This window comes from Salmo salar, chromosome ssa14 (genome assembly GCF_905237065.1).
Source record: "Salmo salar chromosome ssa14, Ssal_v3.1, whole genome shotgun sequence".
Classification (NCBI taxonomy): Eukaryota; Metazoa; Chordata; class Actinopteri; order Salmoniformes; family Salmonidae; genus Salmo; species Salmo salar.
Genome location: NC_059455.1, coordinates 9,508,185 through 9,630,080, shown reverse-complemented (window position 1 = coordinate 9,630,080; position 121,896 = coordinate 9,508,185). Strand labels below are relative to the sequence as shown.

Sequence of the window (121,896 nt, the reverse complement as noted above, 5' to 3'; positions counted from 1 at the left end):
GTTGTGAGCGCTGAGGGAACTTTATGCACTTGGCCAGATGATGCTGCATCTTTGTTGCATTCTTCACATATGATTTGGCACAGTATTTACAAATGTACACAGTTTTTCCTTCTACATTAGCTGCAGTGAAATATCTCTACACATCAGATCTTGCCTGTGGTATTTTCCTATAAAGATTTTATTTTTTTTGTTAAAAAACCCCAAATACAATTCCATGTACAGATAAATAGTTAAGCAGTTAGATTAAACAACTTTGTAAGATAGATGTTTTAAAATGTAACATGTATGGAAACAGGTGAATTAACTCTGTTAGCAGGCTCAAGAAAGCTAAAACCCACATGGTAGCGAAAACTAACTAGCAGAAATTGTTAATGAGTTAGAAATGTTTTAATCACACTTTGCTGTAGGCTACTATATACTAGTTAACAAAAAATCATGTATGTCATAAAATATATTCACCCCACCCAGTATTGTAATCAAAACTTATCAGAAAGTATGTAGTCCTTGTCTCAGACAGTGTAGTAGTGTGGGCTCAATAGCATCTCATTAGTGTGCAAGATCTTGAGAATCAGCAGTACATGTGATGGAAGAGTGCACTGCATATGTGATAGAAGAATGCACTGTGCATGCAGAAGGTTGCAACTCCATTGAATTGGGGATAGTTTAACCAACTTATGTCACAAGACCTAGAATTGCCTTATGTGTATCCCACAAAAAAAGGTGCACTGTTATAAGCAAAAAGTTGTATGAATTTAAGCAAAATTCCCAGGCTTAACTTCCCATGGAAAATTACCAGAAAGTTTCCGAACCTTTGCAACCCTAGTTATATTTGTGACGCTCGATGCGCTGCAAATCCCGTTTGGGCTCCCGAGTGGTGCAGCGTTCTAAGGCACTGCATCTCAGTGATAGAGGTGTCACTACCAACCCTGGTTCAATTCCAGGTTGTATCACTACTGGCCGTGATTGGGAGTCCCATAGGGCGGCGCATATTTGGCCCAGCGTTGTCCGTGGTTTGGCTGTCATTGCAAATAAGAATTTGTTCTTAACTGACTTGCCTAGTAAAATAAAATATACCTTTTTTAAGTCCTCATTGGTTTTTAGGAGCATATACCCACGTTAGTGATAGAAAGATGAGCTGAGGTCCAAACTCCAGTCAGTAGTGGGTAATGCACCTTAAAGTTGGTTGCCAACCGCCATATAAAGTCCAAAGAAGAAGAAAAAGCCTGAAGGAGGAGAGATTACTAGAAAACAACGTTTTACCCTTTTATCTGTGGATTGTCAGAGTAGACCTTGAGCATTTCAGGTAAAACAACCCAATATTTATATCCCAGGACAAATTAGCTAGCAACAGCAAGCTAGCTAGATAAATTGCCATACATGTTTGCTTATCGACCTGTCCCTAAATTAATATAATTGTTTCAGAGTTGGTTTTGATATTTCATCCTGCGTGTCCTGATCGTGTTTGGTGTGTGGGGATAAAATCAACACGCGCGCGTTGGCAGATGCTCCCGCGGTCTGGTCAGTGTGTGGCAAAAGTTAGATATCTAATCAATGTAAAATGGAATTAAAATGACAAAACTCTAAATTAAGGGAGAAGGATAGGCTACAACGACCACGAACCAACAGGTAGGCTCCTATTTAATATTTCGAATGGAGTTATTTGTAAATGTAGGATGAGAAAGCGAATGCACTGCAGCCTTAGTCAAGCTAGCTAGGGTTAATTATCCCCGGGAAGGGGGTAGCTGCATCCCAATATGGCGACCGGGTGTGTCGAAATAAGTGGGTGTATGGAAAGCGAATCAGCTAATTGGGGCGATTTGTTGGCACTCAAGACCGTTTTGCGTGGCTGATGCACTAGTCAATAACCCGGCGGTCACTGCTCAATGCTCTAGTTTTGTGCCTGCCGACTCGAAGTGCTTCGTACTGGGTATAATTAATGGTAGTGTCACCGGTGCGGTGGTAGGTAGCTACGTGGCCATTTTCTCTCGCATTATTTTATTTCAAGTAGGTTAGAAGCCTACACAATAAATAATATTTATAACCATCTAGACTGTAATACAGTCTACTACGGCAACAAACGGAACACAGTGCCCTTTACTCCTGCTTGGCAAGTAACGGTAACGGCATGGAAAGTAGCTACCCAGAGTGAAAGTAAGTACACGCATACAACGCATGAAGCAACAGTAGCCTAAACAGTTACACCTATAATTAACTTGATCAAAAATACGAAAAGATCGTCCGTTTTATAACTGAAAATGTACAATCATCCTCTGACTTAACGGAAGAAAAAAAAACAGCTCAATCAAAAACCTTATGCCTTTACTGTATGTGTTTAAGTAGTTTTTCTATCTATCAAGTACCCAGAATTTTTCATGATAAGATCATGAGGGCAGGAAAACGTCAGGTTCAAATAGAAACCCAACTCTGCATGGTAAAGAAAGCGAAAGGAGATTTAAACTGCAACACAGACGAAACACTTTTTCCGTCTACCAACTTTTATTATCCATTTGCACTGTGAACACATCAAATAAAGCAATGTCCATCATCATTCCTTTCATTTGCACAACAACTAAAAACAACTAAATCTTTACATCGTCATGTAGTTACCAAAGTGGTGTGCAGTTGCAAAAATAAAATACAAAAACAAGGCGCAAATATTGGAATTTACCGTCAGGAACATTTGAACCCATCTATCGCGCAATCATTAGCTTTGTTATGCATCAAGAATAAGATACCTAGCTTCTTTGATCTTCAAAGTCTGGCTCATATATCATCATATATACATTTGGATCACATGGAAGTCGTCGCTCAGATGCTCCTTGGCTATATGACTGAATACCTAGGCTCTTTCAAACTAGTATTCGGTCCCAAATGGCACTCTATTCCCTTCATAGAGCACTGTAGTGCACTATTTAGGAAATAGGGTGCCAAATCGAAAGCACCTAGTAAAAAAGATGAGACATAAATGTTCCTATCGTAAGGAAGTAAAAACACCAGAAAATGAAACTGAAAGAGGTCTCGTATCCCTTATTGCCAGCAGTGATTTTTATTTGTACCACCAGATTTCCAAAGGGCTTCTTATCCAGCTCATGTTTCACATGGAATTTACAAGATCCATTTCACAAAGGAAATAGTATGGGAAGTTGTTTTCCCCACCTCCATCTATCCATCCCCCTTCCGCTCTCCATCTCACTCGCTCTTCAATCTGTCTCCACAGTAAAACGCTAGACTGTTAGAAAATATAGTTTTTGTATATTGTACATAGGAACTTGAAAAACATGGGAAGCTCCAACCTCCCCAATGTCCAGACATACTGTGTCTGCTGCTTCCATCTATGAAGACCAGGTAGAAAGTATTTTCCTGAATGACTATCTGAACACGTGGGTCTATTCTGGGAAAGTGCTGGTGGGGGAGGGGGGGTGTTGTGGGCCCGTGGGTCTCCTTTCTCTTCTAGTGGTAGTCCTGGTGGGGAGGGCGGCTAGGTTTGGGGCGGGAGTTTATAAATGCCTTGACGGGACCTGTGGAGGAAGGAGGCCACGGTCCAGGCTCAGAACCTCAGGTGCGACTTGTGTTTCACCATGTATCTGTAGAGCGAACAGGAAGAGAAGATGGCATGTGGTCAGAAGGAGCTCATGCATTCTACTGTTATCCCATTCAAATATAAATCCCAAATATTTCTATAACCACAGAGTATATGAAGTATTAACTTTTACAGAGAATATTATTTAACTCAATGTACATGAGTGCTAACATTTACATGGAAACTTATCTTCCAGGGTTAGGGTCAATTCCATTTAAATTCAGAAAGTAAATGAAATTCCAACACCACATTTTCCCAATTGAAGAGAATTGGAATTCAGTGCATTTCCAGAATGAATTTTAAATATAATACATTTTTTCAGAAATATTTTAAGTAATTTCATTGAAAGGATAGACCAGTATAGAAAGAGGGAAGGGAGAAGGGTTTTCATAAGGTATAGGTGGGTTTGGTATCAACCCCATTGTGTCATGAACATACATGTACACAACGTGCTATCAAAACACACCTGTCGAGGGTCTCCCAGAACTTCAGGAACATGGGCCGGTCGAGATGGCGCTTGTGGTGGCTCAGCTCCAGCACGGTCACATCCCACTTCTGCACATTGGGGTCCATCTTCTGCTCGTCATACTTCAGATGGAAGGCTCGGACTGCAGGGTGACCACAACCACACACAGTCAATTAGGTAGGACCAATACTCGTTTCGAGACAGGTTAGCTCAAATACATTAACTTAAGTCCATCTAAAGGGATCACAGGTTAGTAGCCAAAGAACTGTATGGGTAGCACTTTACAGTTTAAAATAACTGGGTAACCATTTAAAGTGCTACCCCTGTATGTAAAGTGCTACCCCTGTATGTATAAGAGCAAGTGGGAGGAATCTCACTTTTAGCGAAAATGTCCACAGGAGATCCGTCAGGTAGCAGCCAAGGCCAGCCCTTGAACTGCCAGGCAGGGCCTTGCACGAACACGGCCACCACGCGATCCCTGCACAAACACAGTCAACATCAACCTCTAGTGTGAAAACAATACAAAATGAGACCGTTTTGCATGTGTGGCACAGTAAAATGGGAGTAAGTGTCGCACAATCGTCATATTGTAAGCCAGATGTAGAGAGGATGTATAGTCATTTGTGGCCATGGGGTAAGTTTTGAGGGGCTGGTTGCTCAAGTGGCGTAGCGGTATGTGGATTTGGGTCAAGTACATTCATTTACAGCCGACCATTACCACAATATCGTGAGGTACTGTCGATCATGTAGTACTATTGTGTCTACACACACATGCACAAGTCACATATTGCTCTTTAAGAGCATTCCACGCCAGGATTGTGCAACATTTGCCCCTTACTCTTTTCAAAATTCTTCAAGCTCTGTCAAATTGGTTGTTGATCATTGCTAGACAACCATTTTCAGGTCTTGCAATAGATTTTAAAGTAGATTGTCAAAACTAACTTGGCCTCTCAGGAACATTCACTGTCTTCTTGTTAAGCAACTCCAATGTATATTTGGCCTTGTGTTTTAGGTTATTGTCCTGCTGAAAGGTGAATTCATCTCTCAGTGTCTGGTGGAAAGCAGACCAGGTTTTTCTTTAGGATTTTACCTGTGCTTAGCTCCATTTCGTTTCTTTTTTTACCCTGAAAAACTCATAACATACCCATAACATGATGCAGCCACCACTATGCTTGAAAATATGGAGAGTGGTGCTCAGTAGTATGTTTTATTGGGTTTCCCCAAACATAACACTTTGTATTCAGGACAAAAAGTTACTGATTTGCCACATTTTTTGCATTGTTGCATGTTTTGAAATATTTTAATTCTGTACAGGCTTCCTTTTCACTGTCAATTAGGTTAGTATTGTGGAGTAACTACAAGGTTGTTTATCCATCATCGGTTTTCTCCTATCCCAGCCATTAAACTTGTAACTGTTTTAAAGTCACGGTTGGCTTCATGGTGAAATCCCTGAGCGGTTTCCTCCTCTACGGCAGCAGTTAGCAAGGACACCTGTATCTTTGTAGTGACTGGGTGTATGAATATGCCTTCCAAAGTATAATTAATTAATAGTTAAGCACAATTTAAACTTGCCATAACAAAGAGGTTGAATACTTATTGACAAGACATTTCAGCTATTAATTTGTAAAAAATTGAAAAACAGAATACCCCATAATGACAAAGTGGAATTGAGTGTAGGCCAGTGAAAAAACCCTCAATTTATTCAATTTTAAATTCAGGCTGTAACAACAAAATGTGGAAAAAGTTGAGGGGTGTGAATACTTTCTGAAAGCACTGTATTTATGGAAGATCATGAACGGTCATGTATGTTCATAATGTGGTTATGTATGGTCCTGGTGACACGATGGCTGGTCAATGATACAGAGTGGAATGTATGTATCGAAGATGCCAAATGGTCATGTACGGTGGTGGTGACTCACCAGTCCTGCGGAGCTAGTTTGAGGGGCTGGTCGATGACCCTGTAGGGCACGGTGACGCTGAGCGTGGCCCCCCCAGGCTGGATCTGGTCCTTGCGTCTCTGGAGCAGCACCTCGTTGTCCCGCTGGACGCCCTGCTTCTTCTTCTCCTCTGGCGTCACAAACCTCACGGAGAGGGGAGGGAGAAGAGTAATGGCTAATGCATACGATACAAAACCTCCGTCAAGAATGTATTACTGTTAGCAAGGCAAAAAAAAGTATTGGTGACTATGCAATGTTGTTTTCAACATGATTCTAATATAGGGATTTTTAAGTCCAACATATGTGAAGCTTGTTTTTTTATGAAATGTTTATTGGTACCTAGTGGATCAATGTTGCAGTCTTGTGTGTGATAAGATGAAGTTACTAAGTGTCCTGATTAATGAAGTGTTATTATTCATTTCCAGCACAGCTATTTTAGCCCAGTCTGAATTGTTCCCACTTGGCCGTCACTCCTTCCCTCCATTTCCTTTCTAGCATGCTAGCATACAAAACAAGTCCTACAATCTTCTAACCATGAAACTAACTATAGCCTACATACCAAAAAAAAAAGAACATCCCCGTAGTTTGTTGTTGTTGCCCGTTTTAAAACTTGGTAACTGCTAGCCTCTTCACACACACACACAAAACAAGACCTACTGTACTCTCCCTACCACATTCACTGTACAGTATTGCCAACATACCAACAACAAAAAAAGTCTCTGAATGTCGTTGAGTGGCCCAGCCAGAGCCCGGATTTGAACCCGATCAAACATCTCTGGAGAGACTTATCACATTTACATAACTATTCAGACCCTTTACTCAGTACTTTGTTGAAGCACCTTTGGCAGCAATTAGAGCCTCGAATTATCTTGGGTGTGACGCTACAAGCTTGGGGAGTTTGACATTGCACAAATGTCTAAAAACCTGTTTTTGCTTCGTCATTATGGGGTATTGTGTAGATTGATAAAAACAATTTAATCCATTTTAGAATAAGGCTAACAAAATGTGGAAAAAGTCCAGGTGTCGGAATACTTTCAGTAAACACTATATACAGTATCAGTCAAAAGTTTGGACACCTACAAGGGTTTTTCTTTATTTGAATTATTTTCTACATTGTAGAATAATAGTGAAGACCTCAAAACTATGAAATAACACATATGGAATCATAAGAGATTCTTCAAAGTAGCCAACCTTTGCCTTGGATAGCTTTCAACACTCTTGGCATTCTCTAAACCAGCTTCATGAAGTAGTCACCTGGAATGCATTTCAATTAACAGGTGTGCCTTGTTAAAAGTTAATTTGTGGAATTTCTTTCCTTAATGCATTTGAGCCAATCAGTTGTGTTGTGACAAGGTAGGGGTGGTATACAGAAGGTGGCCCTATTTGGTAAAAGTCCATATGGCAAGAACAGCTCAAATAAGAAAGAAATGACAGTCCATTACTTTAAGACGTGAAGGTCAGTCAATCCGGAAAATGTCAAGTTTCTTCAAGTGCAGTCGCAAAAACCAAACGCTATATTGAAACTGGCTCTCATGAGGACCGCCACAGGAAAAGACCCAGAGTTACCCTCTGCATCAGAGGTAAGTTCATAGAGTTACCAGACTCATAAATTGCAGCCCAAATAAATGCTTCACAGGATTCACGTAACAGACACATCAACAGTTCAGAGGAGACTGTGTGAATCAGGCCTTCATGGTCAAATTGCTGTAAAGAAACATCTACTAAAAGGACACCAATAAGAAGTAGAGACTTGCTTGGGCCAAGAAACTCCAGCAATGGATATTAGACCGGTGGAAATCTGTCCTTCGGTATGATGAGTCCAAATTTGAGATTTTTGGTTCCAACTGCTGTGTCTTTGAGATGCAGAGTCGGTGAACGGATGATCTCCGCATGTGTGGTTCCCACCGTGAAGCATGGAGGTGTGATGGTGCTTTGCTAGTGACACGGTCAGTGATTTATTTAGAATTCAAGGCACACTTAACCAGCATGGCTACCACAGAATTCTGCAGCGATACGCCATCCCATCTGGTTTGCGCTTAGTGGGACTATTATTTGTTTTTCAACAGGACTATGACCCAACACACCTCCAGGCTGTGTGAAGGCTATTTGACCAAGAAGGAGAGTGATGAAAAGCTGCATCGATGACCTGGCCTCCACAATCACCTGACCTCAACCCAATTGAGATGGTTTGGGATGAGTTGGACCGCAGAGTGAAGAAAAAGCAGACAACAAATGCTCAGCATATGTGGGAAGTCCTTCAAAACTGTTGGAAAAGCATTCCAGGTGAAGCTGGTTGAAAGAATGCCAAAGCTGTCATCAAGGCAAAGGGTGGCTACTTTGAAGAATCTCAAATATAAAATATATTTTGATTTGTTTAACACTTTTTTTGGTTACTATACGATTCCAAATGTGTTATTTCATAGTTTTGATGTCTTCTCTATTCTACAATGTAGAACATAGTAAAAATAAATAAAAACCCTGGAATGAGTCGGCGTGCAAACTTTTGACTGGTACTGTGTGTGTGTGTGTGTATATATGCGTATTTTTTTTTCACACTACGAGGTTGGAATAATACTGTGAAATTGTTAAAATTATGTCCTTTTGGGGTAAGAGCGGTTTAAAATTGGTTGGTAAATCAGTTAATAGACTAAATAAGAAAGAGTTAAACCTCTTTACCAACTACGAATTTTCAATTTTCCACTCCCCACTCAGACCACTCCCAGACAGTCCTGCATTGAACCTTTAAATAGCTGAGCATGCCATTACTACAACACTGTCCAAAAACAGTAACTGCTTCATATTGAAGGAGTGCCTTTGATTTGCCGGCCTGCACATGGGCAGTTCGGGTCAACACGACCGTTAGACCCAGTGATGCATTTCTGTGCATGAGCTTAGCTTGCTATAACATCGCCTACAAGTGTGATCGGGGATGTCTATTGGAGATAGTTTCTGGACCGCTTCATGTTTATTCTTTGACGATAAATAAGGCCCATAAACGCACATTTTCTCCTAGTGAAAATCCTATGTGCAGCTATGGTTGCAATGTTTATAAGGAGCTGTCATGTGTTCACAGAGCAGAGGGTGGGTAGCTGGGCCCTGTGTTCTGCCCTCAGGGCTCTCTACCTGTATATCAATTAAACACAGGTTCCTGTTCAGTACTTTATGCTTTGATAATGACCTTGCCAACATCCAGCCTCCCAGAGAAGCATAAATATTCTGCATGTATTGATAAACTGGATTACCAGGGTTGAACACCAATAGGATTCATCCACCGGGTTTTTTCCATATAGGTTCTAACACACACACACCAGGGTTCCATTAGCCGCCAACTGCCGGCTTTTAGCCCCCCACCAAATAAATGAAAAGTCGATAAATCAAACTGTTGCCAGCCAAAATGTACAGGAGGAAAAAAAATACATTGCAAAATAATGCACTTTATTCATTGATGGAAATAGGTTACCAGTCGATGTAGATGCATTGACAGTCATGCTTATCAGTCTATAGCTTAAATTTCCATAATTTTGTGGAATTAAATGGGCTTGTGTATATTTTCATTAGTCATGTATATTATTTGTCCAACACAACTATCACACAGCAGGATTTCTTCAACAGCTCCTCAGCTGATTGCTGCTGGACTAAAACATGTGCTTAATTGTGCCCATTCACTGCGCAACAATTCTAAATACATTCGCCTGTTAACTGTTTTGCTGCACAATTAAAGAGCTACTATTTTTATTTCTCAACTGGTAATTGAAGTTCGCCTCCCATTCACCATGCAAGCGCAGGCAACACCCAACACTTTTTACAATGTGAGCTGAGGCAGGATGTATTTCTAAAACATACTTAATTGTTTGAAACCTGAATGTTTTATTTAAAATTATGACGCATGTCTTACCTTGCTTCAAAGTAGCCTATAGGCAAAATCCAACCATGGAAACGTGGAGGCAATTCTTTTATAAAATGACTAGGCGGCGCGTAAGTTTCAAGTTTACCATTTCTACCAGTTGTGGATTTTCATTAGGCACATTTTTGTGGAACAGTTTAAATTCAATAATGAGGATTTAGTTTCTCAAAATCATTGTCATGTGGTTAATCATTAAAATCTGAATTAAAATTATAATCAAAAAGTTAAGTCAACTTATCACCAGCCTCTGCCATATGGACACATTGATAAACCATGATCATTTGCGGCAAAAAAAAGAGCGCATGGAACTCATGCTGCCAATGCAGCAGAAGGCCTATTGCCCTTTCACACCGAGGATTGGTGAATATCGAGGGGTAGATTGTTGGAAAGATTATTCAAATAGCTTACTGTGAGGAACTATAGTTAATATATTATTATTTGCAATGGATGTTAAAGAAATACTTCCCTACACTTCTGCGCAGCAGCCCAGGTACTTCTATGCGTGCGCCATCAGGACAGAGAAACCATACAAATGCTCATTGCTCACATGGAGCACTCCAAACAAAAAACAATGGGAAAAAAAACATCATTTGAAATTTGTTAGTTTATGAAATAAACCAAAACTTGTTTCTCACAAGTGTAGCAGGTTGTGAAATCTGCAATCGTTTCCACTCCGAGAACGATAAATTAAACGAATGTAACCAAATGATGTGGATTAATTGATAAAAACAAAACAAAAAAGGGCAAACAATTCACAAAATGAAACAATGGATGCGCAAGAATTGGCAGGAGACAGCTGATCCATTCTGGAGACAGACTCGCCTGAATCTCCACCACACACCAATCCCCTTCTAGTCTCAACATATGAAATTATATTCATCACACATTTTAGAAGCTTTTCACTGACAGACAACTCAATAAATCAGCTAGGCACGCTGCCCAAATTGTGGGCTTCCCAAATAAGCATAGTTTGAAACAATCCACAGCAACAAAAAAATTAAGCTAATGATCCACGACTCCTCTGTGGCCAAGTCATGCTTTCTGGTGAAGTATTTTTGAATTATTTTATTTATTTCTGTATAGACAGGAGCAAGTATATAATTTCAGCAAATGTATTTCCACTTCCCTATTGGACCCACCGCTATGCCATTTGTCTCCTGTTCTATTGATTTTCAGATGAACTTTCTTTGTCCAGAAGCCAAAATCCTAGTCATATTAGCAACACATCCTAGTTGTTGCATCGTTAGATCCGCCCTCTAAGTTTCTAACATAGATTTGCATCTCTGTCACATATAGAACTGCTATCAGGTGCGCTGTTTACAATGGTGTTGGCAAAATGTATTGGCTGCTTCATTACATTAGTTGCAAGTTCTGTTAAATCAAATTTCGATTATGTTCATGTATCTTATGTCATTCTGAGCACCATGGGTTGATGCCCTAATGAGTTATGCATCCATATGGGCCCGGTAAATTTCAGAAATGACCCGATAAATTCAAATCTTCCCGGTCATGTTGTCAGACGCCACATTTTCCTAAAATAAATCCTGGCGCATGCACGCGCACACACATTCTACTTACTTGAGGTCCTGCAGTAGATCCTTCGCATTGAGCATGGTGATGAGGGATGTGGTGGCCGCTGGGATGATGACGATGGGGGTCCGAGAACCTTTAATGAAACAAACACAATGTATATGTTTTAGTTCATCTATTACCATTTATCAACATTCATCAATAACACTCGCGCACGCACACACACACACACACACACACACACACACACACACACACACGTAGCAGTACATACCCTTCTTTTGATTTGGTGGGGGTCTGGCTTGGGAAACTGGAGGAGGAAAAAAAAAAAAGAATCAGTGACAGAAAGAACCGATATCCCATGATTAGCCATGTGCTGCAAAAATTATAAAATTTGACAACAGATGAGACAATGAACAGAGGAAATGACAGCTCTGGCTTGTGTCCTGAATTAAGTGAAACGGACAGGCATAAACCAGGTAAAGCTAATGCACTCATTTTCTGATCAAATTTAAAAAACCCTTCAAGGAGTTAGTTTACCTCAGACATGCACAGCTGTAACGATGTCAAATTTGTCTGGTTCCGAGACAAGCTTTAGCCATTGGATCCAGTGAGTAGTGGAGCAGCTACTCTTGGTATGATTTGTATATTTCACAGAAGCAAAGCGCCAGTTTTTTTTGTAGTTAAAACACAGATATCCACAAAGCATCTCTGTCCCGAAAGTTCTGATCCGAGATCAGGTCACCCCCATCAATGTAATCGTATTCATTACAATCTAAAAGGCAAATCTGATCCTATATGAGCACTCCTACCCAGATCTCATCTAACAGAGCAATGTGTGTGATATGAAGAGCCTTGCGAGCTACAGTACGTTACAGGCCTAGTGAGACTTCCAAAAATAGATTTGCTGTTATCTTTTTAACGCTCACATCTCTTTTCAACCGTTTTTCCACCAAGGTCACAAAACAGCATTGATCCTACCTCGATTATTAATAGCTTACTTGACACACCGTGTTGCATTAATGCAAAAACAAAGAATAAGCAAAAGGGAAAGACATTGAAATGTGGGGTTCACAAATCAAAGGGAAGAAACACGTGGTGTCATTAAATAGACATAACACTCAAATCGAAATGTGTCAGATATTATAACTCGAAGTGGTCATCGGAGTCCACAAACCAGGCCATTTTTAAAGATGCAGCTATATCCCACAATCCAAAATGAATGGAAAAGGTAAGCGCCACGTAACTTCCAGATTTGCTGTGCTTATCTTTTCCATTTTTGGGGGGATTGGAGGCAGCTGGGTCTACACAATCAATGGTGTGGTATGTGGACTCATCTTGATATTAGACTACAGTCAAATAAAATCATGTCCAAGTTCAGACCAGAAAAAGTAATGTCCCTTTAAACCAGTGTTAATTTCGTCAACAATAACTGAGAAAATACTCGAACCTTTTTTCCCCCTGACTAAGGCTATGACGATGAGATGCCCTGGAGAAAACGATAACTATTATAAATGAATTTTCATTTTAGTCAACGAAAATGTGACATGAGAATTCCACGTGAGACTAATGCACATTTCATTTGACATGAAGCAGCTTTTTTTTTAACCCGTTTTGTCCAATCCTAAGCATACATGCATGCAAAATATTTAATGCAATCCTCTCATTGGCAGAATTGACATCTTCAGTTGCGCGGTCTGATTGAGCTGATCTGCCCGGCTCTCCCACACAGCTCCCAGGCAGTCACTTTAGTCACTCGTCAATCTTTTGAACTGATGCGAAGCCAGAACACTTGACTTGTAACTAACCTAAAAACAATGTTTACGCTCTCCTTTTCATGTAGGCTATTTTTGTTTTGATCACATCAGAAGCTCTAGTTTCCCATATGCACTGTTATTCATTCAACTGTGTTGCTGCTCTTGCACCTGTCGTGGAAGTGGATGTATACTGAGAGAGACTCATTTCTTCAAACAATCACCTTTATTTAATATTGATTCATTATTACAATAATGCAGTTGGTCGGCCACACACTCTAAAAGGTGTTTTGCCAAGAGCTTAACCTTAAATGAAAAAAACAGATCTTATATAGGAGACCCAAAAATGCTTAGTCATGGCTGCTTCCACCCCTCCATGCAGATCGGGGGCACCATTCTGGGTTAATCCTGTGGTCACCTGCACCTGGTGCCGTTTCCCAGATGCAAGAATGATTGGACACAATAAGGGATTGTTCTACTCTGACCAGGCTCTGTCTATCTTGGGTCACACACATCACATCTATGGAATGTCAGCTGTAGGTAAATTGTCAGCTCAAGCCCCAGAGGCCCAACTCAGTCCCACAGACACAGATGAGAGTACTCATCATAGATATTTGATGCATAAACAGTTTTAAACATAATCTTGTAATTTTTCTCTCACTCACCGCGGTCCGTAAATGAGTTGCGGTTGCTTATTTCCTAATGGAAAAAAAGCTATTTGATGAATATTAGGAGTACAGTAATACTTCTGGCATTTTTTGGAAAGCTCAATTTTCCCCCTTTTCAAATAAACCACCAATTTACCCCCTTGATGGTTATGATGGGGAAAAAATCTGAGCTGTAAATTGTTTAACCTGTAGCCAAGGCTTTATAGCCAATATGGTTAATTATGGCTGGCATTGGTTACAATCTGCCACAATATCAATGTTGCCAGCCAAGGTATACGAGGGGATAGTAGGCCTAGTTGAACAAGGCTATCTGAATGTGTACGATGGAAGTTAGAGGTAGCCTAAATATTCATTATTTAATAGAAAAAAAAGCACTGATTACGTGACTAAAATGGCTGTGACTAAAACTACACTAAAACTGTCCAGAGTTTGTCGACTGATAAACTAAAGGATGAAATGACTAAAATGTGACTAAGACTAAAACAAACTAAAAAAGATAACAATGAACACTGCTTTAAACTCCCGAGTGGCGCAGCGGTCTAAGGCACTGCATCTCAGTGCTATAGGCGTCATTACAGACCCTGGTTTGATTCCAGGCTGTATCACAACCGGCCGTGATTGGGAGTCCCATAGGGTGGCGCACCATTGGCCCAGCGTCATCCGGGTTAGGGTTTGGCAGGGGTAGGCCCATCATTGTAAATAAGAATTTGATCTTAACTGACTAGCCAAATTAAAAACATTTTAAAAAAGTGGAGTTTCAGTGTTCATTTCTCCAGGCCAGCATTTGTGATGTCTGCTAGTTTATCAAACCAAGCTCATCTATTAATCTACACAAGCAGAGTAGTGGAAATGTGTAACATTCTGCCTGTCAGGCTATCTGTTATGAAATCCCTGCCGGAGACTCTTAGCACACCATCTCGCAGCCTTCTCTCAGGGATACAAACTCTGCAACTTTCTAACTCTTGCAGTAGGCTCCCCTCCCCCTCAGGAGCTTAGCAGACTAGGCTATGGGTCGCAAACTGACCCTTCACACCTCTGGCCCTAGCCAAACAGATTGGTTGCTAGGGGTCATGGTTGCCTGGGGCCTTATCACACTGTGGGCTCAGCCAATCACAGGCAATTCCCGACTCCACAATTCCCGCCTCCCCCTCTGCCTCTTTCAAGCAGTCACAGAGCAACAGCTGGACTCATATCTCTGGACTTGTGGGATGGTGTGCGTGCACAAAGTGAGTTGTGACATTTGTATATTGTTCTTCGTAGTTAGCTGTTACCATTGGTGTATGATGCCTGTGTGTATAGCTGTTTAGTAATACCTGTATGTGCAGGTAGCATATCAAGGTTCAATCAGTCCTTCCTTTGTTAATAGCCTAGCTCTACTTGTGCTATCAGTTACTGTATTGTGTACAGTGCATTCATTACCTCGGTTTATTTTGTTTCAGAACCACTACCTTTCCATGTACATTTCATCTGTGTGTGTGTCAAAGTACTCGTCTGTGTAACTTTGAGGTTGCCTTATTCACCTCTAACTGGGGGAGGCGCTAGTCAGCCCAAACGGAGATTCGCACTTTCACTATCGCTCACAACGTTGACGCACACTACATGCACAGGGGCATTGTCATGCTGAAACAGGAAAGGACCTTCCCCAAACTGTTGCAATCAAGTTGGAAGCACAGAATTGTTTGGAATGCCATAGTATGTTGTAGCATTAAGATTTCCCTTCACTGGAACTATGGGGCCTAGCCCAAAGCATGAAAAACAGCCCCAGACCATTATTCCTTCTCCACCAAACTTTACAGTTGGTAATATGCATTGGGGCAGGTACCGTTCTCCCGGCATCCTCAAAACACAGATTTGTCCGTCGGCCTGCCATATGGTAAAGCGTGATTCAGCACTCCAAAAACGCATTTCTACTGCTCCAGGGCGAGCTTTACACCACTCTAGCCGACGGTTGGCATTGCGCATGGTGATCTTAGGCTTGTGTGTGGCTGCATAGCAACCCATTTCATGAAGCTCCTTCCAGAGGCAGTTTGGAACTCGGTAGTGAGTGTTGAAACCGAGGACAGAATTTTTACGTACTGCGCGCTTCAGCACTCACCGGTCCAGTTCTGTGAGCTTGTGTGGCCTACCACGTTGCAGCTGAGCAGTTATTGTGAAGTGGAAATGTCTAGAAGCAACAACAGCACTTAGTTGACCAGGGCAGCTCTAGCAGGGCAGACATTTGACAAACTGATTTGTTGGAAAGGTGGCATCCTATGACGGTGCCACGTTGAAAGTCACTGAGCTCTTCAGTAAGGCCATTCTACTGCCAATGTTTGTCTATGGAGATTTCAGACTGTGCTCGATTTTATACACTTGCCAGCCACAAATCCACAAATTTGAAGGCGTGTCCACATACTTTTGTCTATATAGTGCGTGTCACACAAAAACACACCCCTAAACACACACACAGAGAATGTGACTTCTCTACACAGCCATAGAGATGCCGAATGTCAGAAGGGGATAGCAAAACAGACATGCGATTCATCACGCTGCACAAAGAGCGGGGAAGGGCTGACCTTCAGCTCTGGACCTCATGTTCTTTTCATTTCCAAGATAAATGCCATGTGTAGGAACAATGACGGACGCTTGATGGCAGCTGCTAAATACTTGTCTGACCGCGTTCCGTGTAGGATGCCGATCACAGAATTGACAGGACGTTTATAACGTTGACGTTTGGCAGCTCTCCTTTCATGAACAATTCAATATACGTATCTAGATCCATAGCCCCTGATACGATGTGTTAGTGTGATTTGTTTTGGGGAACGAATTAATGCGATTTGGTTTATTACTATCTGCTGCTGATGGGATGACTTCTCGAAGTCTAGTGTGTGTGTAGGAATTAGGGGTGGGGGCAATTTATACTTTTATTCCCCCCACTTATCTGAAACCGCCATCACCCACTGATTAACTTGTCATTTTTGCAGATCAAATGTTGTTGAGCTACTACTGTCAATATTCATCTTTAGAAATTAGCATGGCATTTAGCCAATGAATATAATTCAGCTTTGAATTATTGCAGTCATAACAGGGTGTCTTGTGAGAATGCACCTCAAGGCATAAAGAGATTCATAGACAGAACCCTGCAGGGGAGCGAAAGAGATGAGAAACAAGTCAGACATGCCACTATAAAGCAACTGGGGGAGTGGAAAATTACTGCTGAGCCCTTAGAAAACACGAACTATTTTTCGCTCCTGCAAGTTTGTATAACTGTGTATGCATGGGCTTGGTCTCACGAGTAGGTGGTGATGTTGGCAGTTACATCAATATGGGTTGACTGCGAGCATAATAAAAGCAACTTGGACTTTTCCTATTTTGCAGAACTCAGGAGAGACATCAGTTGTATGTTTGATCTTTGACTTCAGTCTACAGCTGTATTTTGATTAAAATTGATATGATTTATAAGTGCACATTTTGAGTATTCATTAAATAGAAGCCCAAGAAAAGAAGCCCAACAGTGGCTAGCTTCACAACACATAACCCGGTCCGGTCGAGCCTCACTAGCCAGACGAAGGTAGCTGGATAACGTTAGCTTTGGTCAACAGGCTTAAGTAGCTGGCTAGCCATTTATTTTCATGAACTGACTTTCAATAGGCGAACAACAAGTGGCAACCTAGCCAATACTTACTCACAAGGATTCCTAAATCATTGCTAAGAATAATGAAAATGACTGCAGTTTCAGGCTGGTTGTATTAGTGCTAGCTTGGTACCAAGCTAAAGCTAGCTACCCCAGAAGTTGCAGTCAAACAAACAATGGCTTTATTACTAACACGGTATTGTAAAACACATCGTTCGTGGCTAGTGTTTGCACCGCTTTGACAGTGCTACTGTAACTTTTTTGACACGCAATGACCCAAACGGCGATCCATAGCATGTATGTCGTGAAGCTAATAGTGACGCTATTACTGTGTAACTCCGGTAGGGCAACATCTGAAAAATAGCGCACTTGGTAGTGTGTACTGGTGCTCGACCAGTCGGCGAAAGCCAACATCACCCACGACAGAGAACGGTTGATTGTCAAGAGCAATGAATTCCATTCGCATTTGAGTTGTCTCGCTGAAATTTTCTTACTCTTTCAAATGACTGCTTGACTTGTTGACTGCTCGATCCACACAGCAGACATTGTGTGGGCTAGGTTAGGAATGCTGTGTTGCACGTGTAGCGCCAAATTTTAAGTGGCGTATGCACGTTAGCTTTGACATCGTTTTTTTTAACATCGCCGTTAAACTAGATATCATCCGATACCGATGTTGGCATTTTTAGCTAATTCCGAAATGTTCACCGATATATCGTGCATCTCTAGTTTAGACCAGGAATCCCCAACTATTTGCACCCACAAATTTTTTGCATATACTTTTTTAAATTGTTGGACATAAGACAGAATCAAGAAATCAGCGCCAAGTGATTAACATTTTGGAAATCTGTTCCCAAGTATTCCAACGCATAGAGAGAAAAATTTACTTTTTTGGTCTACCAGCCACTGTTGCAGGTAGATAAAGAAAAATCTACCAGCTGCTCAGATTTTTTCAACAAAAACATAAAACGCAACATGTAATGTGCTGGTCCCAAATTTCATGAGCTGAAATAAAAGATACCAGAAATGTTCCATATGCACAAAAAAAACTCTAATCTCTAAAACTTTGTTTACATCCCTGTTAGTGAGCATTTATCCTTTGTCAAGATAATCCATCCATCTGACAGGTGTTGCATATTAAGAAGCTGATTAAACAGCATGATCATTACAAAGGTGCACCTTGTGCTGGGACAATAGAAGGCCACTAAAATGCAAAGTTCTGTCACAACACAATGCCACAAATATGTCTCAAGTTTTGAGGGAGTGTGCAATTGGCATGCTGACTTCAGGAAGTCCACCAGGCAGGTGGTGTTGTGTGAGCGAGTGGTTTTCTGTTATCAATGTTGTGAACAGAGTGCCTCATGGTGGCGGTGGGGTTATAGTATGGGCTGGCATAAGCTACGGACAACATACACAATTGCATTTTATCGATGGCAATTTGAATGCACAGAGATACCGTGACGAGATCCTGAGGCCAATTGTCGTGCACTTCATCGAGCTGCCATTTCCTTATGTTTCAGCATTATAAAGCACGGCCCCATGTCGCATTTTCTGAAAGCCGAAAATGTGCAAGTTCTTCCATGGCCTGCATACTCCGACATGTCTCCCATTGAGCATATTTGGGACACTCTGGATCAATGTGTTCTAGTTCCCGCCAATATCCAGCAACTTCTCACAGACATTTAAGAGAAATGGGAGCACATTCCACAAGCAACAGCCTGATCAACTCTATGCGAAGGAGATGTGTCGCGCTGCATGAGGCAAATGGTGGTCAAAGTATTCAGACCCCTTGACTCTTTCCACATTTTATTACATTACAGCCTTGTTCTAAAATGGATTTAGTATTAAAAAAAAAATCTACACACAATACCCAATACCCGAAAACAGTGTAGAAATTTCCGCAAATGTGTTTAAAAACAGATACCTTATGTAAATAAGTATTCAGACCCTTAGCTATGAGACTCGAAATTGAGCTCATGTGCACCCTGTTTCAAATGATCATACTTGAGATGTTGGCTCCAATCAAGTTGTAGGAGCCTGTGGTAAATTCAATTGATTAAACATGATCTGGAAAGGCACACACCTGTCTATATAAAGGTCCCACAGTGCATGTCAGAGCAAAAGCCAAGCCATGAGGTCAAAGGAATTGTCCGTAGAGCTCCGAAACAGGATTGTGTCGAGGCACAGATCTGGGGAAGGGTACCAACAATTTCTGGAGCATTGAAGATCCCCAAGAACACAGTGGCCTCCATTTTTAAGTAGAAGAAGTTTGGAACCATCAAGACTCTTCCTAGAGCTGGCCACCTGGCCAAACTGAACAATCGGGGGAGAAGGGCCTTGGTCAGGTAGGTGACCAAGAATCCGATGGTCACTCTGGCAGAGCTCCAGTTCCTCTGTGGAGATGCGAGAACCTACCTGAAGGACAACCATCTCTGCAGCACTCCACCAATCATGCCTTTATGGTAGGGTGGCCAGACGGAAGCCTCTCCTCAGTAAAAGGCACATGACAGCTCGCTTGGAGTTTGCCAAAAGGCACCTAAAGGACTTGCAGACCATGACAGAAGATTCTCTGGTCTGATAACCAAGATTGAACTCTTTGGCCTGAATGCCAAGCGTCACATGTGGAGGAAACCTGGAACCATCCCGTCGGTGAAGCATGGTGGTGGCAGCGTCATGCTGTGGATGTTATTCAACGGCAGGGACTGGGCGACTGGTCAGGATCGAGGCAAAGATGAATGGAGCAAAGTACAGAGAGAGCCTTGATAACCTGCTCCAGAGCTGGGGCGAAGCACACAGCCAAGACAACGCAGGAATGGCTTCGGGACAAGTCCCTGAAAGTCCTTGAGCCAGAGCCCGATCAAAAATCTCTGGAGACCTGAAAATAGCTGTGCAGCGACGCTCGCCATCCAACCTGACATAGCTTGAGAGGATCTACAGAGAAGAATGGGAGAAACTCCCCAAATACAAGCTTGTGGCTTCATACCTAAGAAGACTCTAGGCTGTTATTGCTGCCAAAGGTGCTTCAACAAAGTACTGATTAAAGGGTCTAGATACTTGTGTAAATGTGATGCAAGTTTTTTTATTAATACATTTGCAAACATTTCTAAAAACATGTTTTTGCTTTGTCATTATGGGGTAGTGTGTGTATTTATTAGGAAAAAAACGATTTCATCCATTTTAGAATAAGGCTATAACGTAACAAAATGTGAAAAAAGTCAAGGAGTCTGTATGCACTGTAATATGAATTGGAACTCAGTAAAATCTTTTAAATTGTTTCAAAATTGTATTATTAAGAAGTAATATGGTTTAGTGGCTCACTTTGTAGATATATTCAAGTAAATAACACTAACTTTTATGCCTCCAAAAAAATTATCTATGAATGAAATGCACTTACTGCACACAGCTCCCCTGCCAGGCAGTGTTGCTGTGTGAGGTGGAATATAGGATTCGTATTTCTTTGTGCAATTAGCTGCTATGAAACAAAACCACAGAAATAATTTGTAAAGAGATACTGCAGCATTTTTCTAACCCTAACTCACGTGTTCATACTTGACTTTTGACTATTTTTATTCACAAATGTAATGCTCGCACTGTAGAGCCTTGCAAATTGACCACCCGCCAACGTGGCTGGTAAGAATGCCTATTTCACTCGCCAATACCTAAATTGACCCGCATTTGGCAGGTGTAAATTTTATTCCCCATCACTGATGCATGCTTAATTTGGATCGGTTTGGGCACCCAGGACGGATGCTTATCTGTGAATCTTTACATCCCTTACGTTTGGCGAAGGTCACAACCTTGAAGCAACATCAGTTGTCCCGAGAAAGACTTAGAAAGTGTTTCAAACGGCAGGAACATGTTGAAGTAGTACATAGAAAGCTGTCTACATGTAGTCGTGGCCAAAAGTTTTGAGAATGACAAATATATTAATTTTCAAAGTCTGCTGCCTCAGTGTCTTCAGATATTTTTGTCAGATGTTACTATGGAATACTGAAGTATAATTACAAGCATTTCATAAGTGTCAAAGGCTTTTATTGACAATTACATGAAGTTGATGCAAAGTGTCAATATTTTCAGTGTTGACCCTTCTTTTTCCAAGACCTCTGCAATCCGCCTTGGCATGTCAATTAACTTCTGGGTCACATCCTGACTGATGGCAGCCCATTCTTGTATAATCAATGCTTGGAGTTTGTCAGAATTTGTGGGTTTTTGTTTGTCCACCCACCTCTTGAGGATTGACCACAAGTTCTCAATGGGATTAAGGTCTGGGGAGTTTCCTACCCATGGAAATGTGTTATTCATGGCTGTGTTCTTAGGCAAAATTGTGAGTGAGCCCACTCCCTTGGCTGAGAAGCAACCCCACACATGAATGGTCTCAGGATGCTTTACTGTTGGCATGACACAGGAATGATGGTAGCGCTAACCTTTTCTTCTGACAAGCTTTTTTCTGGATGACCCAAACAATCGGAACGGGGATTCAGATAAAATTACTTTACTCCAGTCCTCAGCAGTCCAATCCCTGTACCTTTTGCAGAATATCAGTCTGTCCCTGATGTTTTTCCTGGAGAGAAGTGGCTTCTTTGCTGCCCTTCTTGACACCAGGCCATCCTCCAAAAGTCTTCGACTCACTGTGCGTGCAGATGCACTCACACCTGCCTGCTGCCATTCCTGAGCAAGCTCTGTACTGGTGGTGCCCCGATCCCGCAGCTGAATCAACTTTAGGAGATGGTCCTGGCACTTGCTGGACTTTCTTGGGCGCCCTGAAGCCTTCTTCACAACAATTGTACTGCTCTCCTTGAAGTTCTTGACGTGATAAATGGTTGATTTAGGTGCAATCTTACTGGCAGTAATATCCTTGCCTGTGAAGCCCTTTTTGTGCAAAGCAATGATGACGGCACGTGTTTCCTTGCAGGTAACCATGGTTGACAGAGGAAGAACAATGATTCCAAGCACCACCCTCCTTTTGAAACTTCCAGTCTGTTATTCGAACTCAATCAATCTCCAGCCTTGTCCTCGTGAACACTTACACCTGTGTTAACCTGTTTGGGATAGGTGGCAGTATTTTCACGTCCGGATAAAAAACGTACCCGATTTAATCTGGTTACCACTCCTACCCAGTAACTAGAATATGCATATACTTATTACATATGGATAGAAAACACCCTAAAGTTTCTAAAACTGTTTGAATGGTGTCTGTGTATAACAGAACTCATTTGGCAGGCAAAAACCTGATAAGGTTTCATGCAGGAAGTGGCCTGTCTGCCAAGGTGTTGTTGTTCTTGCTTCTGTTTATTGAAGAGTCAGGATCTTAGCTGTAACGTGACATTTCCCACGGCTCCAATAGGCTCTCAGAGCCCGGGAAAAACCTGAACGATGACGAGGCAGCCTCAGGCTGAAACACATTATCGCCTTTTCCAAGTGGCCCATCAGAGGACAATGGAATTAGGCGCGTGCCCGATTCGACCCAGTGATATATTTTCCTTCGGCTGTTTATCTAATTGCAGATTCCCGGTCGGAATATTATCGCTTTTTTACGAGAAAAATGGCATAAAAATGGATTTTAAACAGCGGTTGACATGCTTCGAAGTACGGTAATGAAATATTTAGAAATCTTTTGTCACGAAATGCGCCGTGCGCGCGACCGTTATTTACCATTGGGATAGTGTCTGGGACGCACGAACAAAACGTCGCTGTTAGAACATAACTATGGATTATTTTGGACCAAACCTACATTTGTTATTGAAGTAGAAGTCCTGGGAGTGCATTCTGACGAAGAACAGGAAAGGTAAGACCATTTTTCTTATAGTAAATCTGATATTGGTGAGTGCTAAACCTGCTGGGTGTCTAAATAGCTAGCCCTGTGATGCCGGGCTATGTACTTAGAATATTGCAAAATGTGCTTTCACCGAAAAGCTATTTTAAAATCGGACATATCGAGTGCATAGAGGAGTAATGCATCTATAATTCTTAAAATAATTGTTATGCTTTTTGTGAACGTTTATCGTGAGTAATTTAGTAAATTGTTAGTAAATTCGCCGGAAGTTTGCGGGGGTATGCTAGTTCTGAACGTCACATGCTAATGTAAAAGCTGTTTTTTATATAAATATGAACTTGATTGAACAAAACATGCATGTATTGTATAACATAATGTCCTAGGTGTGTCATCTGATGAAGATCATCAAAGGTTAGTGCTGCATTTAGCTGTCTTCTGGGTTTTTGTGACATTATATGCTAGCTTGAAAAATGGGTGTCTGATTATTTCTGGCTTGGTACTCTGCTGACATAATCTAATGTTTTGCTTTCGTTGTAAAGCCTTTTTGAAATCGGACAGTGTGGTTAGATTAACGAGAGTCTTGTCTTTAAATAGCTGTAAAATAGTCATATGTTTGAGAAATTGAAGTAATAGGATTTTTAAGGTATTTGAAAATCGCGCCACAGGCTTCAACTGGCTGTTACGTAGGTGGGACGAATTCGTCCCGCCTAGCCCATAGAGGTTAACGAGAGAATCACTGACATGATGTCAGCTGGTCCTTTTGTGGCAGGGCTGAAATGCAGTGGAAATGTTTTTGGGGGATTCAGTTCATTTGCATGGCAAAGAGGGACTTTGCAATTAATTGCAATTCATCTGATCAATCTTCATAACATTCTGGAGTATATGCAAATTGCCATCATACAAACTGAGGCAGCGGACTTGTGAAAATTAATATATTTGTGTCATTCTCAAAACTTTTGGCCATGACTGTACTGAGTCAACCACTAATTCCAGTCCTTGAGAGTAACAGGGTCTGCAGGCCTGCCCATTACGAACACACGAGATTCAACCAATAAAGGTCTTGAATCAGGTGTTTGAGTACTGTTCTGTAATGAAACCATGCACACCGCATTAGGGGTTCAACGTGACGTGGCGTGCAGGGTTTTATTCCAACCCAGCTCTAAAAGTTACTTTTTGGGCCAGGGTTGGTGGTGACTGCTGATACAGGGGTTTTGAATGACTTGGAAAGCTGTCTCTACAAAAGGCCTACTTTTACACAATGTTTTCATGTCATCTGCTTTGGTAGTGACAGATACAGACCTGGTCTGGGGACGGGCTGCAGGGCTGGTGTCTGGGCCTTCCTGGCAGATGCTCCCTCCTGAAACACAAACAAAAACACAACGGTCAACCTACAGCCTGATGAATGAAAAGCCAACCCTACATATTGGCATAGGGTAGGCGAGTTCCATCCAACTCGGACTCGTCTATAACATATTTGACGCTACAAGCTTGGCACACCTGTATTTGGGGAGTTTCTCCCATTCATCTCTGCAGATCCTCTCAAGCTCTGTCAGGTTGGATGGGGAGCGTCACTGCACAGCTATTTTCAGGTCTCTCCAGAGATGTTCGATCGGGTTCAAGTTCAGGCTCTGGCTGGGCCACTCAAGGACATTCAGAAACTTGTCCCGAAGCCACTCCTGCGTTGTCTTGGCTGTGTGCTTAGGGTCGTTGTCCTATTGGAAGGTAAACCTTCTGCTTCAGAGCGCTCAGGACCTCCTACTGGGGCGGTTTTCATCAAGGATCTCTCTGTACTTTGCTCCGTTCATCTTTCCCTTGATCCTGACTAGTCTCCCAGTCTCTGCCGCTGAAAAACATCCCCACAGCATGATGCTGCCACCACCATGCTTCACTGTAGGGATGGTGCCAGCTTGGCATTCAGGCCAAAGAGTTCAATCAGACCAGAGAATCTTGTTTGTCATGGTCTGAGAGTCCTTCAGGTGCCTTTGGCAAACTCCAAGCGAGCCGTCATGTGCCTTTTACTGAGGAGAGGCTTCCATCTGGCCACCCTACCATAAAGGCCTGATTGGTAGAGTGCTGCAGAGATGGTTGCCCTTCTGGAAGGTTCTCCCATCTCCACAGAGGAGCTCTGTCAGTGACCATCGGGTTCTTGGTGACCTCCCTGACCAAGGCTCTTCTCCCCCGATTGCTTAGTTTGGCCGAGCGGTCAGCTCTAGGAAGAGTCTTGGTGGTTCCCAACTTCTTCCATTTAAGAATGATGGAGGCCACTGTGTTCTTGGGGACCTTCAATGCTGCAGAAATGTTTTGGTACCCTTCCCCAGATCTGTGCCTCAACAAAATCCTGTCTTGGAGCTCTACGGACAATCCCTTCGACCTCATGGCTTGGTTTTTGCTCTGACATGCACGGTCAATTGTTGGACATTATATAGACAGCTGTGTGCCTTTCCAAATCATGTTTAATCAATTTAAAATTTACCATAGGTGGACTCCAATTATGATCAATGGAAACAGGATGCACCTGAGCTCAATTTCAAGTCTCATAGCAAAGGGTTTAAATACGTACGCAAATAAGATCGGTTTATCATTTTTAAATTTGCAAACATTTCTAAAACCTGTTTTCGCTTTGTCATCATGGGTTATTGTGTGTAGACTTAGAATAAGGCTGTACGTACAAGAGAAGGGATCTGAATACTTTCCGATTGCATTGTATACATTGTCCTTATCAAGAGCCTCAGTGTTGTGTATGATGACTGTTGCTCCCTCCTCCCTCAGGCTGATTACCCTTGTGTGCGTCTAGTCTGATGGGAGTGTATCAAGGGTCATACCCTCTAAGGTCTAGTGATAATTCATCATCTTAATGACAGTCCCAGAGCTCGGCTTCAAAGAAGAGCTGTAGAAACATCTACATATACTGGGGGTTGTTTCTAAGTGTCGATACTGTCAGAGCTCTCAATACTGTCGATCCGGCCAGAGCCTGGGACTCAAACCAGTGATTGTATCACTAAGCTGCGTGCATTAGAAATAAGCCCGCAATTGAACTTCACTCAACTAAGGGGGGGGGGTGGTTAACACTATCAATGCTTCCCTTTACGGTGGGAATTGTGATCAAATCAACATTAGCAACTTTCAATGCAACATACCGAAACAAAACAAACTATGCAAGACTTATTAGTATGCAAAACTATACAAGTGATTTTGTTGTAGGCAGAACGCATCGGAGTCTGGTTCTATTGCATTGACACGTAGGACTGTTGTATTTTGAGACAAGCTTGACTAATCTACGTAGCCAATACGGTAGAGGGTAGCATAATTGATCTGATTCTCTGTAATAATAATGCATTTTATTTTAAAGTGGTTTCTTGCATCAAACATTTTCAGTCACCTTGTCTGAAGGACAAGTGGATAAACAGGTTAATGTAAAGCCCTGCATGTTTTTTTTTCCCAAATGTACATTCCGTAGGCCTACATTTTACACCAAACATTGGCTGCTATTGTAGGCTGCATGATAGAACAGCCATTTCTATGTTCAAATGTTATGGGATGCATTTTGTTTTTGATGGTAGGTCCTCTGGTAGGCCTACATTATGATCATCCACAGAAGCCTATTTGACCACTGTCTGAAACTTAAAGCGGGTACAGCCTCAGTGTTTACAGTAAACACATGCTGGAAGTTCCACAGAATTTTCACAATGTTCAAGTTTGCACTCAGCAGACCTGAAATTTGCTCAGTACAGAAAAAAAAAAGAGGAACCATTTTCCAGAACCTCAATGGCATACATTATTTAGGAATGCGATGAAGTTGCCCCTAGACGCTGATCTTTGGTCAGTTTTGCATTTCCCCCTAATGGTTCAGGTTAGGATTGGGGGAAGGGAAGCTGATCCTAGATTAGAACCTAGGGGAAACTCCACCCTGAAGCATTACATGAAATACTGGCAATGTTGCTTTGACACATTGGTTCCTGTTGGATTTCTACTAGTAGGTTGAATAATTCTTTAGTCTCTTATTTTATTGGAGCTGTATGGCACATGGTCCACAGAACTTCATAAAGAGTCACCAGTTGACCCAGTGTTCCCCATAGATTATTTTCCAACACAGGTAGGTGGCAGATTCAATGGTAGGGAAAACTGCTGTGACCAGAGCAATTTGTTCAGAGACGCAGAGTTCGGAGTTATACAGATATGCTTTCATATCATTTTACGCAGAACTCATAATGCGCCGGCTTCCTGCAGATTTGTCAGTTAACTCCATGGGCAGCAGCACAGAGTGGTGAGTTGTAGATGACAGATATGATTCAATAGTTCAGGGCAGAGTCAAGAGAATGCAATGAAAATCCCGGGCCCATGGGCTGTTTTTTAAATTATTGCGGTACATTAAAGTTCTCATGCAATAAATTATGCAAGCCTGTTTTGTTTTGTCAAAAATAATGAACTGTGAATATTTTATCAGATTAATTTAGCTGTCCAGATAGCGCACATCGTCCACCAATAAAGGAGTGAGGAGTTAGAGGGGCGGTTTAATGCAAATCTTGTCAATCTAGTCCAAGGGAGAATTTAAATTGCTAATTCCTCACGTTCTCTCACTCTCCAAAATCCATTGGAGGAGGTCAGAGTGGATGGACGTGTGACTGTCATCCAATGGGGTTTGAGGAGGAAGAGAAAGGATGCGAGGGGTATTCACTTGAGATTCTCGAAGTACGTAGAAAATATAAGTAACCATTTCTATGTAGAACTGTACTTCTTTGGTGCCAATTCTTAATGACATTGGTCACCCTAACTCTCAAAATCAGTCAATACTAGGCCAATAGTCCTCCAGTCCAGTCAAAAAGTAAGTAAACCTCAATGTATGGGGCCTCTGCCCCGCAAAGGCTTTTGGTCTATCCCTCTAGAGCTCATCCCTTAATCTCCCTCTCATCTAGTTGCTTTCTACTGGCCTCACAGACAGATTAGTGAATCAGCACCTTTGCTGGGATAGTCTGTGGAAGTCAAGCTGCTTAACTACATCTCAACACTGGCCTGACTGGAATGCCAGTCATAGGCCTGCACAACAAGCCACAGAAGAGCCATGCTCTCTACGAGAAATGTAAAGGGATACTTTATTTTTCTTCAGTACATTTAAAAAATTTAATGATCCGAACCAGAGCCTAAAATTTACTTTTTGGTCCCCTAGCCACTGTGGCAGGTAGATAAAAATCTACCAGCCACTCAGATCTTTTACCAGCCAAAATATTTTTCATATTTACATAACATTTGTTATCAAACCAATAAATATAAAATGCGCGTGAATCCCGATTAAAAAGAAAAAAAAGGCCCATCCAGTAAAAATGGGTCATATTTATTTTACCGTTTAGGCTAGAGACAAAACATTTTTCTTTGCTGTAAGCATGCCTGTCACGAAGTGGTGCTCTATGTTCCCTCGCTGACACCGCAGCTGAGGCTGCATGACATTGAACTTTCAAAGTCTACTCAGACTAGTCTGTACTCTTGGTTATAACAAGTGATAAAATGATACATTGCTCGCTGCTCCATAACAAATGTACAAATCTAACAGAATACTCATCTGGGTCTGCATCCCCGCTCGCCATCACGGCTAAATTATATATTTCTAAAACTGACGGAGGAATAGACGCGTGAAGAGCGGACGGAGAGAAGCAGGTAAGGGCATGTAGGGGATGCAGCTGGCTGATTACAGCTGCCACACATGATATGCGCATGAAAGTGGGGTGGATATTGGACCCGTGCATACAAGAAACTAGTGGCTGTTGCTTATTAAATTCAACTGAATTTAAACAAAACGGACTTTATAAACCTTTTATAACAGGCGTCAGCAGATTCATAGGACTGAAAAAGTCGGTAGTATATAAGACACGGTACTACGGTATTCTAAAATGTTGATATCATAAGTATCATGGCGTTTTGGTACCGTGACATTACAGTGGTACCGGTATACCGTGCAACACTAAAATCTGGTATCGTGACAACACTAGCATACTATCACCAAGCCTGCAACTATCCATCAGACCATATAGAGAAAACAGCCCTGCCCCCCTCAGTAGCCCCCACCAGCTAGAGCAGATGCGACAGAGCGATAGCACAGCAAGAGAGATAGGGAGCGAGGGAGGTTGATAGAGGGGGAGCGTGTGGAGGCAGAAGAGACATAAGCGACGCTGAGAGAGCACCGTGGACGGAGAGAATGCAGCTCCGGTGCTCTACACACACACAGGCACCAAGAGCCAGTGTGCCTGAGTGAATTTGACAATGAGTCATATTTAAAACCAAGGGAGGGATCGCTCTGCGCGTGTGGGTGCGTTCGCAGCAAGAGGCATTGAAAAACATGGCAGAGAAGGAACGACACCGTCCAAAACGGGATCCATAGAAGCAGTCGCACCGTGATTGGGCCACCACACACAGTGATAGAAAAGCAGCGATAAAACGGTAACCGTGAGACGGAGCTGAGAGCTGAGCCAAGGTGTGTGGTGGACAGGAAGAAGAGATAGATAAACCATTGAAGCTGGCAGCAGCACTGGGCAGAGTCATGGGTAGGTTGTTGTGCCCTAGTAGATGAGAGATGAGGGGAGCAAGCCCTCCGTCCTGCACTGGGGAACAGGTATGTCTTCTGGTCCGGTGTGCTCAATTACAGCTCAAAAACATGCACATGCTCTTACAAGAGCGTATTGGTAGTAAAAGCTGCCATGTACACACTGATGCACAGGTACTGGCTGTTAGGAAGGAATGTATAGCTTTGAGAGCTCGTTTTTGTTTAGAACCTGAGAACACATTGGGGTGTGTGTGTTTAATGTTTCTTTGCATTCCTGAGGATGCCTACATGAGGGATTTGGCTTTTCAGCACCTTTTGTGCGCTCTCACAAACAACCCTTTGTCTGGAGGGGGTATTTTAAGAGAGCAGCATGTAATCCAGTCGAATGTGAGAGAATCCACACCACTCCAGGGGACTAGTTGCCCAAAAATGTGAAAACTGTGCAGTGCTTTCACAGCAATCTAAATTAAACATACCTTTTCAGTTAGCTTGGGTTGCTGTGCCAAATGTGCCCACTTCTTGCTTACACCTTATCCAAATATCAATTCCTCCAATTGTCTAAAGCAATTGAGGACAGATAAGATCCTCATAGTTAACTTATTTAGTCCACCCATATATTAGATAGTAACCTTAATCATGCACAGGGGCGGTTTCTTACAAGGAAAGGCACAAATAGCCCTCAATTTAAGAGAAGATTTGCTAAGAAGTTACTCTAACAGGATGTTGGTTTGCTCTTCATAACTGATACACATGTAAATACAAGTATAATAATAGATCCAGTGGCATGTCATTCATTAACAGAGTCATTTGGTTTATTATCTCTCAAAAGTAACTGGCTCCAATTACTAGACTTGCATGACTCACATGGAAAGCGACATTATTAAGTCCTTTTAATGTAAATTGTAACACATACAGTACCATTCAAAAGTTGATACAGCTACTTATTCAAGGGTTTTCTTTATTTGTACCATTTTCTACATTTTAGAATAATAGTGAAGACATTAAAACTATGAAATAACACATGGAATTATGTAGTAACCAAAAGTGTTAAACATATTTACATTTGAGATTCTTCAAAGTAGCCACCCTTTGCCTTGATGACAGCTTTGCACACTCTTGGCATTCTCTCAACAAGCTTTTTGGAATGCTTTTCCAACAGTGTTGGTGTTACCAGATATGCAGAGCACTTGTTGGCTGCTTTTCCTTCACTCTGCGGTCCAACTCATCCCAAACCATCTCAACTGGGTTGAGGTCAGGTGATTGTGGAGGCCAGGTCATCTGATGCAGCACTCCATCACTCTCCTTCTTGGTCAAATAGCCCTTACACAGCCTGGAGGTGTGTTGGGTCATTATCTTGTTGGAAAACAAATGATAGTGGGACTAAGTGCAAACCAGATGAGATGGCATATCGCTGCATAATGCTGTGGTAGCCATGCTGGTTAAGTGCCTTCGAAATAAAATCAGTGTCACCAGCAAAGCACCATCATACCACCTCCTCCATGCCTCACGGTGGGAACCACACATGCGGAGATCATCCGTTCACCGACTCTGCGTTAAACAAAGACGCCGGTTGGAACCAAAAATCTCAAATTTGGACTCATCAGAACAAATGACAGATTTCCACTGGTGTAATGTCCATTGCTCGTGTTTCTTGGCCCAAGCAAGTCACTTCTTATTGGTGTCCTTTAGTAGTGTTTTTTTTGCAGCAACTCGACCATTAATGCCTGATTCACAGTCTCTGAAAAATTGATGTTACTTGAACCCTGAAGCATTTATTTGGGCTGCAATCGGAGGTGCAGTTAACTCTAATGAACTTATCCTCTGCAGCATAGGTAACTCTGGGTCTCCTTTCCTGTGGCGGTCCTCATGAGAGCCAGTTTAATCATAATGCTTGGTTTTTGCGACTGTACTTGAAACTTTCAAAGTTATTGAAATTTTCCAGATTGACTGACCTTCATGTCTTAAAGTAATGATGGACTGTTGTTCCTCGATGCTTATTTGAGCTGTTCTTGACGTAATATGCACTTGGTCTATTACCAAATAGAGCTATCTTCTTTATACCACCCCTACATTGTCACAACAACTGATTGGCTGAAACGCATTAAGGAAAGAAATTCCACAAATTAACTTTCGGCACACCTGTTAATTGAAATGCATTCCAGGTGACTACCTCATGAAGCTGGTTAAGAGAATGCCAAGAGTGTGCAAATCTGTCTTCAAGGCAAAGGGTAGCTACTTTGAAGAACCTAAAATATATTTTTATTCGTGTAACACTGTTTTTGGTTACTACATGATTCCATGTGTTATTTCATAGTTTTGATCTATTTTATTATTATTCTACAATGTAGAAAGTAAAGAAAAACCTTGAAATGAGTAGTTGGATCCTACGTAGCGAAATCTGAAAATTGTATTTTATTTTCCATTGGATAAAAGTAGAGGCTCAGAGCTAGGCAATGGTATACAGTGCCTTCGGAAAGTATTCAGACCCCTTGACTTTTTCTAAGTTAGCTTACAGCTTTATTCTAAAATGTTCAACGTGTTCCCCCCCCCGCATCAATCTACACCCAATACCCCATAATGACAAAGCAAAAACTGGTTTGTATTCAGACCCTTTAGTCAGTACTTTGTTGAAGCACCTTTGGCAGTGAATACAGCCTCGAGTCTTCTTTGGTATGACGCTACAAGCTTTGCACACTTGTATTTGGGGAGTTTCTCCCATTCTTCTCTGCAGATCCTCTCGTGCTCTGTCAGGTTGGATGTAGAGCGTTGCTGCACAGCTATTTTCAGGTCTCTCCAGATGTTCGATCAGGTTCAAGTCTGGGCTCTGGCAGGTCACCCAAGGACATTCTGAGACTTGTCCCAAAGCCACTCCTGTGTTGTCTTGGCTGTGTGCTTAGGGTCATTGTCCTGTTGGAAGGTGAAACTTTGCCCCAGTCTGAGGTTATCAAGGATCTCTCTTACTTTGCGCCGTTCATCTTTGCCTTGATCCTGACTAGTCTCCCAGTCCCTGCCACTGAAAAACATCCCCACAGCATGATGCTGCCACCACGCTTCACCGTAGGGATGGTGCCAGCTTTCCTCCAGATGTGACGCTTGGCATTTAGGCCAAGGATTTTAGCCTCTCTGGGCTATGTGGGACGAAATCATCCCACCTACGCAACAGCCAGTGTAATCCCGTGGTGCGATTTTCAAATACCTTAGAAATGCTATTACTTCAATTTCTCAAACATGACTATTTTACACCATTTTAAAGACAAGACTCTCGTTAATCTAACCACACTGTCCGATTTCAAAAAGGCTTTACAACGAAAGCAAAACATTAGATTATGTCAGCAGAGTACCCAGCCAGAAATAATCAGACACCCATTTTTCAAGCTAGCATATAATGTCACAAAAACCCAGAAGACAGCTAAATGCAGCACTAACCTTTGATGATCTTCATCAGATGACACACCTAGGACATTATGTTATACAATACATGCATGTTTTGTTCAATCAAGTTCTTATTTATATCAAAAACCAGCTTTTTACATTAGCATGTGACGTTCAGAACTAGCATACCCCCCGCAAACCTCCGGTGAATTTACTAAATTACTCACGATAAACGTTCACAAAAAACATAAATTATTTTAAGAATTATAGATACAGAACTCCTTTGTGCAATCGAGGTGTCCGATTTTAAAATAGCTTTTCGGTGAAAGCACATTTTGCAATATTCTGAGTACATAGCCCAGCCATCACGGCTAGCTATTTAGACACCCACCAAGTTTAGCCCTGACCAAACTCTGATTTACTATTACAAAAGTTTGATTACCTTTGATGTTCTTCGTCAGAATGCACTCCCAGGACTGCTACTTCAATAACAAAATGTTGGTTTGGTCCAAAATAATCCATCGTTATATCCAAATAGCGGCGTTTTGTTCGTGCGTTCAAGACACTATCCGAAGTGTAAATATGGGTCACGAGCATGGCGCAATTCGTGACAAAATTTCTAAATATTCCATTACCATACTTCAAAGCATGTCAACCGCTGTTTAAAATCAATTTTTATGCCATTTTTCTCGTAAAAAAGCGATAATATTCCAACCGGGAATCTGCATTTAGGTAAACAGAGGAAAGAAAATAAAGCATTCGGTCGACTCGGGCACGCGCCTAAGCCCACAGTACTCTGATCGGCCACTATCCAAACGCGATAAAGTGTTTCAGCCAGAGCCTGCCTCGATATCCTTCAGCTTTTTCCCGGGCTCTGAGAGCCTATGGGAGCCGTAGGAAGTGTCACGTTATTGCAAAGATCCTCAGTCTTCAATAAAAAGAGCCAAGATAAAACAACTTGTCAGACAGGCCACTTCCTGCATGGAATCTTCTCAGGTTTTGGCCTGCCATATGAGTTCTGTTATACTCACAGACACCATTCAAACAGTTTTAGAAACTTTAGGGTGTTTTCTATCCAAAGCCAATAATTATATGCATATTCTAGTTACTGGGCAGGAGTAGTAACCAGATTAAATCGGGTACGTTTTTTATCCAGCCGTGTCAATACTGCCCCCTAGCCCTAACAGGTTAATCTTTGTTTCATCAGACCAGAGAATGTTGTTTCTTATGGTCTGAGAGTCTTTAGGTACCTTTTGGCAAACTCCAAGCGGCTGTCATGTGCCTTTTACGGAGGAGTGGCTTCCGTCTGGCCACTCTACCATTAAGGCCTAATTGGTGGAGCGCTGCAGAGATAGTTGTCCTTATGGAAGGTTCTGCCATCTCCAGAGGAACTCTAGAGCTCTGTCAGAGTGACCATCGGGTTCTTGGTCACCTCCCTGACTGCGGGTCCTCTCCCCCGATTGCTCAGTTTGGCCCGGGCGGCCAGCTCTAGGAAGAGTCTTGGTGGTTCCAAACTTCTTCCATTTAAGAATGGAGGCCGCTGTGTTCTTGGGGACCTTCAAAGCTGCAGAATTTCTTTGGGAAACAATCCTGTCTCAGAGCTCTATGGACAATTTCTTCGACCTCATGGCTTGGTTTTTGCTCTGAAACGCACTGTCAACTGTGGGACCTTATATAGACAGGTGTGTGCGCCTTTCCAAATCATGTGCAATCAATCATGAATTTACCACAGGAGGACTCCAATCAAGTTGCAGAAACATCAAGGATGAGCAATGGAAACAGGATGCACCTGAGCTCATTTACGAGTCTCAAAGCAACAGGTCTGTATACCTAACTAAATATATTCTGTTTCTAAAAACCTGTTTCCGCTTTGTCATTATGGGGTATTTTGTGTAGATTGATAAGGAAATTGTTTTATTTAACCCATTTTAGAATAAGGCTTAAACATAAAATGTGGAAAGTGAAGGGGTCCGAATACTTTCCAAAGGCACTGTATTATACACCGCAGTTGAGGAACAATGGGAAAGTAATTCTGCTTTTAAAGTTCATACATTTGTAACCCCACTTTTGCGAAAATAGTACACCTACTGGAGAGCACTTCTGTCTACACCCATTCAGCATTGTTCACACCCTCTAAAGCCTTAGTCCCACCCATGTCTTTAAGGATTCACATGTGAGGCCATGTGCTAAACAGAGTAAGGTTGTGTAGTAAACAACCAAAGACTAAAAGTGGTAGCAAAAATACACCCTATCTAGTCCTTGGCCTATATTCTAATCCAACTTTGGTGCAGGTCATGTTTTTCTTCACATTACCATGTGTGGTAAAACACACACTATAGGCAAATCTGACCATAATTCTATCCTCCTGATTCCTGCTTTACAAGCAAAAATTCAAAGAGGAAGCAACAGGGACTCAATAAAAAAAGGTGGTCAGATGAAGCAGATGCTAAGCTACAGGACTGTTTTGCTAGCACAGACTGGAATATGTTCCGGAATTCTTCCGATGGCATTTAGGAGTACACCACATTGGTCACTGGCTTCATCAATAAGTGCCCTCGATGACGTTGTCCCCACAGTGACTGTACGTATATACCCCAACCAAAAGCCATGGATTACCGTCAACATCCGCTATGAGTTAAAGGGTAGAGCTGCCGCTTTCAAGGAGCGGGACTCTAACCCGAAAGCTTAAGAAATCCCGCTAAGCCCTCCGACGAACTATCAAAAGGCAAAGCATCAATACAGGACTGAGATGAAATCGTACTACACCGGCTCCAACGCTCGTCGGATGTGGCAGGGCTTGCAAACTATTAGACGACAAAGGGAAGCACAGCCGAGAGCTGCCCAGTGACACGAGCCTACCAGACAAGCTAAATGACTTCATGCTTGCTTCAAGGAAAGTAACACTGAAACATGCATGAGAGCATCAGCTGCTCCGGATGACTGTGTGATCACGCTCTCCACAGCCGATGTAAGATCTTTAAACAGGTCAACATTCACAAGACCGCAGGGCCAGGCGGATTACCAGGACGTGTACTCCAAGCATGCGCTGACCAACTGGCAAGTGTCTTCATTGACATTTTCAACCTCTCCCTGTCTGAGTCTGTAATACCAACATGTTTCAAGCAGACCACCATAGTGTTCTTGGGCACAGGGACTAAGGCAACCTCCCTAAACGACTACCGACCTGTAGCACTCATGAAGTGCTTTGAAAAGCTGCTTATGGCTCACAACACCATTATCGTAGAAACCATAGACCCACTCCAATTTGCATACCGCCCCAACAAAACCACAGATAATACAATCTCTATTGCACTCCACACTGCCCTTTCCCACCTGAACAAACAGAACACCTATGTGAAAAAGCTATTCATTGACTACAGCTCAGCGTTCAACATCATAGTGCCTTCAAGGCTCATCACTAAGCGAAGGACCCTGGGACTAAACACCTCCCTCTGCAACTGGAACCTGGACTTCCTGACGGGCTGCCCCCAGGTAGTAAGGGTAGGTAACATCTGCCAAGCTAATCTTCAACACAGGGGCCTCTCAGGGGTGTGTGCGCAGTCCCCTCCTGTACTCCCTGTTCACTCATGACTGCACGGCCAGGCACGACTCCAACACCATCATTAAGTTTGCCGATGACAACAGTGGTAAGCCTGATCACCGGCAACAACGAGAGCCTATAAAGGAGGTCAGAGACCTGACCGTGTGGTGCAAGGACAACAACCTCTCCCTCAACATGATCAAGGCAAAGGAGATGATTGTGGACTACAGGAAAAGGAGGACCGAGCAGGCCCCCATTCTCATCAACAAGAAGCAGGTTGAGAGCTTCAAGTTCCTTGGCGTCCTCATCACCAACGAACTAACATGGTCCAAGCACACCAAGCTGGCATTAAGAGGGCACGACTAAACCTATTCCTCCTCATGAGACAAAAGATTTGGTATGGGTCCTCAGATCCTCAAAAGGTTCTACAGCTGCACCAAAGAGCATCCTGACGGGTTACATCACCGCCTGGTATGGCAACTGCTCGGCCTTCGACCGCAAGGCACTACAGAGAGTAGTGCGTATGGCCCAGTACATCACCGGGGCCAAGCTTCCTGCCATGTAGGACCTCTATACCAGGCGGTGTCAGAGGAAGGCCCTAAAAATTGTCAGACTCCAGCCACCCTAGTCATAGACTGTTCTCTCTGCTACCGCACAGCAAGTGGTACCGGAGCGCCAAGTCTAGGTCCAAGAGGCTTCTAAACAGCTTCTACCCCCAAGTCATAAGACTCCTGAACATCTAATCAAATGGCTATCCAGACCATTTGCATTGCCCCCTCCCCTTTTACACTGCTGCTACTCTGTTATTATCTATGCATAGTCACTTTAATAACTCTACCTACATGTACATATTACCTCGACTAACCAGTGCCCCCCCACACATTGACCCTGTACCGGTGCCTCACTTGTTATTTTACTGCTGCTCTAATTATTTATTTTTTTCTCAACTGCATCATTGGTTAAGGGCTTGTAGTAAGTAAGCATTTCACTGTAAGGTCTACACCTGTTGTTTCGGCGCATGTGACAATTAAAATTTGATTTGATTTATTGATTCACATGCACAGGATAAAGAAGGTGGAGACAGTACAGTGAAATGGTTACTTGCATAGTAGCAATATTAGAAAAATGTATTATTAGATGGTTCCTACCCAGACAGTCTAAATGGATGGGTCATGTGAAATAAATTCTATAACCACATCTAGCTAAGTGGATGGGTCACTATTGTCTAGACATGTACACACGTTCATGAAATACAATAGGACACCCCAGACACACCTGGCTAACATGGTGAGTCATGGTATCATCTGGCGAAGTGGAGTCTTGTTTAGACCTAGCTAGTTAATATTTAGACAATGAACCTAATGGTGTTTTCAAGACAACTTGGAAAAATCATGTCAGTGATCTTCAGGTCGGAAAGTAGGGGCTCTAGAAAGAGGCACGAGTTCCTGAGTTGTAATTCCGAGTTAGATGACCGTTCAAAATTGTGTTTCTTAGTCGTAGATTGCTTGCCTGCCCTGTTCTTAACCAGCTCGGTGGATTCCAGTGAATGATGATAATTTTAAGGCCAAGGTAAGCAGTTCTATCACAAGTGCAAAAAGGAGTGGGGACATAGGGCACACTCGACGGGTCCCTCTGGAGAGGGGGAATTATTTAGAATGTTGAGAGTTGGTGTGTGCTAGCCGTAGGAGCAGAATAGAACAGATGTTTCCATGAGATGAATTTGGACCGGGGCCTCCCACTCTATTTTGGTTAGAGCCAGTTTGCGCTGTTCTAATATTGAGTTGCATCCCCTTTTGCCCTCAATTCATCGGAGCATGCACTTAACAAAAGGTGTCGAAAGCGTTCCACAGGGATGCTGGCCCATGACTATAATTTGTGTCAAGATGGCTGGATGTCCTTTGGGTGGTGGATCATTCTTGATTCACACAGGAAACTTTTTAGCGTGAAAAACCCAGCAGCATTGCAGTTCTTGACACACTCAAACCGGTGCGCCTGGCACCTACTATCCTACCCGGTCCAAAGGCACTTAAATCTTGTCTTGCCCATTCACCCTATGAATGGCACACATACACAATCCATGTCTCAATTGTCCCAAGGCTTGAAAATGATTCTTTAACCACTCTTCTCTTCATCTACACTGATTGAAGTGCATTTAACAGGTGACATCAATAAGGGATCATAGGATTCACCTGGTCAGTCTCATGGAAAGAGGTGTTCCTAATGTTTTGTACACTCTGTAGTGTGAATGATAGTGGTTCCTCCTTTAAAAAGTTGTCATACAGCAGCACAGCTTGCAGGCTGCTGCGGTATGGTACAGCACGTTAGTGCATAACATCCTAGTATTTTACGGTCAGCCGTCGTTGCTGTTAATGCTCTTTGAAACCACCAGAGGGCAGCATGCTGCTTGCTTACTTTCCCAAATAATCCTACGGAGATCCATGCAGGCCAGACGTTTTGATTGCTATACCCGATCTGAAAAAGCATAAGTTAATTTCGTTGACATGAAGCAACCATAGCCTCAGCTACTATAGCACAGAGAAATACTTCTTAGAACATGCTATTCTGTTCTTTTGAAAAATTGTCTTCGTATCATTTTTTTTATGACCTTCCTAAACAAAATAATGGTTCTCTTTGTGATTGTGTATACTAAATTGGTTTATTAGACTGGCGGCTACTGTTAATATGCATACCCTGCAGCAGACCTTCATGGCGCTTTGCAGATGAAATGCTCAGTAAGTTGGTCTTTCATGATATTTATCTAAATGTAGGCCTACTGCTAGTGTAAAATACACATATTTCAGTAAATTCAGGGACAGGTGGGTTCAAGGTTTTTATTGAAATGACATGGAGCTGTAGGACTACGAGTCCTGTTTACTGTAGCCGTCTTAACATAACTTGCATGTCATCACCCCAGACAGCACATACACACATCTCGCTGACGTCTGCCCGATGTATACACGATCCATCGGGCTGATGTATGGAGAGCGTTTGCACATTGGCAAGATATCGTAGAGACGTCTGCATTAGATCTCATTTGCCCTTCAGCGGCTGTTTGGATTATGCATGTCAAAGCTGCAAAATTATACTGGCAATAAAAAAAACAATTGATTCACATTTCAGTTGTTTAGCAGCCACGACTTATAGTAGTGAGTGCATGCATTCTCTTTTTTTCCCTCTTCATACTTGTCCCACGTAGGAATCGAACCCACAACCATAGCGTTGCAAGTGCCATGGTCTACATGGGACTATGCTAAACTATGCCATTTTGCTTGTGGGTAAAATGGAGAGAAGATTCAAGTTAAATGTCAAATTTATTAGGCTATTGCAATACCATCAAGTTCCCTCTTAAGGACCCGCCCCCTTTTTTCTATTTTCACCTAAAATGACATGCCCAAATCTAACTGCCTGTAACTCAGGCCCTGACGCAAGGATATGCATATTCTTGTTACCATTTGAAAGGAAACACTTTGAAGTTTGTGGAAATGTGAATGGAATGGAGGAGAATAAAGCACAATAGATCTGGTAAAATACGAAAGAAAAAAAAAACAACCTTTATTTATATTTTTTTTGTACCATCTTTGAAATGCAAGAGAAAAGTCCATAATGTATTATTCCAGCCCAGGTGTAATTTGGATTTTGGCCACTAGACAGCAGCAGTGTATGTGCAAAGTTTTAGACTGATCCAATGAACCATTGCATTTCTGTTAAAAATGTATCAAGACTGCCCAAATGTGCGTACTTTGTTTATTAAAAACTTTGCATGTTCAAAACTGTGCACTCTCCTCAAACAATAGCATGGTACTATTTCACTGTGATAGCTACTGTAAATTGGACGGTGCATTTAAATTAACAATCATTTAAGCTTTCTGTCCTGGTAAATTTTGTTACTTACAACCTCATGCTAATCGCATTAGCCTATGTTAGCTCAACCGTCCCGTGGAAGGGACACCGATCCCGAAGGGAGAACAGACCATGTCCAGACTTACTCGATGACCTCAAGTACTCATTAACTCTTGTCTTTAATGCTTTTTCGGGTTGCATCTCTCATGGACATTTAAAAAAATAACATTAGACTTGGGGATTACGGTCACGGACAGTGATATTCACAAACACTAATCGTCAGATGCCTGTGTTACGCCGAACGCACAGGAAAATGAACAGGTACAGTAGGCATAATAATTCTTAAATAAATCTACTGCTGGTCTTTATGGTCTGTTGCACATTTTTACATTGTATTCCATTTCCAGCCAGACTATTCAAGCCATCGACTCCCTGATGGATGATCTTTAGTGTGCAGTCTCTCTCTCTCTCTACAGCCAATTTCATTTGAATTATAATAAATTAATATATTTGTAGGGGTTGATGTATTTTTTGTTAGGTCAAATCTGGTCTGTGATATGGAGTTAAAATGTAAAACTTCAAAGAGTTCTTAAGCCTCAAATACATTGCAAGTTCACCCTTTTTTGCCATTAGGCTACACTTTACAATAGGACTCAACTCTGACAGCAGCATTTATCAGTAGTCTAAAATGTGGCACAAATTGGGGGATTTCACACACACCCAAGGGCGATCTATTACACTAACCTTGTGTAAATTAATGGAGGTGTGAATGTTCCAGTCAGTCGCTCTCCTATTGCACTAGAGTCCTGCATCAGGCAACAACAAAATCAGCTGGCGGGTGTTCTCAGAGTTGAGCGAGAACTTCGGTAAATACAATGGCGCAATTACACTTGACATGTGGACTGACGATTTTCAAAAAATGGGATACTTGTGCCTTACAGCCTATTACATAAATGATGAGTGGATGTTATCCAACACAGAGTGGGACAGTGCAGTTCAAAACTGCAGATAACGTAAGGCCAGCTATTGTGAAAGAATACTTATGGATCTTGTTGATTTCCTCTATCGCTTCAACAGGCCTACTGTCCACCTGGTAATTGTGTGGTTCCAAAAGGATAAAGCGTCTCTGTGGTTTCAGAGATGACATCCTTTTCCTGCACAGCAATGTGAAGAAATCTAGTTATGAATGGACTGTTCATTAGGTTATAATAATCCACGCCTTCTGGGAATGTTATAAAGTCCAAAAGTTATGGGTGGAGTTAGAAATTTGGCTTTCAGAAGTATTAAAATGGATATTGTCTGCATATTTCAAGACATGGCATATAAGGGTGCAGTGAGATACCCTATGGGTTGGATGATATTTTTCTCGTCAATAAGCTTGATGCAATATAGCCTACACAAATATATTCAATTGCCTAAATAAACTTGTATATTTCATAAATATGAAGTAGCTCAGGTCTCGAAAATATAGGCCACATTTCTCTCCCCCCCCCTCCCCTCGCTGGACTCCTTCACATTAGCAAAGAAGGACTATTAATCTTTCACACTGTGGTAAATAAAGCCAGCTTGTTATTTCGGTTTTTAGAGGGAGAAACCAAAAGCATAAATCAGCGTTCTAACTCCCCTTTGTGATTGCGTGATTCCGTCAGTGCGCCACACTACCACAAACAGTCACGACACGAGCTAAAAACTTTTAGTTGAGGAACCACTGTACCATTAACTCGCAGAAAGTAGGGGATGCTCATTAGCCAGTTTAAGCAAGACATCTCTAAATGACACTTAAAAGGGCTCATAAGCTTTGAACAGCTAATATACTTTCCAGTTAATTCAACATTAGTCGATGAATGATAGTTACAGCGCATTCAGAAAGTATTCAGACCCCTTGACTTATCCAATTTCTGTTACGTTACAGCCTTAATGTAAAATGTATTAAATACATTTTTTCCATCTGCACACAATACCCCGTAATTACAAAGCAAAAAGTTGTCCCAAATGTATATATATAAAAAAAAAAGTAAAACAAATGCTTTATTTAAATAAGTATCCAGACCTTTTGCTATGAGTGTCGAAATTGAGCTCAGGTGCATCCTGTTTCCACTGATTATCCTTGAGATGTTTCTAAAACTTGGAGTCCACCTGTGGAAAATTCAATTGATTGGACATGATTTGGAAAGGCACACACTTGTCTATATAAGGTCCCACAGTTGACAGTGCATGTCAGAGCAAAAACCAAGCCACGAGGTCAAAGGAATTGTCTGTAGTGCTCCGAGACAGGATTGTGTCAAAACACAGATCTGAGGAAGGGTCCCAAAAAATGTCTGCAGCATTGAAGGTCCCAAAGAACACAGTGGCCTCCATCATTCTAAAAAGGAAGCAGTTCAGAACCACCAAGACTCTTCCTAGAGCTGAGTAAAAAGGCACTTGGCAAACTGCAAGCAGGCTGTCAAAAGGCACCTAAAGACTCAGACCATGAGAAACAAGATTGTCTGGTCTGATGAAACCAAGATTGAACTCTTTGGCCTAAATGCCAAGCGTCACATCTGGAGGAAACCTGGCACAATCTCTACGATGAACCTCCGCCCCCTCAGACAGAAAATAGCTGTGCAGCAACACTCCCCATCCAACCTGACAGAGCTTGAGAGGATCTGCAGAGAAGAATGGGAGAACCTCCCCAAATACAGGTGTGCCAAACTTGCAGCATCATACCCAAGAAGACTCGAGGCTGTAATCGCTGCCAAAGGTGCTTCAACAAAGTACTGAATAAAGGGTCTGAATGCTATTTTAAATGTAGTTTTACATTTTTAATACATTCACAAAAATGTCTACAAAAAACTGTTTGTGCTTTGTCATTGTGGGGTAGTGTGTAGATTAAATAGTTTTTTCCCCCTAATCAATGCATTTTAGAACAAGGCTTTAACGTAACAAAATGTGGAAAAAGTCAACGTGTCTGAATACTTTCAATACACTATGTTATCACATCAATCCCTCATTCACCCTAGACAAAGCGTTTGATGGTTTTAACTTGTGCTAACATTATCACTGTTGTTTTTCTCCTAGATAAAAACATTGGCCTCTGCTGAAGACTTCTTTATCCCTGAGCATGAACCTGGTTGAAACATATGGGCAGGTTTGACAACTGACCAACAATTCAAAGTGACTTGAATGTTACGGTTCAATACATGCACCACCTCTGATGTAGCTCCCTCAGGAGCCCGACTAATTACTTGGTTTATCAACGATAAAAAAAGTTTGGTCGCACACAGCATACGCCTGACCTGACTGAGTGTGTTACAGCTGCCCAAGTGAGGTGGTGCACATAGACACCATGCAGTGGAGGAGGCGCCACTGCTACACACACGTCGCTGGCCTACTGTCTCTCCTCTCGCTCCTGATCATCCTGGGCCATCAAGACTGGCTGCCAGGCCTCAGGGGGCCAACATGGCAGAGGGAGCACCCAGTGGCTTACACCGAAAGAGGACTACACTCTACCAAAGAAAAAGGGAATCACAGCTCATCACAGATTCTATGGAGGGAAGCACTGGTTCCCCCTGCGCCTCCGGAAAGAAATGCCAACCTCAGTTCCCCTCAGGACTCCTTTCCACAGGGGGTTACAGTGGCGGCTAATGCTAGCTTGAGTGGAGAAGTCGGGCTAAGGGGCCTGCTGACCTCAGAGCCATACCCTTACATCATCAACGAGCCCGACAAGTGCCGGGAGGGCAACCCAGAGCCCTTCCTGGTGCTGCTGATAGCCACGGAGGCCCAGCAGGTGGAGGCCAGGGAGACCATTCGGCAGACCTGGGGGAACGAGAGCATGGTCCCGGGCCTAGGCTTTGTTCGGCTCTTCCTGCTGGGCGTGAAGGAGGGCAGGGTGGGCCGCCTGCAGCAGAGCAGCCTGGAGGCCGAGAGCCGGAGGCACCGTGACATCATCCAGCAGGATTACATGGACACTTACAACAACCTGACTATCAAAACCCTGATGGGCATGCACTGGGTGTCCGCGCACTGCCCGGGCACCAACTATGTCATGAAGACAGACAGTGACATGTTTGTCAACACAGAGTATCTCGTGCACAAGCTACTCCGGCCAGAGATGCAGCCCAAACGGGACTACATTACGGGCTACCTGATGAGGGGCTATGCACCCAACAGGAACAAGAATAGCAAGTGGTACATGTCCCCCGAGCTGTACCCCAGCGAGGTGTACCCTACTTTCTGCTCAGGAACGGGCTATGTGTTCTCAGGGGACCTGGCTGGAAAGATCTACAGGGCCTCCCTGGGCATCCGCAGGCTGCATCTGGAGGACGTTTACGTGGGCATCTGCCTGGCCAAGCTGCGGATCGAACCCACGCCGCCACCTAATGAATTCCTGTTCAACCACTGGCGGGTGTCCTACTCCAGCTGCAAGTATAGCCACCTAATAACCTCCCACCAATTTCACCCCAACGAACTGCTCAAGTACTGGCACCACCTGCAGAGCAACAAGCACAACGCCTGTATCAACACGTCCAAAGACAAGGTGGACAGGTTTCGCCAAAGGAAACTGCAGGGGGTACAGCCTATTTGGTGATAGAGAGTTGAGTGTGATGTTAGGTCATTGCCTGTGCAGGAGTTACTGGGCAAGAGGTGACCGAGTCAAGCATGTTTTCGGACAAACTAATGCTTGAAGGCTGTATTTTTTTTATTTATTACATGAATTGATTGAAAGAATATATGCATTGGTGTACAGAGGAAGACATTACTTATGTGAAATGTGGATGCTGTTTATTATGAGGATACATCTTAGAGACTATTGGTGGACTGTCACTGTCTAGTATCCATTTTGTTCAACTTGAGTTTAAATACTTTTCCTTTTAAGGTTGAATTGAAGTAGCATAATAAAAAAAGTAAAAATATTTGTAAGTTTCAGCTAGAGATGTCTTTTTTTTGCATTGGATCCACACGTCGCACTTCTGCATCTGTGGTGAAAGTTGATAGAGCTAGAGCAGTTTTCGTCAGACAATGAGACATCCCAAAAATCGGTCTCCTCACAAAATCGCCCAGACAGTTATGGACTACAAACGTTTATAACCCCTCTATGGAAAGATGACTCACGAAAACGAGGGTGCTCTACGACCACCACAATTTGGGACTCGTCTGAAGTCGGTACAGCTGATCTGCCAACTTCTGTATGCAGCGTCCGAACAGTATGGGCTACACACTATTATGACCCCTCTGTCCCTCCAGGATTTAGCAACGTGTGATTTCTGCAGCCAAAAAAGCTTGACTTTGCGTAAACTTTTCTGAAATTCTGCAATACATTTTGCAATGTTTTTCCCCACATTCATTTCATATAAAGCAATAAAAGTCATGTGCTCAGTTTTAGGACGATATTGAGCAGAATACATAATAGAAAAACAATTAGAAACATCTAAAGTGCTCAATTTTGGTTATGTTCCTGAACAGTTCGTCATAATCCACTCACCTCTCCATCAACACAAGATGCATCCAACAGATTTAAAGCTGATCAATCTCTTTCTAATAAGTTATCACAATCAAGAACTTTGAAGAGTTTTTCTGAAAGGGTCATAAGGGAGATGAAAAATGTAAAAATAGAGAATTGTGGTTGATATTTACTATTCCATTTATTAAAAAAAAAAATCCAGAAAGATTGTGCTTTTGTGATCAGTATTACGTTTTAGAGAGTTTAAAACAGCAAAGCTGACAAATTGCACTCAGTGCTTTGAGCAGCGCTCTCCATAGACAGACTGGGGAGAGCAGAGTGCCGACTCCCCTACTAAAGCCAAGGTTAGTGGAGTAAAAGTTTGAGTAAAACACCACTGACCTTGATTCTTTCAGCGCTTGCCAGTCTTTCCTGCTACCACTTCAGTCATAGTGATCTGCCGCTGCGGGAACTGTTCTGACATTCTCATATGTTTTTCTGATTCGAAGTGACTTGATTGTCGACATTCTCTAGTTTCCAAAAACATTTGGAAATTGTTTTGCACGGTCGTCAGCTGTTATTTTTGTTGGCAAATGACATTGATTTCTGTTCATTATACTGCCTGTCGGCCATCAACAATCACCCATTTTTGCACGCGAATATGCTGACAGGCCAGGGAGGAGAGATTATTTTTTTAATGTACCTGTTGACGTGTGGTTGGATTGGGCCATTTGCCATGGTAACAGTCCAGTAAAATCGGTAAAAATGACGAACCCGCTTTTGATTGGACCCTTTAATGCGCTAAATGTGTGGATATTGGTCAAAATTGCTAACTACCGCATCATATGCGTTGATTTTGCATTGAATTATGCGATCACAGAATCCTGGAGGGACTGCCCTCTGTGGAAAGATGACTCTCACCGACACGAACATGTCGGTTGTTTTGCTCTAAGACGCCCATTTGGACACAAGACTCGTCTGAACGTCCCCTGGTACCAGTTGAAAAAAATGTATGGAAGTACACTGAACAAAATATAAAACGCCACATATTGTTCGTCCCATATTCATGAGCTGAAATAAAGAAAAAAAAAATACTAGGAATTTTCCATGTGGACAAAATGCTTGTTTCTCTCATTTTGAGTACTTCTGACTGCAATAAAGGCCTTTTGTGGGAAAGGCTCATTCGGATTGGCTGGGCCTGGCTCCCCAGTGGCTGGGCCTGACTTATCCTCTGCTGTAGAGTAGAAGTATACACATTTCTGCAAAGAATCCCCTACTAAAGGACACCAATAAGAAGAAATGTGCCTGGGCCAAGAAACACAAGCAACGGACATTAGACCAGTGTTAATCTGTCCTATCCAAATGTGAACATTTTGATTCCAACACTATGTCTTTGTCAGACGCAGAGTAGGAGAACGAATTCTCTCTGCATGTGTGGTTCCCACAGTGAAACATGGAGGTGGTATGATGGTGCTTTGCTGGTGACACTGTCAGTGATTTATTTAGAATTCCAAGGCCCACTTAAACAGCATTCTGCAGCGATACGCCATCCCATCTGGTTTGCTCTTTGTGGGACTAACATTACTTTTTCAATAGGACTATGACCCAACACACATCCAGGCTGAGTAAGGGCTATTTGACCAAGGAGGAGAGTGATGGAGTGCTGCATCAGATGACCTGGCCTCCACAATCACCCGACCTCACACCAATTGAGATGGTTTGGGATGAGTTGGACCGCAGAGTGAAGGAAAAGCAGCCAGCAAGTGCTCAACATATGTGGGAACGCCTTCAAGACTGTTGGAAAAGCATTCCAGGTGAAGCTGGTTGAGAGAATACAAAGCTGTCATCAAGGCAAAGGGTGGCTACTGTGAAGAATCTAAAATCTATTTTGATTTGTTGAACAATTTTTTTGGTTATACATGATTCCATATGTGTTATTTAATTTGTTTGATGTCTTCACTATTATTCTACATTGTAGAAAATAGTAAAAAGAAAAGAAAAACCATAGAATGAGTAGGTGTCCAAACTTTTTAAATGGTACTGTATATTTATAGAGACAGTTTACTGCCAAAAACAAGGGGTTAAATAAATAACACACACACAAAGTGTCCTGATTTTTCTCATACAGTGCATTTGGAAAGTATTCAAAACCCTTTCTTTTCCCCTCATTTTGTTAGGTTACAGCCTTACACTACATTTTTTAAATTGTTTTCCTCATTAATCTACACACAATACCCCATAATGACGAAGCGAACAGGTTTAGACATTTTTGGAAATGTATTCAAAATAAACAGAAATACCTTACATAAGTGTTCAGACCCTTTGCTATGAAACTCGAAATTGAGCGCCGCGCATCCTGTCTCCATTAATCATTCTTGAGATGTTTCTACAACTTGGACTCCACCTGTGGTAAATTCAATTGATTGGACATGATTTGGAAAGGTGCACACACATACAGGTCAATATAAGGTCCCATAGCTGACAGTGCAGTCCATTTGGCAAATCTGACCATAATTCTATCCTCCTGATTCCTGCTTACAAGCAAAAATTATAGCAGGAAGAACCAGTGACTCGGGCTATAGAAAAAGTAGTCAGATGAAGCAGATGCTAAACTACAGGACTGTTTTGCTAGCACAGACTGGAATACGCTCTGGGATTCTTCCGATGGCATTGAGGAGTACACCACATCAGTCACTGGCTTCATCAATAAGTGCATTGATGACGTCGTCTCCAAATTGACTTGATGACGTCGTCCCCAAGCCATGGATTACATGCACCATTCGCACTGAGCTAAAAGGGTAGAGCTGCCTCTTTCAAGGAGCAGGACTCTGACACGGAAGCTTATAAGAAATCCCACTATGCCCTCCAACAAACTATCAAACAGGCAAAGCGTCAATACAGGACCTAGATCGAATCGTACTACACCGGTTCCGACGCTCGTTGGATGTAGCAAGGCTTGAAAACTATTACAGACTATAAAGTGAAGCACAGCCGAGAGCTGCCCAGCGACACAAGCCTACCAGACGAGCTAAATAACTTCTATGCTCGCTTCGAGGCATGTAACAATGAAATATCAGCTGCTCTGGATGACTGATCACGCTCTCCGCAGCTGATATGAGTAAAACATTTAAACATGTCAACATTCACAAGGTCGCAGAGCCAGATGGATTACCAGGACGTGTATGCACTGACCAAATGGCAAGTGTCTTCACTGACATTTTCAACCTCTCCCTGTTTGAGTCTAATACCAACATGTTTCAAGCAGACCACCATAGTGTTCTTGGGCACAGGGACAAAGGCAAGCTGCCTAAATGACAACCAAACCGTAGCGCTCACATCTGTAGCAATGAAAAAATTTGAAAGGCTGGTCATGGCTCACAACACACCATTATCCCAGAAACCCTACACTCACTCCAATTTGCATTCCGCCAAAACAGATCCACAAATAATGCAATCTCTATTGCACTCCACACTGCCCTTTCACACCTGGACAAAAGGGACACCTATGTGAGAATGCTATTCATTGACTACAGCTCAGCGTTCAACACCATATTGCCCTCAAAGCCCATCACAAAGCTAAGGACCCTGGGAATTAACACCTCCCTCTGCAACTGGATCCTGGACTTCCTGACGAGCCCCCCCAGGTGGTAGGGGTAGGGATCAGCACATCCCTCACGCTGATCCTCAACACAGGGACCTCTCAGGGGTGCGTGCGCATTCCCCTCCTGAACCCCCTGTTCACGCATGACTGCACAGCCAGGCATGACACCAACACCATCATTAAGTTTGCCGATGACACAACAGTGGTAGGCCTGATCACCGACAACGACAAGACAGCCTATAGGGAGGTCGTCAGAGACCTGACCGTGTGGCACAAGGACAACCTCTCTCTCAACGTGATCAAAAAGGAGTTGATTGTGGACTACAGGAAAACGAGGACAGAGCACGGGGCATTCTCATCGAGGCTGTAGTGGAGCAGGTTGAGAGCTTCAAGTTCCTTGGCGTCCACATCAACAAACTAACCTGGTCCAAGCACACCAAGGCAGTCATGAAGAGGGCACGACTAAACCTATTCCCCCTCAGGAAAAGATTTGCCATGGGTACTCAGATCCTCATAAGGTTTTACAGCAGCACCATTGAGAGCATCCTGACGGGTTGCATCACTGCATGGTATGGCAACTGCTCGGCCTCCGGCCGCAAGGCACTACAGAGGGTAATGCGTAAGGCCCAGTAAATCACCGGGGCCAAACCCTATACCAGGCGGTGTCAGAGGAAGAACCTAAAAATTGTCACAGACTCCAGCCACCCGTGTCATAGACTGTTCTCTCTGCTACCGCACGGCAAGCGGTACCGGAGCACCAAGTCTAGGTCCAACAGGCTTCTAAACAGCTTCTACCCTCAAGCCATAAGACTCATGAACATCTAATCAAATGGCTACCCAGACTATATGCATTGACCCCACCCCCCTCTTCTACACTGCTGCTACTCTTATCATCTATGCAGTCACTTTGATAACTCTACCTACATGTACATATTACCTCGACACCGGTGCCCACGCACATGGACTCTGTACCGGTACCACCTGTATATAGCCCAGCTATTGTTATTTACAGCTGTTCTTTAATTATTTGTTATTCTTATCTTACTTTTTGGGGGGGGTCTTTTGTTAAATGCATTGTTCGTTAATGGCTTGTAAGTAAGCATTTCACTGTAAGGTTGTATTAGGCGCATGTGACAAATACAACTTGATGTCAGAGGAAAAACCAAGCCATGAGGTCGTAGGAACTGCCCATAGAGCTCCGAGACAGGATTGTGTCGAGGAACAGATCTGGGAAAGGGTACCAAAGCATTTATACAGCATTGAAGGTCTCCAAGAACATAGTGGCCTCCATTATTCTTAAAATGTAAGAAGTTTGGAACCACAAAGACTCTTCCTAAAGCTGTCCGCACAGCGAAACTGAGCAAATTGAGGGAGAAGGGCCTTGGTCAGGGAGGTGACCAAGAACCCGATGGTCACTGACAAAGCTCCTGAGTTCCTCTGGAAATGGGAGAAAGTTCCAGAAGGACAACAATCTCTGCAGCACTGAACCAAATCAGGCCTTTATGGTAGAGTGGCCAGATGGAAGCCACTCAGTAAAAGGCACACGACAGCCCTCTTGGAGTTTGTCAAAAGGCACCTAAAGGACTCTGACCATGAGAAATAAGATTCTCTGGTCTGATGAACCCAAGATTTGACTCTTTGGCCTGAATGCCAAGCGACACATCTGGAGGAAACCTGACACCCATCCTACGGTGAAGCATTGTGGCAGCATCATGCTGTGGGGATGTTTTTCCAGCAGCAGGGACTGGGAGACTAGTCAGGATCAAGGGAAAGAGGAACAGAGAAAAGTACAGAGATCCTTGATGAAAAACTGCTCCAGAGCACTCAACACCTCAAACTGGGGCAAAGGTTCAACTTCCAACAGGATAACAACCCTAAGCACACAGCCAAGACAACGCAGGAGTGGCTTCGGGACAAGTCTCTGAATGTCCTAGAGTGGTCCAGACAGAGTCCGGATTTGAACCCGATCAAACAACTCTGGAGAGACCTGAAAATAGCTGTGGAGCGACACTCCCCATCCAACCTGACAGAGCTTGAGAGGATCTGCAGAGAAGAATGGGAGAAACTCCCCAAATACAGGTGTGCCAAGCTTGTAGCGTCATACCCAAGAAGACTCGAGTCTGTAGTCGCTGCCAAAAGGTATTTAAACAAAGTACTGAGGTAAAGGGCCTGAATATTTTTATTTTTTGATAAATTAGCAACCATTTAAAAAAAAAACGTTTTGCTTAGTCATTATGGGATATTGAAAACAATTTAATCCATTTTAGAAAAATGCTGTAACGTAACAAAATGTGGAAAAAGTAAAGAGGTCTGACTACACTGTCTCTCTCAGATACAGGACAGACTTCAGAATAAACAGATTTTTAAAGATTTTTTTGGGGGGCTGTGTTGTTCGATGCATTTGTATGGGCTAATAGCAGTTAGGCCAAAAATATAAACAAACATTTAAAAAAATGTATACATCAAGGGGTCATAAAATTCAATCAAAATGCAAAATGATCCTCCGTATTACCTTCTTAAAAAATTCCAGATAGCTTAGTAGTAAAAAGTGTACAGTATCAAAAGGAACAATGAATCATTTCACAAGTACCAGTTGATCTACATGAATTATGAAGGGCAGGACATCTGCAAGAGAGAACGTGGGTGAAAGAGAAAAGCGATATGGGTGGTGCACTACAAACCATAAGTGGTAAAAGACATTTAATAAGGTTATACATATTTCTGCCATTTCCAGAGATGAAAATAATGAAACCTCCCTGGTCAGGGTTCAGCCCAATCTTGTTTTATACTGAAAGCACCCCACCCCTGACAATCAGCTAAGCAGAGATCCTAACTAAATACATTGAATAATTCTTATCAAAACAGGTGTCTACAGTACTGTGGTAGTCACTTCAAGGGTGTAGCCAACATTGATGTTAAATGTGTTTCTAGCTTACCATGTACTGTGCCAGTCAAAAGTTTGGACACACCTACTCATTGAAGGGTTCTCCTTTATTTTTACTACTTTCTACATTGCAGAACAATAGTGAAGACATCAAAACTATTAAATAACACATGGAATCATGTAGTAACCAAAATAAAGTGTTAGACAAATCAAAATATATTTAGATTCTTCAAAGTAGCCACCTTGATGACAGATTTGCACACTCTTGGCATTCTCTCAACCAGCTACACCTGGAATGCTTTTCCAACAGCCTTGAAGGAGTTCCCACATATGCAGAGCACTTGTTGGCTGTTTTTCCTTTACGCTGCAATTCCAACTCATTCCAAACTAATCTAAATCGGGTTGAGGTTGGGTGATTGTGGAGGCCAGGTCATCTGATGCAGCACTCCATCACTCTCCTTCTTGGTCAAATATCCTTTACACAGCCTGGAGGTGCGTTGGGTCATTGTCCTGTTTAAAAAAAAAATTATTGTCCCACTAAGCGCCAACCAGATGGGATGGCGTATCACTGCATAATGCTGTGGTAGCCATGCTGGTTAAGTGCGACTTGAATTCTAAATAACACAGTGTCACCAGCAAAGTACCACCACACATGCAGAGATCATCCGTTCACCTACTCTGCGTCTCACAACGACACAGCGGTTGGAACAAAAAATCTCAAATTTGGGCTCATCAGACCAAAGGACAGATTTCCACCGGTCTAATGTCCATTGCTCGTGTGTCTTAGTCCATGCAAGTCTCTTTTTATTGGTGTCCTTTAGTGGTTTCTTTGCTGCAATTTGACCATGAAGGCCTGATTCACGTAGTCTCCTCTGAACAGTTGATGTTGAGATGTGTCTGTGTTGAACTTATTTGGCTGCAATCATAGGCTGGTAACTAATTAACTTATCCTCTGCAGCAGAGGTAACTCTGGGTCTTCCTTTTCTGTGGCGGTCCTCATGAGAGCGAGTTTCATCATAGCGCTTGATGGTTTTTGCAACTGCACTTGAAGAAACTTTCAAAGTTCTTGGAATTTTCCAGATTGACACCTTTATGTCTTAAAGTAATGATGGACTGCCATTTCTCTTTGCTTATTTGAGCTGTTCTTGCCATAATATGGACTTGGTCTTTTACCAAATAGGGCTATCTTCTGCATACCACTCCTACCTTGTCACAACAACTGATTGGCTCAAACACATTAAGGAAAGAAATAACACAAATTAACTTTTAATTGAAATGCATTCCAGGTGACTACCTCATGGAGCTGGTTGACAGAATGCCAAGAGTGTGCAAAGCGGTCATAAAGGCAAAGGGTGGCTACTTTGAAGAATATAATATATTTTGATTTGTGTAACACTTTTTTGGTTACTACATGATTCCATGTGTATTATTTCATAGTTTTGATGATGTAGAACATAGTAAAAATAAAGAAAAACCCTGGAATGAGTAGGTGTCCAAACTTTTGACTGGCACTGTATAATATAGAAGAAACAGAACACTAACACACAACAAATCAGTTAACTATTAATTGATACATAGCTACAACTATATTGCGCATACCATAACAAATAACTGAAAACACAATGTAATAGAATGCACTGAAAATATATAGTGACTATGAAGTTCAGCCTTGACCGAAAAAAATGAAAGTTCAGCATAATTCCGTCACAAAGGAGATATGTGCATTCATCGTGAGTTCTCCTACGCATAAGACTCCACAAAGGATGCTTTGACTTTACAGTTCCTTCTTCAATCACGCAATTCAGAGTAATTGTATTCGGCTTTGTGAATTAACCGTCTTCAGAAGCGTTGATGAAAATGAAGCTTGGAAATGAACTAAAACAGCAGCAATGGCAAAGTATTATCAGTATTAACATTTCAGAATGATAGACATACTGCAGTGGTCTCATTGTAGTGTATGTGTGGATGAGGAAGACAAAGGCAGCTTGACCTTCCCAGGTTTGCCCATTTGCAGAGACGTCACCGAGTCATGACTCATTCCATGTACTCTGTGGTTCCCTACAATCAGTGCCTGGAGCCCAATCTCATTATAGACTGGGCAGCCTCTGGACACAGATCACAGGCCCCAAAGACCTGGAGGTGCAGTGAGCTAACAGTACACAACAATATACCTCAAGCTTTGGGTAATAAGTTAGTCACAGAAACCGATCAGAGGAACATGAACTCCCTTTTACAACAGTAGAGTAGGAACTGGACTTCCAACTGGTTTGCATCTGTTATTCTCCAAGGTATGTAATAGTTCAAACATCAAAAAAATATATAACGTTGATAAGAAGAATATGATCAATGTGAAGATATGCTTTTCGGTATGATTGTCAAAAAAAAGAAAAAAGGTAGGAGCGTGGATCAGAGAACCAGTCAGTATGTGGTGTTACCACCATTTGCCTAATACGGCATGACACCTCATCGATCAGGCTGTTGATTGTGCCCTGTGGAATGTTGTCCCACTCCTCTTCAATGGCTGAGCGAAGTTGCTGGATATTGGCGGGAACTGGAACACGTTGTCGTACACATATATCCAAAGCATCCCAAACATGCTCAATGGGTGACAGGTGTGGTGAGTATGCAGGCCATGGAAGAACTGACATTTCCAGCTTCCAGCTATTGTGTAAAGATCCTTGCGTTATCATACTGAAACACGAGGTGATGGTGGAGGATGAATGGCATGACAATGGGCCTCAAGATCTCATCACGGTATCTCTGTGCATTCAAATTGTCATTGATAAAATGGAATTGTGTTTGTTATCTTTAGTTTATGACTGCCCATACCATGGGGCACTCTGTTCACAACGTTGACATCAGCAAACCACTCGCCCACACCACGTCCGCCCGGTACAATTGAAACCGGGATTCATCTGTGAAGAGCATTTGCCCACTGAAGTCAGTTACGATGCCGAACTGCAGTCAGGTCAAGACTCAGATGAGGACGACAAGCATGCAGATGAGCTTCCCTGAGACGGTTTCTGACAGTTTGTGTAGAAACTCTTTGGTTGTGCAAACCCACAATTTCATCAGCTCTCTGGTAGGCTAGTCTCAGATGATCCCGCAGGTGTAGAAGCCGGATGTGGAGGTCCTGGGCTGGCGTGGTTACACGTGGTCTACAGTTGTGAGGCTGGTTGGACATACTGCCAAATTCTCTAAAACAACTTGAGACGAGGCACCTTATGGTAGATATTAACATTACATTTTCTGGCAACAACTCTCGTGGACATTCCTGCAGTCAGCATGCCAATTGCATGCACCCTGAACTTGAGACATCTGTGGCATTGTATTGTGTGACAAAACAGCACATTTTAGAGAGGCCTTCTATTGTCCCCAGCACAAGGTGCACCTGTGCAACGATCATTCTGTTTAATCAGCATCTTGATATGCCACACCTGTCAGGTGGATGGATTACCTTGCCAAAGGAGAAACGCTCACTAACAGGGATAAACAAAAGTGTGCACAAAATACAAGAGAAAGCTTTTTGTGCATATGGAACATTTCTGGGATTTCTTTTATTTCAGCTCATGAAACCAACACTTTACATGTTGCATTTATATTCTTGTTCAGTGTAAATTAAGCAAATTGCGTTCTCTCCAGCTCAGGGCTCCAGCTATTAGGGATGTAATGATTCACAGATATAAATTTGAACCTGGGACCGATGCATAAGGTACTAGTGCATCGGTCCATGGGACCATTTGAAAACCGAACCAAAACGTTACGAATTGCCGGTTTACTAAATGTTTTTTTTTACTCATTGTTTCATTCCAAAAATAACTCATCTGTTGTGGCTGAATTGACGAGTCCTCTCCTTCAGTTCAGTAGCCTATCATACTTTTACGCATGTAACTGCGTAGAACTATCTGATAAGTGTACAGTTTAAGACAGTTGCTCATGTCAACGAGAGATGGGCTTTATCCCTGTTCTAATAGGCTATTTGTGCATCTGCACAGCGCATTCAGCATTCAAATGCTTGTAAAAATGGCTTTCACACTGTCAAATCATAGGCTTTATAAGTTAAGTGACAACCAATGTAATTTGCTGGGTCATTGTTACCAAATGCGCTGTAGAGAATGGTGTTAAGAGTGGACAACCCACATCCAACTGCTGATTGGAGTTTTCAAACATTCAGAATTTACTTAGATTCAGGTTCACCATAATAAATAGTTTTGATAGTTTTGCTTTAAACAGTCAGGGTATTGTGATTTTTACAACAGGGTCTCTTCATCAAGGACATCATTTTTTAAAAGTTGCATACACATCGTCGCAATGGTCTAGGGGTGTAACGGTACACGTATTAGTACCGAAACGGTCAGTACAGCAACCTCTGTTTGACCCGCCTGCGAATGAATACATTAAAAAAATCCCCCCCCATAAATCTCTATATAGTGCCTTCGGAAAGTATCCCACTGACCTTTTCCACATTTTGTTACGTTACAGCCTTATCAAATGGATTTAAAAAAGAAATAATCCTCAGCAATCTACACAATACCCCAGTCACAAAGCGAAAACAGGTTAAATGTTTGCACATTTATTTACAAACAAAAATCCCTTATTTACGTAAGTATTCAGACCCTTTGCCATGAGACTTGAAATTGAGGTGCATCCTGTTTCCATTGATCATCTTTGAGATGTTTTGTCAGAGCCCTCAAACTCAACTCTGGACAGCGAAGCCAGTTCCACTGCTTGTTTTCAAAATCAGGTAGAACAGAAAACAAGCAGGATCCAGACCTCGTAGAGTAAGAGTTGAATACCCCTGGTGCAGAGAATCATTGTACCATCTAGACCACTGAAAGATCTTTTCAATAACCCAAAATGTGTAGTTTCAGCTGTTTGAAACTGGTGTACAAAACCAAGACTTTAAAACGGGAAGCATAGAAATGGCGCACTTAGAACAAATATACGGCTTCTTGACTTACTTTCAATGAGAATGACAGAACTATAACTGAAATGTGAATTTGGTCAGGTCACCCAAAAAGTTAGATATTGCATCTTTAATTGAGAAGGATATGACCAAGAGCCAACAGGTAGACTGCTACTTAATAGTCAATGGAGGTTAGGCTTGGGTGGTATACTGTATACCGGGCTATATGGAAAAGGCTCAAAGTTTTTTTCAATACCGTCAAAACTAATATTGTAGTTTTCCTATAAATGTTAATATTTGTAGCTACTTTAAGTTAACACCTGCAGTCAACTTGTAAAATACATTAGAGGATAACGCTTACCGTAGTTCCGGAGAACAGTTGAGCCAGTCACGTTTGTTTGTGAATAGCATAACGGGAGAAAGTGGGAGCTGGTGAGTCCATAGCGTTCTATATCTATCGGCAAGTCCAGCTCACTTGAGGTGATGAGGTTACACTTGTATGCAATTCACTACTAAATGTTTGCCATCAGATATCTTACAATGGCTTTCTGCCGTATTTGAGAAGTCCTACTACTAGAGTTTCTTCCCCATCCCCTCTGCTCCGTGTACACCTGCTGCTCTTCCTTCAGAAAAGCATGCATAACAACTTTGTTCATTTGCACAATTTCTCTCACTTATAAATGTCCACACTCACGAAAAATGACATTCGGTAGCTACTAGTTATGCTTGTATAGCTTTATGAGCTCGATTTGCCCGTCGTGGCAATTACGTTAGTTTTTCGCTCATTAGCATTTCGCTAACGGGGTCTATGTGACTTTGCTATTACGTGTGCCAACTGTGTTAGTATTCTGGTAGACGCCCCAAAAGAAGAAAGATGGTCTTACCGTTACAGATTTCAGGGTCATGCCGTGGTAGGTGCCCATGGTATCAATCTTGAATCCCTCCGTTTCTAAAAGGACACAACAAGTCAATCAATCAGTAATGCACGTTACTTTTCAGGTGGCTTGGGTAGGGCTGTGGCGGTCATGAAATTTTGTCAGCCAGTTGATTGTCAATAAAACAACTGCCGTTAATTAACAACACATTCAGCATCTCCTGGCTTCCACGCACAGCCTACAAGCCACTGATGCAGCCTTTGGAACATCTACATTTTAAAAAGTCAAAGAAATCCATGCAATATAGCCTACACCATCACAATAAATCAATTATTCATTTTAGACAGGTCTAAAGAAACATGTTAAGAAAATGTAGTCTATTTCAGAAGAAGAGAATACTTTGAGATGTCCTTATGTTAAGGCCTGGATCTGGCTATGACAAAGCTGTGAGCTACACTAGTTCATTTAGCAGACAAGATTTGCTTAGAATTCCACGGCATTATTTTATATTATAAAAGAACACAATTGAACATCGCTGAATAAAATAAACGATTTGAGGGATTGCGCACATGCGGCTATTCTGTGTTGAGCGGTTAACAAAGAAAAAGGTACTCCTATATGCTTACTTTAAATTAATTTATCTAACTTTTAGTTGTGATACAAAAGTTGGGCTATACAGTGCATTCGGAAAGTATTCAAAACCCTTGACTTTTTCCACATTTTGTTATGTTACAGCCTTATTCTAAAATTGATTAGATAATTCCCCCCCCCCTCGTCAATCTACACACAAAATACTGACAAAGCGAACACGGACATTTAATTCTATATATTTTTTGAAATACTTAAATGTATTTACATTTTAGTCATTTAGCAGACGCTCTTATCCAGAGCGACTTACAGTAGTGAATACATACATTTTCATTTTTTTTGTACTGGCCCCCCCGTGGGAATCGAACCCACAACCCTGGCGTTGCACACACCATGCTCTACCAACTGAGCCACCTTTTGCTGAGACTCTAAATTGAGCTCAGGTACATCCTGTTTCCATTGAATCAACCTTGAGATGTTTCTACAACTTCATTGGAGTCCACCTGTGGTAAATTCAATTGATTGGACATGATTTGGAAAGGCACACACACCTGTCTAAATAAGGTCCCACAATTGACAGTGCATGTCAGAGCAAAAACCAATAAACGTGTCATACGTGTCATTTCCAGTCACAACTTGCAGACTTGTTTACGTGCTGCTCTGCATTTTGTTGCCAACCTTACTTTGCTACCTGACAACTTTATGTTTTTTCCCTTTTAAATACCGTTTACATTTTTAGTTTTTCCCTCACTCAACTTTTTTTCATTAAACTTTTTCCACTCCGGACACTTTATTTGGACATGGTTCGTCAGGACTTCCAACAGCCAAAGCTAAGGAGTAACATTAACATGATGCCTTCTAACTGCAGTCGCTTACGGCGAGGATAGCTGTGCTGCAAGCCCAGCTTCAGACGCAATCATTAAGCAAGGGTAATTTCAGTGTAGGAAAGGATGAAACAGCGTCTGTGCCACCAGTAAGTACAGATGGTAACGTTAGTATAAATCCCCTCGCACGGTCCCCGCAGCCGGACAATTTTCTCATGGCTTCTGGTAGGAATGCGCAACTGGTGTCGCTCATTCAGCCAACAGAAACTTTCAACCGGTTCTCCCCATTAAGCAGCGAGTCGGAGTCAGAGGCTGAGCTTTCTCTGGTCTCTACTCCTCCCATTACGGGGTCTGAGACGCCAAAGGCTCCCACCATTAGCTCTGACAAATTGAAAACCCTAGTAATTGGCGACTCTATTACCCGCAGTATTAGACTTAAAGCGAATCATCCAGCGATCATACACTGTTTACCAGGGGGCAGGGCTACCAACGTTTAAGGCTAATCTGAAGATGGTGCTGACTAAAGCTAAAACTGGCGAGTGTAGAGAGTATAGGGATATTGTTATCCACGTCGGCACCAACGATGTTAGGATGAAACAGTCAGAGGTCACCAAGCGCAACATAGCTTCAGCGTGTAAATCAGCTAGAAAGATGTGTCGACATAGAGTAATTGTCTCTGGCCCCCTCCCAGTTAGGGGGAGTGATGAGCTCTACAGCAGAGTCAACTCAATCGCTGGTTGAAAACGGTTTTCTGCCCCTTCCAAAAGATAGAATTTGTAGATAATCAGCCCTCTTTCTGGGAGCCAGCCTGCCAGCTTAGTGGAGTCTGCCACTAGCACAGTCAGTGTAGTCAGCTCAGCTATCCCCATTGAGACCGTGTCTGTGCCACGACCTAGGATGGGCAAAACTAAACATGGCAGTGTTCGCCTTAGCAATCTCACTAGAATAAAGACCTCCATTCCTGCCATTATTGAAAGAGATCGTGATACCTCACATCTCAAAATAGGGCTACTTAATGTTAGATCCCTCACTTCAAAGGCCGTTATAGTCAAATAACTAATCATAATCTTGATGTGATTGGCCTGACTGAAACATGGCTTAAACCTGATGAATTTACTGTGTTAAATGAGGCCTCACCTCCTGGTCACACTAGTGACCATATCCCCCGCGCATCCCGCAAAGGCGGAGGTGTTGCTAACATTTACGATAGCAAATTTCTATTTTATTAAAAAAAATATGACGTTTTCGTGTTTTGAGCTTCTAGTCATGAAATCTATGCAGCCTACTCAATCACTTTTTATAGCTACTTTTTACAGGCCTCCTGGGCCACATACAGCGTTCCTCACTGAGTTCCTATCGGACCTTGTAGTCATAGCAGATAATATTCACATTTTTGGTGACTTTAATATTCACATGGAAAAGTCCAGACCCACTCCAAAAGGCATTCGGAGCCATCATCGACTAAGTGGGTTTTGTCCAACATGTCTCCGGACCTACTCACTGCCACAGTCATACTCTGAACCTAGTTTTGTCCAATAGAATAAATGTTGTGGAACTTAATGTTTTTTCCTCATAATCCTGGACAATCGGACCACCATTTTATTACGTTTGCAATCCAACAAATAATCTGCTCAGACCCCAACCAAGGAGCATCAAAAGTCGTGCTATAAATTCTCAGACAACCCAAAGATTCCTTGATGCCCTTCCAGACTCCCTCTGCCTACCCAAGGACGTCAGAGGACAAAAATCAGATAACCACCTAACTGAGGAACTCAACTTAACCTTGCGCAATACCCTAGATGCAGTTGCACCCCTAAAAACATTTGTCATAAGAAACTAGCTCCCTGGTATACAGAAAATACCCGAGCTCTGAAGCAAGGAGGAAAATAAGAACAATCTGAAATTTATTTTTGATACTCTCGCAAAGCTAACTAAAAAGCAGCATTCCCCAAGAGAGGATGGCTTTCACTTCAGCAGTAATAAATTCATGAACTTCTTTGAGGAAAAGATCATGATCATTAGAAAGCAAATTACGGACTCCTCTAAAATCTGTGTATTCCTCCAAAGCTCAGTTGTCCTGAGTCTGCACAACTCTGCCAGGACCTAGGATCAAGGGAGACACTCTTGACACAATGATGAAAATAATCATGGCCTCTAAACCTTCAAGCTGCATACTGGACCCTATTCTAACTAAACTACTGAAAGAGCTGCTTCCTGTGCTTGGCCCTCCTATGTTGAACATAATAAACGGCTCTATATCCACCGGATGTGTAACAAACTCACTAAAAGTGGCAGTAATAAAGCCTCTCTTGAAAAAGCCAAACCTTGACCCAGAAAATATAAAAAACTAAAATTGGCCTATATCGAATCTTCCATTCCTCTCAAAAATTTTAGAAAAAGCTGTTGCCCAGCAACTCACTGTCTTCCTGAAGACAAACAATGTATACGAAATGCTTCAGTCTGGTTTTAGACCCCATCATAGCACTGAGACTGCACTTGTGAAGGTGGTAAATGACCCTTTAATGGAGTCAGACCGAGGCTCTGCATCTGGACCATGCCTCAGGACTACCTGGCATGATGACTCCTTGTTGTCCCCAGTCCACCTGGCCGTGCTGCTACTCCAGTTTCAACTGTTCTGCCTGCGGCTATGGAACCCTGACCTGTTCACTGTGATTACTATTATTTGACTATGCTGCTCATTTATGAACATCTTGGCCATGTTCTGTTATAATCTCCACCCGGCACAGCCAGAAGAGGACTGGCCACCCCTCATAGCCTGGTTCCTCTCTAGGTTTCTTCCTAGGTTTTGGCCTTTCTATGGAGTTTTTCCTAGCCACCGTGCTTCTACACCTGCATTGCTTGCTGTTTGGGGTTTTAGGCTGGGTTTCTGTACAGCACTTTGATATATCAGCTGATGTAAGAAGGGCTATATAAATAAATTTGATTTGAAACCAATCCACGAGGTCGTAAATAAATTTGATACCAAGCCATGAGGTCGAAGCAAATTGTCCATATAGCTCCGAGACGGGATTGTGTCGAGGTACAGATCTGGGAAAGGGTACCAAAAAATGTCTGCGGCATTGAAGGTCACCAAGAACACAGTGGCCTCCATCGTTCTATAAAGGAAGAAGTTTGGAACCACCAAGGCTCTTCCTAGAGCTGGCCGACCGGCCAAACTGAGCAATCGGGGGAGAAGGGCCTTGGTCAGGGAGGTGACCAAGAACCCGATGGTCACTCTGGAGTTCCTCTGTGGAGAGGGGAGAACCTTTCAGAAGGACAACCATATCTGCAGCACTGGAGGAAACTAGGCACCGCTCATCACCTGGCCAATACCATCCCTACGGTGAAGGGATCCTCCTCTCCACCCTCTCCGACCTGGGCATCTCCGGCGCGGCCCACGCTTGGATTGCGTCCTACCTGACAGGTCGCTCCTACCAGGTGGCGTGGCGAGAATCTGTCTCCGCACCACGTGCTCTCACCACTGGTGTCCCCCAGGGCTCTGTTCTAGGCCCTCTCCTATTCTCGCTATACACCAAGTCACTTGGCTCTGTCATATCCTCACATGGTCTCTCATATCATTGCTATGCAGATGACACACAATTAATCTTCTCCTTTCCCCCTTCTGACAACCAGGTGGCGAATCGCATCTCTGGCAGACATATCAGTGTGGATGACGGATCACCACCTCAAGCTGAACCTCGGCAAGACGGAGCTGCTCTTCCTCCCGGGGAAGGACTGCCCGTTCCATGATCTCGCCATCACGGTTGACAACTCCCTTGTGTCCTCCTCCCAGAGTGCTAAGAGCCTCGGCGTGACCCTGGACAACACCCTGTCGTTCTCCACTAACATCAAGGCGGTGACCCGATCCTGTAGGTTCATGCTCTACAACATTCGCAGAGTACAACCCTGCCTCACACAGGAAGCGGCGCAGGTCCTAATCCAGGCACTTGTCATCTCCCGTCTGGATTACTGCAACTCGTTGTTGGCTGGGCTCCCTGCTTGTGCCATTAAACCCCTACAACTCATCCAGAACGCCGCAGCCCGTCTGGTGTTCAACCTTCCCAAGTTCTCTCACGTCACCCCGCTCCTCCGCTCTCTCCACTGGCTTCCAGTCGAAGCTCGCATCCGCTACAAGACCATGGTGCTCGCCTATGGAGCTGTGAGGGGAACGGCACCTCCGTACCTTCAGGCTCTGATCAGGCCCTACACCCAAACAAGGGCACTGCGTTCATCCACCTCTGGCCTGCTCGCCTCCCTACCTCTGCGGAAGCACAGTTCCCGCTCAGCCCAGTCAAAACTGTTCGCTGCTCTGGCACCCCAATGGTGGAACAAGCTCCCTCACGACGCCAGGACAGCGGAGTCAATCACCACCTTCCGGAGACACCTGAAACCCCACCTCTTTAAGGAATACCTGGGATAGGATAAAGTAATCCTTCTAACCCCCCCTTAAAAGATTTAGATGCACTATTGTAAAGTGGTTGTTCCACTGGATATTATAAGGTGAATGCACCAATTTGTAAGTCGCTCTGGATAAGAGCGTCTGCTAAATGACTTAAATGTAAATGTAAGCATGGGGTTGGCAGCATCTTGCTGTGGGGATGTTTTTTAGCAGCAGGGACTGGGAGACTAGTCAGGAACGAGAGAAAGATGAACAGAGCAAAGTACAGAGAGATGCTGGATGAAAGCCTGCTCAGGACCTCAGACTGAGGCGAAGGTTCAACTTCCAACAGGACAACAACCCTAAGCACACAGCCAAGACAACGCAGGAGTGGCTTCGACACAAGTCTCTGAATGTCCTTGAGTGGCCGAGCCAGAGCCCGGTCTTGAATCCGATCGAACATCTCCGGAGAGACCTGAAAATAGCTGTGCAGGTACGCTCCCCATCCAACAAGACAGCTTGAGAGGATCTGCAGAGAAGAATGGGAGAAACTCCCCAAATACAGGTTTGCCAAGCTTGTAGCATCATACCCAAGAAGACGCGACGCTGTAATCGCTGCCAACTGTGCTTCAACAAAGTACTGAGTAAAGGGCCTGAATACTTATGTAAATGTGATATTGACGTTTTTGCAACAAAAACAATCTAAAAACCCATTTTGCTGTGTCATTATGGGGTAGTGTGTGTAGATTGAACATTTTTCTTCTACATTTTGTTACATTCTAAAATGGATGGAGAAAAAAGTTAAGGGGTCTGAATACATTCCGAATGCACTTGATGTTTTAATTTTAAATACATTCTAAGGCTGCATGATGAGACTAATAAGACGAAAAAAAGTTGCATTGAGCATGAGCTTTGCTTTGTTTTTTTGCACAGGCTGTGTACACACTTCAGTCTCATTCACAATTTGACAAGCACTTAAACTTCTTATGGCTTGGGTGGCACTATTTTCACGTCCGGATGAAAAGTGTTCCCAAAGTAAACTGCCTGCTACTCAGGCCCAGAAGCTAGGATATGCATATAATTGGTAGATTTGGATAGAAAACACTAAAGTTTCTAAAACTGTTTGAATGATGTCTGAGTATAACAGAACTTATTTGGCAGGCAAAACCCTGGTACGGAACTTGTGAAGAGGTAGTGAATTGTTACATGTTGAACTGAGAAACAGACAGACTGTCTCGTTAATGCTTAAAGAAGTTAGTTTGAAAAGGTTCACAACTTGAATTCATAACGACCAGTGTTATGCTGAAAAAAAAGACCACTTATATTTGGCAGGAAAAAGCCCCCCCCACCAAAAAGTTTAATTTTCTTTAAATATTTTACTTTACTGCATATGTAACTCATATACCTTTGTTTGTTTCATTTTTGCACAGGTTTACCACAGAAGTAAAAATATATATAAGTGCAATGCCCGCTTTCTGTTTCTATAAGGTTAAAAGCAATATTTTGTCATTTATTAACTTTGAAGGGAACAAAATGTAATAAAAAATAAATAAAAAATAAAATGTACAGTATATCGTGATATTATATCGTTATCGTCCGGACAGTAGAAAATATTGTGATATGAATTTAAGTTCATATCGCCCACCCTTAATTGAACTAAAGGAGAGAAGGGAGCTACCAATACTACTGTCTGGGCTGGTAGGACGGCTAGTATGGTTAGCTGGTTTTGTAAAGCGCAAGCCAAGTTAGCTATGCTTCGCAGCCTGGGCTAATAGCCTAGCTAGTTAGCACAATGCCAACCAGAGAAAGCGTGCGCTTTCTTTGTCTCTTGATGAACAAAGCATCTGTGTAGATAAGTTGTCAGTCTAGTCAACACGAAATAAGAGAATGTGGGTTGAACTAAATGAGCGAGGAGAGCTAGCAATTCTACCATGTAGAATAGCTTACCAAGTCTCAGTAGCTAGCTGTGTGACACTAGCTACCACAGGAGACTTAGTGGAAAGAAAAAGCTAAAGACATATTTCTACAAGAAGCAAAAACATTTATTTCGGTCAGTTATTCAGCACAAAAGACGAGAGCCGAGGTCCTAGGTTCGGGAGCGTTAACCTTGTGGTTCGCCTGAGAACAGTTAAGTAGGAAGACAGGAATCAAGTCATGCTGAGAGTAGTGCGCTTTGCAAGGAAGAGGCGCAAGAATGACCAGAAGGTGGGCGAGTGGCACACCTCATTCACCACTCGACAAGTCTGTCGCCGACAGACGCTATGTGATTGGTTCCTCCTAGTAGTGATTCCCAAGACAAATCCCAATGTGATAGATCAAAACAAGTATTTGAAAGAGAACCATGTATGCCTATGCTGCCTCAAACAATAATGAACCGCATCACAATTAAACAAGCCAAAACAGAACGAACCACCACTAACTGAGTAGTCAGCAAAAACATTAGCTGTGTTCGAATAGTAATACTAACCGCACTATTTGTGATGTAAATTGAGTATGTAGTATGCTTATTGGTCATATTATGGATATAGTTAGTATGTCAAGTATATAGGCAGTGGACACAATTTCAGTGCTTTTCGGGCTCATAATGCAATTCTTCAGAAAATGGGCGTGGCTTCACAACATTTGCAGATTTGAAGACAATGGCGTAAGATATGCAGCCGAAGTCTGACGAGAGAGCATACAAATTCAATGCTTTAACTAATGACAAATGTTAAGAAAATCTTGAGCAATGTAATTACTTTTCGAATAAGTTAAAAGTTATGTTGGCTGAGCTAGCCTAACGAAGAACATAGCATATCATTAAAGCAGTTGCTTGTATGTACCAGTACATTTGCTAGCTACCTAACGTTAGTTGCTACTAATACAAACTTGCCAGTATATTAACTGTAGGCTAACTAACTACCCAATATTTATTGACTTTTCACGTCATTCTTAGCTTAGGTAAGCGGTGTAGTCGGTGTGCGTTCTCAATGGACATTGTTAATGAAGTCGTAAGAGGTCTAGCTTGTAATTTTCTATATTAACAAGCTAGCAATAAGTTGCATAGCAACAGCATCAAATTCCAGTAGACAGGCGAAGCGCTAGTACACTCAACTGAAAGGATACCATTTGTTTACAGTATACTAAAATTAACTAATAGTATGGGTATTTGAACACAGCCATTTACTTCTAAAGAGAAAAGCACTCAAAGCCATGCAATTTAGCAATCATTCAGAGCACTTGCAGTGTTTTACGCATGCTGGTGGGAGGAGCTATAGGAAGACGGGCTCATTGTAATGGATGGAATGTAAGCAAATAGGGATTTGACAAATGGACAATTCCATGTCAATTTACAATGGAGAATAATGGTCCTATTACATATGTATGACCGCTAGGGTCGGGCAATGAAGTTATATCTACCGGAACCCTTTACAGTCATTGAACACAGCTACAATAACATGTCGATTGCGACAATTTGTAACTTTTCAGTCAAAAAAAAATAAAAAGACAATTCTGCTGCAGCATTAAAAAAAAAATCTCCCCCTAACAACAATAACTGTCACTGATTGATGTGCTGCTGTGTTTATGGTATGGGAGCTAAATGTTTTATTCCTACTAAATGTCTTGGTAAGTCAAGGTATTTAACTCTTTGGTATAGGGGGCAGTATTTTCACGTCCGGATGAAAGCGTGCCCAAAGTAAACTGCCTGCTACTCAGGCCCAGAAGCTAGGATATGCATATAATTGGTAAATTTGGATAGGAAACTCTAAAGTTTCTAAAACTGTTAAAATAATGTCTGAGTATAACAGAACTTACTTGGCAGGCGAAAACCCGAGGACAAACCATCCAGGAATTTCTCTTTTTTGAGTTCACTGTTTTCTATTGGTTTTCTATGGGAAACTAGATTTATGAGGCACCTGGTTGCAGTTCCTAAGGCTTCCACTAGATGTCAACAGTCTTTAGAAATTGGTTGATGTTTTTCCTTTGAGAAATGAAGTAGTATGGCTATTCAGAATGAGTGTCAAGCCAAGTGGACTCTTGTTTGGGGCGCACGACCTGAAGCTCCCTCCACTTTGATTTTATCCGCTATTGAACACAGTATATTCCGTCTTTATTTTATCGATTATTTACATTTTAGGATACCTAAGGATGGATTAGGAAAGTTGTTTGAAATGTTTATACCAAGTTTACAGGTAATTTATTAGATAATTTGTAGTCATGTTGGGCGAGTTGGAACCGGTGTTTTTCTGAATCAAACGCGCCAAATAAATGGACATTTTGGGGATATAAAAAAGGAATTTATCGAACAAAAAGGACCATTTGTGAAGCTTCTGGGACATATTGGAGTGCCAACAGAAGATCTTCAAAAGGTAAGGCATGAATTATATCGTTATTTCTGACTTTCGTGTGGCACCTGCTTGGTTGAAAGTGGTAGGCTTGATTACAGTGGTAGGCTTGATTACCAACAACAAGACGGCCTACAGGGAGAAGCCGAGGGCCCTCGGAGTGTTGTGTCAGGAAAATAACCTCTTACTCAATGTCAGCAAAACAAGAGATGATCGTAGACTTTAGGTAAAAGCAAAGGGAGCACCCCCCCTATCCACATCGAAGAGACAGCAGTGGAGAAGGTAGAAAGATAAGTTCCTCGGTGTACATATCACCGACAAACTGAAATGGTCAACGCACACAGACAGTGTGATGAAGGCACAATAGCGCCTCTTCAACCTCAGGAGGCTGAAAAAAAATGGCTCGTCTCCAAAAACCTTTACTAACTTTTACAGGTGCACAATTGAGAGCATCCTGTCAGACTGTATCACCGCCTGGTACAGCAACTGCACCGCCCACAACAGCAGGGCTCTCCAGAGGGTGGTGTGGTCTACACAACGCATCACTGGGGGCAAACTACCTGCCCTCCAGGACACCTACAACACCTGATGTCACAGGAAGGCAAAAAAGATCATCAAGGACAATAACCACCCGAGCCACTGCCTGTTCACCCCACTTCCATCCAGAAGGCGAGGTCAGTACAGGTGCATCAAAGCTGGGACAGAGAGAGATAGAAGCTGTTTTTCAATCTCAATGCCATCAGATTGTTAAACAGCCACCACTAGCACAGAGGCAGCTGCCTAGCTACAGACTTGATATCATTGGCCACTTTAATAAATGGAAAACTAGTCAGAGTAGTTCTTTACTATATATTGGATCTTAGCCGCTCTGTCACTGCTCATCCATATATTTTATACTTATATTCTTATCCCATTCCTTTACTATATCGTGTGTATTAGGTTTTGTTGTGGAACTTGTTAGATATTACCTGTTAGATACTGCTGCACTGTTGGATCTAGAAGCATAAGCATTTCGCTACACTCGCAATAACATCTGCTAACCATGTGTATGTGACCAATAAAATTTGATTTGAGAAGCCTCATTCCTTTATAGACAAGTAAAATGCTGGTTCATATCGCCAGAGGTTTCGTGTCCACATTAAAATGTTTGCCTACCCGGACATACAAACCTGCCGAAGCGCATTCAAGGGGCCACATTCCATTGTGTGTGAAAAGGTTAAATCGATAAAGGCTATCGGTAGCCTACTGTAATTTCATATTATGAGACAAAAACAAATAGTAGGGTACCCCATGCTTGCAAGACTGGCCTGAAGACACCCCTGTAGCCCAGTGACATCGTGCCATGATTAGGCTAGGGTATCCTACACGCAACTGACCGAATACCAAACGCATCCTTGCATCATTAGCAGAGACAGAGCAGGCTGGCAGCGCAAAGCAGAGGGGAGCGTGTTCATACATTTTGTTAACACCGTACCCAAACCGGCCGAGCATGTGCGCCATCGTGCGCAAATAGATTTTGTCCCCCCACACCAAACGCGGTCACGACACGCAGGTTGAAATATCAAAACAAACTCAACCAAATATATTAATTTGGGGACAGGTCAAAAAGCATTAAACATTTATGGCAATTTAGCTAGCTAGGTGTTGCTAGCTAATTTGTCCTGGGATATAAATGTTGAGTTGTTATTATACCTGAACTCGGTTCATCTATCAGCTTCTTTAAACCAATGAGGAGATGGGAGAGGCAGGACTTACACCACGTTCAGAATCACAAACAGAACTGGCTTCTATTTTAGCGCTTGGCAACGCAGATGCTTGTTGGCGCGCACGAGCAGTGTGGGTGCAATAATTGAATAACATGTTAACATTTATTTTGCAATGCGAGCGCACGCGACACGAGCGGTGTGGTCAGCATGTAATAAACAGTTTTTTTGGTTAGGGATTTTTCTTAACTTTAAGGATCCCAACTTAATTTAAAAATGTTCACACCCCTAGTGACAAACATATCAAACGCATTGCAACAACGCGTAACTCCATTCCATTCCAGCCATTACAATGAGCCTGTCCTCCTTCAGCTCCTCCCACCAGCCTCCTTTGCACACAAAATACTATTATTCATGGCCATATTTACAAAGAAACATCATCACAATGACAATATGTGCCCTGGTCCCACTCACCCTCTTTTCCTTTGAATCTCTCCTGATCGTATCGGTTATAGGCAGCTGGGACAGGTTGCTTGTTCCTTATGGACTGGTCCTTGAGGGGAGGCAAGAGGTTACACTTAAAAACAGGTCATTTCCAATTAATGATACGCATATTGAGACTATTATAATAAAGTGGTAATACTCCGCTCAACCCTGCTTCGACAGGTTACATACTCATTTTTATGGAGATGCACCAAGTTCATTTCACGCTGCATTTCTTTTAGAAATGACAACAGGGAGGTGAGGTACTCATTGATGTTATGGAATTCCTCAGCAAGAGCCTTTACTGGTTATGGATTTCATTCTCAAATGATGCATTGGCTGGATTCTTAGAATACAAAAGTGTGTATCCAAAATCAGACTATGGTGGTACATCTACAGCGTGCATTAAATTAAACATGTTCCTTACCACCAGAGTGGTGTTCTGTGCTGGCCTCTGCTCAGGGGCGCGTCCCTCCTCCCTGGCTTTCACCGACTGCAGGATGGCAAAGATGTTTTTGGAGAAGTTCTGCATGAGCAAAAGATTTAAGCACAGTGTAAAAGGTAGGCGAGACATCACTCCAAAGAAAAAACATTGATGTGTAGATCAAAGCTACAAAGGACCCTTTTTTGTGCACATTGTGCAGTGACATGTGTAAAGCGAGCACCATAAACAAATCCATTGAGCTTCCTCTACCCAAAAATGTCCTAAACTCAAATGTATATAAATCAAGAGGTATTAAAAATTGGGGAGAGATTAGTCCAGGTTTTCTGCAAAATGTGTAATCTCAGACATCACTTTTAATAATACAACAGCAGATCTCACCACCAAATCAAAAAACATTTCCCTTGTGGTGATGCTGCCACCTGCAGGCATAAAAGAACACAAGTGTTAAACCAAAGGTTTTTGATCAGCTATGGCTAAGGATCATCGCCCCCACCCTTCAAGGCCAATTTTGTGCTATGTTTACCCGAGGGTAACGCCTACATGGAGCGTGTGTGTCTTCCCATGTGGCCGGCTTCCGCCTCATAATGTCATGAAATGACAGCATTCCCTAAATGACAGAATGACAACCCCCCCCAGTCATTGCCAGTCCAGTCTAGGGGTTGACCGCTGACCTTTCCAGTGCTCTGTAGGATGGTGGTCCTGGTCCTCCACACCCGCTCCCTGCTGACAATGTCCCTGGTCACGTCCACCTCAGCGTCCACAAAGCTCCTCTGCTTCAGGGTGATGTCCTCATCCAGGTCTGTCTTAATGGTGGAGCGCTTCTTTGCCATGATCTTGGCTTTGATGGCGGCGATCTTCTCCACTGACATAGCCTCGGACAGTGACCTGGAGGTAGAGATTATTTCAGCTAACCCTTATTTCACTAAGTGAGCTGAAAGGAACACGTTATCATTTAGCTTTTTATTAAAGTTATGAAAAGCTAAGTTGTCATTGAGTAGAGGTTCATGTCCGAGGTTGATTGAGCAGCAATGTGATTAAATAATGCACCGTTTTGAGAATAAAGCAAGGTTCCTGGTTTGTGTTCATGTCTGTTAACCGCTCTCATTGGGATTTGTTAGCTAGTAATCTTAAAACCTGTGTGCAGCAATGGTGGCTTATTGATAATTGCCTCCTTTAGTAACTAGGGAGGTCAATGAATGTGCCTTCATACCCATCCTAATGCCAGTCATAAGAAAGTGATACGACTGCTCCGCTAAAGCCAACGGCCCAACATTACCAACTTCTTTCATCCATTGCAAAGGACCTACATCTTTTTTTTTATCCATGTACATTTTAATAGCAATTCAGCTTGTTGGTGCCAGTTGTACAAGGTTGTTGAAGAACAGTAAAAACATTTTTACAAAAAAATCATTTCTGCACTTCCAAAAAAAAACAACTGGATGGACGGGTATAGGCACCACATACCTGATTTGGTCAGTTTGCACAATGCCCTCTTTGTGGCCCTCCAGTCGAGCAGCCAAACGCTCCTTGTCCAGACGCACTCGTTCCTCATCCTAGAGAATGACAAAATGTTATAGTAAAATGCTCCGTTTTCTATGGCAAGACTTGAAAATGGCTGTCTAGCAATGATCAACAACCAACTTGACATTTTTTTTAAGAATAATGCAAATATTGTACAACCCAGGTGGGCAAATATCTCAGAGACTTAACCAGAAAGACTCACAGCTGTCGTCGCTGCCGAAGGTGACTAACGTATTGACTCAGGGGGTTGAATACTTACCCAATTAAGATATTTTTGTGTTTTAGTTTTAGTTTTTTTCCCCGAGATAGATATAATATATATATATAATTTTTATGTTAGAATTTTTCTTCCACTTTGACAGAGTATTTTGTATAGATCGTTGACAAATTACAATTAAATTCCACTTTGTAACAAAATTAGGAAAAAGTCAAGGGGTGTGAATACTTTTAGGCACTATCTGGCCTTTTGTTAAACAGGATTTCTATTCAGCTGAGGAGTCAGAAAGTTGCAGGTCAAATAAAAAAAATTCTTCACCTCTATCCTTGGTTTTTTGGCTTCAGATGACACCTCATCTGCTGCTCGTTTGACTGAGGATGAAAAAAAATGAATAATTAGCCAACTATGCAATACCTTTTCAATATCTCTCAAATTACTTCCTACTTCGCTGTGTCTTACCAAACTGATTTCATAAGTGCAACAACCCAATGGCGTACAAGTAGCACATTAGGCCTCACAGCATGGACTGTGGATATATCCGATGCAAGAGAACATATTTCCTAATATGCATGGATTCAAATAATCCAGTCAATCAATGGAAGAGTATCCAAAATGCTTAAACTGTACCTTGTGTTGGCCTTTGCAAACCAATCTCTATGGGGGCACTTCTGTCGATACTTGTTGAAGTAGCTGTGAAGAGGGAAATCAAAGGGGAATATTTTTTAGTACAATGATTTCAATGGAATTAACACATGTGCATTCATTTTACTAGTTAGGTTTCCATCTAATTGGAGACATTTTCATGCAAATATTTTAAAATCTGCATAAATAATTCTCAATTCATACTTACAACTTTCTCCATTGAGATACGAAAGCAAGCCCTTTCGATCAGGTCTTCTGACAACTGGAATGTTCTCGGTCTAGGGTGATCATAAAACCATGTAAATCACGAGGAAATACAACAAAATTGACAAAGGTCACCACAAAGCTTCCGACAAGTATCAGCATTAGGCAACACATTTTAACTAAGAAGCTTTTGGAATGATGATATACATGTACTTACTGCAGCCCTTCGCACATAGGATGGATGAGGGAGATGCACATTGTTGAGAAGGAACAGGATGGAGTCCAGAGTATAGTACTCCTTCGGCTGACCCTCCTTCCCAGTCCTGAAAATGGAAGGTGAAAATTACCATCAGATTAGACCAGCAGTTTTGTCCACAGTTGTTAAAGAAAAATCGATCTTGGCCCCCTCTTGTGGAACTAATCTGGAATTTAGGCACAATGCATGCATCAATAGCTATGGCTGTTTTATTTTTTATTGTCTAAATCCTGTATTTTGTTAATGACATTACACACAAATTGTGACCAGGGCAACCATGTCACAGCTCTTCAATTACACTTCCAACAACTGGCCCAACTTGCTGGGTTCAGGTGCATGAGGTTAATTAAGGGTTTGTCCAACTATTACATTTATTATGGCCTGAAAGACTGTTGGTTCTGCAAAAAAACTGGAAATACTGTAGCTAGCTAGCTTGCAAGCAAAGATAGATTGTTATCTAGCCACACAAACTCTACTAGCCAACTTAGTTACCTGATTTGCACATAACATCAAGGTAAATATATACCTGGCAAGCTAGAAATGTCAAACAGGACATTTATGGTCACGTGCAGAAATCAATAATAGCTAGCTAACTGCAATATTGTAGTTACCTGGCTAGCTAATCGATCGTGGGCAGATTCTCAAAGACAATTTTACTTATGGATTACGTTGCCTAGCTACCGTTAACTGACTAAACCTGGTGGGTTTGCATTGTAAGCGAGACAGCAGGCTTACGACAACGTTGCCTGGCATGGTTCTGTTAGCTAGGCAGCTAACCGTAGCTAGCCACACGAACCATATCAGTATACATTTGAATAAGCAAGTTAGTTAGATTGAAATTAGACGGTTAACGTAATAGTTAAACCCCAAAACGAACAGTAAAAACCAGTTGCATGTGCGATCTTTCAGTGCAATTAGTCGCACCTTACAAACAGCAAGAAAAGTTTTAGCAATACAGCAGTGGCTAGCAGCTAACTAACATTAATCATTAGCTAGCTACAACAGGCCAATTGAAGAGTTAGTTACCAATTTATAAGCAAAATTAACATACCCCCAAATGACATAGTTAGTCTTGACATTTTTTGGCCAAGAGAACTCTCCAAAGATAACTTCGTCTCCTTTGGCGACGATTTCTTTTTTCTGGATGTTGTACAGGCGAAGAACACTCAACACGTCCGCCATCTTCACTTGTCTTCATGTAGCTATGATTGCAAGGCCTCCAGTCACCTATCAACAGAATGCAATGTGGTCTCACTGAATGCCTGATCCCAATTTCCAGTTGTATTTATGTTCAATGTCAATTGATAAACCTAGCCTAAAAACAAACTGCATTACACATATTTTGACTGATCTCTCTATATACACACACATTCAAAAAGTGTATTTAATTCATGCCCTTTAACGTTATACCTCAAAGTTTGAGATGCACTAAAATCTCTGCAGTACCAGTGTAACGTTACCCTCATAACATATTTTCTTTGCTTTCTCTGTACACAAAAAGTACAATTGACAGTAAATAGACATAGTTAAGGTTGGCATTGACACTATGGCTGCTGTAAATGGCTAACCCATTCATAGATGCTAATTTAGCAGGGGGAAGTTTTGTTAGAGCCCAACGACTCTCGTTCTGAATGTTAAAACTCATAGCTTGCGGTACGGTTTTGAAAACATAAGACCTTATCTTTCATATTAGCGAGAAATAATTTTCTAAATACAAAAGGTTCAATTACAACACACCTTTACATGGTTAGGCCATATCGCCATCTTACAGCGCTTGTTTATGGAAAACAGGTGGTTACCCGCGCTAATTAGCTTCCTAGCGCGTTACGAGCACCTGTGCGTAAGAAAACTGGGGAGGAAGTGTAGTTCATCAACTGGAGGAACACACAGCATATGTTTCTAAATGTTAAAACAGTGTTGGAATTGTAGTTCACACCCAGCCAACCGTACCCGCTGAGAGCTAGTAAATGCATGCGACAGAAAACACCTTAAATTTCATTGAAAGTGGAATGGAATATTACAACCATGTGACACCAAGGCCTACATTTTCAGTTTAGTTCAATTTATAGACGATGTCAGATTGACAGGTCTATATTAATATGGACTGTGGCAATTTTAAATCGACAGGTGTCAATGTGCCCCACTGTATTCAATTACTGCAACTGACTCCAATGTATTTTTCCTCGGGATGGGTATAGATTGTAGCCAACAAGAATGTTTAATTACAGGGTCTAGTAGTACATATTCAAACATACTTTCTGGTGGGCTCTAAATAGATTGACACACCTTGTGCCTTTATTGCACAAGATGAAAACACAAATAAAACAAATCTTTAGAAATCAGTTACATGGTCAACATTAACTTTGTCTAAATAGGGGTTGATCTGAAATGGTAGATGACCAAAACTCAATGAATCCCAGTTACTAATTTCTACTTGTTCAATTGTACCTTCAGATGTCCTTCTCCAATTGAAATGACCCACAAAGATTAATCATTTTAGTATTATCCCATTTTATTTATCCAAAATTTGAAAAAATAAATCATTACATTTATACTTCTAAAGTGTTACACAATTATGTCAAAAGTTACATTGTCGGATCTATTACATTGGAAAGGTACCTAGTGCATTTCTACGTGAACATTGGTAAGTTAGGTTTTGCATGACTGACATCATTACATTAATTTTTATCAAAAACCTCCTACACTGGAATACTTCTAATGTGCTTCTAGCAGCTTCAGTCTTTATCGGTGGCTACCATTGTTCCAGTACCCAAGAAGGCAAAGATAACTGATCTAAATGACTACCGCCCCGTAGCACTCACTTCTGTCATCATGAAGTGCTTTGAGAGGCTAGTCAAGGATCATATCGCCGCCACCTTACCGGCCAACCTAGACCCACTTCAGTTTGCATACCGCCCCAACAGGTCCACAGATGGCGCAATCACCATCACACTGCACACTGCCCTATCCCATCTGGACAAAAAGAATACCTATGTAAGAATTCTGTTCATTGACTACAGCTCAGCATTCAACACAATAGTACCCTCCAAGCTCATCATCAAGCTGGAGGCCCTGGGTCTCAACCCCTCGCTGTGCAACTGGGTCTTGGACTTTCTGACGGGCCGCCCCCAGGTGGTGAAGGTAGGAAACAACATCTCCACTTCGCTGATCCTCAACACTGGGGCCCCACAAGGGTGTGTTTGCAGACGACACTAGAGTGGTAGGCTTAATTACCAACAACGGCGAGACGGCCTACAGGGAGGAGGTGAGGGCCCTCGGAGTGTGGTGTCAGGAAAATAACCTCACACTCAATGTCAACAAAACAAAGGAGATGATCGTGGACTTCAGGAAACAGCAGAGGGAGCAGCCCCTATCTACATTGACGGGACAGTAGTGGAGAGGGTGGAGAGTTTTAAGTTCCTCGGCGTACACATCACGGACAAAGTGAAATGGTCCACCCACACAGACAGCGTGGTGAAGAAGGCACAGCAGCGCCTCTTCAACCTCAGGAGGCTGAAGAAATTCGGCTTGTCACCAAAAACACTCACTAACTTTTACAGATGCACAATCGAGAGCATCCTTTCGGGCTGTATCACCGCCTGGTATGGCAACAACTCCGCCCACAACCATAAGGCTCTCCAGAGGGTAGTGAGGTCTGCACAACGCTTCACTGGGGGCAAACTACCTGCCCTCCAGGACACCTACACCACCCGATGTCACAGGAAGGCCAAAAAGATCATCAAGGACAACAACCACCCGAGCCACTGCCTGTTCACCCCGCTATCATCCAGAAGGCGAGGTCAGTACAGGTGCATCAAAGCGGGGACCGAGAGACTGAAAAGCAGCTTCTATCTCAAGGCCATCAGACTGTTAAACAGCCATCACTAACATTGAGTGGCTGCTACCAACATACTGACTCAACTCCAGCCACTTTATAATGGAAAAATGTATGTAAACAATTTATCACTAGCCACTTTATATTATATAATGTTTACTTACCCTACATTACTCATCTCATATGTATATACTGTACGCTATACCATCTACTGCATCTTGCCATCTTGATATAATGTATCACTAGCCACTTTAAACAATGCCGCTTTATATGTTTTCATACCCTACATTGCTCATCTCATATGTATATACTGTGCCCTGTACCATCTACTGCATCTTGCCTATGCCGTTCGGCCATCACTCAGTTACATACACTGCTCAAAAAAATAAAGGGAACACTTAAACAACACAATGTAACTCCAAGTCAATCACACTTCTGTGAAATCAAACTGTCCACTTAGGAAGCAACACTGATTGACAATACATTTCACATGCTGTTGTGCAAATGGAATAGACAACAGGTGGAAATTATAGGCAATTAGCAAGACACCCCCAATAAAGGAGTGGTTCTGCAGGTGGTGACCACAGACCACTTCTCAGTTCCTGTGCTTCCTGGCTGATGTTTTGGTCACTTTTGAATGCTGGCGGTGCTTTCACTCTAGTGGTAACATGAGACGGAGTCTACAACCCACACAAGTGGCTCAGGTAGTGCAGCTCATCCAGGATGGCACATCAATGCGAGCTGTGGCAAGAAGGTTTGCTGTGTCTGTCAGCTTAGTGTCCAGAGCATGGAGGCGCTACCAGGAGACAGGCCAGTACATCAGGAGACGTGGAGGAGGCTGTAGGAGGGCAACAACCCAGCAGCAGGACCGCTACCTCCACCTTTGTCCAAGAGGAGCAGGAGGAGCACTGCCAGAGCCCTGCAAAATGACCTCCAGCAGGCCACAAATGTGCATGTGTCTGCTCAAACGGTCAGAAACAGACTCCATGAGGGTGGTATGAGGGCCCGACGTCCACAGGTGGGGGTTGTGCTTACAGCCCAACACCGTGCAGGACGTTTGGCATTTGCCAGAGAACACCAAGATTGGCAAATTCGCCACTGGTACCCTGTGCTCTTCAGACTAAAGCAGGTTCACACTGAGCACGTGACAGACGTGACAGAGTCTGGAGACGCCGTGGAGAACCTTCTGCTGCCTGCAACATCCTCCAGCATGACCGGTTTGGCGGTGGGTCAGTCGTGGTGTGGGGTGGCATTTCTTTGGGGGGCCGCACAGCCCTCCATGTGCTCGCCAGAGGTAGCCTGACTGCCATTAGGTACCGAGATGAGATCCTCAGACCCCTTGTAAGACCATATGCTGGTGCGGTTTGCCCTGGGTTCCTCCTAATGGAAGACAATTCTAGACCTCATGTGGCTGGAGTGTGTCAGCAGTTCCTGCAAGAGGAAGGCATTGATGCTATGGACTGGCCCGCCCGTTCCCCAGACCTGAATCCAATTGAGCACATCTGGGACATCATGTCTCGCTCCATCCACCAACGCCACGTTGCACCACAGACTGTCCAGGAGTTGGCGGATGCTTTAGTCCAGGTCTGGGAGGAGATCCCTCAGGAGACCATCCGCCACCTCATCAGGAGCATGCCCAGGCGTTGTAGGGAGGTCATACAGGCGCGTGGAGGCCACACACACTACTGAGCCTCATTTTGACTTGTTTTAAGGACATTACATCAAAGTTGGATCAGCCTGTAGTGTGGTTTTCCACTTTAATTTTGAGTGTGACTCCAAATCCAGACCTCCATGGTTTGATAAATTGGATTTCCATTGATTATTTTTGTGTGATTTTGTTGTCAGCACATTCAACTATGTAAAGAAATAAGTATTTAATAAGATTATTTCATTCATTCAGATCTAGGATGTGTTATTTTAGTGTTCCCTTTATTTTTTTAAGCAGTATATTTTTATGTACATATTCGTATTCATTCCTTTGCACTTGTGTGAATAAAGTACTTGTTGTGGAATTGTTAAGTTATATTACTTGTTAGATATTACTGCATGGTCGGAACTAGAAGCACAAGCATTTCGCTACACTTGCATTAACACCTGCTAACCATGTGTATGTGACAAATACATTTGAATTTGAATTTGTGTGCTCAGCCCTCTCCTGTACTCCCTGTTCACCCACGCCTGCATGACCATGCACGCCTCCAACTCAATCAAGTTTGCAGATGACACAACAGTAGAGGGCTTGATCACCAACACAACATGACGAGACAGCCTACAGGGAGGAGGTGATGGCACTCGGAGTGTGGTGTAAAGAAAACAACCTCTCACTCAACATCAACAAAACAAAGGAGATGATCGTGGACTTCAGGAAACAGCAGAGGGAGCACCCCCCTATCCACATCGAAGGGACAGCAGTGGAGAAGGTGGAAAGTTTTAAGTTCCTGGGCGTACACATCACAGACAAATTGTAATGGTCCACCCACACAGACAGTGTGGTGAAGAAGGCGTAACAGCCTGTCACCCAAAACACTGACAAACTTTTACAGATGCACAATCGAGAGCATCCTGTCAGGCTGTATCACAGCCTGGTACGGCAACTGCACTGCCCTCAACAGCAAGGCTCTCTAGAGGGTGGTGAGGTCTGCACAACGCATCACCGGGGGCAAACTACCTGCCCTCCATGACACCTACAGCACCGGATGTCACAGGACGGCCCAAAATATGTTTATAGTCACTGTATATAGACTTTTTCTATTGTGTTATTGACTGTGCGTTTGTTTATTCCATGTGTAACTCTGTGTTGTTTGTGTCGCACTGCTTTGCTTTATCTTGGCCAGGTCGCAGTTGTAAATGACCTGGCCTACCTGGTTAAATAAAGGTGAAATAAAAAAGTGAAAAATAACAAAAGATCATCAAGGACAACAACCACCCAAGCAATTGCCTGTTCACACCGCTATCATCCAGAAGGCGAGGTCAGTACAGGTGCATCAAAGCTGGGACCGAGAGATTGAAAAACAGCTTCTATCGCAAAGCCATCAGACTGTTAAATAGCCATCACTAACTCAGTGAGGCTGCTGCCTACACTGAGACTCAATCACTGGTCACTTTAATAAATGGATCACTTTAATAATGTTACATATCTTGGCACTGTCCGGGGGTTTCATCGGATGGGGCCACAATGTCTCCTGACCCCTCCTGTCTCAGCCTCCAGTATTTATGCTGCAGTAGTTTATGTGTCGGGGGGCTAGGGTCAGTCTGTCACATCTGGAGTATTTCTCTTGTCTTTTCCGGTGTCCTGTGTGAATTTAAATATGCTCTCTCTAATTCTCTCTTTTTCTTTCTTTCTTTCTTTCTTTCTCTCTCTCGGAGGACCTGAGCCCTAGGACCATGCCTCAGGACTACCTGGCTTGATGACTCCTTGCTGTCCCCAGTTCACCTGGCCGTGCTGCTGCTCCAGTTTCAACTGTTCTGCCTGCGGTTATGGAACCCTGACTTGTTCACCGGACGTGCTTGTTGCACCCTCGACAACTACTATGATTATTATTATTTGACCATGCTGGTCATTTATGAACATTTTAACATCTTGACCATGTTCTGTTATAATATCCACCCGGCACAGCCAGAAGAGGACTGGCCACCCCTCATAGCCTGGTTCCTCTCTAGGTTTCTTCCTAGGTTTTCGGCCTTTCTAGGGAGTTTTTCCTAGGGAGTTTTTCCTAGCCACCGTGCTTCTTTCACATGCATTGCTTGCTGTTTGGGGTTTTAGGCTGGGTTTCTATACAGCACTTTGAGATATCAGCTGATGTACGAAGGGCTATATAAATACATTTGATTTGATTTGATTTAAATATCAATATCTTTTTGAATTTCTGCTCTCCAGGGCACTTTGTGCGTCGTTGCGAGCCAAGTCAATTTCATAGTCTTTCCACCATTTCTATCAATGTTTTTATTTCTTTGTACGGTCCAGAATCTGTTCGAAGATTAGGGTGAGGTTACGGATGACGTCCATGGCAGCAGGGGCAGCGATGGAGTGGCCTTTGAGGTCGACCCGCACCCCATCAGTTTGGAAAAGTTACCAATTTTCTACCAAAAACAAAACACAATAGAGGCGTGATGAATAACAAGGATTTGAATAACAATGATTATAGTTGTAGATGCGACAAAACATTTGGCAACTCTACAACTACTGTCACGCCCTGGCCATGTTCTCTATTTTGGTTAGGCCAGGGTGTGACTAGGGTGGGCATTCTATGTCTTTTTTTCTATGGTTTGTATTTCTTTGTTTTGGCCGGGTATGGTTCTCAATCAGGGACAGCTGTATATCGTTGCCTCTGATTGGGAGCCATACTTAGGCAGCCTATTTTCCTTTGGGTTTTGTGGGTGGTTACTTTCTGTTTAGTTCATGTTCCTGACAGAACGGTTTGGCTGTCGTTCTTGTTTTGTTTAAAGTGTTCTATTAAAAAGTTAATGATGAGCACTCACCACGCTGCGCCTTGGTCTACTCCTTTCGACGGCCGTTACAACTACTTTGATAACCAGTGTCGTTCCATGTCATGACACCCGCCATCTAAGATTGTTCTAAAATAGTTTCATTAATTAGAAACCGATATTTTATTATTTTGTTGAAAGACGTTTTGAACTCTGAGAAATTAAGGTAATTGATTGCACCTAAATTGGCCATTTAAATGTATTGGATTCAGATAGTCAAATACAGTACCCAACATCTGATTTGCACAAAAACCTCCTCTTAACCATGGTTAAGATGTGAGGAATCCAAATAAATGGTCAAACACCACCCACGGACCACCCAAACCCCACACCAATGGCCAGTATACAGTATCAGATCTCTGTTTGACAAGTTGTGACTTGGAGTATTGTTTATTCATAAGGGTGTAACAGTACACATATTCGTACTGAACCGTTCAGTACGGGGACCTCGGTTCAGTTCACATTCTGAACACAAATGAATACATAAAAAAATATACTGTATATATTTACCAAATAAAAGCACTATGCCTACGCTGCAGCCCATCACATTACCCTTGTAGACCTATGCCTCGAGCGAATCTGAGCTGGAAAAAAATATTCAGGCCTATGTGCATGTTGTAATCAAAATTCAAACCGTAATGGGCGCATTTCAAACTGTCCTTTTGTGAGGCGCAGCTGGGAACTAGTTCTGTACAATGGCGTGTGGTGGGGTAGATAAACCAGAATTGGAGGATCCCCCATCATCGTTTAAAATCTCCAGTTTGGGAACATTTTGGCTTCCCAGTATATTACAATGGCAACGGACAGAGAGTTGTGGATAGAATGTCTACAGTATGTCACCACGCTCAACAAGAATATGCAGTTGCCAACACCTGAAATATGATGACACATTTACGCCGACGTCACCCCAGTATACCGGAGCAAGATGTAAACGGAAAGAAACACACGATCTCCCCTCTGCTGATTCTTTTTTATTTATAACCACTTTTTCTCCCCAATTTCGTGATTACGATCTTGTCTCATCGCTGCAACTCCCCAACAGGCTCGGGAGAGGCGAAGGTCAAGTCATGCGTCCTCCGAAACATGATCCGCCAAACCGCACTTCTTAACACCCTTGCTTAACCCGGAAGCCAGCTGTACCAATGTGCCAGAGGAAACACTGTTCAGCTAACAACCGAAGTCAGCCTGCAGGCGCCCTGTCTGCCATAAAGAGTTGCTAGAGCGCGATGAGCCAAGTAAAACCCCCCGGCCAAACCCTCCCCTAACACAATCCTGTCTCAGAGCTCTATGGACAATTATTTCGACCTCATGGCTAGGTTTTTGCTCTGACATGCATTGTCAACTGTGGGACCTTATATAGACAGGTGTGTGTGCCTTTCCAAATCATGTCCAATCAATTGAATTTACCACAGGTGGACTCCAAGTTGTAGAAACATCTCAAGGATAATCAACGGAAACAGGATGCATCTGAGCTCAATTTCGACTCTCATAGCAAAAGGTCTGAATACTTATGTACATTTGCAAACATTTCTAAAAACCTGTTTTCATTTTGTCATTATGATGTATTGTGTGTAGATTGTTGAGGACATTTTTTTATTTAATCAATGTAAAATAAGGATGTAACAAAATGTGGAACAAGTAAAGAGGTCTGAAAACTTTCAGAAGTTACTCTATAAGCAAGCCAAAGTCAAAGATTTTCATGAACTGGTGTTGCGCTTACTTAACAGTGATTAATCTGGACTGGGTAGGCATCTTTAGCACCAGGTGAAAGTTGATTGCATTAGTTTTGGAACTGGGCAGCCACCCAGACGTGAGCCAGTTGTCCTGTTCAAAGCTCACAGTGAAGTTGACTAAAAACAAGTGACATAGGAGCACGTGGAATAATGATTATGATTCTGTGTTTTCACATGCAAAAGTGATTGCCTTTGATTAAAAAATGCTTTATCTTCCTTACCAATGAAAACTAATTGGAAAATTCAAACATTTATGGGAAAGAGAGGTTTCTGGATGATGCCCCATGCTGCCTTGTTGACATTCGATTTGAGAAGGTCGCTCTACCCTCGTCGTTTTTGTCCATTCATGTCTCGTGCCAATGGCCGGTGCCCTGTGGCTCAGCATAATCGAATCTGCCCAGTGGCAGCCCATCACATTAACCTGGAGTGGGAGGACGATGTACCATGCTACAGACATGCCCCCTTTATGAAAGTCACAAGCAGGGCTTGACATTAACGTTTTTAGACACTTGTCTTTTGGACAAGTAGGATCGAATATTTTATTTATTTATTATTTTAATTAAAACATATTTTTTTTAAGTATTATTATTTTTTTTAACATTTTTTTTACTTGTCCGAAAGCTGAAGTAACTTCAGCTTTCGGGCCAAACAACAACAATAAAAAAGGTCCATAACACCATAGGTCAAAAGGGTGACTGAAAATCAGTGTACATAGGAGGGATTGGTTTTTGCTACTCCCTTGTACCCGCTTGATGAATTAAGGTCACTAATTAGTAAGGAACTCCCCTCACCTGGTTGTCTAAGTCTTAATTGAAAGGAAAAAACAGCAGACACTAAACCCTTCATGGAATAAGTTTGAATCCCCTGCCATAGACAATGTTATCGCACTAACAGCCATCCCAAATAATGTACCAAAAAGTAACACATTAAATAAAAATACTTCTACGCATTTGGCTGGCATGCTACTAGAGGGACGAGAAGCATCATGACATTGACAAAATATATTTAGTGGAGGCAAATCTTTTCAAATAGCCTATTCCATTCTGGTGGAGCTATGGCACAAAAGAGATGTGTAGTAGCCTTATATGGCTAGCTGTGTGTGCCGAATTGCGCAGATGAGCGAGTGACAGTCAATAGGCCTCATCATGAACTGGATAATTATAAACTAATTCAAAATGTTTCCCGCAACCTCCTCTCTTGTTAGGCCTAGGCTACTATATGCGTTGTAGGTGGGTTGCACATTGCTAGAATAATATGGGAATAGGCCTAGGCCAACTACGCATTTATTTCATAAGACTTCCTCAGTTGTAGCCTCAATTCTTTTGACTCCTCATTACATTTTTCCATCTTGGTATTGTATGCTCAATTTCACTTCTTGTGGCCTAAAATATGTAATTCAAAATAAATCTGTGAATGAAAATAGCGTAGACTCCGACTTCCATAATTATTCCCATTTAAAAGCTGAAACTTTTGGACAAACACTATTAGAACAGTTTGGAAAATACTCTTCATAACTTTAATGTCTTAATGCTTTTATCATATTTCAGTTAGTATGATTGGCTTTTGGTAATTTTTTCCCCCAACCTTGCATGCATGTGTAACCGATGTGAAATGGCTAGCTAGTTACCTGGTGCACACTAATAGCGTTTCAATCGGTGACTTCACTCGCTCTGAGACCTTGAAGGAGTTGTTCCCCTTGCTCTGCAAGGGCCGTGGCTTTTGTGGAGCGATGAGTAACGATGCTTCGAGGGTGGCTGTTGTCGATGTGTGCAGAGGGTCCCTGGTTCGAGCCCAGGTAGGGGCGAGGAGAGGGACGGAAGCAATACTGTTACATTGATGCTGTTGACCCGGATCACTGGTTGCTGCGGAAAAAAGGAGGAGGTCAAAAGGGGGGTGAGTGTAACCGATGTGAAATGGCTTGCTAGTTAGCGTGGTGCGCACTAATAGCGTTTCAATCGGTGACGTCACTCGCTCTGAGACCTTGAAGTAGTTGTTCCCCTTGCTCTGCAAGGGCCATGGCTTTTGTGGAGCGATGGGTAACGATGCTTCGAGGGTGGCTGTTGTCGATGTGTGCAGAGGGTACCTGGTTCGGGGTGAGGAGAGGGACGGAAGCAATACTGTTACACATGCATCATTTCTGTCTTATAATGCTTTGCTCCACTGTAAGGTTTGTTAAAATTTCTCATTAAATTTGTATATATTGCTCTAGTTTTTTTCTCTCATTATTACCTTAGATCCCATGTTTTGGGGTTACTCAAAAACAACTTAACTTTGAGATATCTAACAGAGTTCTAGGCTTCATTCATTTGTTTGATAATGAAATTACACCTCAGGAGAAATCTAGCATGCAGTAAAATGAAAGAGTGGCTTAATAGACCAAGTCATATTCATATCAAATGGAGAGAAAATAGAACATTTGGGCTTCTACAACAAGACACCGGTGTGTCCGCTATAAAAAAATATACTTCGGTTATTGATCCCAGATTGTCAGATATTCGAGAGAAAAAATAAAATAATTCTCTGACTGGATATTTTGCGCTGCTTTGGTGAGATTCTTAGATCTACAATGTTCTCTTGCTTTATGGAAATAAAACATTTATTGAAATAGGCTATAGTAAATAGCAATATAGGCAATTTACTCAGAGTATCAAACATGCCCTGCCCTGCTTTGCTTTGCGCTGCGGCAGCACAGTTGCCTGATCCAATTCTGATCGGAGTAATTGTTTGATAGTGATTAATGCATCACAAATTGTATTTAGGACTTCACAACTGGTAAATTCCCACATCCCACATGGTCACAAAAACGCAGCATCAGAGTGGAAACTTAAGAGTCCCAGCATAATAATCCTGTCACAACAGACAACGCCATGAACATTGTGAATGCTGAACATTGTGAATGGCATTTCATTTTCCCGCTGTACCGAAACGCAAACTGTTACAACCCCAATTCTTAGTAAACTTGGTGATGGTATGTTGTGTGATTAGTGACACTTAACATTAAACCTAACCCAATACAAAACCCAATACTGTGTGTGTTTGGGACTTTTACCATTGAAAACCCTTAGAGAGCATAACATTGAAACCATTAGAACTGCTGTAGCCTAATAGTTTGCTTCTTCACCAAACACACAGGGCTGGTTTTCTGGACACAGATTAAGCCTAAGAGAAGGACAAACTGAACTTCTTTCATGGAGGACTGGCTTGAATTGTTGATTACCACAAAGTATTTTCACCATGAGCACAAGCTATTGGTTTTCTACCCAAAGTTCCAAAGAAAATGTTGTGATACATTTGATAAACACGACACCATAATTTTCTTTTTAAATGGCAGTAGCAGGATATCTCTAAACAGGAAAAAAAATAAAATAATGATTTACTCTGACTACATTACATAGCATGAATAAACAATACTCCAAGTCACAGCTTCATACAACTTTTCTAACAGAGAGAACTGATACTACATACTGACCAATTGGGGTGGGTATGTGTCGTTTTACAATTTATTTGGATTCCTCATATTTTAATCATTGCTAAGCAGTTTTCGTGCACATCGGATGTTGCGTACTATATTTATTGTATATTATATGAATCCTACATTGAAATTGCCAATTTGGGTGAAATCAATTATCTTAATTTCTCAGAGCAAATTATATTTCAACAAAATGATGTTGTAGAAATGCTTTCTTATGTTTCTAACGACAGAAACAATTTCAGAACTATCTGCGTTGGTGAGTGTCGAAATCCTCTTTCTTGTGCTTTGAGGTGGAACGACCCCAGAATGTACTTGACCAAGCTGCACATAATGACACAGATAAGATGCATGAAACAAACATGATTGAATTGTGATTAAAGAGTAGTTAGTAGTGTAGTCACATGTAATTAAAAAAAAATAATATTCCATGTGACATGGTATCTGTGCAAGTGTTTTCCAAAAACAACCAAGTCTATTTTTCAATCAATGCAGCACTCGTTGGCATTGACAGAGCAGTGGGGGAAGGACAGTGGTACACCACAGAATCATTCTCTGAGGACTACCTTGATGCATCCAACTTACATGTCTGTACATCCTCAGACACTCCGCCGGGTTGGCCATGCCAGCAGGCGCTGTTGGTGAATATGATGAACATGTTCACAGTGATCTTTTTCTCCGAAGCCCACAGGATGGGGAGAGCACAGTCTGTATAGCCACTGGGGATCTGTGAACAGATCGATGACGCAGTGGTCAGCTATGACCCACAATCATAGCACTTACACAACGTCATGTTTTATCAAAGAAATGGGCCATGTTCAGATGGCTCGGCAGCAAAACGTTTGAAAACAGAACACAGAAATGAGCTTTTCTTATTGGACCAAGTCCGATAAGTTCCTCCCTGTTTCAGTCCATTATCTTCAGTTTGGTTCCCTTATGCACATGACCCTGGTTTTAGACAGTGTGACTAGTGATTTTGGCAAGCAATCATTCAGTTCTGGCAAGCAAGCATTCAGCAAGCAAGTTTTTGTCATTAAAACAATGTGCGTTTCGAGATGCACATTTTTTTAGTGTGACACTTATTGTCCTTCCTTGACCAGCTTAGCTGTTACTTCACAAAGAGGCATGTCGGCTGAGATTGTGCAAGGAACTATAGTTCCCTCTGAGTAGACCAGAACCTGTGGCTCTGCCTCCGTCTGCACAAGAACCTGTAACATAGACACAACCAACTTGGTACATAATGTTAAAATAGTCCCTCTCTAAAATACCTGGAATGGTTATTACAATTTTACATGACATGTACTCATAACAGAGCATGCCTGGAATGCCTGTGCCCTCTTGAGATGGTGGAATGTGGGGGGAGATGTGGCAGGAACCCATGGAATCTCTCAACAGACCCTTTCCTTGACCCTAGCTTCCTCCAGAGACCGTCTAGCCTTCCCATGTTTATAGATGCAGCTTAGAAACACGGCTGTGACAACTAGTCATTAAACCGTGCTTAGGAGTGCAGCTATAGTTCAAGAGAGAACCCACCCCCCATCTTTGTCATTAACGCTTCTGTGTCAAGTGCAGCCTCTATCCATCTCTATGGTGCATCTTGAGTGCAGGATAGTCGTGTTGACTTACCATGGCCATCGCTGCAGCCGTGACCACCGTGCTGAACAATGCTGCTCAGAGGCGTGCTAATGTCCACCGCCACCACAAAACGCTTTAACGCCGGATCCACCATGTAATTTTCTGATGCCGCCAAGATGCTGAAGGGGTGGAATTTTGCCTACAATAACAATACAACTGCTAGATAGATCCCTGTGAAAGCAGCAAGTGAATGAATCCCAGTTCATTGAGAGTGAGAGACAGCAGGTAGGTATGTCTCACCTTCTTTAAAGCCACCTAACTCTGGATCATCTCGCAAACCGCTACCACGTCTGAGCTTCCTGGTTAGAGGATTTACCCAGGATTCTTAGCACTGATGCCATGGGCATCTCCTTTAACAATGCTTTCCATACCTACAGAGGTGAAAAGGCATCATACAATCAGAAGACCAAAAAACAACCCTCAATCTTATCCCAAAAAAGTAATAAGGATGTCTTGAGACCCTAATATGAAAAAGTGATAGTTCCATAATGCTGAAATGATATGGTGCTTATCTTTCCCATTCATCTAAAAAAAACACATAGCGGGGGAGTAGAACTTTTCAACATCTGACCAACTTTAATTTGGAGTGAATTACCCCCTTTAAGAGTTGGTTAAATAAGTTGGTTGGTGCACACTGCTTACCTCTTTGGACTTCAGGTGGTCGGTCTGTCAGTAGTTGTTCCCGCTCCAGCCTGTGCTCCTCTATCAGATGGGTGACCTCTATCTCGTCAGCAGTGTTTTTGACCTTCTAAACCGCTTCCATGTACGAGAGGACTTTGACCACCCCCTCAGAGTTCTCCTTGTCGCCGTATGCCTTTTTATGAGAGTACAGTACATGCCGGACAAAATTTAATGACAGGCCTAATGGAAACAGAATATTTTTCCGTAAACTTTCCAAATGTCGACAAAACAAAATGCGCTAGGAAAGGTGTGATCTTTTTGTGCCTGTAAAATGTATTATGCGAGAAATGTCAGTGGAAACGCTTTAATACGCAAGTATTGAAATAAATCCATCAGTAAGTAAACTTCAATGACATGTGGTCCTCCCACTACGAGTCAGGAAAGCATTCAGTTTATTAGGCTACAAATGAAATAAATGATGAACTTCACAGGGTGGTGAAAGTGTAAGGTGATGAGCTTGATGCTCCTTTCCAATAAATATCGAGGGTCTTATTCTGCCGACATGACAAAAAATTATCTTGCTCTTTTGTCCATAATAACCTCATCATGTAGGCTATACATGCGCTCTAGCCAACAGCGTGAAGATACACTGCTGTTTCTGCGCACTGTTGGCTACTATATAAAGTGAAACAATTTTGTGCGAGAATCATCAGCAGAGATGAAAATTCGATGGAAACCCATTTAAATAGGGAAATTAACCTCAAAAGGTATTTTTATGTGCACTAGGTCATCACGCACAGCTTTTTATCTGCAACAAGTACATTTTGATGGAAACACATCTCTGGTGGGAAAATGCTCATATATTGCTTTTATTCAGATTTTAGAATATTCGTATGAAAATCTGTCGCCAATTGGATGGAAACCTAGCTACTAAGATCACATTTTCTTACCGATTTCATCCATTTGAGGATATCCGTGTACTCTTACACATATAAATGCTTTTCACCTGTGAATGTTTCATGCATAGCTTTAAGTGTTCCTGTTGTATTATACTTCTGAAATGAACATTTTAAGCTTTTACAGTGTAGCCCTTGTACAGCTAGCAAGCTAACAACAATCATACCACTAACACACATTGAAACTAGTCTCCTTAAATGGGTAGCTAGCTAGTTAGCTTGACAGAAATAGACTCAATCCGATTACACATGACAGTCATAAGGTAGCTAGACAACAACCATATGCTATTCACATCAGTTGCTTCATTTTGTTACATTAGCTACATAGGATGTTGGTGGCGCCTAAATTGGGAATGACGGGCACGTGGTAATGGCTGGAGCGGAATAGGTGGAAAGGTATCAACAATAAACACATGGTTTCCATGTTTTTGACGCCATTCCACTTGCTCCATTCCAGCCATTATTATGAGCAGTCCTCCCACAAGCAGCCTCCACTGTGCTAGCAATGTTACTGTAGCTAACAATCATCGCACAAACTATTTGGCTGACCACTGGCTAGCTAATGAAGTAGTTCTGGTCAGAGCGCATGCATCAGATAGGAATTAAAGCATACACATGGACCAAATCCAGTCTGGCAGTAAACAAAGTGCTCAATAACGTTTACCGGTATTTCGCATTTTTGGGAAATGACAGCATGCGCATACAGAGAAAAGTTTGTCAGCACTCCAAGAACATTGTTACATTAGTAGGTAACGAAAGTAAATTGAAACAAGTCACTAAACAAAATCGGGGGAAAGAGAAAACTCAAGTCGCACATAACAACCTGGACCAGAACTAGTGATGTTGCTGTTGTGGCTGTGCTGATAGCTAACTAGCTAGTTAGCCAGCCACTGTTTGCACAATACTATATCAAATCAAATCACATTTTATTTGTCACATGCGCCGAATACAACAGGTGAAGAACTTACCGTGAAATGCTTACTTTCAAGCCCTTAACCAAAAATGCAATTCAAGAAATAAACTAAAGTAAAAAAATGTATCAAATCAAAAAAGAACACAAGAAAATTACAGAACAATTACGAGGCTATTTACAGGGGTTACCGGTATCGAGTCAATGTGAGGGGGTACAGGTTAGTCGAGGTAATTTGTAAAGTGACTATGCATAGATAATAAACAGTGAGTAGCAGCAGTGTAAAAACAGAGGGGGGCGTCAGTGTAAATAGTCCGGGTGGCCATTTGATTAATTGTTCAACAGTCTTATGGCTTGAGGGTAGAAGCTGTTAAGGAGCGTTTTGGTCATAGACTTGGCGCTCCAGTACCGCTTTCCGTGAGGTAGCAGGGAGAACAGTCTATGACTTGGGTGACTGGAGTCTTTGACTATATTTTGGGCCTTCCTCTGACACCGCCTAGTATATAGGTCCTGGATGTCAGGAAGCTTGGCCCCAGTGATCTACTGGTCCGTACACACTACCCTCTGTAGTGCCTTATGGTCAGATGCCGAGTAGTTGCCATACCAGGCGGTGATGCAACCAGTCAGGATGCTCTCAATGGTGCAACTGTAGAACATTTTGAGGATCTGGGGACCCATGCCAAATCTTTTCAGTCTCCTGAGGGGGAAAAGGCATTGTCGTGTACTCCCAAAAACTGCGGCCCTCCGTTGAATTTCAAAATCCCGATGTGGCCCTCGAGCCAAAAAGTTTGCCCACCCCTGATCTAGAGGATAAGGTGATCCCCTGTCACGTCCTGACCAGCAGAGGGAGTAATTGTATTAGTTTTGGTCAGGACGTGGCAGAGGGTTTGTGTTTTGTATGTATTTCTACGTTCTGTCTAGTTTAGTTTTTCTATGGGTGTTGGACTCTCAATTGGAGGCAGGTGTTTCTAGTTGCCTCTGATTGAGAGTCCTATAATTAGGTGTGTGTTTGGTTTGGGTTTTGTGGGTAGTTGTATTTGCACTCCTGTTGGTTGAGCCTGCAAATCTGTTAGCTGTCGTTCTGTTTTTTTTCTTTCCCGCTACTCACTTTAAATTTTTTTTATTAAAGTATGAGTATTCCGGTACCCGCTGCGCCTTGGTCTCATCTCTTCGACACTTGTGACATCCCCATACAAGTTGGTGCTGCTGCTGCCATTCTCCATATGTTGCTCTACATAGAGTAGAGGAACAGACAGAGATATAATGAGGGATGAGTTAGATAAACAGGGGAATGAGACTTTACAGATAGCTGACTGAAGGAAGTGTTTGTGTGTGTTCTGCTTACCCCAAAATTTCTGGATTAGGCCAACCCGGTGCCCCACTACCAGGTTTAAGCCATATCTTGGACTTTAGGGGACACTCAGCAACAGGGTTCTAGCAAGTGAGGGGCCAAAGAAGGTGCACGCTGGTGATTAAAAATAAATAAAAGGAGGTCGACCACCAACTTTCTAGTAGACCGCATAAAAGTTTTCAAAATGTATGCACTAAAAATATTTTTTTTGGCAATTCACAGCATTACCATTGAGTGTGCTTAAAAATAATGATTGATAGTGAACATTCTTGTGAAAACATTCCAAGATGGCGTAGCAGTCGGAGGTCCCGTCCCATGTATATATCTTTTTCTTCGTATATATTTCGGATATATTTTTAATATATATATATATATATTTTTATCTCAATTTCCATCTACGGACTGAACATGAGCTCCTGCAACCCGCCTCACCCAAAGTGTTACAGATCTGCTATTTCTTACACTTTAGAACCGGAACCCCCATCAGAGGCTAGCCAGCTAACTAGCTACTAGGTAGAAGTCAGTTAGCCACTGCTAGCGGTCATCTCCGTTAACTCGGACATCAGCCAGCCTCAGCCCAGTCAATTCCTGCCAGTCTGCACAGCGCGATATCAACCCAGAGCATATCGGACTGCTTTTTCTCTACCACATCTCCGGATTCCTACCGCAAGCTCTGAACCTTACACCGGATCATCGCAGCTAGCTAGCTGCTATCCAAGTGGCTACTCCTGGCTAACGTCTCTGTCCCAAAGCAAGCACCAGTTAGCCTGGAGTTAGCCTCGAGCTAGGCCCATATCCCGGCTAGCTGAAGAGGTCCACTAGCCAATACTTGGGCTACAATACCTATTTTGCCAATTGGCTTGGCCCCTTTTACTGCCGACACGGAGGCCAGCCGATCCATCACGACTGGTCTGCCAACATAACCGTCCGAGGGGGTTTCAACAGGCTCTTCCATTGCGACGTCCCCCAAAGGTCCATCTGCTAGCCTGCTAGCCTCGACCCGCTAGCTGTCTGAATCGCCGTGTCTCCAGCTCGCCTAGCTATTCACTGGACCCTATGATCGCTCGGCTACACATGCCTCTCCCTAATGTCCATATGCCTTGTCTATTGCTGTTTTGGTTAGTGATTATTGTCTTATTTCACTGTAGAGCCTCCAGCCCTGCTCAATATGCCTTAGCTAATCCTTTTGTTCCACCCCCACACATCCGGTGACCTCACCTGGCTTAAATGGTGCCTCTAGAGACAAAACCACTCTCATCGTCACTAAATGCCTAGGTTTACCTCCACAGTATTCACATCCTACCATACCCTTGTCTGTACATTATGCCTTGAATCTATTCTTCCGCACCCAGAAATCTGCTCCTTTTACTCTCTGTTCCGTACGCACTAGACGACCAGTTCTTATAGCCTTTAGCCGTACCCTTATCCTACTCCTCCTCTGTTCCTCTGGTGATGTAGAGGTTAACCCAGGCCCTGCAGCCCCTAGCTCCACTCCCATTCCCCAGGCGCTCTCATTTGTTGACTTCTGTAACCGTAAAAGCCTTGGTTTCATGCATGTTAACGTTAGAAGCCTGCCATTAGAATTTTGTTTTATTCACTGCTTTAGCACACTCCGCCAAGCCAGATGTCTTAGCCGTGTCTGAATCCTGGCTTCGGAAGGCCACCAAAATTCCTGAAATTTCCATCCCTAACTATAACATTTTCTGACAAGATAGAACTGCCAAAGGGGGCGGAGTTGCAATCTACTGCAGAGATTCATTGAGATTCGTATGAGTGCCGTCATACATGCTACTTTTAAAAATCTACCTTTCCAGAAACAAGTATCTCACTGTTACCACTTGTTATAGACCCCCTTCAAACCCCAGCTGTGCCCTGGATACGATATGTGAATTGATTGCTCCTCATCTATCTGCAGAGTTAGTACTGTTAGGTGACCTACACTGGGACATGCACTACAATCTAAGCTAGATGCTCTCAATCTCAAAAAATGATCAAGGAACCTACCAGGTACAACCCTAAATCCGCAACCATGGGCACCCTCATAGATATCATCCTGACCAATTTGCCCTCTAAATACAACTCTGCTGTCTTCAAACACGATCTCAGCGATCTCATTGCCTCATTGCCTGCGTCCGTAATGGGTCTGCGGTCAAACGACCACCCCTCATCATTGTCAAACGCTCCCTAAAACACTTCAGCGAGCAGGCCTTTCTAATCGACCTGTCCCGGGTATCCTGGAAAGATATTGACTAGAGGATGCCTGGTTGCTTTTTAAAAGTGCTTTCCTCACCATCTTAACCTGTTTGGGATAAGGGGCAGTATTTTCACAGTCGGATAAAAAACGTACCCGATTTAATCTGGTTATTACTCCTGCCCAAAAACTAGAATATGCATATAATTAGTAGATTTGGATAGAAAACACCCTATAGTTTCTAAAACTGTTTGAATGGTGTCTGTGAGTATAACATAACTCATATGGCAGGCCAAAACCTGAGAAGATTCTATATGGGAAGTGCCCTGGAATGATAACTCTGCAGTCTCTGGGCCGAAAAACAGTAGGGGTTTTGGAGAGTGGTACTTCTGAGAACAATGGCACTGGTGCGCGCGTGCATGTGACGACTCCATTTTTCTTCTTTCAGTGTTTGAACGGATACAACGTCTCCCGGTTGGAATATTATCGCTATTTTACGAGAAAAATCCCATAAAAATTGATTTTAAACAGCGTTTGACATGCTTCGAAGTACGGTAATGGAATATTTTGAATTTTTTGTCACGATATGCGCCGGCGCGTCACCCTTTGGATAGTGATTTGAAAGCATGAACAAAACGGAGCTATTTGGATATAACTATTGATTATTTGGAACCAAAACAACATTGGGTGTTGAAGTCCTGGGAGTGCATTCTGACGAAGAACAGCAAAGGTAATCCAATTTTTCTTATAGTAAATCTGAGTTTGGTGAGTGCAAAACTTGGTGGGTGTCAAAATAGCTAGCCATGATGGCCGGGCTATCTACTCAGAATATTGCAAAATGTGCTTTCACCGAAACGCTATTTTAAAATCGGACACCGCGATTGCATAAAGGAGTTCTGTATCTATAATTCTTAAAATAATTGTTATGTTTTTTGTCAACGTTTATCGTGAGTAATTTAGTAAATTCACCGGAGGTTTTCGGTGGGTATGCTAGTTCTGAACAACACATGCTAATGTAAAAAGCTGGTTTTTGATATAAATATGAACTTGATTGAACAAAACATGCATGTATTGTATAACATAATGTCCTAGGAGTGTCATCTGATGAAGATCATCAAAGGTTAGTGCTGCATTTAGCTGTGGTTTTGGTTTTTGTGACATATATGCTAGCTTGAAAAATGGGTGTGTGATTATTTCTGGCTGGGTACTCTCCTGACATAATCTAATGTTTTGCTTTCGTTGTAAAGCCTTTTTGAAATCGGACAATGTGGTTAGATAAAGGAGAGTCTTGTCTTTAAAATGGTGTAAAATAGTCATATGTTTGAAAAATTGAGGTTTTTGCATTTTTTAGGTATTTGTAATTTGCGCCACTCTATACCATTGGATATTGGTGAGGCGTTCCGCTAGCGGAACATCTGTCCCTAACAGGCTAAATTAGCATGCCCCATTCAAAAAAATGTTGAACTAAGAACAGATGTAGCCCTTGGTTCACTCCAGACTTGACTGCCCTTGACCAGCACAAAAACATCCTGTGGCGTTCTGCATTAGCATCGAATAGCCCTTAGCATTGAATATGCAACTATTCAGGGAAGTCAGGAACCAATATACACAGTCAGTTAGGAAAGCTAAGGCTAGCTTTTTCGAACAGAAATTTGCATCCTGTAGCACTAATTCCCAAAAGTTTTGGGACACTGTAAAGTCCATGGAGAAATAGAGCACCTCCTCCCAGCTGCCCACTGCACTAAGGATAGGAAACATTGTCACCACCTTTAAATCAACAATAATCGATCATTTCAATAAGCATTTTTCTACAGCTGGCCATGCTTTCCACCTGGCTACCCCTACCCCGGCCAACATCTCAGCACCCCCTGCAGCAACTTGCCCAAGCCCCCCCCCTGCTTATCCTTCACTCAAATCCAGACAGCTGACATTCTGAAAGAGCTGCAAAATCTGGATCCCTACAAATCAGCTGGGCTAGACAATCTGGACCCTCTCTTTCTAAAATTATCCCCCGAAATTGTTGCAACCCCTATTACTAGCCTATTCAACTTCTCTTTCATATCGTCTAAGAACCCCAAAGATTGGAAAGCTGCCGCGGTCATCCCCATCTTCAAAGGGGGAGACACTCTAGACCCAAACTGTTATAGACCTATATCCATCCTGCCCTGCCTTTCTAAGGTCTTCGAAGTCAAGTTAACAAACAGATCACTGACCATTTCGAATCCCACCGTACCTTCTCCACTATGCAATCTGGATTCCGAGCTGGTCATGGGTGCACCTCAGCCACGCTCAAGGTCCTAAACGATATCATAACTGCCATCGATAAAAGACAGTACTGTGGAGCCTTCTTCATCGACCTGGCCAAGACTTTCCACTCTGTCAGTCACCGCATTCTTATCGGCAGACTAAATAGCCTTGGCTTCTCAAATGACTGCCTCGCCTGGTTCACCAACTACTTCTTGGATAGAGTTCAGTGTGTCAAATTGCAGGGCCTGTTATCCGGACCTCTGGCAGTCTCTATGGGGGTGCCACAGGGTTCAATTCTCGGGCCAACTCTTTTCTCTGTTTATATCAATGATGTCGCTCTTGCTGCTGGTGATTCTCTGATCCACCTCTACGCAGACTACACCATTCCGTTTACATCTGGCCCTTCTTTGGACACTGTGCTAACAAACCTCCAAACGAGCTTCAATGCCGTACAACACTCATTCCGAGGCCTCCAACTGCTTTTAAATGCAAGTAAAACTAAGTGCATGCTCTTCAACCGATTGCTGCCCGCACCTTCCCGCCCGACTATTGTCGCTACTCTGGACGGTTCTGACTTAGAATATGTGGACAACTACAAATACCTAGGTGTCTGGTTAGACTGTAAACTCTCCTTCCAGACTCACATTAAGCAAATCCTAACCAAAATTAAATCTAGACTCGGCTTCTTATTTCGCAACAAAGCCTCCTTCACTCATGCTGTCAAACATATCCTCGTAAAACTGACTATCCTACCGATCCTTGACTTTGGCGATGTCATTTACAAAATAGCCTACAACACTCTACTCAGCAAACTGAATGCAGTCTATCACAGTGCCATCCGTTTTGTTATCAATGCCCCATATACTACCCACCACTGCGACCTGTATGCTCTCGTTGGCTGGCCCTCACTACATATTCGTTGCCAAACCCACTGGCTCCAGTTCATCTATAAGTCTTTGCTAGGTAAAGCTCTGCCTTATCTCAGCTTACTGGTCACCATAGCAACACCCACCCATAGCACACGCTCCAGTAGGTATATTTCACTGGTCACCCCCAAAGCCAACACTTCCTTTCCGTCCAGTCTTTCCATCCAGTTCTCCGCTGCCAATGACTGGAGCGAATTGCAAAAATCACTGAAGCTGGAGTCTTATGTCTCCCTCTCTAACTTTAAGCATCAGCTGTCAGAGCAGCTTACCGATCACTGTACCTGTAAACAGCCCATCTGTAAATAGCCCACCCAACTACCTCATCCCCATATTGTTACTTAGGGTCTTGCTCTTTTGCTCTTTTTTTATCTCTACTTGCACATCATCATCTTCACATCTATCACTCCAGTGTTTATGCTGAATTTTGATTATTTCGCCTCCTTTTTATTGCCTTACCTCCCTACTCTTCTACATTTGCACACACTGTACATAGATTTTTCTGTTGTGTTATTCACTGTACGTTTGTTTATGTGTAACTCTGTGTTGTTGTTTTTGTCGCACTGCTTTGCTTTATCTTGGCCACGTCGCAGATGTGAATGTGAACTTGTTCTCAACTAGCCTACCTGGTTAAATAAAGGTTAAAAATAAAAAAAAATGAGGTCCACATTTCTGAAGCACCATTTGCTTTGCTTACAGGTTAGCTTCTTTCTCGATTATTACTGCACAGCCAAAATATTTTTTAAAACTGCTTGATTGACATAAAATTGGACCAACCTGCGGCACTATAGTTGCTACATTTGTTTTCCAAACTGTCGCTACCATAGCAACCTTCTGCAGTTGTTCCAGTGGTAGTTGTTTTTTTTACTATGTTTTTTTTCTATGAAGTTGCGGTTATGTTTTTAATGTGTGTGCTGGACCAAGCAGCAAGAAACCGAAAATCTACAACTTTCACAGTGAGTGGGAGGAAGATCATTTTTACCCCACAACAAATTCAAAATATGTGTGTCTGATCTGCCATTGAAATGTAGCTCTTGCTAAGAAGGGAAATGTCGAGAGGCATTTCAAAACTGTTCACAAGAAATGTGAAAGTGACTTTCCAGCTAAAAGTGAACTACGTAAAGAGAAAAGTAAAAGAGTTGAAGTCTCAACTAGCTGCCCTACAATCATTCTTTATAAGGCCCAGTTCAAAATCAAAGGCAGCCACGATTTTACCACAAGGACACGTTTAAGATAAATAACTGCCTTAGTGGAGCACGTGATAACACCTTTGATTGGGATTTGTTTCCCTGTTTGGGGTGTTTGAAGGATCTACATTTGTAAGTGTCATTGCATTGAGCGCAGCCATTACACTTGTAGTTTCCATCTGGTAGAGGCACAAATAACGGCTATGCAGGGATATTTTGGGGTAGTAAATCAGAGTTTACCAATTGATCTCTGAGATTTTTGCCCTGCGAGAATACGACCAAGGGAGGGTCCAAAAACACATTACCGATACTGTCATCAGATCTTAGAATGTGCCAATGTTTGTGAACGATTCCCTTAATTTGTTGAGAGCTCTTTGAATAGCGGGTAGTTAGAACGCAAGAATGCTTCTTTTTGCGAGACTGTCCTTGAAAGAGATCATGTCTCGATTTGATTCGAATTTTCTAAATAGCAATATCAATCTAACCATTTTTGTACCCCCGCTCCTTGAATTTTCTTTGTGTCTCAGCCATATTTCTGTCGAAATCTGATTTTTTTTTTGCAAATTATTTGGCTTCGACAGAATTGGCTGTACTGAGCTGTTTTTCAAGGGAAGCGGGTGACAACCCTCAACAAACTATTACGATCAGTAGGTTTTCTGTAAAGATCAGTGTTTAGAACATTATCCTCACACAAAATCAGAAGATCAAGGAAACTGATTTGACGTGTGTCAGATTGCATAGTAAATCTCAGGTGCTCAGGACAAGAGTTAAGAAAAGCATGGAATGCCTGGAGATCCCCATACAAGTTGGTGCTGCTGCCATTCCCCCATCACCACATAACAGAGACAGAAAGTATAATGAGGGATCAGTTAGAGAAACAGGGGGATTGAGACTTTCCAGACCGATGACTGAAGGAAGTGTCTGTGTGTGTGAAAACTCAAAAATAACGATAGTAAAAGTTACTCAACATGCTTTTTTCTTGTGTTTTTTGTGTGATTTGAGAGAGTTTCTTGCTGTGGTATCTTATCACCACACACAGTTGCTTCTTGGTTGTGACATCACTACTTTCATCATTAATCAATGAGTATGACTCATTCCCAATGTCATTTTGGTTCCTCATGCACCGCAGGCCCTATAACTGCATTGATGAGCACTGTGCATTTTGTTCTGTGGATACTGTTGAAGATAATGTCTTCAACAACACATCCCAGGTGATCAACAGTTGCAATGCAATGTGTAGTCATCAATAACTGTTTGTTTAACTGTGTTATTCTCTCTTACAAATGCAGTTCCTGTGTCATACAATGTTCTTGCATTAGAAAATGGAGCAGCGTTTTTCTTGTGTTTCTCTATTTGTTCATGAGAAATAAGATTGGCGTAGTGGGCTTGCATTTCTGATTTGCAATACTGACAGTAAGCTTTTCTGTCATCTCCTGGGATGCTCTTAATCGATTACATTATAACCCGTTCTCTTTCCCAGCCTTTGCAATATTTTGCCCATTTACCTGGCATTCTCACAGTAGAATCGTGTCTAGCCAGTAAACTAGCGTATCAAATCGGTTCGTTCCTCTGTCCTCACCTCTGTACGTTGCTCCCTCTCTCCTCTGACTTCAACTTTCTGGCCATGTTAGCTAGCTAGCTACATTGTGCGATCCTCTCTCTGAAACTGTTGTTTGTGTATTTCTCAGTTTCTCTCCCTTGCTGTGTTGGCTGTCATGATTGGTAGGACTGGGGGCGGTCAGGACACAAAGAAGGAAGCAAAGAAGAAGTATGTAGCTAGCTACAAGGAAAAGTATGTAGCTAGCTACCTAGGGCTGCTGTTAGTTGTTGAATCTCACGTCACTTATCATGATGTGCGCTCATGCTGCTCTCTCTCTGACGTGACTCAGCTGAGCTGCCTGCTGCAGCAGAAGCGCTCTCTGTCTGCTAAGTTTCTAACATTTATGGTTGAGATTGAATGAATATAAATATAAACTACGCACCTTATGACTTTCATTAACACACAGGCATCACTCAGACATTAGTAAGGCGTTGGTATGATGACATGTTAGGTACACGCAGGCATCACACAGACGTTGGTAAGGCGTTGGTATCATGTCATATTAGCCACACGGTGATACGGTTGCCTAGGCTTAATTCTGGCACTTATCACCCCTGATACACACACACACACAAACCCCTGCGCCAGTCCCTCCCTTCCTATGACTGTATATGAAGTGCCTTCCCCGCCACCACTCCCTCACTTAGCAACAGCAGCCTGCCTCACTGCCTGATAGTCAGCAGCAGCAGGTCACAGTGAAATTAATAGATAACACAAAAAGTGAAATACTATGGCGTCCGAAGTGCAATTTAGAAGTAGCCCAAAAACCTGCAACCTGCAACCAATACATTTTCACACATCGTTCTCAAAGTAGCCCAATTCCCAGGAAAACTGAGAACATGGCAACCCTGGGTTGCTGGGACTATTGGAGAGCAGCAGCAGGGGGGTATTCATTAGATTCCATTGCAAACCGTTTACTCCTAACACTTCAACGTCACGTAATTAAAGCTGCTGGGTTCTTAACTAGGTCAAAAATATAATCTTCACCCTAGGTTCTTAAACAGAAGTTGTAGTTCATTTTAATAGTATGGTTTCCACGGGTTGCCATTCCAGTCTGAATAGTCTAAGAAGTGTGTGGCATAAGCTGCACATCTATAAATGACCGGTTCTTCCATGATCTAAAGTGGAGTGAAATCTTCCAGACACAGAACTACAACTTCCGTTTAAGAATAAAACAGAACTCATCAGCATTTTTAGTACATTTTGCAACAGAGGAAACCTTTGTTATGTAAACCGTTTACTGTTTAAGAACCAAACAGAAGCAAATAGAGCCAACAGAACGAAACAGGGAGGGACCGCCCTGAATTTGTCCAATAGAAACTCTCGTTTTCGTTTCAATATGTTTACCGTTTGGAGTAAACAGTTTCTTTTGCAAACGTTTTGCCATAGAATTGGCGTAATGATTACACCCCATTTGTTCACTTTTTCATCCTTCTGCCTTGTTAAAGACGTCTCGGAACTTGGGAACTCAGAAATGTTAGACTTGGAAACTAGTTGAAGAAAGACGAGGTTCGAATTTCCCACTTTGAAAGTATCAGAATCAACCAATAGGAAGTTCTATGCAAAAAACGTAGGGACATTTTAACTCGGAGGTTCCGAGTTTCCGAAGTTAGCTTGATGGCAGCGGCATCAAACATTGATGCATAAGGAGGTGTCAGGGGGGTGTTTCCCCAACCATTACTGGCTTTATCAGAGCTGATCTGATTGCTCAAAATACTAATTAGTGAAGGAAAATAATATCAGAATTGGGCTGCCTGTGCGCAGCCTCTGACAAGTAGCACAAGGAATCACATTGACTCTCTTCATAAAATGTCTATTTGCAACATTGGATAACATTTGACTACTGAATGTGGCCCTTGATTAAAATGATCCAATCCAATACTTTTCTGATAAACTAGCTTAAAATCAACCATTACTGATCTGATGTTGGATTGCAAAATAGGGGATAAAATAATCCAGATCGTTCCTATCCATATCTATATAAAAAAAGTAGAATTGGGCCTTTACTAAACTCAGATTTTGTCCTGGTACCATAGTCTGGTCAACCAGGCAAACTGTGCAAGTGGGCTATTTAATGAACAATAATTAATATACTGCAAGTTGATCGTTTCAGAGAGGCCTTTGTTATAAAGGGCATCTGCTATGAGCTGTAAAGTCAAATTCACATCCTAGTCCACTCTAAATTTAAAGTAACTGTCCAGTGTTTCCAGATTTGTATGAAATATGACCTATAATAAATAGCAATATGAGTGAAATAGTTTTCCTTTTAATTAAGCATGTTGAAAAGCAGCTTTTCTGTTTTGGAATGGTGTGGGCGTACACCAACAACAGAATGGTCTGGGTGTTTACCAGTCATTAAAAAATATTAATGCGAGTAAACCGCTCTTTGCTCAGGTGGGTTTTTTGAAGTATTTTTTTTTCTCTCCAATTTATGCTTTGGCTACATACGAGTATAGATGAGTAAACAACATTATTTGGGTATGAGTTAACAGAATATGAACTTTTAAATGTGGGATTTTCGCTGGACAGTTGCTTGAATGTGAGCTACAAACATCATAAGGTGTTAGGCTGCTTCATTTTCTATTACCACCAGAGGACACTGTTGGCTAAAATATAGACACTGTACTGGTTTTAAGGAAGTAAAAGCCTACCAATGTAAGGCTTCGACTCCATGCTGGCAAGGGAATGATATATGTGCCGAGGAAGGCGGCCTTAACCGCAGCACCATCCTCAGCCATATATGTCTTGTATTACATAACCTACATAATAGTATTATCCCAATGTATTATTCCAATGACCTCTAGTCGATTACCTATCAACTAGACTCCGTAACAGCAACCTATATCCCAAGGACAAATCAACGCTATAGCACCCCCAATGGAGGCTCGCCCTTGGCCAAGCTGGATGAATCCTGTCAGCACTGTGCTTTATTCTATTGAAAACACTATTGTTGGTCTTTGGATAGGCTCGTTCATTTTCCCCCAAATAAGATATACCCCCGCACCACATTTGAAATTCAAAGATGAAGGAAAGTGTTTAACATAATTGAGCAGAGTACTGGCAGGAGTCATACAGCTTGGCCCAAGGCAAGCCTCCATGGGGGTTACTTTAGTTTCAGGCCATGCTTAGTCTAAATGCAGATGCTATTAACCACTTTCTCCTGCTCTACTGAAATTTACTTTTTAGTGACAGGGGGAAGTATTTGGAAATTCAGATGAATGATGTGCCCAAATTAAACTGCCTGCTACTCGGGCCCAGAAGGTAGGATATGCATATAATTAGTAGATTTGGATAGAAAACACTCTGAAGTTTCTAAAACTGTTTGAATGAGGTCTGTGATTATAACAGAACTCATATGGCAGACAAATCCAACCAGAAAGTGTGGAAATCTGAGGTTTGTAGTTTTCAAGTGATTTCCTATCCAGTATACAGTGACTTAGGGTTCATTTTGCACTTCCTAAGGCTTCCACTAGATGTCAACAGTCTTTAGAACGTCGTTTCATGCTTCTACTGTGAATTGGGAGAGAATAAGAGCTCCTGGAAGTAGATGAGTGAGAAAATAACATCAGCTCAGTGGCGCACGCTCCAGTGAGAGTTAGCTGTGTTCCTTTTCTTTTTTTGAAGACAAAGGAATCGTCCGGTTGGAATATTATGGATGATTTATGATAAAAACATCCTAAAGATTGATTCAATACATCGTTTGACATTCTATACATCGTCTGTAATATAACTTTTTTGACTTTTTGTCTGAACTTAACTGCGTAAGCACAGTGCATTTTGAGTACTCTACCGAACGCACGAACAAAAAGGAGGTATTTGGACATATATATGGACTTTATCGAAACAAATGAAAATGTATTAGGGAACTGAGATTCCTGGGAGTGCATTCTGACGAAGATCATCAAAGGTAAGTGAATATTTATAATGTTATTTCTGAGTTTTGTTGACTCCACAAAATGGCGGGTTTGGTTTCGTCTCTGAGCGCTGTACTCAGATTGCATTAAGGAGAAGTGTATCTATAATTCTTTGAATAACAGTTTAAGATTTTATCAACGTTTATGATGAGTATTTCTGTAAATTGATGTGCTCATTCACCGGAAGTTTTGGGAGGCAAAACATTTCTGAACATTACACGCCAATGTAAAATGGGGTTTTTGGATATAAATATGAACTTTATCGAGCAAAACATACATGTATTGTGTAACATGAAGTCCTATGAGTGCCATCTGATGAAGATCATCAAAGGTTAGTGATTAATTTTAGCTGTATTTCTGGTTTTTGTGACGCCTCTCCTTGCTTGGAAAATGGCTGTGTGGTTTTTCTTGTCTCGGCGCTGTCCTAACATAATCTAATGCTATGCTTTCGGCGTAAAGCCTTTTTGAAATCAGACAATGTGGTTGGATTAACTTCTCTAGGGTAGGGGGCAGTATTTGCACGGCCAGATAAAAAACGTACCCGATTTAATCTGGTTATTACTACTGCCCAGAAACTAGAATATGCATATAATTGTTTGATTTGGATAGAAAACACCCTAAAGTTTCTAAAACTGTTTGAATGGTGTCTGTGAGTATAACAGAACTCATATGGCAGGCAAAAACCTGAGAAGATTCCAAACAGGAAGTGCCCTCTCTGACCATTTCTTGGCCTTCTACACTCTCTTTATTGAAAACTGAGGATCTCTGCTGTAACGTGACACTTCCTACGGCTCCCATAGGCTCTCAGAGGGCGCCAGAACGTTGAATGATGACTTTGCAGGCCATGGCTGAAAAACAGTAGCGCATTTGGTAAGTGGTCGATCAGAGAACAATGAGACGGGGGTGCGCGTTCACGTGAAGAGTCCATTTTAGATTTTTTGTCTTTGAACGAAAACAGGGTTTCCCGGTCGGAATATTATCTCTTTTTTTCACGAGAAAAATCACATAAAAATTGATTTTAAACAGCGGTTGACATGCTTCGAAGTACGGTAATGGAATATTTAGAATTTTTTTGTCACGATATGTGCCGGGCGCGTCACCCTTCATCACCCTTCGGATAGTGTCTTGAACGCACGAACAAAACAGAGGATATTTGAACATAACTATGGATTATTTTGAACCAAACCAACATTTGTTATTGAAGTAGAAGTCCTGGGAGTGCATTCTGACGAAGAACAGCAAAGGTAATCCAATTTTTCTTATAGTAAATCGGAGTTTGGTGAGTGCCAAACTTGGTGGGTGTCAAAATAGCTAGCCCGTGATGGCGAGTTATCTACTCAGAATATTGCAAAATGTGCTTTTGCCGAAAAACTATTTTAAAATCAGACATAGCGATTGCATAAAGGAGTTCTGTATCTATAATTCTTAAAATAATTTATGTTTTTTGTGAACGTTTATCGTGAGTAATTTAGTAAATTCACCGGAAGTTTGCGGGTATGCTAGTTCTGAACGTCACATGCTAATGTAAAAAGCTGGTTTTTGATATAAATATGAACTTGATTGAACAAAACATGCATGTATTGTATAAAATAATGTCCTAGGAGTGTCATCTGATGAAGATCATCAAAGGTTAGTGCTGCATTTAGCTGTGGTTTGGTTTTATGTGACATTATATGCTAGCTTGAAAAATGGGTGTCTGATTATTTCTGGCTGGGTACTCTGCTGACATAATCTAATGTTTTGCTTTCGTTGTAAAGCCTTTTTGAAATCGGACAGTGTGGTTAGATTAACGAGAGTCTTGTCTTTAAAATGATGTAAAATAGTCATATGTTTGAGAAATTGAAGTAATTGCATTTCTAAGGTATTTGAATATCGCGCCACGGGATTCCACTGGCTGTTGAGTAGGTGGGACGATTTCGTCCCACATACCCTAGAGAGGTTAACAAGAAGTTCATCTTTAAAATGGTGTAAAATAGTTGTATGTTTGAGAAATTTGAATTATGAGATTTTTGTTGTTTTGAATTTGGCGCCATGCTATTTCACTGGCTGTTGAATAGGGTGTCCCGCGGGTGGGACGCTAGCGTCCCACATTTCCCAGAGAGGATAATTGTCATCCTTCAAGAAGTGTATTTGTGTGTTTTATTCAAGGAACTAACAGTTGTTTTAGTATAGTGATGTCTTGAGGTGCTGGAAAAACCTTGATAGTGATGCTTGAATTTTGTTTCTGAAAAGGTGTAGGAACCCTGATGTATAATATTAATACAAATAATTAAAAGTAATTTATTCATTCCTTCATTGAATAATTAATTGTGTTTTTAATATATCAGTGACAGTCACTAAGGCAAGCTTGCAATGACTAGCATTAGTGCTTCGTAAGGATCCGCAGAAGGCGAGTGGGAAAGCTGCCGTTACCGTCAATATTACTCGCCAATGTGCAATCATTGGACAACAAATTAGATGAGGTACGATCACGAACGGGACATCAAAAACTGTAATATCTTATGTTTCACGGAATTGTGGCTGAATGATGACATGGATATTCAACTAGTGGGATATACGCTGCACCGGCAAGATAGAACAGCACACTCCGGTAAGACGGTGCACGAAATCTAAGGAAGTCTCTAGATTTTCCTCGCCTGAAGTAGAGTATCTTGTGATAAAATGCAGACCACACTATTTGCCTAGAGAGTTTTCAGCTATACTTTTCGTGGCTGTTTATTTACCACCACAGCCGGATGCTGGCACTAAGACCGCACTCAGTCAGCTGTATAAGGAAATAAGCAAACAGGAAACCGCTCAACCAGAGACGGCGCTCCTAGTGGCCGGAGACTTTAATGCAGGGAAACTTAAATTAGTTCTACGTCATTTCTATCAACATGTTAAATGTGCTACCAGAGGGAAAAAAATTCTAGATCACCTGTATGCCACACACAGAGACGCGTACAAAGCTCTCCCTCGCCCTCCATTTGGTAAATCCAACCACAATTCTATCCTCCTGATTCCTGCTTCCAAGCAAAAATTAAAGCAGGAAGCACCAGTGACTCGGTCTATAAAAAAGTGGTCAGGTGAAGCAGATGCTATACTACAGGACTGTTTTGCTAGCACAGACTGGAACATGTTCCCTGATTCTTCCGATGGCATTGAGGAGTACACCACATCAGCCACTGGCTTTATCAATAAGTGCATTGAGGACGTCGTCCCCACCGTGACTGTACGTACATACCCCAACCAGAAGCCATGGATTACAGGCAACATTCGCACTGAGCTAAAGGGTAGAGCCAACGCTTCCAAGGTGCGGGACTCTAACCCGGAAGCTTTTAAGAAATCCTGCTATGCCCTCCAATGAACCATCAAAAAGGCAAAGCGTCAATACATTGCTAAGATTAAATCATACTACACCGGCTCCAACGCTTGTCTTATGTGGCAGGGCTTGCAAACTATTACAGACTACAAAGGGAAGCAAAGCCGCGAGCTGCCCAGTGACACGATCCTACCAAATGAGCTAAATCACTTCTATGCTCGCTTCGAGGCAAGCAACACTGAGGCATACATGAGAGCATTAGCTGTTCCGGACGACTGTTTGATCACGCTCTCCATAGCCGACGTGAGTAAGACCTTTAAACAGGTCAACATTCACAAGGCTGCGGGGCCAGACGGATTACCAGGACGAGTGCTCCGGGCATGTGCTGACCAACTGGCAGGTGTCTTCACTGACATTTTCAACATGTCCCTGATTGAGACTGTAATACCAACATGTTTCAAGCAGATCACCATAGTCCCTGTGCCCAAGAACATGAAGGCAACCTGCCTAAATGACAACAGACCCGTAGCACTCACGTCCGTACCCATGAAGTGCTTTGAAAGGCTGGTAATGGCACACATCAACAACATTACCCCAGAAACCCTAGACCCACTCCAATTTGCATAACGCCCAAACAGATCCACAGATGGTTCAATCTCTATTGCACTCCACACTGCCCTTTCCCACCTAGGACAAAAGGAACACCTATGTGAGAATGCTATTCCTTGACTACAGCTCAGCGTTCAACACCATAGTACCCTCAAAGCTCATCACTAAGTTAAGGATCCTGGGACTAAACACCTCCCTCTGCAAATGGATCCTGGACTTCCTGACGGGCGCCCCCAGGTCGTGAGGGTAGGTAGCAACACATCTGCCACGCTGATCCTCAACACTGGAGCCCCTCAGGGGTGCGTGCGCAGTCCCCTCCTATACTCCCTGTTCACCCACGACTGCATGGCCAGCCACGACTCCAACACCATCATTAAGTTTGCTGATGACACAACAGCGGTAGGCCTGATTACCGACAACGACGAGACAGCCTATAGGGAGGAGGTCAGAGACCTGGCCAGGTGGTGCCAGAATAACAACCTATCCCTCAATGTAACCAAGACTAAGGAGATGATTGTAGACTACAGGAAAAGGAGGACCGAGCATGCCCCCCATTCTCATCGATGGGGCTGTAGTGGAGCAGGTTGAGAGCTTCAAGTTCCTTGGTGTCCAAATCACCAACAAACTAGAATAGTCCAAACACACCAAGACAGTTGTGAAGAGGGCACAACAAAGTCTATTCCCCCTCAGGAAACTGAAAAGATTTGGCATGGGTCCTGAGATCCTCAAAAGGTTCTACAGCTGCAACATCGAGAGCATCCTGACTGGTTACATCACTGCCTGGTACGGCAATTGCTCTGCCTCCGACCGCAAGGCAATACAGAGGGTAGTGCGTACGGCCCAGTACATCACTGGGGCTAAGCTGCCTGCCATCCAGGACCTCTACACCAGGCAGTGTCAGAGGAAGGCCCTAAAAATTGTCAAAGACCCCAGTCACAACAGTCATACACTGTTCTCTCTACTACCGCATAGCAAGCGGTACCAGAGTGCCAAGTCAAGGACAAAAAGGCTTCTCAACAGTTTTTACCCCCAAGCCATAAGACTCCTGAGCAGGTAATCAAATGCCTACCTGGACTATTTGCATTGTGTGACCCCCAACCCCTCTTTTATGCTGCTGCTACTCTCTCTCTACTCTCATATATGCATAGTCACTTTAACTATACATTCATGTACATACTACCTCAATTGGCCCGACCAACCAGTACCCTCAAACATTGGCTAACCGGGCTATCTGCATTGTGTCCCGCCACCCACCACCCACCACCCGCCAACCCCTCTTTTACGCTACTGCTACTCTCTGTTTATCATATATGCATAGTCACTTTATCCATATCTACATGTACATACTTCCTCAATCAGCCCGACTAACCGGTGCCTGTATATATCCTCGCTACTGTTCTAGCCTCGTTAACTGTTATTTCTCACTGTCTTTTTACTGTTGTTTTTATTTCTTTACTTACCTATTGTTCACCTAATACCTTTTTTGCACTGTTGGTTAGAGCCTGTAAGTAAGCATTTCACTGCACCTGTTGTATTCGGCGCAAGTGTCAAATAAACTTTGATTTGATTTGATTAGCATTCAGTGGGGTGAATAAGCATGCACAACCTTGAGCAAGTTCACAGCCATTTACTGACATTTATGGGAGAGACGGGCGGACGTGGTTGGAGATGTTAAAGGTGTGCACTGGCATGTGTGGTGGTTTGTGGGGATTTACTGAACCGTTTCTGGACATACTGTATACATGTCCGTGAATGTCCGAGCACAAAAATGGGTTGTTTGGATCCTGGATGCTGACTGGTTTATAGCAAGGAGTTATAGCACCGCACTCCCCGCATTCCACGGGTAATGCCTGTTAACATTACCTACCCCCCCATTTTTACGCTGCTGCTACTCTCTGTTTATTATCTATGCATAGTCACTTTACCTCTACCTACATGTACATATTACCTCAATTACCTCGACTAACCTGTGCCCCCGCACATTGACTCTGTACTGGTACCCCCTGTATACAGTGCCTTGCAAAAGTATTCATCCCCCTTGGTGTTTTTCCTATTTTGTTGCATTACAACCTGTAATTTAATACATTGATTTGGATTTCACGTAATAGACATACACAAAATAGTCAAAATTGGTGAAATGAAAAAAAATTAATTGTTTCCAAAAATGATAAGAAATAAAAAACAAAAAAAGTGGTGTGTGCATATGTATTCACCCCCTTTGCTATGAAGCCCCAAAATAAGATCTGGTGCAACAAATTACCTTCAGAAGTCACATAATTAGTTAGATTGCACACAGGTGGACTTTATTTAAGTGTCACATGATCTGTCACATGATCTCAGTATATATACACCTGTTCTGAAAGGCCCCAGAGTTTTCAACACCACTAAGCAAGGGCCACCATCAAGCAAGCGGCACCATGAAGACCAAGGAGCTCGCCAAACAGGTCAGGGACAAAGTTGTGGAGCAGTACAAATCAGGGTTGGGTTATAAAAAAATATCTGAAACTTTGAACATCCCATGGAGCACCACTAAATCCATTATAAAAAAAATGAAAGAATATGGCACCACAACAAAGCTGCCAAGAGAGGGCCGCCCACCAAAACTCACGGACCAGGCAAGGAGAGCATTAATCAGAGAGGCAATAAAGAGACCAAAATAACCCTGAAGGAGCTGCAAAGCTCCACAGCGGAGATTGGAGCATATGTCCATAGGATCACTTTAAGCCGTACACTCCACAGAGCTGGGCTTTATGGAAGAGTGGCCAGAAAAAATACATTGCTTAAAGAAAAAAATAAGCAAACAGGTTTGGTGTTCGCCAAAAGCCAAAAGCCCAAACATATGGAAGAAGATACTCTGGACAGATGAGACTAAAATGTAGCTTTTTGTCCATCAAGGAAAACGCTATGTCTGGCACGAACCCAACACCTCTCATCACCCTGAGAACACCATCCTGTGTTGTGGGGATGTTTTTCATCGGCAGGGACTGGGAAACTGGTCAGAATTTAAGAAATTATGGATGGTGCTAAATACATGGAAATTCTTGAGGGAAAACTGTTTGTCTTCCAGAGATTTGAGACTGAGGTACACCTTCCAGCAGGACAATGACCCTAAGCATACTGCTAATGCAACACTCAAGTGGTTTAAGGGGAAACATTTAAATGTCTTGGAATGGCCTAGTCAAAACCCAGACCTCAATCCAGCTGAGAATCTGTGGTATGATTTAAAGATTGCTATACACCAGCAGAACCCATCCAACTTGAAGGAGCTGGAGCAGTTTTGCCTTGAAGAATGGGAAAAAATCCCAGTGGCTCGATGTGCTAAGCTTTTAGAGACATACCCCAAGAGACTTACAGCTGTAATTGCTGCTAAGTATTGACTTTGGGGGGTGAATAGTAATGCATGCTCAAGTTCAGTTTTTTTGTCTTATTTCTTGTTTGTTTCACAAAAAAGATATTTAGCATCTTCAAAGTGGTAGGCATGTTGTTTAAATCAAATGATACAAACCCCACAAAAATCAATTTTCATTCCAGGTTGTAAGGCGACAAAATAGGAAAAATACCAAGAGGGGTGAATACTTCTGCAAGCCACTGTATAGCCTCATTACTGTTATTTTATTGTTACTCTTGAATTATTTGTTAATTTGTTATTTTTTATTTATTTACTAAATACTTTCTTAACATTTATATGTTCTTAAAACTGCATTGTTGGTTAAGGGCTTGTAAGTAAGCATTTCACTTGTATTCGCCGCATGTGACAAATAAAAATTTATTTGATTTTGATTTGATTTTTTATCAATGCGCATCCACTTTTCCAAAGCCCAGCCAGTCAATTAATCAACTTCATCTCTCCTGGAAAAAAGCGTCTAGACAATATTTCCCCATGCTACTAGCCTAACATTTGGTTTGGTACAGCGGGGGTTAATATAAGCCTTTTTATGTGCCTATCCTACCTGTGCAACAGCTCACTGGGCAAAAACATTGTTTCCACGTCATTTCAACCCCAAAAAATCAATGTTATGATGACAGAACGTGGAAAACTGATTTGGATTTGCAAAAAATCATCATCAATGTAAGGGAATTTCATTCATTCATTCAAATTAATTTATTAGGATCATTATAATTGGCAATAGAAAAAAAGACAGTAAAACAAACAAAAATGCACATAGTTTGCTATCATTTCAACTCCTTGATGTGATTGTGTGTTAGCTGTAGTTGGCTAGCTAGCTAGCAAAGGAGAAGTTGTCACGTCCTGACCAGTTTAGGGAGTATTTGCTATTGTAGTTTGGTCAGGACGTGGCAGAGGGTATTTTGTTTATGTGTTTCGGCGTGGTGGTGTATGTAGTAGGGTGTTTGATTTATTATTTCCGAGTTTTGGTCTATGTTCTAAGTTTTGTATTTCTATGTTCTTTCTGGTTTGTTGTATTTCTGTTTAGGTTGATTGAGAGTCCTATATATGGGTAATTGTTTGGTTTGGTGTTGTGGGAGATTGTTTCTTGTTTTGCCTGTGTGAGCCTGACAAGACTGTTTTGTTGTTCGTGAGTTCTTCGTTTTGTTATTTTGGTGTTCTCTTTCTTTAAAAATAAATACAAGATGAGCATCCACATTCCTGCTGCGTTTTGGTCCTCTATTCCCGACGACAGCCGTTACAGAAGTAACATTAGCGTAGCTAACCGCCCTTAACTATCTTATTGACTTGACTCGATCAGCTGGTTGTTCCCTATTTATAAATTATTTATTAAATCAGTTATTGTCTCTCTTGTAATCATTGAACCTTTGCTAGCTAGCTACATGTGTGTGATTTGTTTAGCATAGCAACGTGGAATGAATAGAATGAACAACTGGGTCAAAACATGAGAATATAATTAACAACCAGCCTGTTTGGTTAGCAACTTCAGAACCTCAGAACTAACAGCTGGCTTTTGCCCGGACTATATCGTTTGGTGGAAGGATACAAAAATTATTAAAAACATGTTAATCTTTAAAAAAAATTTGTTGGCAACCGTTTTATAAAAGCAATAAAGACCTCAAATCCGAGAATTATCATGTGATAACTCACTCCTAAGGGCTGTTACCTGTACCTTGGCTTCACCTCTGGCCTAAGAACAGTTATCACACAATAATCCCTGGGTTTGTAACGACTGCCGTGAGAGAGAGTGGACCAAAACGCAGCGGAGTTAGTGTTCATCATATTTAATTAAGAAAGAACACTATACAAACAAAACAAGAAACTGACAGCCAAACAGTCCTGTCAGGTGAAACACAATGACAGAAACAATTACCCACAAAACCCCAACGGAAAAACATGCACTTATGTGTGACTCCCAATCAACAACAACGAACTTCAGCTGTGCCTGATTTGGGAGCCACACACGGCCCAAAACAAAGAAATACAAACACATAGAAACAGAACATAGAACGCCCACCCAATGTAACACCTTGGCCTAACCAAAATAAAGAACAAAAAACCCCTCTCTATGGCCAGGGCGTTACAGTACCCCCCCAAGGTGTGGACTCCGGCCGCAAAACCTGACACTGAAGGGGAGGGTCTGGGTGGGCCTTCTTACGGCGGCGGCTCAGGTGCGGGATGTGGCCTCTGCCCCACCCTTGGCGTCGCCCTCTTAGGTGGCGCACCTGGCCACGGCGAAGGTCTGGTGGGCGACCCTGGCTGCGCCCGGCTGGCGGGCGGCGATGGCTGCGCCCGGCTGGCGGCGATGGCAGATCCGGACAGGCGGGCCACTCTGGCAGCTCCGAACAGGCGGGCCACTCTGGCAGCTCCGAACAGGCGGGCCACTCTGGCAGCTCCGAACAGGCGGGCCACTCTGGCAGCTCCGAACAGGCGGGCCACTCTGGCAGCTCCGAACAGGCGGGCCACTCTGGCAGCTCCGAACAGGCGGGCCACTCTGGAGGCCTAGTCCTGGGAGATGGCACCGGACAGACCAGGATGGGGAGACCCACTGGTGGCCTGGTCCTAGGAGGAGGCACAGGACTGACCAGGATGGGGAGACCCACTGGAGGCCTGGTCCGAGGAGGAGGCACAGGCTTAACCAGGATGGGGAGACCCCCTGGAGGCCTGGTCCGTGGAGGAGGCACAGGCTTAACCAGGATGGGGAGACCCACTGGAGGCCTGGTCCGTGGAGCAGGCACAGGACAGACCAGGATGGGGAGACCCACTGGTGGCCTGGTCCTAGGAGGAGGCACAGGACTGACCAGGATGGGAAGACTTGCAGGAGGCCTGGTTCTGGGCGTAGGCACAGGACGTGCAGGGCTGGGAAGACATGCAGGAGGCCTGTTTCTGGGCGCAGGCACAGTCTTCAACAGACGGCCAGCACGCACCTCAGGACGAGTATGGAGAACTGACTCAGGTGACATCAATTCACTGACACGCTCTGTAGGGCGAATGCCGTGCCTTATGCACCAAACCAGCAGGTCTCTCATCTCTCTCTCCTCCAATCTCCCCATCAACTCCTTCACTGTCTCTGCTTTCCACCCTTCGCTCACCTCCAACGTCAACCCGACTGGCTCTGGTTCCGACCTCGGCACCGCCGACTGTCCCGTGTGCCCCCCCCCAAAAAAATCTTGGGGCTGCCTCTCGTGCCTGTTGCGCTCTCTCTCCTCATACCATCGCCTCTCCGCTCTCGCCGCTTCGATCTCCCACTGCGGGAGGCGATACTCCCCAGCCTGAGTCCGTGGTCCCTCTCCGTCCAGTATTTGTTCCCACGTCCATCATGCTGCTCTCCTGGTGCTGCTCCTTCCTCCGCTGCTTGGTCCTTGTTTGGTGGGTAATTCTGTAACGACTGCCGTGAGAGAGAGTGGACCAAAACGCAGCGGAGTTAGTGTTCATCATATTTAATTAAGAAAGAACACTATACAAAAACAAAACAAGAAACTGACAGCGAAACAGTCCTGTCAGGTGAAACACAATGACAGAAACAATTACCCACAAAACCCCAACGGAAAAACATGCACTTATGTGTGACTCCCAATCAACAACAACGAACTTCAGCTGTGCCTGATTTGGGAGCCACACACGGCCCAAAACAAAGAAATACAAACACATAGACACAGAACATAGAACGCCCACCCAATGTAACACCCTGGCCTAACCAAAATAAAGAACAAAAAACCCCTCTCTATGGCCAGGGCGTTACAGGGTTCTCATGCCTTATTGCTGAAATAACTTAATTGTCTATTGTCCTCTGATGGAAAATCGTGGCCTCAACCCTAACATTATTGTGATGCTACAGGAAACTGTGTGACTGCCTGAGATTTGTGTTTATTGGGTCATGTGGTACAGTAAATGAATGTCACAGAGAAATTGGAGTGGTAGTCTGTGTACCGATCTATTTTAGCCATCGTCTTGTCCTGTTTGTCTTGTTTTGTTTGGCCTTGCATGATGTAATGTTGTTGTGTGGAAAACCAGTCAAGTATCTATGGGCTCTGTGTGTGGACGTCAAACTAGTAAATCCACCAACTCAGCATAGAGGATTCGTTGTTTTGAATTTGCATTGGGTAACTACTGTATAAGCTCAGGGAATGGAAAAAGTATATTTGCATAGAGCAGCATATTCATACAGCGATACAAAGAATAATTATGTGAGACGCCTCAGATATTCAGAGGTCATACTGACAAAATAATTTACAAAGATTATAGCCAACAATAAGTGTAGTCAGCCTTAGAATAGTCTAACACCAGGGCCCGTATTCACAAAGTGTATCAGAGTAGAAGTGCATATCTAGGATCAGGTTCTCTCTCCTATTCATTATGATTTAAAAGCCAAAACTGATCCTAGTTCAGCACTGGTCTGAGACTCTTTGTGAATACAGGCCCAGAAATGTAGCCAAAACATAGACATTCCTTCCTTTGTCCTCATGTTCTGAAGGGCCTGACTTTCCTTTTTTTCAGTTGTTACAAATGCGGAACATTAAAAAGTAGGTTACTGTTCATATACCGTAGGTAGATAGTTGTGCAGTCAATGGCTATGTAAGAAAATATATAATTTGTGTCTCTGACGCAGAGGAAGTGAGAACCTGCTGATCAAAACATATTACAATCATTGGAAACGCTCACATTGTTTTCCTTCAATGAAGCAAGCATTTTCACCTTTCATTGGTTTGACATACTGTACAAGGCTTCCCTTATGCTTTGTGTGCTACTCGCATGTGGTAAGTTAACCTAGAATCACAATGTTTGTCTATAGATTCCCATGTGATTAGCAAAGAGTTTTCGTCTCATGACTTGGACTGATGCAATGTATTCTTGATTTGGTCTGAGGTTTTGTTTTGAACCAGACAATAGATATAGTGATACATTGAGACTATAGACGTCATAGATAGGTCATAAATATGCACAGGTGTTCCAAGTGAGTTCCATTTGCGTGTGCATGGACTGAACCAGTGTATTGTGTATAAGCAATACAAGGGATCTTGCTTTGTCACTTTGGGTTGTTCTTGCATGAAAAGGAAAATGTTTTGTTAACACTTTACATTCAGTTATGCTTTAATAAGTATTAAACAGTAGTTTTTATAGGAATCTTTTTAACTGTTTATTATTAGCTTGTATGTTGTTTACACAAACCGCTATAACAGATATGCATCTTGTTCCTCTGACGAGATAGAAACACTGACATGACTGTCATAAGGCTTCTGACTGTCACATAACCTAGTTATCTTTGGAGAATCTAGTTATTAATATACAGCATTGTCTAAACAAGGAAATTATGACGGGTTGTCATGATGTGATGTGGTTTTGTCCCACTGCCTCAATCAACAACCAAACCAGACTACACGAAACAGGAAACTGGTTTAGGAGGTGACAAACAGGCACTGTAAAGTGAGATTCTTTTTCACCAAAATCCTCTGCTGGTAACACTTAACTTAAAGTATCCAGCTGTAATGCTTTATAACTTGTTTTAAGCATGTAGGATCCTTTATAATGTCTTATAACAAGGCTTACAATTTCTTATATCTCTTTATGCATAACATTTTCAACTATCAACCTCTTAAGGATCGGACCCTTTTTTTAAAACATTTGCCTAAAATTACATACCCAAATCTAACTGCCTTTTAGCTCAGGACCTGAAGCAAGGATATGCATATTCTTGATACCATTTGAAAGGAAACACTTTGAAGTTTGTGGAAATGTGAAATTAATGTAGGAGAATATAACACATTAGATCTAGTAAAAGATAATACAAACAAAAAAAACATGGGTTTTCACCATTTATTTTTTTCATAATCTTTAAAATGCAAGAGAAAGGCCATAATATAATATTGCAGTTTAGGTGCAATTTAGATTTTGCAAAGCAGTGTGTGCGCAAAGTTTCAGATTGATCCAGTGAAGCATTGCAATACTGGACAATATTTTGTATCAAGTCTGCCCAAATGTGCCAAATTGGTCAATTGATACATTTAAGTACATAACTATAGAGAACATACAAAAATGATATGGTAATGCAAAATGTAAGCTTACACACTCCCAGAATGTCACACTGTACATGATGGATCATTAGCTTATACACTAACTTTTACACATCTAGATGGCCAGGCGGGGTGGGTGTGGAGCCAAAGACAGCAGGGGTTCAAATTGTAGAACCCAGTTCCTACATTTGAATATAAAAATTGATTTTATCAAACAGAACTATGCTACATTTTATCTCTGGGACCCTCAGGATGACAAATCAGAGCAAGATTACTGAATGTCAGTTCATTATTTACCTTCAGAGGTGAATGTATCAAACCAGTTGCCGTGATACATCAAATCAAATCAAATGTATTTATATAGCCCTTCTTACATCAGCTGATATCTCAAAGTGCTGTACAGAAACCCAGCCTAAAATCCCAAACAGCAAGCAATGCAGGTGTAGAAGCACCTAAAGGGTTTGTTGTTGTGCACTCTCCTCAAACAATAGCATGGTATTATTTTCACTGTAATAGCTACTGTAAATTGGACAGTGCAGTTAGATTAACAAGAATTTAAGCTTTCCGCCCATATAAAACATGTCTATGTCCTGGAAAGTTTGCTGTTACTTACAACGTCATGCTAATCATATTAGCGCACGTTAGCTCAACCGTCCCGGTATAGGGACACCGATTCCGTAGAGGTTGAACTGCCTGTTATTTTGTCAGGATACATAATGCATTATATCTGGATGATTTACGTAAAGTGTTACTGTCATGTTTTTGACAGCCAAGCCTGTCAAGATCACGGCGGGGAAATGACGACATCCAGAGTGCGTTAAAGCACTGCCTAGACTCCATCGTTTGGGAAATATTCAAGCAGGACAATGCCAACATTCACCAACTACAAACAAAAAAAAAACTAATGCAAAAGAACAGCTCCTACATCCACAAGGAACCAGGACAAGGGCCCACATCCACAAGGAACCAGGACACTATGTTTTTGACTTGTATAAAACCCCTGTTTCTTTCTGTTTGAGGCGCAGCCGCCCACAGGAGGGAATGCAGTCCAGAGGTATCCCACTGGGCAAACCACATCCTTTTAACATGGAGAATTGGGTAATATTTGCTTGATATGTAATCAATGAGATTACAACCAATTTTCACCCACTCAAAAATACAAAAGTTTGTTGAATTCCCAATGTTTTATCACTAAGCTTTCAACCATCAAAAGCAGGGATGGGAAACTGGGGGCCCCCCTTTGTAGGCCAGCTGGTAAATGTCCCAATTTTTTTAGAAACTTAATAGTAGAATACACAAGGTGCAATTTCAAAATTTGCTTGTACATCAACAGTTTTTCTCTTGTTTTGTCAGTCACTGACAGTCACTCAATTAGCCCATGTCAGTTCACATTTTTTAAATTGGTAAGTTAGCCTAGCCAGCAGTGTTGTAGTAAATGTTCCAGAATCAAGACCAGGGGCGGACTGGAACAAAAAGTATTATTCCCTGGCATTCGAGCCACACCAGCCCACACAGGCAGTAATGTTACTGACACATAACATAGGCAATTATAGTACAGCATTTTTCAACTTTTACTGTACCAGTGACTGGTGAAACATAGTCCTCCTTTTTTAACCCGACAAATACAATGTGTAAACGCATCACTGGAGATAAAACTCATCACTATAACTGTGCCTCTTGCCTCCCTGTTGTGCAGTCTGTCTCTGTATGTCTGTCACTCTGTCTGTCTGTGATTCTCTTTGTTCTCCTCGGTTGTCGCTGTTTGTCTTTGCTTCTCCTTTGCTCTGAAAAAAGGGCAGTTAAGAAGAAATTTCTTCTTAAGAAGGTTTTGTGAATCCGGCCCTTGCTCAAGAGCGCTCAGGACCTCAGACTGGGGTGAAGGTTCACTTTCCAACAGGACAACAACCCATATCACACAGCCAAGACAACGCAGGAGTTGCTTTGGGAAAAGTCTCTGAATGTCTTTGCATGGCCCAGCCAGAGCCCGGACTTGAACCCGATCAAAAATCTCTGGAGAGACCTGAAAATACCTGTGCAGCAACGCTCCCCATCCAACCTGACAGAGCTTGAGAGGATCTGCAGAGAAGAATGGGAGAAACTCCCCAAATACAGGTGTACCAAGCTTGTAGCTTCATACCCAAGAAGACTTGAGGCTGTAATCGCTGCCAAAGGTGCTTCACAAAGTACTAAGTAAAGGGTCTGAATACTTCTGTAATTGTAATATTTCAGTTTATTTTTTATACGTTTGCAAACATTTCTAAAAATCTGTTTTTGCTTTGTTATTATGGGGTATTGTGTGTAGATTGATGAGGAAAAAAACGATGTAATCCATTTTAGAATAAGGCTGTAACGTAACAAAATGTGGAAAAAGTCAAGGGGTGTGAATACTTTCTTATGCACTGCATGTACATCTACTGTAGGCAGGGGTAAAAGTTACTAGGCAATCAGGATGGATAATAAACAGAGTAGCAGCAGCATATGTGAAGAGTGTGAAAGTGTGTCTATGTGAGTTGTGTGTGTGTGTGGCGTCAATATGTTTGTCAAATCAAATCAAATGTTATTGGTCACATACACATGGTTAGCAGATGTTAATGCGAGTGTAGCGAAATGCTTGTGCTTCTAGTTCCGACTATGCAGTAATATCTAACAAGTAATCTAACAAATTCACAACAACTACCTTATACACACAAATGTAAAGGGATTAATAAGAATTTTTACATATAAATATATGGATGAGCAATGGCGTGCGGCATAGGCAAGATACAGTAGAAGGTGTAGAATACAGTATATACATATGAGATGAGTAATGTAGGATATGTAAATATTATTAAAGTGGCATTATTTAAAGTGACTAGTGATACCTTTTATTAAGTCTGTTTATTTAAGTGGCCAGAGATTTGAGTCTGTATGTTGGCAGCAGCCTCTCTGTTAGTGATGGCTGTTTAACAGTCTGACGGCCTTGAGATAGAAGCTGTTTTTCAGTCTCTCAGTCCCAGCTTTGACGCACCTGTACTGACCTCACCTTCTGGATGATAGCGGGGTGACAGGCAGTGGCTTGGGTGTTGTCCTTAATCTTTTTGGCCTTCCTGTGACATTGGGTGCTGTAGGTGTCCTTGAGGGCAGGTAGTTTGCCCCCGGTGATGTGGTGTGCAGACCGCACTACCCTCTGGAGCGTCTTGCGGTTGAGGGAGATGCAATTGCCGTACCAGGCGGTGATACAGCCCGACAGGATGCTCTCGATTGTGTGTTTTAGATGACAAGACAAATTTCTTCAGCCTCCTGAGGTTGAAGAGGCGCTGTTGCACCTTCTTCACCACGCTGTCTGTGTGGGTGGACCATTTAGGTTTGTCTGTGATGTGTACGCCGAGGAACTTAAAATGTTCCACCTTTGCCACTGCTGTCCTGTCGATGTGGATGGGGGGGTGCTCCCTCTGCTGTTTCCTGAAGTCCACAATAATCTCCTTTGTTTTGTTGACGTTGAGTGAGAGGTTATTTTCCTGACACGACACTCCGAGGGCCCTCACCTCCTCCCTGTAGGCTATCTCGTTGTTGTTGGTAATCAGGCCGATAGTGTCCACTCTAGTGTCTGTAGTGTTGTTTGTAACCACTGTAGTGTCGTCTGCAAACTTGATGATTGAGTTGGAAGCGTGCATGGCCATGCAGTCATGGGTGAACAGGGAGAGGGCTGAGAGAGGGCTGAGAACGCACCCTTGTGGGGCCCCAGTGTTGAGGAT

At 42.5% G+C, this 121,896-nt stretch overlaps 2 protein-coding genes across 5 annotated transcripts; one reads left to right on the top strand and one right to left on the bottom strand.

Moving 5' to 3' along the window:
- The first annotated feature begins 1,764 nt into the window (after positions 1–1,764).
- Positions 1,765–45,399, top strand: LOC106568735 (beta-1,3-galactosyltransferase 2). 3 transcript variants are annotated; one of them, XM_014139330.2, is made up of 2 exons: positions 1,765–2,151; positions 43,565–45,399. In XM_014139330.2, exon 2 carries the CDS (start codon positions 43,833–43,835, stop codon positions 45,072–45,074), a length of 1,242 nt encoding a protein of 413 aa, XP_013994805.2. In that variant the 5' UTR covers positions 1,765–2,151; positions 43,565–43,832; the 3' UTR covers positions 45,075–45,399. The 3 variants fall into 3 exon arrangements, with proteins under 3 accessions (XP_013994805.2, XP_013994806.2, XP_013994803.2); XM_014139331.2 differs by lacking the exon at positions 1,765–2,151 and adding an exon at positions 29,385–29,755; XM_014139328.2 differs by lacking the exon at positions 1,765–2,151 and adding an exon at positions 29,385–29,823.
- LOC100196612 (cell division cycle 73, Paf1/RNA polymerase II complex component, homolog (S. cerevisiae)) lies at positions 2,478–75,612 on the bottom strand. 2 transcript variants are annotated; one of them, XM_014139087.2, is made up of 18 exons: positions 75,516–75,612; positions 74,830–75,005; positions 73,740–73,845; positions 73,527–73,596; positions 73,304–73,366; positions 72,995–73,047; positions 72,403–72,491; positions 71,610–71,823; positions 70,921–71,019; positions 70,485–70,563; positions 58,202–58,266; positions 24,522–24,579; positions 11,692–11,727; positions 11,466–11,553; positions 5,966–6,127; positions 4,424–4,524; positions 4,047–4,188; positions 2,478–3,584 (listed from the first exon to the last, which is right to left on the bottom strand). In XM_014139087.2, the coding sequence occupies exons 2-18, from the start codon at positions 74,958–74,960 to the stop codon at positions 3,548–3,550; spliced, it is 1,593 nt and encodes a 530-aa protein (XP_013994562.1). In that variant the 5' UTR covers positions 74,961–75,005; positions 75,516–75,612; the 3' UTR covers positions 2,478–3,547.
- Between the last annotated feature and the right edge of the window lie 46,284 nt (positions 75,613–121,896).

What these genes read in the sequence shown, in the direction of transcription:
- LOC106568735 (XM_014139330.2), top strand. Translation starts at nt 43,833, where the DNA reads ATGCAGTGGAGGAGGCGCCACTGCTACACACACGTCGCTGGCCTACTG.
- LOC100196612 (XM_014139087.2), bottom strand. Translation starts at nt 74,960, where the DNA reads ATGGCGGACGTGTTGAGTGTTCTTCGCCTGTACAACATCCAGAAAAAA. An exon ending in GTGCAAACTGACCAAATCAG is followed by an intron (nt 71,824 to 72,402) that starts GTATGTGGTGCC and finishes CTCTACCTCCAG; the next exon opens with GTCACTGTCCGAGGCTATGT. An exon ending in TTCTGGGAGACCCTCGACAG is followed by an intron (nt 3,585 to 4,046) that starts GTGTGTTTTGAT and finishes TTCGCTCTACAG; the next exon opens with ATACATGGTGAAACACAAGT.